Source organism: Botrytis fragariae (assembly GCF_013461495.1).
Source record: "Botrytis fragariae strain BVB16 chromosome Unknown tig00000045, whole genome shotgun sequence".
In the NCBI taxonomy this organism is placed as follows: domain Eukaryota; kingdom Fungi; phylum Ascomycota; class Leotiomycetes; order Helotiales; family Sclerotiniaceae; genus Botrytis; species Botrytis fragariae.
The window spans coordinates 85,086-207,671 of NW_023500991.1; the positions used below are offsets into that span (position 1 = coordinate 85,086).

General features: G+C 42.3%; 29 protein-coding genes across 29 annotated transcripts; 15 read left to right on the forward strand and 14 right to left on the reverse strand.

The window, feature by feature from the left end:
* Window positions 1–671: 671 nt before the first annotated feature.
* Bfra_003253 (putative cation diffusion facilitator 1 protein) lies at window positions 672–2,230 on the reverse strand (the record flags this gene model as incomplete). Its single annotated transcript, XM_037333663.1, has 5 exons — window positions 672–859; window positions 910–1,027; window positions 1,081–1,566; window positions 1,617–1,694; window positions 1,748–2,230. The coding sequence occupies 5 exons, from the start codon at window positions 2,228–2,230 to the stop codon at window positions 672–674; spliced, it is 1,353 nt and encodes a 450-aa protein (XP_037193750.1).
* A 2,396-nt stretch (window positions 2,231–4,626) lies between these two features.
* On the reverse strand, window positions 4,627–6,541 carry Bfra_003254 (putative major facilitator superfamily transporter protein; the record flags this gene model as incomplete). Its single annotated transcript, XM_037333664.1, has 7 exons — window positions 4,627–4,988; window positions 5,039–5,441; window positions 5,487–5,582; window positions 5,635–5,927; window positions 5,994–6,111; window positions 6,172–6,267; window positions 6,320–6,541. The coding sequence occupies 7 exons, from the start codon at window positions 6,539–6,541 to the stop codon at window positions 4,627–4,629; spliced, it is 1,590 nt and encodes a 529-aa protein (XP_037193751.1).
* Window positions 6,542–7,115: 574 nt separating this feature from the next.
* Window positions 7,116–8,541, forward strand: Bfra_003255 (putative family taurine protein; the record flags this gene model as incomplete). The annotated part of the gene is made up of 5 exons (XM_037333665.1): window positions 7,116–7,347; window positions 7,405–7,499; window positions 7,597–8,038; window positions 8,134–8,341; window positions 8,484–8,541. The coding sequence occupies 5 exons, from the start codon at window positions 7,116–7,118 to the stop codon at window positions 8,539–8,541; spliced, it is 1,035 nt and encodes a 344-aa protein (XP_037193752.1).
* A 2,565-nt stretch (window positions 8,542–11,106) lies between these two features.
* Window positions 11,107–13,376, reverse strand: Bfra_003256 (putative ank-repeat protein mbp1 protein; the record flags this gene model as incomplete). Its single annotated transcript, XM_037333666.1, has 5 exons — window positions 11,107–12,734; window positions 12,781–12,954; window positions 13,005–13,154; window positions 13,210–13,255; window positions 13,320–13,376. 5 exons carry the CDS (start codon window positions 13,374–13,376, stop codon window positions 11,107–11,109), a joined length of 2,055 nt encoding a protein of 684 aa, XP_037193753.1.
* A 663-nt stretch (window positions 13,377–14,039) lies between these two features.
* On the reverse strand, window positions 14,040–15,134 carry Bfra_003257 (putative aflatoxin b1 aldehyde reductase member 2 protein; the record flags this gene model as incomplete). The annotated part of the gene is made up of 2 exons (XM_037333667.1): window positions 14,040–14,704; window positions 14,738–15,134. 2 exons carry the CDS (start codon window positions 15,132–15,134, stop codon window positions 14,040–14,042), a joined length of 1,062 nt encoding a protein of 353 aa, XP_037193754.1.
* Window positions 15,135–16,832: 1,698 nt separating this feature from the next.
* Bfra_003258 (putative duf6 domain protein) lies at window positions 16,833–18,484 on the forward strand (the record flags this gene model as incomplete). Its single annotated transcript, XM_037333668.1, has 2 exons — window positions 16,833–17,389; window positions 17,446–18,484. The coding sequence occupies 2 exons, from the start codon at window positions 16,833–16,835 to the stop codon at window positions 18,482–18,484; spliced, it is 1,596 nt and encodes a 531-aa protein (XP_037193755.1).
* A 743-nt stretch (window positions 18,485–19,227) lies between these two features.
* On the reverse strand, window positions 19,228–20,546 carry Bfra_003259 (putative methionine vitamin-b12 protein; the record flags this gene model as incomplete). Its single annotated transcript, XM_037333669.1, has 2 exons — window positions 19,228–20,200; window positions 20,311–20,546. 2 exons carry the CDS (start codon window positions 20,544–20,546, stop codon window positions 19,228–19,230), a joined length of 1,209 nt encoding a protein of 402 aa, XP_037193756.1.
* A 918-nt stretch (window positions 20,547–21,464) lies between these two features.
* On the forward strand, window positions 21,465–24,133 carry Bfra_003260 (putative f-box domain-containing protein; the record flags this gene model as incomplete). The annotated part of the gene is made up of 5 exons (XM_037333670.1): window positions 21,465–22,442; window positions 22,493–22,956; window positions 23,003–23,060; window positions 23,549–23,724; window positions 23,866–24,133. 5 exons carry the CDS (start codon window positions 21,465–21,467, stop codon window positions 24,131–24,133), a joined length of 1,944 nt encoding a protein of 647 aa, XP_037193757.1.
* Window positions 24,134–27,609: 3,476 nt separating this feature from the next.
* On the reverse strand, window positions 27,610–30,225 carry Bfra_003261 (putative duf1212 domain membrane protein; the record flags this gene model as incomplete). The annotated part of the gene is made up of 1 exon (XM_037333671.1): window positions 27,610–30,225. One exon carries the CDS (start codon window positions 30,223–30,225, stop codon window positions 27,610–27,612), a length of 2,616 nt encoding a protein of 871 aa, XP_037193758.1.
* An 8,750-nt stretch (window positions 30,226–38,975) lies between these two features.
* Bfra_003262 (putative nb-arc and ankyrin domain protein) lies at window positions 38,976–43,270 on the reverse strand (the record flags this gene model as incomplete). The annotated part of the gene is made up of 2 exons (XM_037333672.1): window positions 38,976–39,443; window positions 39,536–43,270. The coding sequence occupies 2 exons, from the start codon at window positions 43,268–43,270 to the stop codon at window positions 38,976–38,978; spliced, it is 4,203 nt and encodes a 1,400-aa protein (XP_037193759.1).
* Window positions 43,271–44,882: 1,612 nt separating this feature from the next.
* Bfra_003263 (uncharacterized protein) lies at window positions 44,883–47,190 on the reverse strand (the record flags this gene model as incomplete). Its single annotated transcript, XM_037333673.1, has 3 exons — window positions 44,883–45,132; window positions 45,199–46,869; window positions 46,934–47,190. 3 exons carry the CDS (start codon window positions 47,188–47,190, stop codon window positions 44,883–44,885), a joined length of 2,178 nt encoding a protein of 725 aa, XP_037193760.1.
* A 3,565-nt stretch (window positions 47,191–50,755) lies between these two features.
* Bfra_003264 (putative atp dependent rna protein) lies at window positions 50,756–52,894 on the forward strand (the record flags this gene model as incomplete). Its single annotated transcript, XM_037333674.1, has 2 exons — window positions 50,756–50,977; window positions 51,029–52,894. The coding sequence occupies 2 exons, from the start codon at window positions 50,756–50,758 to the stop codon at window positions 52,892–52,894; spliced, it is 2,088 nt and encodes a 695-aa protein (XP_037193761.1).
* A 5,297-nt stretch (window positions 52,895–58,191) lies between these two features.
* On the forward strand, window positions 58,192–60,825 carry Bfra_003265 (uncharacterized protein; the record flags this gene model as incomplete). Its single annotated transcript, XM_037333675.1, has 5 exons — window positions 58,192–58,713; window positions 58,797–59,228; window positions 59,312–59,455; window positions 59,519–60,503; window positions 60,539–60,825. The coding sequence occupies 5 exons, from the start codon at window positions 58,192–58,194 to the stop codon at window positions 60,823–60,825; spliced, it is 2,370 nt and encodes a 789-aa protein (XP_037193762.1).
* Window positions 60,826–62,113: 1,288 nt separating this feature from the next.
* Window positions 62,114–63,295, forward strand: Bfra_003266 (uncharacterized protein; the record flags this gene model as incomplete). Its single annotated transcript, XM_037333676.1, has 2 exons — window positions 62,114–62,189; window positions 62,238–63,295. The coding sequence occupies 2 exons, from the start codon at window positions 62,114–62,116 to the stop codon at window positions 63,293–63,295; spliced, it is 1,134 nt and encodes a 377-aa protein (XP_037193763.1).
* Window positions 63,296–65,723: 2,428 nt separating this feature from the next.
* On the reverse strand, window positions 65,724–68,296 carry Bfra_003267 (putative fungal specific transcription protein; the record flags this gene model as incomplete). Its single annotated transcript, XM_037333677.1, has 3 exons — window positions 65,724–65,941; window positions 66,138–66,623; window positions 66,952–68,296. The coding sequence occupies 3 exons, from the start codon at window positions 68,294–68,296 to the stop codon at window positions 65,724–65,726; spliced, it is 2,049 nt and encodes a 682-aa protein (XP_037193764.1).
* A 2,927-nt stretch (window positions 68,297–71,223) lies between these two features.
* Window positions 71,224–72,873, forward strand: Bfra_003268 (putative duf1479 domain protein; the record flags this gene model as incomplete). Its single annotated transcript, XM_037333678.1, has 3 exons — window positions 71,224–71,617; window positions 71,741–72,478; window positions 72,551–72,873. The coding sequence occupies 3 exons, from the start codon at window positions 71,224–71,226 to the stop codon at window positions 72,871–72,873; spliced, it is 1,455 nt and encodes a 484-aa protein (XP_037193765.1).
* A 1,066-nt stretch (window positions 72,874–73,939) lies between these two features.
* Window positions 73,940–75,324, reverse strand: Bfra_003269 (putative extracellular scp domain-containing protein pry1 protein; the record flags this gene model as incomplete). Its single annotated transcript, XM_037333679.1, has 3 exons — window positions 73,940–74,430; window positions 74,560–74,749; window positions 74,836–75,324. The coding sequence occupies 3 exons, from the start codon at window positions 75,322–75,324 to the stop codon at window positions 73,940–73,942; spliced, it is 1,170 nt and encodes a 389-aa protein (XP_037193766.1).
* Window positions 75,325–75,885: 561 nt separating this feature from the next.
* Window positions 75,886–78,518, reverse strand: Bfra_003270 (putative homoaconitase protein; the record flags this gene model as incomplete). Its single annotated transcript, XM_037333680.1, has 4 exons — window positions 75,886–77,998; window positions 78,050–78,089; window positions 78,198–78,456; window positions 78,510–78,518. 4 exons carry the CDS (start codon window positions 78,516–78,518, stop codon window positions 75,886–75,888), a joined length of 2,421 nt encoding a protein of 806 aa, XP_037193767.1.
* A 763-nt stretch (window positions 78,519–79,281) lies between these two features.
* Window positions 79,282–80,906, forward strand: Bfra_003271 (uncharacterized protein; the record flags this gene model as incomplete). Its single annotated transcript, XM_037333681.1, has 3 exons — window positions 79,282–79,371; window positions 79,435–80,470; window positions 80,521–80,906. The coding sequence occupies 3 exons, from the start codon at window positions 79,282–79,284 to the stop codon at window positions 80,904–80,906; spliced, it is 1,512 nt and encodes a 503-aa protein (XP_037193768.1).
* Window positions 80,907–81,108: 202 nt separating this feature from the next.
* Bfra_003272 (uncharacterized protein) lies at window positions 81,109–82,368 on the reverse strand (the record flags this gene model as incomplete). The annotated part of the gene is made up of 1 exon (XM_037333682.1): window positions 81,109–82,368. The coding sequence occupies one exon, from the start codon at window positions 82,366–82,368 to the stop codon at window positions 81,109–81,111; it is 1,260 nt and encodes a 419-aa protein (XP_037193769.1).
* A 224-nt stretch (window positions 82,369–82,592) lies between these two features.
* Window positions 82,593–84,332, reverse strand: Bfra_003273 (putative metaphase-anaphase transition protein; the record flags this gene model as incomplete). Its single annotated transcript, XM_037333683.1, has 3 exons — window positions 82,593–84,044; window positions 84,101–84,155; window positions 84,217–84,332. The coding sequence occupies 3 exons, from the start codon at window positions 84,330–84,332 to the stop codon at window positions 82,593–82,595; spliced, it is 1,623 nt and encodes a 540-aa protein (XP_037193770.1).
* Window positions 84,333–84,761: 429 nt separating this feature from the next.
* On the forward strand, window positions 84,762–87,429 carry Bfra_003274 (putative dna replication licensing factor mcm2 protein; the record flags this gene model as incomplete). The annotated part of the gene is made up of 2 exons (XM_037333684.1): window positions 84,762–87,122; window positions 87,175–87,429. The coding sequence occupies 2 exons, from the start codon at window positions 84,762–84,764 to the stop codon at window positions 87,427–87,429; spliced, it is 2,616 nt and encodes an 871-aa protein (XP_037193771.1).
* Window positions 87,430–88,450: 1,021 nt separating this feature from the next.
* Bfra_003275 (putative glycoside hydrolase family 3 protein) lies at window positions 88,451–91,112 on the forward strand (the record flags this gene model as incomplete). The annotated part of the gene is made up of 4 exons (XM_037333685.1): window positions 88,451–88,523; window positions 88,581–89,503; window positions 89,559–90,278; window positions 90,327–91,112. 4 exons carry the CDS (start codon window positions 88,451–88,453, stop codon window positions 91,110–91,112), a joined length of 2,502 nt encoding a protein of 833 aa, XP_037193772.1.
* Window positions 91,113–93,441: 2,329 nt separating this feature from the next.
* Window positions 93,442–94,722, forward strand: Bfra_003276 (putative hexose carrier protein; the record flags this gene model as incomplete). The annotated part of the gene is made up of 4 exons (XM_037333686.1): window positions 93,442–93,572; window positions 93,690–93,995; window positions 94,048–94,518; window positions 94,575–94,722. 4 exons carry the CDS (start codon window positions 93,442–93,444, stop codon window positions 94,720–94,722), a joined length of 1,056 nt encoding a protein of 351 aa, XP_037193773.1.
* A 671-nt stretch (window positions 94,723–95,393) lies between these two features.
* Window positions 95,394–97,184, forward strand: Bfra_003277 (putative alpha-l-rhamnosidase protein; the record flags this gene model as incomplete). The annotated part of the gene is made up of 3 exons (XM_037333687.1): window positions 95,394–95,616; window positions 95,938–96,253; window positions 96,371–97,184. The coding sequence occupies 3 exons, from the start codon at window positions 95,394–95,396 to the stop codon at window positions 97,182–97,184; spliced, it is 1,353 nt and encodes a 450-aa protein (XP_037193774.1).
* A 2,233-nt stretch (window positions 97,185–99,417) lies between these two features.
* Window positions 99,418–101,104, forward strand: Bfra_003278 (uncharacterized protein; the record flags this gene model as incomplete). The annotated part of the gene is made up of 3 exons (XM_037333688.1): window positions 99,418–99,787; window positions 99,843–100,511; window positions 100,563–101,104. 3 exons carry the CDS (start codon window positions 99,418–99,420, stop codon window positions 101,102–101,104), a joined length of 1,581 nt encoding a protein of 526 aa, XP_037193775.1.
* A 1,637-nt stretch (window positions 101,105–102,741) lies between these two features.
* On the reverse strand, window positions 102,742–104,971 carry Bfra_003279 (putative lim domain-containing protein; the record flags this gene model as incomplete). Its single annotated transcript, XM_037333689.1, has 3 exons — window positions 102,742–104,606; window positions 104,665–104,793; window positions 104,848–104,971. The coding sequence occupies 3 exons, from the start codon at window positions 104,969–104,971 to the stop codon at window positions 102,742–102,744; spliced, it is 2,118 nt and encodes a 705-aa protein (XP_037193776.1).
* Window positions 104,972–110,756: 5,785 nt separating this feature from the next.
* On the forward strand, window positions 110,757–112,492 carry Bfra_003280 (putative myo-inositol-1-phosphate synthase protein; the record flags this gene model as incomplete). Its single annotated transcript, XM_037333690.1, is given in 4 exon segments — window positions 110,757–110,979; window positions 110,997–111,462; window positions 111,524–112,126; window positions 112,183–112,492. 4 exon segments carry the CDS (start codon window positions 110,757–110,759, stop codon window positions 112,490–112,492), a joined length of 1,602 nt encoding a protein of 533 aa, XP_037193777.1.
* A 1,720-nt stretch (window positions 112,493–114,212) lies between these two features.
* Window positions 114,213–116,578, forward strand: Bfra_003281 (putative myo-inositol-1-phosphate synthase protein; the record flags this gene model as incomplete). Its single annotated transcript, XM_037333691.1, has 5 exons — window positions 114,213–114,454; window positions 114,741–114,834; window positions 115,050–115,177; window positions 115,307–116,121; window positions 116,233–116,578. The coding sequence occupies exons 1-5, from the start codon at window positions 114,245–114,247 to the stop codon at window positions 116,576–116,578; spliced, it is 1,593 nt and encodes a 530-aa protein (XP_037193778.1). The 5' UTR covers window positions 114,213–114,244.
* Between the last annotated feature and the right edge of the window lie 6,008 nt (window positions 116,579–122,586).

Genomic DNA, 122,586 nt, shown 5'->3' on the forward strand with positions numbered 1-122,586 from the left:
CATTTCCTCCCTTTGCCCGCCAATTTTCACAACTCGACAAGAAAAACGAGATCATGCTCTATCTAAACCACCAACTTTCGACTTGATATCGTGACAATCTTCATACGCTCGTTTCTCTCACTCAGCCCCCAGGTTTCCATCCGCTTCATACATCCCGCTAGTCAACCCACTCAATTTGGGATGGCCATACGTGTACGCCAACGAGAGGTTGTATAAGCGAACCTATTGCACTTGACATCGTCTGATCTCCATAGATACATCTTGTCGAATAGTTTCCTACCCGCCCTGTAGCCAAGAATAAACGCCTCAGACCCACAGCACAATATTTTTTCGTGTCGATCTCGTTGATATTTTCCGGCAGAGGTTCGGTATATCAATCGATCGAGAATATCCTGAATCAAAATCTGGCACTTGGACTCGTTGTCAATGTTATGCGTCAGAGGCTCGCTGTAATTCATTTTTGGAATTAGAGGCTTGTTGGGCAATAGGTGACGGGCACGATTATCAGCACCTTTCTCGAACGTGATGCGAATTACTAGAGCGGGGAAGGTTCTGCTTTCAAGTCGTTGCAATTCCAAGTCAAATCCCAAACCCAAGCTCCATATTGTAATTGCGTTTCAGTTTTAAGTCCATAATTATTCATGCTTCGATGATGTTTCATAAATGAATACTCAAGACGTCGGGCCCATTACATCACCTGTTTCTCTTCCAGGCGCCTGTCTCTTGAATCTTTCTCTAACTCTCTCGTATATGGGAACTTTTGGTTCTTGAATCTCGTAAAGTGGTTTATGTTCCTCGAAGATATCATGTAGATCATCGTAATCAACATGGACGAAAGCTCTTTCGACATCCGCCAAACCTGTTTTGTTAGCATTTCCCAAAAATGTTACGACATTACATTTAACATACCCTCAAGCTTCCTTTGCAAAGTTTGGGAAACATCATGTGTGACTTTCAGTGTTTCTTCCTGTCTCATAATAATGTCGACTTCGACATAGTATTTTTCGCCGGCAGAATACGCTCTCGCCTATATCAGGGGTTAGCCATAGCCAAATACCGATAGAAAAGTTGGGTCCTTACAGTATCGATCTTCAAAATTCTGGGGTCATGAGTGACTGCAACGTATACGAGCTTGTTCAAAAACTCTTGTGGAGCACTCTTTCCAACCAGAAGCCACATATGTTCGAAAGCAGTTGATGCCCATGAAAATAGGATCAAGCATGCAATAGCAATAGCACCGGCGGGATCCAAGAACCAAACTTTTGCATACTTAGTACCCACGATGGACATAACCAATCCAAAACTGTTAACCACAATGTCGTTTCGATGATCTAACATGAAGATTGCACAAGTTGGATATCGCCGTAAGGTAAAACAGTACACGAATAGGACGGCTTTGGAGAAGATAGCGACACCGACGCACACTAGAGGAACCGTTTTGAGCGTTTCATTTTCCCTTGGACCATCTGCCAAACTTCGAGCTGATTCGATAATCAATTCCACGGAAACGGTAGTCATAAGTGCACAAAAGAGAATAATCCCAACAGTTTCAACTCGTTTGCGACCCTAAGAGAATCGTAAGATGAGAATACTTCATAAAAGATTGAATTACGCACGACTGGAAATTTTGTGATGTTAGGTTTGGCGGCTATTCGTGAAGTAATCAACATCACGATAGAACTAACCAAGTCCATCTGTATATGACATTAGTCTTCATCCGTAGTACGCAACCAATCTGGAAACTTACGAAAGCATCTGCAGCGGTGGCGAAAAGCGCCAGACTTCCAGTTGAGACAGCGGCGAAGACTTGTATGATGAACAGACAAAAGTTGACCGTAGAACTAGCATAGATAGCGAATTTAATCTTTCCACCATTTTGAATTCCATCTTCAACCTCCGCGGCTTCCTCATCATTGCTTGCTAGGTATGCATCAATCAAAGCATTTTGCCTATGGTAGAAATGCTTGATCTTTCTAACCTTCCGTGTTCGTTTTTGATCAGGATGTTGTGTGCGAAGTGCAGCAATGCTTATGTCTTCTTTCTTAGAATTGAGGAGGGAATATGGATCGGCGTTGTATGCAGTGTCGACGCTATCGTAAGACATGATAGGTGTAATGTTTGGCAGAGGAGTTGTAGGAATTGTCGGAATAGGAGAGAGCCCCGTAGAAGGGGAAGTCATTGCATCGAGATTGTTGCCGTTGACAATGTTGGTATCAGTAGGAGATGCCATCTGCGAGTGAGTGTAAGCCAGCTATCTTTCTCATGTCTCCATCTTCAATTACCTTTACGGAAGATTTCTGCCCACGAGACTTGATAACTTCTCGTGATAGACGACAAAGATTCCTGTAATAGGTTTTTTTGTTCCCCACGACGTGTAGCTAGGTAAGGGAAAGAATATTCTTGTCCTAGCTGTTGACAACGACCCAGGATCCTCTGTGTATAAGACGAGGTGAGACGTTGGTGATTGGGATAATACCGCGAAACGAAGGCGAATTTTCGAGGGTGAATGGGCAGTGGTTTATTGAATCTTCATTTTAGCCGCTCAAATAGACTCGGGATATACATCATGGTTATCATGGTCATGGATTCTTATGTAGCGTTGAAGCACAACATGGGACAGGGCCGAGACAATTGATTCTATGGTTCTTAATGGTTGCCGCCAAAATAATTGTGTAAGGGGATCTAATCGCCAAGCTATGTCTACTAAGGGACCGTGATAAGGTCGTGCCTAATTGTACATCGTTTATTGGCTGATAGGCTAATGGAGAGTTACCTAATCTGGATTAAATCAGATGAAGATTTTACACCGCTTTTCAAGGAAATCAGATAAGATTGGGACTTCGAGCTGATACTATCTTTTGATTCGTGCGATAAGAATCAAAGTGTATAGATCAACACTTTATGAAAAACTTATGAAATATTATCACGTGATCATTTCATTCCAAGGTTTGGTCCTAGTCTCGGCAGAACACTTCCTACCATGCATGGATCCTCCGTAAAATAAACTGCCGTAATTAACCTTATAATGAGTTCGCATATAAACTTTTCACTAAGAGTTTTGATGAGGATATGGGCTTTTGAAATACACATGGCTACTTGAACATTACATCTAGAGTACCTACCTAGGTTCCTACTTGGTAGAGTTACAGTTCGTTTGTCCTTTTGCTCAAAACTCGTTGGAAAAGTTTACTTTGAATTTACATGTGTGGGCATGTGCATCGCGTAAAGTTACGGATGGAACTACAAAGACGACGACAACAACAACAACAACGACGACGACGACGAAGTAGAGGGTCAATTGTTTCTCTTTTCTGTATCAATTCTAGAATTGCAGAAGAAGCGCATTTGTATCCGGTCGAAGAATCAGTTTGAAGTCTCGTCCTCTGGAACAAATGGCCTCAATTTGATTTGATACTCCGGGTCGAACTACCTTCACATCTTATCAAGAGAAGCAACAGAAGCATCATTTTTTTCGACGACAATTGCCCAACTTTACCCACTTACCTAGGCAGTCTTCTCACTGGCTATGTATTCAGGTTGGTAGCTAGATCGGACCGTCATGTCATTTGAATGAGTGGTCATAGCTTGGTGCTATCTTTATCATCTCGCATGCTTCAAATTTATCTTTGAAGAACATGACATTGTAGACAGATATCCACAGCGGTACCCCCAGGTATTGTTTCAAGGTCAGAAACTCGGCTGGACTCATATTCTAGAAGCTTACGCGCGCTCTTCATACCGAGTGCGTCTCAAAAATTCCGGGTTGATCGTTACGCCTTTCCTTATTTTGTTTGACGCGGACGCTCTCAACCCTAATTGCGCATTCGCGGCTAGACTGCGATCAAATTATCAGAACTTCCCATCTTGTTAACAAGACGCTTTCCTGGATAGTTCCAAACCAGATAGGAGCACTCCAACTTCTATTCGGTGCGCTAGTAACGCACGAAAGTACGAGCTAGGAAATGTGGCTGGTTTAGGGCTTTTGGTACGAGCATATATCGTAGGCTGCTTCGCGGCAACATGATCTAATTCCCCATGTGCGATTTTAGTTTCACCATTTTATAGGTGCTGCATTGATCGATGTATCAGCCTTGTTGTAGGAATTTAACCAACCTATATTTATCTCTATCCTACTGCGCTACCAACCATCTCAATCTTTCTGAGCATGGCCCTGGTTTCTTAATCTTCTGCGGGTCACATCTTGCCTTCAATTAAAGATGGGAGAAGGATACTTTTTATTCTGTCAGTACAAAGTTGAACAAACCAGTCTGGGAAACCTTGCTAATGGAAGCAAGGTCCATAACCGTACATTCCTGGTCAACTGAAACGCCTTGGCCCAACCTCTGTGATTTCCAAGAAAGTTCATCAATTCTCATAAGATCATTTCCTGCTCTTTGTACACATATGCATACATTTGCATGTACACTCACCATCTCCAGAATCTCCTCTGCCAACTATATCTTTATCTTTCAGCCATTCGCATATTTATTTTAGACTTTCGTATACCCCAATTTTTGTTCACACTATTCGTGGTGCGTGGAGACCGAATTTATTACACTACTACTTCATCATACCACTTTCAATTCTTCTCCCTTAATCCGACCGTTCTCTTTACCGATCCCGACATCAATACTTAAATCTAAAGTCAAGTCTCTTGTTACCATCCTTCTCTCTCGCTGCACTATCATTTTGATATTCTGCCTTCTCTTCAAGGGTCATCTGATCCCAAACCCTTTCCTTTCTTTTGTTCAACACAATCAAGTATTGTCTTTGCGCCACAAATGTTACAAGTGACAATGCACAAATGGAAATAAGAACCTTATTTCCTTGCTTGTAATATGGTGCATCATATTTGCGATAGATTTGAGAGCCGATCAAGGATCCAATTTGAACAATAACGTTGTAAGTCGCTGCTGTAATAGCGCGCTTCTTGACGTCGAATGTATTTTCTGAAATCCAAGCGGAGACAATTGGATGGAAATAGGGGTCTGGTTAAAGTTAGTTGGTGAAGACATAGAAACCGTATTCAAGCACTTACATCCAGAAATCAACGTTACCAAAGACCATCTACCCCACTCCCTCCCGCCATCAGGGATTGTCAAGAGCGCCGTAAGCAATGGCAATATCCAAAATTCTCCGAAAACACAGTGAAATGTACGTTCGTCAAAAAAATCACTACTGTATGCAAGTGAAAGCATAGTGACGATTTGTATGGCAGCGGATGGAATAGTCAGCATGTTCGAATTGAAGGTAGTATATCCCAAGCGCTTCAATGTGAGTGTGATATACGATTGAACAGGTGTCGCAGGAATGTATGCTACCAAGCCGATGAAGTAAAGACCCCACATGGAAGAGTCACTCCATGCCTCACGAATATCTTTAAAAGTGGCTGGTTCTCTCAATGCTGTGAGTCCCTTTGCTGGATCATCCCGAAGAATTCGCTATCTGGTCAGCATCGAAGCAATTTGTCGGAATTCAAAACTTACATTCACCATAATTACTTCCTCTCGCTCTGTATACCACGACTTGCGGTATAAAACACTGGAAGTCTGCGTTGGTGATTGGGGTAGGTAAAAGAAGCTCTGTTTTTTTTAGCCTGGTACAAGAGACTAATGAGAGCAGGGCATGACTTACGATAAACCCGATCAAAAAAGTAAAGAGTCCTTCGATCAAGAACAAATAGAACCATCCTGGTCTACCACCCACTCCTCTCATTGTGAGGATACCAGCAGCAAGTAGAGCCGAGATTACTCTCGCGATGTTTAGTGTGGACCAAAAACAAGCGAGACGAACGGATAGTTCCTTTGACGTGTAGAAATATGTTGCAAAGAGAATAGTACCAGGAATGAAACCACCTTCACAAAGTCCAATTAGGGCACGAGTGATGTAGAAAGATGTACGATCGTGCATCCAAGACTGAGTCCAGGCTAATGTGGTAGTGTCAGTTATGTTATTTTTTCGATTCATGGGGCTTTTAGGTTTATTTAACTTACAGACGGTGCCCCAAAGCATCATCATTATGGGGAGAATATGTTTGAATCCATAACGCTTTGTCAAGAACTGGACCGGGAATTCTGCTGTCATAAAACACATCAATTGAATCGTATTTCCCTACCAAGTTGTAAGTACCTATACCAATACATTGAAACTAGGGGAGCGAAAGAAACTTACATTGTTGTAGTCATCGGTAGTAAGCTTCAAATCGCTCAGAATACCGTCCGCTGTAGCATTGGATAAATTTCCTCTATCAAGTTGCAATCCGAAGAACTGAATACAAGGTCAACAATCGGGGTAACAATCAAGAAAGGAGAATTCTTACCATGACGCAAATCCACACCAAAAGATAAAGATCAGTCTTTCGGACCACTTTTCTTTCCTCTGCTTCCGTCCATGTAGCAGCTGGATCATATCGATGAGCTCCTTCATATAATTCATGAGGTGGAAGTGCATCAGCCAATGCCTCACGGCCGACATTGGTCACAGATATTTGTGATCCAGTGTCTGAAACCACCTTCCTTGATATGTCTTTACTCTCCGCCATATTTTCAATTGAAATCAAATCAAGCAGAGCAAGTGCTACAACTGTCGATTCTGACTTGGAGAAATAATTCAATTGAGCCGAAAATAATCCAATAGGTACAAGTCTCTGGTACCTGACTTAAGTATTTAAACAAGTCCATCCCCATGGCACTTGATGGACCATACCCCATTCTTATCCTTGGGACGTTATCACCGCGGTGACTTTCAGTCAGCAAATTTCATTTCATAACGGAAGGAATTTCCAGATACAAATGATAGATCCGCGATTTCTTCGCATTTTTGGTTAAATTCGAATGGTGACATATCACGCAATTGGATTGTGACCAGGGTGTGTACACATTGCGGGGTTCTGACCAACAAGATGCTATGATGTGATGGCATTCGAATTATTCCGTACCTCGGGAACTTTAATGATACTAAGATAATAAATATGATAATTATATTAGGAGCTTTGGGTTTCGTTTTCTTCTCTCTCTTTTTTTCATTCTGCTTCATATAAACTCAGTGTATATACTTTTGTTTTCATTATTAGATCTTCGAAACGTTCACACAGAGTGAACAAAATAGTAGCTATCATGCCTTCCGCCGACTTCATCAATGTTACCGCGAAACCAGTTCTGGAGAATGAAGATGAAATGGCTCGTACAAGATGTACCAAACCGTTAGTGAACAATGGTGTATTGGATCAATTTGAGCACTCGGACTTGACACCGGTTATTGGAAGAGTCTTTGACGAAAAGGTTCAATTGAAAGAATTCCTTTCGCCGAGTACTTCCGAGGATTTGTTCAAGGATTTGGCGTTGACAAGTAGGTTTCATATGCTTTCGTGATGTAGGGATACTGGTATTGATGACAATGTGATAGTCTCCGATCGTGGTGTAGTTTTCTTCAGAAATCAAGACATTAATCCCGAGCAAATGAAAGCTGTTATAGAACGTATCTCTAAAGCAGCTGGATCTGTACGTTGTTCTTCCCTTCCTAAAGTATTAGAAAACAGACATCTTCTTCCTCATCCTCATCGCATGCGTTTTCCAATCATCTAACATTTTGCCTCAGCCTGAATCCTCTACGCTTCACATCCACCCCCTCACCGAACAATCCTCCGAATTGGGCGATCAAGTCTCCGTAATCTCTTCCACAAAGCAAGCAAAAGGCGGTGGATTAACTCACCAACTGTCGGACGTATCTCGATTTGCTAGTACTGGCTGGCATGCCGATATCACATTTGAACGAGTTCCTTCCGATTATGCCATGTTGAAAATCCATACCTTGCCTGAAACAGGAGGCGATACTTTATGGGCATCTGGAAACGAGATTTATGAAAGACTGAGTCCAAAGATGAAGGAAATGCTGGAAGGATTAACGGCGACTCACGATGCCAGCTTTTTCCATGATGAAGCAAGGAGACTCGGACAAGATATTAGAGAAGATATGAGAGGGAGCCCATTGAATATTGGAAAAGAATTGAGTGCTGTTCATCCGGTGGTTAGGACAAATCGTAAGCTACCCCTATCCTTACTTATTGTTCTCTCATTCTCTCTTTCCACATACGCTGGATGCGTCATGCATAGTTCAACAACTAACAGATAACAGCTGTAACTGGGAAGAAATCCCTTTTCATAAACCAAGGCTTCACACGACGTCTCCACCCCCTCACAAAAGATGAATCTGATCTTTTACTTCCGTGGTTGAAGAATTTGGTGCCCCTGAATCACGATGCGCAAGTCAGATGGAAGTGGAGTAAGAATGACGTAGCGATTTGGGATAATAGGAGTAATTGGCATTGTGCTACTTATGATTAGTAAGTTCCTGTTTTCTTTGGTTCGGTGGCATGATGTATTTGGCATGGTGGGTTGGGAAATGGGAGAGATTGAGTTAATTGGGAATTATGGCTTTGATGGAGATCAGTATAAGTAAATGAAGACTAACGTTTGATAATTCAGTGCGGAGGCGAGAGCAGGCGATAGAGTTTGTAGTTTGGGGGAGAAGCCTTATCTATAAAAGGTTTGGCATATACGAGAACGCTGGGAATGGAATTGAATAATTGAAGTCGAAAGATATAAATGGGCACATGAGTCTAGGACTCAAAGTGTCCAGGTGTTGGCCGTTATTGGCTCTTCACAATCGTGGGTCAAGAGTTCGAGTCGCCTAACTAGTATTCTATCAGTTACCTGCGAGTAAAATATACTTCTATATAAACTACATTCAGCTCCCGATTTTTTTCTCTTCAAACCACAACTACAGGTGTTGACTCCATAAATGAGGACTCTCGCCTTTCATAATCTGCTGTAATTTTCATTCTCTTAAATCATGCAGATGGATGGACTTTTCCTTCGGCGAAGAACATACATCCATTCTTTCATTGTTAGTGGTCTCTTGGTACTTGGTATTGCCACTTTCGATAAACTATGCACGCTGCTATTTTGACTCTTGCCTGTGTATCTTTCTGCACTTCCCTTCCTTGATCCCACAAAACTATCACACAAGTGGGGACTTCATACATTCTTCGGATACATAGTGCGTATCCAAATTCTAAAACAGTTCTCGGTCTTTCCATGTATGATGGTGAAGGAGATATCAGCCATTTCTACGGAATTTAAAGTCGTACCAACCTGAATCTTTTATACAAGATACTAACTACCACAGTGAGATATTCACTTTAGGATCCATCGAAACAGAAGATTCAGTACACAATCCCCTGCCTTTATAAATATCGCATCCATCCCCTCATATTTTTCTCTACAATTGTATACCCTTCGAGAGCAGTGGGCCCTAAGGACTGGATTGTGGAGGGAGTGATGTAGAGTAGAATTCCAAAGAGGTTTGCTTCCTATTGATAATATATTCATACCCACTGTCAGTTTCAAGACGTGAAAGTAGAAGCGCTCAATTCATTTTTAAAGATGTTACAGTCATCAGAATATTATACGGTGGTTTCCAGTCACCACTCGCTGTCTTGGAGGGTCACTGTCATAACTCGTACAGATTGATGTACCAATATCTCATGTGTACTTTTGAGCGATTTCGAGATCGCGGTCGATTCACATCCATGTGATCCCGATCTCAAGCAATATCTGTACAGGTCTATCCTCTTCAAGAGCACACCCATGTTTAATGTCTGCAACTATAGTGAATACATAACATCATTTATAATCTACCTGTTATAATATCAATCTCATCTCATCACTCCTCACAAACTCCAACATGCCATTCTATCCGCGATACAGTTTCTATCTGCAAAGTGAGCTGTATACAGTTGATTGGATACCGAATAAGCATCGCGTGAAATCTTCACCTGACGCGGATTTATCATATAGTACATACAATTTGCTCAATCCAAAGTCACTTTAAAACTTAGACTTTAGCTCATCTATTCCGTTCCAGCTCTCCTCGTTCCCAGGCCCATCACACCGCTACAAAAGCATATGTAACACACATTAATCACCACTGCTCTAAACAACAAACAAGAAGCAAGAGAGATAGATCCGTCAAGCATGCGCTCAGAAATAACACCTTCCTCTCCACTTCTTCAAATGTCCCCATGTGTCGGGGAAATCGCCATACTCCCTTGTTCCCAACTTCTCAAATCCAACATGATCAATCCCCATCCTCACATACCATTCCCGCACCGTTATTACTTCACTTCACTCGTATCACTGCCAACGACCTGTCAGGCTAGTGAGTCCTCAATTAACTCAAAATCCTGTCGCTGTCTGTTCAAGCATTAGGTCAACGCCCGCTACCTATCTACGCACTGATATCAGTAAAATATTTGATACTTGATACTTTGAATACTGCCGCCATGTGCCATACATATATCACAGCATGACCAAGAAAAAGAAAAACAGATGATCTCTTACAGTACCGACTAAACACTGTTCCGCCGACTACTTTGTAATCCTATCCCTCATCTAAGCTCATGGGACTACATCCAAAGAGTTCGCTTATTCAACAGCCCTGGCCCCATTTTCTTTCCTTCAAGATTGCATGCTCTTTGTTGCGAAATATTTACCACTTCTCACTCTGTCCTTCTCGTTTAAAAAAAAATCTTGCTGCATTTCGCAAAACCTTCCAGCAGCTGAAAAATACCCATTTTCTTGAGGTCTAGCCTAATTTCCCCTTATTTCAGTCCCCATGTGGAACCAGAACTTATTCTTTCGGCTACAGTTCCGTCTATTTCGCAATTTCTTAAACCCGATAATCCCTCCATTTCATATTCCCTCTTCTAGCTTTATGAACAGGTATCACATCACGGCGTTTGTCATCTCAATCCTTTGATCTTAAACAAAAGCCTCATAATAGTATTGTCTTATCTCATGTATACACGCTCCTGTGTAGCTATGACGCCAAACATTTACCCCAAGAAGCGGGCAGTAGATAATCGCCATGTAGCACCTTCAACCAGCTAGCCATTCATTCAACCATCGCAATGTTGGAAATATCAACAGAATTGATTCCTAAGCACTCCATTCGATTTACCCTTTTCCCACCCAGCCCAAGCGCCTATGATTAACCAAAAAACAGTCCCCGAAGAAAGGATAGAAGATCGATCTCCAGACTCAAACCCTACAATTCATCCCCCATCTCCCTCTCCAACCCCACTCCGCCCCTTTCTTCCTCTAGATTGGCGATCAAAGCATCCAAACCCTCATCACTAAGTCCGCCTTCTCCCTCATCAACCCCTAAATCCCTAACAATAACCCTCTTATAAAGTTCTCCCTCATCTCCGCCACCCGCAACTCCAAGTGCTCCAATATATTCTCCTACCAACGCCCTTCTCCTCTCAATTTCCTCTTGAAGCTGTTCAGCTACCATGATCCTCTCGTTTTCACCTTCCTCCAAATCTGCATTTCCATTGACTTGGCCTCCTCCATGACCATTGATTTTGGAGCCTTCATGTTGCGTGCGGGAAAGAAGGAGAAGTTGTTGTTGTCGCTCCACTAGACTCTGAACTCTTTCCTGTAAACCGACTAGATGCGCTTTTGCGGCAATGGAATTTTCTTCGCCCTCCTCTTCTTCCGCCAATTGCCTAGCTTGTTCTCTAACTCCCGCTAATTCCATCTTCACCCCTTCTAAAATCCTCTTACTATCTGCCTCCGCATTTTCTTTTTCTGCCAATTCCTCATCAAAGCTACAAGCTAATGCATGTAACCTCTCCAGTAAAATCGGTTCCGCATTATTCTTAAGCGTCATTGCTGCTTCGGAAATGTGAGCAACCCCTCGAGCATTTTCCTGTTCAAGATCATCATAGTGAGAAATGTGACGTGCCGAGTCTGGTGCAAAAGGCGAAGAAGAAGCGGCTTGCTGGTGTCTTTCAGATCTACGAGAGGCATTCAGGTCTTGAATAATTTCTTCGGCCGTTTCGCCCATATCATTCAAAATATCTGTTGAAGCACCACGACCCATCAAAGCTCGTACACATTTGCGGGCTTTATTTTTGGCAGCAATGTGAATAGCTGTATTTCCATTAATATCTCGAGCATCTAGTAATCTCTGAACCTCATCTGGATGATAGATTTCGATAAATTTTTCTAAAAGAACATCCAGATAATATTGAGCGCATCTGAACTTTTGCTTCATGTTAGTAGTCGCCGCAGCATGATGAAGAACTGTAGCTCCACATGAGTCTACTTCATTGGCAGTACCAATCAATTCTTTGACAATCAGAGGAAAATTCTGCTTGTCATAAGAATTTGTGAAAAGGACTGATCTAATGAGTGGAGTTTCTTGACGACTATTCCGACAAGTTGTATTCGCACCGAATCTCTTCAGTTGTTTTAATATATCCACGTCACCTATTGATGCAGCCCAATGTAAACCTGTATGACCATCTGTGTCGATAATGAAGTTGGGTTCGAAATTTATTGGTGGTTCAGGTCTTCTGTCCATCGAGTTCGCATCGGTAGGAGGTGCCATGAAATAATCCAAGAGTTCATCAGCCCACATAAGATGAGCTTGTGCGCGAACATCCACTGGATCATCTTCATGAAAATCATCTCTTTCACCTCTTTTGCGCTTTCGATGTCCCGTAGGTGGTTGAGACATATCGAATCGATCATCTTCTGCCATATATGAAGCGGAAGCGACTGTAACATCATCTGGCACACTTTCATCGTCATTTAGTTGAGTGCTAATGTTATCGTAATTCTCTTCGACTTGACGGGCGACCGCTGCTTGTTGAATAGGTACCGGTTCTGTGCTGTTAGTACAATCTACCAAAATTTAAACCGGGAAACTCACTCGCTCCCCATTTCGGTACTGCTGGTTTCTTGACCTTTGGCTTATTCGTGGCATGTTTTGGTGCTGGAGGTGGACTAAATTCACCAGGTGTGTATTCGAAGATCTCCCGAAGTTTTTCGTATATATTGTTTCTTTGTGCCAAAGATTGACCTTTCTCGAGAGGGACCCAAGTACCTGTATGATTTTAGTCTTGCTAAAATCTTACGTTTCTGGTGCATGCTAACCTTGATATTTTCCATATCCACCTTGAATCTTTTCATGTTCTTCCTTTTGAACCTCTCTTTCAAGAATTCTTGTTCTGGCAGGTTTATCGAATCCAGCAGCTTTCAATATATGTGTCGCATTGATCCAATCATCTTGCCGTCTTCGCATTACTGTGCAAGAGTTAGTGCCGTGATGTGTAGAGGCTGGGAGTAGTGTTTCAATTACCATGTTCCTTGAGAGCCTCTCCGAACAAGTACTCGTACACCGGAACCTAATCAGGTCAGCGACAAGAAACAAGCAGACAAAGTCGAGCGCATCCGAATAGGTATACATACATTGCTGTAAGTAGCAGAGTAAATCCCTGGTCCAGATTTGGCACCAGTGTTGACCATATTGTCACCTTAAATGGGTCCCTGTCAAATGGAGGGGTTTGCGAATGTGCGAATAGCAAGTGGATGTTGAGATTGTTCAATACCCGCCCGCACTAAGCAAATGTGTAAATATGGAGAGCGATCACAATTATGTTGCAAGTATCTGCGCTAGATGAATTCAGGGCAATTGATCCCGATTCTTGATATAAATGCACAGGACGAGGTTGAGAAATTGTAGTAATCTGAGAAATTGATTGTGGGAAGACGCGACGATGTTCAGGATGACGCGAAGCGCGTTGATTCTGGACCGATATCTAACCGAATGTAGGAACAGCCGACGCTGTTTTAACGAGTCCTCAATATCATAAAGTAAATCTGATACAAGCTATGTGTGGGATGAGACAAGATCAATCAATGTAGAGTAGCGTAGTGTCTGGATTTTCAATAGGGCTTGATTTGTGTCTTTTGAAAGGTTTAATGTTGTAGAAGGACATTATTTTTTACAGTCCAAACTACAATACCGCTCAGTTGGAGATGAATCACAAGACTGCAATCTCTAATGGCTTCTCAGTACTGAATAGCATTATGGGCATGAACTTTGAGTGGTTCTTTGCTTCTTGTCTTGTCATCTACGAAAGCAACCGTATATCTCGGCGCTAGTCTAAAAGTAAATCTACTCTATGCCTATACGCCAAACAGTGCCTTCCTAGTATCATAATCATACTTCAAATCCAAATGCCAATAATTTGGTGTATCTGCTTTACAAACCTCCCAAGCCTCATCCAAAGCTTTCACTACTTCTTCGGGCAATGGTCCCTTCTCACAATCCTTGAGATTTGAATCTAATTGTTCAATACTGCTCGCTCCCATGATAATTCCATCATCCCCATCCAAAACATTCAGTGCGCTATGATGTATACACCATCGGAATGCAGTCTCCACCATTGTCAGATTGTGTTTTTGAACGACTGGTTCGATCATTTTCAATGCGGCGAAGTTCGATTCCTTCCAATAGCGTTTTCTGTACATTTCGCCTAACTTTCCCACGGCATCGCTATAACGTCCACTGGTTGGAATCTCTGATGACTTGTAGGCTCCTGAAAAGAGACCGCCTGCGATGGGGTTGTAAATGACGACAGAAATACCGTAGCGTTTACAGCATGGAATGAGTTCGGAGGCCAGGGAACGGGTAATGGCATTGTACATTCCCTGGTATACTGTTGGCCGCACCCAATTGTTATATTTGCAATGCATAACTATCTCTGAAACTTCAAAGGCCGTAAAGTTTGAGAGTCCTAGGTTGACGAATTTGCCTTGCTTATGGAGTTTGTCGAGAGCAGCTAGTGTCTCTGTAAAAGGAGTTGCGCGATCCTATAACTCACTATCAGTACTCGTTGATATTTCGAATGATTGAGATGAACCAACAGCAGCATGCAAATAGAATATATCCACACAGTCGGCCCCCAACTCTTTCAAACTCGTCTCGAATCTGTTTGTTATTTCTGCTTCTGTATGCAATCCCGCTTCTGTTGGATAGACTTTCGTGGCCAGGGTTAAGCCTCTTTCTTGCCATTTTGCTTCGCGTGTGAAAGCTTCTTGTTTCCCTCCAACATATGTACGTGCGGTATCGACTTCATTGTACCCGGCGCCTTGAAAATGATCGAGGAAGGTATTGTATTCATCTAATGAGGTTATACGTGCGCCAGTGGATGGGTCTGGACCAAAGTTCATGAGACCAAGAATTATTCGAGGTTTGGGGTTAGTGGCTATGAGAGGCATCTTGAGGATGTGGATTGAAAAGGGATAATGTTTCTTGGGTGACGAGTGTAATAGTATTTTTGGTCTTCAAAAGTCAAACTGAACTTGCGCACATAAGATTAGATATTGCGTATGAATATTGTATGAACATGAACACTCACATTCCTGTACAAAGTAGATAACAGTAGTAAAGAAGATTGGATGTTGTGACGCCATCTTGTTCAACCCCGCATCACTCACCCCACCTTCATCATCACCATCACCACAAATACCGACGTGCCAAGTAATACAGTGGTGATACATTTGATACACATCTGGAGAGGATTCAGATTCATTGAAGCCGGGGGTGAGAAATGCCGGTAGAATCTCAGGTTTGGATGAGACGAGTTGTGTTGTATGCATGCAATATCATCTACACGATATTGGATGAACTCGGAAGGTTTCTTTGATGATAAGGTCGCTGGTTATGCTTTCTCCTTTCTCCTCGAGTGCCATGCCATGATTAGAGGCCGGCGGGTTAGATGATCTTTCCCGTGCAAGCTTGTTATTCTCGAACAAGAGTCAATGAAAGTGTGATAGAAGCAGTTGTTAGGTAGGGGCGGTAGTATCAGTGTCAGTATCAGTATCAGTATCAGTATCAGTGTCAGTATCAGTGTCAGTATCTCGGTAGTAGTAGTAGTAGTCTCTTCTGAGCGTAACAATGAAAATAGTCCAAAATCCTAAAACACCCAACCAACAATCAATCACCTATGAATACCTACCTGCCTTTCCTAGGAATTATCTATCCATCTCTTCACAAGCCCACATTGAATTCGAGTAACCACACTTCTTCTTCTGGTCATACTCTGTATGCCATCATCCCCTCTACCTACCTCAACCTGCCTTTCAACCCACAGCCTCCCATTTGACCATCCTACCCACCCACCACACCACTACCTATTTATACATCCAAGATTTGAGATCTCTTTGGTAACTTGCACCACATCATTAGCCAGCAGATTAGATCAAATTAATGAAATCGAGGTCTTTTGATTCGTTCCCGTGGGGTCAACATCTATCTGATATCTGATAATTCTTGATTCAGCCAACCACCAACCACCAACCTTCAGGGTCTTCTCCAGGGTCTTCTCCAGGGTCTCCCTCACTCTCTGCTTCATATTCCCTATCCACTTCTATACTCGATTCTTACGCTTTACGCTTTACGCTTTACGCTTTGCCTTTCCCTTTCCCTTTACCTTTACCTTTACTCACGACACCAATTACAAGGGGCTCTCACTACTTTTATGACTGGACGCTGCAACTACATCCTACACGCTACACTACTTGCTACCTAGGTGGACACTCTATCCAGAATCCAGAATCCATATCCATATCCACATCCATATCCATATCCAACCCCATATCCAGATCCATTTGCTTAAAGAATGACGACAACAACTTCGCATTGATTGGTCTTCAAAATTCTCCTTTTACAGTTACAGCCAACTTTATGCAATCAATCCCAATTTATTATCTACTTCACCTGCGATATAGGTGTGATCGTTAAAATCGCCAATAAAAATTTATTCCACGCCAAAATTCCGAAGCCAACCCACTCACGAAATCCACCCTGTCAGTCCTGATTCGAGATTGACCATTTCATATCTTATTTGATTATTCCGATATCAACCACCCTCCTCCATACTTAAACATATCACTTCACCCACCTGAATCGCATGTATGTCTTATAGGAATCACCAGACATCCTCCAGTACACATGAATTAAATTCAGTAACCGAATTACAAAACAACTCGTGGAAGACCTCCAATCCCATATCTGGAAATTCTTCTAGGGTATCCTCTCGCAGTCCTACCGTTCGGACTCACGACTTCGCACATAAGACACAAGAAGGGGAAGTGTCACCAGTTAGTCCATTGATCGACGAACAAGAAAATTCCGATTTGGAATCCGACGACGATATGGAAGGACGAAGACCAACATTACATCGTCCTACAGATGGCCGTTCACATCAACCTTTATTACACAAAAACGATGATCCCGAGAGGGGGAGGTTAGGATACAATGCTTCTCAAGATCCACCCGAACGTCCTACATTTTCAAGACGATCTACTATGCGAAGTCGTAGTCCGGATACTCAAGCAAAATTAGATACGAGAAAGAAATATACATATGCAGCCTTCTTTTTGGGGTTGAGTCTGATTAGTTTCGTTATACAAACCGAAACGGCTGTGTATATACAACATCAATTAGGGTGGAATAAAGCATATTGCATGTTGTAAGTAGTGGCGCCTAATCCACAAAATTTCAAACAAAACTAAATGGATGCTCTAGATACTTTACTCACGGATCATGGTCGTTACTATGGCCTACTCAACTTTTAATATTGCGATTACAAAAATGGAAAATGCCATGGAAGACATTCTGGAGAAGACACGTATATCTCATTCGAACAACCGCACAAATGGTAGAGTCCGGACAACTAGACGTACCGCGAGGCCAACGATCCCCAATTCCATATATGCTCAGAATGACCGCATTCGTTACATGCGCTCTCACAGTTGCTGGTGGATCATGGTACGTGGCAGTGAATTTAACATCGCCATCTGATCTCACGGCTATATACAATTGTTCGGCTTTCTTCGCATATGCATTCAGCGTTCCCTTATTGAAAGAACCTCTCAGATGGGATAAATCTTTTGCGGTTATGGTTGCGATTGTTGGAGTTTTGATCGTGGCATATGGAGATTCTACGCCCACGAAACATGGAGGAAAGTCTGGAGGTTCAGTGGGTGGAAAGCCTGGGGATGAAGATGACGAAGCATCAAATAGAGTTTTGGGAAACCTTGTTATTGGTGTTGGCAGTGTTTTGTATGGTTTCTACGAAGTTTTATACAAGAAATTGGCTTGCCCCCCAGAAGGAACAAGTCCAGGTCGCGGAATGATATTCGCAAATACATTCGGCTCATTAATCGGCTCATTTACTCTTCTCGTTCTCTGGATTCCCCTCCCAATTCTTCATCTCACTGGACTCGAAACTTTCGAACTTCCCCACGGCGAAGCAGCTTGGATGCTTGCCATTTCTGTCCTCGCAAATGCGACTTTCTCTGGAAGCTTCCTGGTTTTGATTAGTCTTACAAGTCCCGTTCTAAGTAGTGTCGCTGCACTATTAACAATATTCCTTGTCGCGATTGTGGATTGGGCTTTCACGGGGGTACCATTGAGTCCGGCAGCTATTTTGGGAGGATTGTTGATTATTGTGGCATTTTTGTTACTAAGTTATAGTACATTTAGAGAAATGCAGGAGGAGAGAAGAAAGAGAGAAGTGGATCTGAGTGACAATGATTCGGATAGTGATAAATTCGATGATTAGACAGAGTCCTTTAGGCGGACGTGGTTTATAAGACGGGTAGCTTCTTTATATAGGATAGGATTGCATTACATTTGGATTGGATGGATCCATTTGGGTTATAGGATTGCTTTTGGGTGCGTAACCCAGGTATTGGGAACAGCGTACAGGTATAGGCCAATCGTATGGTAACTTAGAGTTTGCATCTAGATGGCGCAGGCGTTTCTGGACTTCATATCGTACCTTCCAATGGATAATTGATGGGTTTTTGTTTCTGGTCAAATTACTCTCCGGGGCTTGCATGTGAGATTTCTATTGTGTTGTGTATGTGTATCTTTCCAAAATTTAAAAATGTCCCGCTCTCTAAATATTCTGAAGCGACTTGTTGGGGGAAGGAGCGGGGGGAAGGAGCGGAGGGAATGAGAAAGGGGAAGTGAATTTTTTTCGACTCTTCCTTACCGACGCTGAAGAAAAGAAGAAAAGGTAAAGAGAGAGAGAAGAGAATATAGCACAAATACCGCATTAGCCAGCCTGATTGCTTCACCGCTGGATAGTGTGTGATGGATGGAGTATTAGCTTATATAGTCAGTCGTTCAGTCTTAACGAAGAGTTCTATATACAACAATGAAGTAGAAATTTATACCGGTACTTGGAGACATATATTTCCGCCCCAAGAGCCATAACTGAATATCATATATACATCCAATCCAATCCAATCATCCCACCCAACCCCCCTCTTCATACTTCTCCGTGGCATTCAACCCTGCTCATGGCTCCCCCGGCCAAATCTCCTCGGCCAATCTCCTCACCAACTTCAATTTCTCCACCATATCGTCCCTCTCCATATTATTCCCATCCGAATGACTCGCAAATCCACACTGGGGACTCACACCTATCCTCTTCAACGCATCTTCCCTCGTCTCTGCATTCCCTTCCGCGATCTTATCAGCCGCTTTGAAAACCCGCTCTTTCAATTCCGCTAGAGATTCCATCTTGGGGAATTTACTCGTGACCAATCCGAGTATCACATTTTTATTCTTGGGGAGGTGGGCAAGAGGTTCGAAGCCTCCTGCGCGCGCGGTGTCGTATTCCAGATAATAGGTGTTGACATTTAGATCTTGGAATAGTTTGGTCGCGATCACATCGTACCCTCCTTCGGAGAAATGTCTCCCGTTTACGAAATTGCCTCGACAGAGATGGATGCCCACGTGCATATCTTCAGGGCGATCACGCAAACACTCGTTGTAGAGTCGGATGTAGGAATCGAAGAGGGCGGTTGAATCTTCGCCGTCTTGTTTGAAACCCGCGAGCATTTTCTCGGAGCAGAAGTAGGCGAGATTGGGGTCGTCGATTTGGATATTGCGCAGGCCGGCGGAGTAGAGGATGCGCAGTTCTTCGCGGTAGGCGGTGGCGATGTCGGTGAAGTATTCGGTGTCGGAGGGGTAGATCTCTGGGGGGTATGCGTGTCCGGTTTTGTAGCGGAGATGATACCAGTTTGGAGCTGCGAGGGTGATTTTTGCTTGGCCGATTTTGTCGGCGGGAAGGAGCTCCTTGAGGTAGGTCCATTGGGAGAGGTAGGTGCTTCCGATGTGTTTTATTTTGCCGGTGCAGTAGACGGATTCACCGGGTTTGTGACCTTCTTCGAGGAAGGCGTCGATGTCGGGGACGTAGCGGCGGAAGGATTCGAGAGGGGGGTTTTGGATTTCTTCGAATCCTTGGAGGCCGGGGAAAAAGGTGCCCCTAGTGTTGAAGATTAATGTGGATTTTGGTTGTATTATGTTGCATTGAAGGGTGAGGAGAAAAGAAGGGGGAGAAAGAAAGGGGGAATGGAATGATATGTAGCAACATACCAGAACATATGACGACGATATTCTCCATCTGTTACAGCGTGAAAACCCAAGTCTAACTGTGCTTGGACGATTTCATTGATAGACACATCTTCTACTTTTGTCAAATCTTCTTTTGTGACATTACTCTTTCCATTGTCGAGAGCATGTTTGATGGATAAGAGTTGCTCTGGACGAAGCAGAGATCCAAGATGTTCTGCTCGGAAAGGAGGGCTGCGATGAAGCTTCTCGGAAGACATGATTGAGGTAAGTAAATGTTTTAGCTTGAAATATAAGTGAGGATAGTAATTGTATTTGTGTAGTAATGAGTACGAGGTATGAGCTGTATTTATGTACTCATACCAGGCCAGCTGTTGGACCCTCACTCAAGCAACTTCCATAGAATGCCGCGACGACTTGTTCAACTGCCCCTCCCCAACTTTTCATCATCCCCGCAACAATTGGAGATCTAATTGTTGATCTCGATATAAAGTAGTTTAGTTCCCCGCTTGGTGATACCTTAGTAAGGGCTAGCCATGCAGGTCTGGATCGGATGGACTTGCAGTCAACTTCTTTCCATGACATATAAACAAGCCGTCTTGCAGAAATTGCAATTGTAACTCAGAGATGGGTTAGCAATGGTTGTTGTAGACATGAGATGATTCAAATAAGTCATTAAGATAGACTTCTTCTAATTGTTCTTATTGGAATGTGAATTGGATTCCAGAAATCATCAATACGTGTAAGTCTCTCCCCTCTTAGTAGCTGGCCCACACGGGAACGAACTTCCCCCCTCATTAGTGGCGAACGATATATGTCATATATCTGTAAGCAATCCCCCCTGTTCTTTGAAAGTGCCGGTTAAGTGAATCTACCTACCTGGTATCATCAATTACTTGCATATTCGATCACACGCTTACGATATATTTAGATAATACCTTGGAGAGATTTGAGAGGCTGTATTCCGTGAATGGCACCCGTTTCCTTATCAGAGGTCCAGGAGAAATCCGAAAGCCGTTGCTGACATACATTTCCTTTTTTGGGTATGTACCTAGGTAGGTAGCGATTTGCTCCATTATTCAAATCCACAATTCAATTGACCGAACTATTGGAAACAGCCTGTTCAATTCAATAACCATCTCAAGTCTTCATCCTTTCAACCTCTCACATCCACGAAAATGGCTTCTGACCTTCCTCCTTCAAATTCAAATGGTCTTGAGGATCTTACCATTGGCAACAAATCAACAGAAGTACCGTCAATTCAGCCTCAGACGAATCAATCAGGAGATACCCTGATATCCCACGTTACTCCACATACAATTCCTGGAGCCGTTACGAAGCCAGGTCCCACCATTGAAGATCTTCCCAATGAACTTCTAGTCAATATTTTCAGTCATTTGGATATAGAACCTCCATCATATTCCCATACAACACTTCATGATGAGCCAACTTTGGAAGTTACAAGCTCCGAGGTCCAAGACCTCAAGAATTGCTCTCTAATTTCGAAACGATGGAGACAAGCTACCTTACGTTTACTATTCAAACACACACGATATATCTTGAGATATTCAGAAGATGATTATAGACCCATTCTCAATGATTTAACAGGACCTTTTCGTCAATTTATCCGCAGAGAATCTTTTGCGGATATCGTGTCAAGCTTTACCTTGGTAGTTCGGGAGAAAACCATATCAAATCGTCATGATGGCCGACCTCGATTATGTGAATTCGATGGTTTTTGGAAACGACTCTTTAACACGATTGATCCGTCAACGGTGTTGATAGCTGCGCCCGTTGAGGCGCTTGCTTCTTTGACTTCATCTACCATTAATGACGTGGATTCATGGGTTTTTGACATTGAATGTCACTATTTGCGATTGCAAAGACCCGAATCCAAAGAATTAGTCCTTACGGAGATTGAGGTTTTGCCTGAAGAAAGTGGTCCCACCAGATTTGACCCTTCAGTTCCTGGAACACCACAAAACCCAGACCATACTTTTGACGATCGCTTGCACTATGCTGGTCCTTTGGGTAGTTTTTGCGCCAAGTCCTCCGAATTCTTTCAAATTAGATCTTGGACATCCTTACTCCTAAATGAAGGATCAAATTTAAACGCTTTCAAGACAGATAGGTGGTGGGAATTGGAGACTCCATCGGTAAGTAGATCACCAATATAAAGTGGAGGTGTTCATCTAACTTTCAATAGATACTACGAAATCTTGTCGGAACTCAATCAGGTACTTTACCTTTGATCAATCCTGGCATTCGTTCCATGAGATATATTGCTATATTTCCAATAACAGCTCAATTCGAATGTCTCGCTCAAGGATTGCCAAGACTGGATCATTTATATTGTCAACTGGTACCACGAAATGATGCTTTGGAAGACGAAGAACTAATGAAGAAAATTGATGTGGATGATCTTTGGATGGAGAGGAATAATTGTTATGCTCAATTGATGCGAGAGATGTTCAACAATCCACCCGAAGGGAATTACAGATATCTGAAGACTTTCGAGTCAGGAGATGCTGCAGATACAGATGCTTGGCATATGGCAGTAGAGTTCGTGAAGCGGGCTGGAGGAGGATGGAAGATAACAGGTGATGGAGTATTTGAAAGAGATACGGGGATTGAAGAGAGTTCGTCTGATGCACCGAACGCTTCTCCATTGTTAGTTACTTGAGGGAGTTTGTGAAGAAAAGCTGATCAGTATTAGTCCAGACGAATTGTATAGATGGGCATGGAATGGGTTGACCAATGTACCCGTTTCACCGGTACCGTGGTATCGATGATTGGTGTTGAAGACGTGAGGTATATTGGGTACATGAAAAACAGAGAAAGATTCAAGGAAAGGGATATTTAATACTATGGCCCATGGAAGCATAAGAACAATCATCCGTAACAAAGGCCAGGAAATGAATACGGTTTATAGAAATTTATAACAATATCAAGCGGCACAAATTACAAATTCTACCATAGTGAACCAAAAGTATAAAAATCGGCAAACGTCAATGGTCCTCATGCCCATGGTATAATTTGTCTCACCGCCTTAATGATTCTGCCACATCGACTCAATATCAAGCTCCAAACGCGATAACCTCAACCTCATCTACTTCACTACCATGTAACAATCATGTCCCGCAAAGCGCCCAAAGGCGAATATATTGAAACCGTAAGCTATCCTCACCTTGCTATCATGTTCTCTCCCCGCTTCAACCTTGACTTCCTATCTCATCTTCAATCCAAGTACTAACCCCTCCAGGACACCGGCAACAAAGTCTCCCGTCGTTCCCAAATCATCGGCACAACAAACATTATCCTCGGTGGTAAAACCGTAATCCAAGCAGAAGTCATCATCCGCGGCGATTTATTACGCACACTACCTCCCAGTACCCAGGGCGAGAAAGCGGGAAATGCAGTTGCGGTTGCGATTGGGAGGTATTGTTTTTTCAGTCGCGGGTGTGAGTTGAGACCGCCGGGGAAGATTTATAGAGGGTTTGTTATGGTTTTCTCATTGTTCTTCGTTTTTCTGGTGTTCTGTGTATCTTGGGAATTCTACTAACGAGATTTGGATAATAGAACATTCTCGTACTTTCCCCTCAAAATCGGCGACCATGTTTTCGTAGGACCCGGCTCGATAATCGAAGCTGCGATGTTGGGGAATCATGTTAATATTGGTGCGAATGTTGTGGTGGGGAAGTTTGTAATAGTGAAGGATTTTGTGAAGATTCTGGAGGGGACGGTTGTTCCGCCGAATATGGTGATACCTAGTTTTAGTGTGGTGGGAGGGTGTCCGGGGAGGGTTGTGGGGAGGTGGCGGAGGGGGAGATTGAGGGGATGGATTTGAGGGAGATTTATAGGGCGGTGAGGAATTAGAGGATTGGGTGGAGTTGGATGGGGAGGCTGAGAGATGAGATGAGGAGTGATGGCATGAATGATTACACGATTGTAGAATTGCAACAGAGATGAATAAGGGATAACGGCCTCGAGAGCCGGATCAAACCGGCAAAATTCGACATAGATGAGAGAACAATGATACCCAAGTACTTGCGCACATTCATAGAAATGGCCAGTGATTTTACGTGCGAAGGTCTTCTCATTCTTGATCTCCAGTCTTCTATTGTATACCGTCCGTCATGATAACATCTTGTTATTTCCTCACACTGATCTACATCTTGGATGTTGTTTGTCAAGAGCGCTCTGTTCTTCGGGGTGACTAGTTCTCGAACTGAACATTTACAGTGGCATGTGCCATAACTCTTTGGCAAGCTCTACTTTATTGAGTTTGACTGTACTATTTTCAGTTGGGATTTTGTGATGGGATGATAATGCTCCATAATGGTCAAAGTAGCTGGACAGATTTGGTAGTGCATTCAGTCATCATACAACTACTTGAGAGTTGAAGTTTTGAATGCAAGTTCTAACTTGTTTCAAAATGCTCAATGTATATGAAAAGGTTGACAGGGTCCATGCTCTCGATCAGCATTAGTTGAGTTGAGCTAGAGTATTAGGATGATGTAAGGCTTCAGGCTGGTGATGGCGACGATTTATTCATCGTCATCGATCCTGCCTCCCTGCAGAGATTGAATATATCCCTCTGAATGAGAGCTAGACGAGACTGTTATGTTTCACACACCCCGTAATTCCTTCGAGCACAATCAGCGTCGGCAGATCAATTGTGATATCTCAATTTTCGACGTGCAAGCGGAAAGACGATACGTTTGAGGCTGGGAATTTCAGCTAACTCGAGTCTGATAACAAGATAAAAATCCATGGGTTTGTGTGCGTGGTATGAAAGCAAAGACGGCATAATATGGCTGGATCCGGCCAAATGGTTAGACGGCGTATGTTTTGGTCTTTCGAGCTCTTATAATGAATCTTTTTGGTTGTGAGTCTAGGTTGCCTCGATGGTTCTTGGTTTCTGGGGTCTTTGTTTTTCCAATGACTTCTTGCCTTCTGACACAATACTGGCCACAGATCTGTCTTTGTTTGATCAATATTAAGTCGAAAAGTACTTATCTTTTTAGAGGCTGAAAATCTTCCCGGTAAAGAAGAAGTCAAGCATGCGGCTTAAAGACGCTACCGGAGACAGGTGGTCGCGCTGGCCTAAGCTGTAGCATTCATGGAATCGAAGGTTCTAAGTTGGTCCGGCTACCTCACCATGATACGTCTTGAAAGTGATAGGACGCTCTACATAAGCAAATTTGTCACCCATGTACAGCTGGAATTTTCTCACGATGGGGAATCTCCGTTCAAGTCCGGATGGAATTAAACCCTACGGTGATAGTTTGCTCGAGATTTGTTCTTGCCCCAATCCAGATGGAATCTAAAAGGAGGTATTGTGCAGAGGTATAACGGTGAAGGACTGGTTTCAGCACAAGAAGCTCAGTATGGGTGTGATACCATCATTCATCTTTAGATCATACCAAGTGCCACACTTTGCGGAAGTGAATAAATATATCTGTGTTTGGTTTCGCTCTTTCCGTCTAGCTCTCAGATACTTCGAGCTTCGAGGCATTGTGTGTAGTCAAATCGAACTGAATAAAGAAGTCGAGGGTATAGATAGGAACAATTAGGTGAGGTATTAGACAATCTAGTCCAATACAAACGCGCAAGTCCGCACTTCTCCACCATGATACTGCGTGAAAAATAGTTGCCATATTATCCCCACAACCGTTCAAGACATGACTTTCACCTCGACTCTTATTTCCTAGATCTCAAACATGATGTTCAGGGTCAAAACCTAAATCCCCTCCAATTCTCTTTCGCGCCAATATTGACTCCATTATTGGGATTGACCACGATATCATCTCAATATCCAAATAAATGCCTTTCTTCAAATGCGATATTGTCTCTGAACAAATTCCGGGTGCAGATTCCGTACTACTACCAGTACCACCATGCCACTCGCTTACGCCCCTTCATCAATGGACCTAGGTACAAAATGATTGATTGATATTGCAAACTTTGCATCTCTGTTCAGACCCATCTAAAGTTCATCAAAAGAATTATCCCCGCATTTTCCAGTAAGAAAAGACATGTCTTCCTCTCTCGATTTCATCCACAATCCACAATTCAAACCTTAAATTCACAAACCTCTTCTTTCTTACGAGTCCTTCCTAGGCACAATCTTCTCTTCAAATAAGCACCTCCATCTTTCTATCCTTTCTAAGCACATCCAATCACATCCACAATAAATCAGCTACCAAATCCCCTCATTTATCCCGCAAATCAACAATAAAGATCTATCACCACCCACCCACCCACCCACCAACTCAATCTCATCCCCGCCTCCATCACAAACTCAAATAATCCCTTCATCCCATCCCTCCCCTAGCCCTCCACACCAAATAAAATAAATCCATGATCCATCCCTCGTCCACCCCACTTCATCACACCCTTTGAACCCTGAAAATAGACACCAACTCCCATGATTTTTATCACGTCATGCCCCCACTCCCATTCTCCACTATCATACTCCACCCCACTCCACTCCTCCATGATTACGAATCTCTCAGTACAACAGACAACTTGATGGCCCTCAGCACGTCATTACTCCAGTCTCTAATCTGGACCCTTTGATGCGTTGGTGTTAAACGGAAATGGTTGCAGGTAGAGGGTCTCAGGATTGACATCATCATAAGAAACTAATTTTCACACAAACAACCGGCAATGCAGATTTCACATGACAACAAATAGTCAACACAGAGTTTCTGAGTCCAAGATTTTGCCCGATTCAATTGATCCCATCTCCCTATCACTACAACGAATTTTCCTTCCCCTTCCTTTTCTCATGCCGTGGTATCATCCATCCCCCATTACAATCCTTTGTCCCCCACCTATTTTCCCTTGAAACAAAAAAGCAAGTCTAAGTAGAGCCGATCTAAATCTCATCTTTTTCTCATCTATTGCATTCCATCCCAAAATGAATGAGTGAAGTATACGTATAAACTCCAGTCGTGAAAAAAGAAGAAAAAGAAAATAATGACAACTCCCATCTAATCCCTTCGCTTGCCCGTTAAAAGAATGTAATGATTGCGCCTTCCCTTCATTTACCGCATATAGGCCTGGCAACCAGCGACCCCCAAACACCGACGCTTGCTACCTAGCTCCTAGCTTCCTTCAAGTACTAACACGATGTTCTGTCCACCCATCGCATTTACAAAACCAAACGAATGAACTTTTGCATGTACATATATATGAGTGTGGCGTATCCCTCTCTTCCCTCTAAACTCCATCTATAAAACCCTGTACACAATAAACCCATCTAAAAACTAAACAATCCACTTCTCCTCTTTCCGAACGGATAAACAATTAACGCACTCAGAAAAGACCAACAGTGATCCCAATAGCCACTTGAATCATGCTGTAACCAACATTAAACACAATAGTATTTAAATCTTCAGTACTCCCAACACTAACGGAACTTGTTCCATTGACCTTAGTCGTTCCATTGGAATACGACGTACTATTTGTAATAGAATCTGCTGTACTCAAACCTGCAAGTAAAGAACCACTAGCAGCGAGACCAGAAGGAACTTGTACGAAGATAGCAGGTAATAATGCAGCAGCTGCTACACCATGTCTGACTCTCGAGTATAAGTTACCGAGCACACCTACTGCGAGAGCGCCGAGAGTATTGGAAATTTGTGCACTCGAAGGGAATTTCTTTGCGGAGAAAAAATTGACAACATAGCCTGAGAATGAGATGCCTAGCATGACGGGCATTTGTTTGAATTTTGCTTGATTGATGACTGCGAGGCATAGAGTGAAGACTGGAACGAAACACCAGCGAACATATTGGTTCATTGGAGCGTCGCATGTAGTCTTACTGGTAGCGTTGGCATCCATAAGACCATAGACAGCGGTGCCGATAGTGATACCATATCCAAGGAAAAGAGAATAAATAATTGCGTAAACCATACGAACGGAACCGGCAACCATGGAACGTGATTGAAGTTCAAGGGAACCACAGAGAACCATATAACCGGGGAGAATTAGAGCGATGGACGACTGAGCGAGGGCAGAGAAACAAAAAAGATCACCTCCTCGAATCGAACCAAAAGCTCGGGCCAAGAAAGAAGTCAAGACGGCGGCTGATATTTCGAAGACATTGGCGTAGAGATCGGACTTGGGAGCAACGATGAGTTGTAAGAAACCAAGAAGAGACCCCAATAGAAATGCAATGGGTAAATCGATGAGACGTCCTTCGAAAGCAAATGGGGCTACACTGGCACTTGCAAAACCATATACCATAACCAAGAACCAAGGATGATACTTTGGCTTCGCATGAATGATCGCATCCAATCGTTGTGTGGCTTCCTCAACACCGATAACATCATGAACTACCTCCTTGTATATCTCATGAACATCTTTTAACTTGCCAAGATCGACTCCTTGTATAGATCTAACGAGCTTTACTTCGGTAGTGTGAGTCGATGCATCATCGAAAGAAATAATCATACAGCCAGGTATATAAAGGACTTGAGCATCAATCTCAAGAACCCTAGCTGTCATCTTCATATATTCTTCCAGGCGATGTGTTGGGGCTCCGTATGTCATTAATGCTCGACAAAGTTTCAATAGATACTTCTGTCTGCTTAAAGTTTCCGCGATATGGATAGTAATTCGAATTTCGTCCTCCAATCTTGGCTTTCCAGCCAATTGTCTAGCGGCTGTCTCAATAAGTCTGCCACTGTTTGTACGTTTTCCCATTCCAGGTCTTGGAACCTTCTTCTTGGGCGTATAGGTTCCTCCAACAGGCGCAGCTAACATAGCAGATGCTTCCATAAGACCAGCGAGAGTATCTTGAGATTGACTCTTTTGATGGTACCATTTTGCATTCTTCTTTGGAGTTGTAACTCCTGAAGATCCGAGGGAAACTGGAAGAGTCCCTTCGGAGCCATCACTGTTTCTTCTTGAAGCTGGAACACTCATGGTTCCATTGGTGGGTGCATTGTAGAGCTTTAGGAGTGATGAAAGAACACCACCTCTAAATTGTTGAGGACGTGGAACATACTCTTCCATAATACCGTGTTCGTCTTCGGGTGTGACTTGACCAGAAACCAATCCTGGACGTGGTACAGGCATTTTGAATGCATCTTTTCGACCTTTGCTTGTATGAGATCTTACGAGTTTATGTGCTTCGGTCGAACTCGATTCTTTCGTCTTTTCATTCTGAATGTCATCATCGCTATCTGCTCCATCATATGGTCTACTCTCCATTGGAACGAGTGGAATATCATCGATTCGAACTGGAAGACCGCCGGGGTTCCTTGGTCGTGGAGATGGATAATCGTCCGCGTCGTCGTCTATACTATTTCTCCTCGAGTTCGGTGTCGAGTGACTTCCAACAAGCGAAGCAATTCTCTGAGCTCTGCTCTGAGCAGCCAAAGCAGAGAATGTCTTCTCATTACTTTCTTCCACATCCGATAGATCTGCCTTGTATCCTCCACCCGGGTTGTTTCTCAGTACACTCGGTCTCGGTTTGCTGACAGGTGTTGGTGGAACTGGACTATTATTGATAACTGCTAAATCTGAGAATGGATTATCCTTTTCCTTGTCAGGTGTGAATCTCATCAACGAATTGGAACTACTGTTTCTTGAATGAGTTGGTGTGTATTTGGCGGATTTTGGCATTGATAACTGATGTAGCTTTCTCTGAGGTGAAACAGACTTATCCCTCAATGGGTGAAGGGATTTCTTGTTTTCCGAATCATTTGCTTCGTTGGTGGCATTGAATCTAACTCTTCCTCGATTTTTTGGTGGATTTCCTCCTGCACTATTCGGTCTGCTTGGGGAGGCACTGTTGACTCCACTGTTGATTGCACTTCCATTTACACTATCAGATGGACTGACATCCCCAGATACTAGTTCCGTATAGGTGGTGGGAATATTTTCGTTATTGCTTCCGCTCGACGAGACATTTTCGCTGGACATTGTATATACTGTTGATTTTCGATGTTTCCAGGCCAATTGATCTTTGAAATGATCACCTCCAACAGGCCTGTAGGATAAAAGACGATATATAAAGAATGATTTTTTCTCGAAAAGCGTCGAAGATATCGATTGGTTGGTGGGGGTATTTAATAAAGCTCGGCGATCGGTAGGGACCGATTCTTTCAGGGTATGATGCAAGCTAACTAAGAGTTGGCGTATACCCTTTTCCGCACCAAAATCTTGGTTGACACGCCACAAGATATAAAAAGGTCCGAAGAAGAGAAACCTGGCGAGCCGGGTAAGAAGTTTTTACAAAGATTAAAGAATTGCCTTCCTTTGTAATGAAAATTGATTGATGAGTCAACGATAAAGAATGATATGGAAAAGATATAATAGACGAGGAAGATGAAGGGGTTGGATGAATGGTGGTGAATGAATGAAGAAGACAAAGGATTCTGGTGTCTAAAGATAAGAAGAAAAGTCGAATAAGAAGGGGCAGAGAGGAGAGAGATAAATGAATAAATGGAGAAAATCAACGGTTTGTACTCCGTACTTCGTAAAAGACGCAAAGCACTAGTGGACACTGGATTGACTATAACAAGTACTGGTACGGATTAGTCTCTTGAACTCTTGAAAGGGTAGGAACAATGGGACGTGAAGTGGAGTGGAGTGAACCAAGGAAAAATAATTACACTACTTACTACTTAGAGTACGAGAATCCAGAATTCTTTGGCCTGTTGCCTCTTTCAAGAATGGACGAAGAAATCTATGGTACAGAACAGAGCAAGCTTTTGGCCCAAAGCTTTATCCTTACCTCCAAAAAGCTCAAATGGCCCTTGATATGATAAGATAATCCTTAAACTTACCTATCCTATCCATCCTATCCTATCTAATCCATAATAGATGCTTAGAGTCCAGAGGTTAGAAACACTATGGAAACAGGTTTCTCACTGCCGAAGTGACAATTGCAATGTTATCATGCATGGGAATCGTCCCAAAGTTTCTAGCTCTGCCCATGAACATTTTTCACGATGCCCTCAAAATATCAGCAACAGGTATTAAGGTTTGGTGACTTTCAATTGGCACGGATCACACTTGGCATGCGAGGGTAGCATCCGAGTGGGTTCAAATGGCCTGTAACCATTGATGAGTCCCGTAGCTGTTTTGAGACAAATGGGTTGATATTCGTGATGTGTTTTGGCGAACTGCATTTATGGACTGAATCTGAATCAAGGAACACTGTCATGGGTGGAAGGGACCAACTACATTCAAGGATTTCATGCAATCCCTCCAATGACCGGTAAAGCGTCTTTACAACGCCGTTCTCAAGCAAGGCTACCAAGTCCTGATGATCAGGTGCGAGGTTGATGATTGCATTGGTTCCAAAAGATAAAGAGAACATTCTCCACTTTCGTACAGATTGCCTCGAATCTCGAAACCGAAATGTGGTAGTGAGGGACAGGCTACCCACAAAAATATAGGGGGGCTTCAAGGTTCGAAATGAATGAGACCCACCGTCATAGAAGCAGTGATATTTGGGCAGCGAGCCATTCAGCTGGGAGATGAAGTCTTCCCTCGCATATTTTTGGTCTCTTGATATGGAGATCTATCCTTCGGGGGTCGGGACTCATGCCGGATTTGAATTGGAGTACAGAGTAAGTGGGTGGATTGCGACGACTACACTGTGAGGTGACGGCTGTAGGGAAGATATCTGCGAGCTTGTGACTGTGTTCTCTCTTTGAGTTGCATCTACTAGTGACAAGAGTTGTTTGATGGACCATTTTTTTCTTCAATAGAATATACAAATGGCTTCATCGTATCTCTCGCTTTACCATCGAATAATGGGTAGCTGTTGGTTTGCAGTAGTGTGTATATGAGCGGGTCATAGGTATCCTTTCGTGCATGAACATGCAAACGCTCTTTCGCATCTCCGGAAAACACAGAGCGATTCACGAATATTCGGGTAATGCTTTGGCCACCGATGACTGATTCGCGTTCGTTCAGCTACTGGAGTTCGCTCATTTTCAAATGCCGGTATCACTGATATGAGAAGATTTCACATGCAAATAAAAGCTTAAATGACACTTTTAAGCGTGTCGTCTATGGTGAATCGTAAATCATGAATCGTGAATCATGACAGAGATAGAGATGGTGATAGTTGAAACAATTACTGTATGTAAGCAAATAGTCTTGACGTCTGAAACGAAAATGAGAAGAATATCCAAAATTCAACCTTCAACCAGCAGTTGAAACCTATTTCCGAATCCTATGTGATGTGCACTGCAAATTGCAATTCACCATTTTACAAATCCGAAGATGGTGAATCTCAGTTCTCAACAATTCACAATCTTTCTAGAAGGCCTAATATCACACAGAAGTCCCCCGTTCCGCTTTGCCCTATCAATCATGCAGCCGCAGCGGGAGCGAAAAACTTACTACGATCAGGGCAGGCGTGGCGTAGAACAAGAGCAAGGGGTAACCAAATACAGATATTACCTATCTAGGTAATACAAGGATTGCACGACCGGAAGAACGAATTTGGTAAATCCGAGCCTTTTGAACTTTTGACATTGGCACATATTGCACAAGAAAGAGGTAAGAGGAGAAAGAGGAAAGGTAGAGAGAAAAAAAGCTCGGAACCGTTTCCATCACTCTTTTCCCTCCCTCCCTTCATTGATAGATGTTAAAAATTCTCCTAAATGTCCACTTTCAAAGTCTAATCGCCTCTGGAACTTTTTATGTGTGTTCCCTTACTCCTCTTCACGGCGCTTCGATAATCTGGACCCTTTTCGAACATCTTCAATGCCCCATTAATCGGTCAAAAATTCGGTGGTTCTCTCTGAACAAGCTTCAAGCTCCAAGCTGACACGCAGGACACATCACACTACAAGCTATAACATGAATACTAGAATAGACGAGACGAAACGAGACGGACGAGACGGACGAGACGATAGACCCAAGAGACCCAGGAGACCCAGAAGACCCAAAGAGACTATCTAGTATCGATGGACCCATCTTCGTGCCCGCTGCCAGATGACAGATGTGGCGTACATTTCACACGCGATATGAAGTGTACCTACCTATGTATCATCAATTGATCATATCGTTATCGCTCTATACAGAATCAGAATTAGCTTTCAACAAAATTTAAGGATTTCAGCGCTTCGAGACATCACCACTCACCATTCATCACTCATGCATACCGGCCATTTCTGGAACAACGTTACGTATTGTGCTCGTCATTCACTCCCATACCTCATTTTCCACAAGCCATCTTTCTCTCTTTCTCTCTTTCTTTCCTTTTCCCTACTTCGTACTTTCTCGTTCAACTCTTAGGTATCATACGGGCCCTTGCGTTGATTTTCCCGTTTGTATTCTTAGCAACCATTACAAATACCCGCACATCCAGCGATTTGTTCGTCAGCTCATCTCAATCTACTCACAGACCATACGACCATGCCTTGCATGCATATACTTCGTACTACACAGCCATAATAATTGCCATATATAACTACGTTGCTAATTACTCCTGATAATCATAATCATGGGACAGGTCAATCAAGACGATCAAGGCGATCATTTTTGTCACTCAAAGACAAACTGACGAATGCTTGATTGATAACTTAAAGTTGCCAAAAGTAGAATATATCTTGAGCACGTTTGGAACCTGCATGTTGTTGTTATAACGGCAGTTTCAGTTCCTCCTCTGATTACCGTGAAAAATGTCTACTCTGGAATGAGCATCGACCACCATTGATTCCGGAGACGGACTGTCCAACATGGGTATAGGGGTATCCGAAATAAAACTCATCTCGCCAGTTTCAAAATAGACTTTTCATTCTATTGACATAGTTCGATGCACGCAAAGATATCAATTCTGAAGAGGAAAAGTTCATTGCCCTGCTGGATTCTATTCATCGACTTTCGATGACACCATGAGTACCGATCATTATCTGTCCACTCAACGTTTGGGCGATCCATTTCTGAGAAAATTCCCACACAAATTAAACACGTCAACACCTGAATACATGGAAACATCGTCAATTCAGATGTGATGGCATGCAAAGAGCTGTACTTCACCATCATCGCATTCAAAATACCAAAACAAATTCACCGCTTGAACCCCCCACGCTTTTGGCCGTGCGACTTTCTCATCCACAATGCCACTATTGCTGGCACTCCACTATCAGACTTCATTTCCGTAGCATGTGTGATCCACCATTGCCCAATCACACTACATGGCTGACAATAAACTCGGGATTTCCGACGAGAGAAGTGAAGGCCGAAGCAAGCCACTCTCCACTATGAGAACGTGCTTCTGAAAGAAACATTTATGTGGTGAGATTGCATATTCTAGAACATTGGTCACTACCGGGTCCTTTTTATTCTCCGATAATAAAATTCCTACAATGCAAATTTTCGCTACCCCTTCACAACCGACCACACTCACACCGCTAGCTTAGGTGTGCAAGAATCCACCTAATTTTCTCTGGCATGGCCACATGGCAGCAACGCTGCCATGTCCATTCGGCAGGGGCCGAGATTGATACCGTACTGCTCTTTCGCTTCCAGGGGTAAATCGTATATCTAAGAAAGTTGCTGGGTCATCGACGATAAGAAAAAAAGTATTTCATTATCAATGAGCAGGCCCTCACAGGCCTTTACAGGCCCCCATCACATATTCTTTTTACGATGATTGCAATGCGGTCAAATTTGACTCACCGTTGCGAGCCCAAGCAATTAGTTTTGCTTAAAGTTTTGTCAAGGACCAAGATAAGGAGCAGAGGTTAGACTTTTGGCCATAATTCGGGCATTCATTTCGAAGGAGCTTTTTTTTGTGGTATGTATGTCAATTTTTCCTTCGAGAAGTTGTATCCAGGAGGATTAGACCTCAAGGTTTACTTCCACCTTAGTACTTCTCCCGAATTAGAATCACAGCAAGTTACGTTTGTGAGACTCCTGGGAAGGGAAGAGCGGGATAACAGGCATTTTCGACTTGTCCATTTTCTCACTTGCAATGCTTGCATATGCTGGTATTATTCTGGTTCTCAACAATTCCATAAAAGCATTCTTCGTGGTTGATGATCAATGCTATTATTATTAGTCATAAAATATACAAGATTATATCACACGATCAATTGTTTGATCATTTGAAAGACAGATTCGAAACCTTTGAGCGGAGAGACCAGATCGCAAACAGTCAATTTACAAGATGTAAGTACCACAAGGCGTTCTAGCTTACTACCGAAAGGACAAAGCTTAAGCCGAGTAGTTTCTTTTGCTCAGCAATGTGAAGTCCTCATAGCAACGGCTAAACAAGCCAGGCTTGTCGGCGTCCTGTCTTTTTAATTTTATTTAAGTTTACACAGTGGAGGTCAGAGTGTTAGTCACTTGGTGTCATCATGCAACGTATGGAAAAAGCAACAGTCCACACATGCTACATCTGCCAAATACCTCAAGCTTCTAAGTCATCGGTCCCCAGTCCTCTATGATACAAATACACCAACCGCAAAGAGGTCTGATCATACGCGTCATCTATATTTCTGGGGAGAATCAGTGAGACTGCCATCATTGCCTTGACAGTGTGGTGATCGCATCGGATTTACTCTATCCTACTACCTATATTTTTCGAAATCAGGTCATTACGCAATGCACACTCAAGCCTCACGTATCAAGCACTTTAATCAGGAATATGCAGCAATGACTACTGAATCATATCTAACTTCTCTAAACATCTGAGTTTGTTCGGAGAAAATCTTTTTCCCAATCCTCATCCAACTCTTTCCCACTTGTCGCTGAAACCCGAACCATCTATTGCTGTCAGCTGAATTTTCTGAATGCTACATCCTCTTTACAGATATTATGACAGTAATGATCAGCCCTACCTCCTAGTAACAACAATAAAGTCATGCTCTAAATCTGGAATTCGCTCCGATTTGATAAGTTCTACATCGGAACGGATAATTGGTGATCGGGATTATCTTTGTCGATCCCCCATGAACCGGCAAGCTCTTTACAACAATTAAGGTAGATATTCTTGACTTACAAGATGGGGGAGGTGCTTATATAGTCGTAGTTTTGGAGTTTCATAGTTTAAAATATCAAGCCTTGAGAGTGTTGACGGTTTGTATCTCCACCTAATAAGTGTATACTTCCTATCACAGCGCATTGCCATGCCATATATTTGTCTCTATAATGCTACTAAATATTTCTCTTCTGTTCCTATTCCAAACCCATTTGTCTCATCAATAAGAACAATACTCAAGCTTGTGTCTATGAATTATTTCCTACGCATGATGTAGATATAAAAACAGAATCTATTAATAGAACAACATGATAATCCAGAGACTCCAGCAATATCAATACCCCTCACTCCCTTGTTGAGCACGAATATTTTCGGCAACGATCTTTCCTACAATGATGCGGATTAGTAACACGATCGACAACAACCCAGTTCTTGTGGTTCTGGTGACGAATCCTGGATGATTGCTTGTTTTATAATAGCAGTTAGTGATTTGCGCGTGAAGATCGATATTAGGGGGAGGGGAGGGGGTACTGATTCTAGGCTTGGAGTATTTACCGTTATTGGCGGCGAAGGGCCTGGTTGTTCGTCACAGCCTCCTTCATGCAGCAATTGTGTCTCTGTTGAAATTGCGCAGTGAATATAGAAAAAGTAATATATATTACTATTCATTCACTTCAGCTTGGGAGTACAGAGTCTGCTCTCCGCACAATGACCCCCAAAACGATCAACTCTCAAGCATCAAGTTTGAAAGGTTTTGACGGTAAATTATGTCAGAGCTTTTAGAGGAAGTTTTGAGCGCGTGTAATCTTACAGTGTGCAAGTGCTGGATACAGGTCTCTAAATCATTGATTTTCATTTTCGATAGTGTGCGGAATGTCCTTTACTGCGTTGAATCTTCGTTGGGTGGGAATTGATGACAATGAGAGCTTTTAGTGGTAGCGGAATTGGATGCCTCGCTGGGTAGAGGTACTCATGGACATAACCATGAAGCATATAGAAAGTATCTGCGTGTTTGACGTCTGCTACACGGATGATGAAGTCTTGCTCTATTCTATCTTCAACTCTGATTGTTTAAGCACGGAGAAAGTTCTCTTGAGAATTGACAAAAATCAGGGACAACCAAGAATCCAACTACTTCTAGTGAATTGTTTCCAATTGAAATGCTATCAGAGAACTGATCACTACCTAAATCCTCTTCATCCCGAAAGGTTGGAGTGTAATTTCCTATTATCTCTCCAATTTCCAACACATGGGCATTACATGTCCGCACGAGTTAAAGCAGTCCATTTGAAGCACTATTGGTACGTTTTGCCATACAGTCTATTGACTTTTCTGTGATAGACTCTCCGTTTCATTTGAGCTATGAGCGTACCACATCAAGTATTCACAACAACAAGTGTGCAAAACGACAACAAAATCACATACATTGATTCTCGAATGCGACAACAGCAACGCCAAAATCGACTATTCTAACTTCTATACTCCCTTATAATCAATTTCCCATACCCCCAGAAAATCCTGAACAACAGCCAATAAGTATTATCTTCTCTAGTATTCCGCTCTCAAAGCCAAGGCAAGGCCCTATCCCATCTATATCCACTATCGTCTCGCTTCGTCCACGCCAGGGGTCCAAGGGCATTCACACAGAGATTATCTCCACTCCACCCCACCCCACCGAACTCCACAAATGGAAAATTTTCTTTCTGCGTAGTTATATATTCAAAATTGCTAAAGATTTGCATCAAAAATGGAAGCAGTTTATCAGCTCAGCAAGCTTCTGTGGTCCAATGGTTAGGATTCCACCCTTCCAAGGTGGAGGTTCGTGTTCGATTCACGGCAGTTGCATTTCTTTTTGCTTTTTGTGTTGGTTATGTTTGTTTTAGTTGGTGGATAGATGTGCTCGAGATGGTTTTTTGCTGATTGTTTTGCTGGTCGTTGATGTCGGTTAAGTGACCGCATAGAGAAAGGGTTTTCTGGTTTGAATGAGTGCCTGCGAGCTCAATAGGAGATCGCAAACTGAGTATACACACGGTGCGTATTCGTTAACGAGAGGTGGTAGCACCAACCTTTTGCCCCCAGAACAAAATTAGGGAGAACATTCTTACTCATCTGTATCACAGCGGTAAAGAGCGAAGGATGTATGTAAATCACAAGCATTCGTATTCAACCGAGTGAAGTCTTGAACGTTTGGTTCATTCTGATATGCTCCCGTGCAAATCATTGATATTGAGCTTCATATATTCATATTGATGATTTGCAGCTGCTAAGGAAGTACTCTTTCTGCCAATGTAGCATTTGCGAATAAGAGGATATATCTACCCATTCGAAAGTATCGTTCAGCCAGTCGTCAAACTCCGCATAGAGACTCTTATCCCGTACCCAGTATCGACTTAAAACTTTATCTTAAGATGTACAAAGTTTCAAATCATTTAGACTACACACAAAAACTCCACACTCTACGCTCCGGCCATACCCTCTCAAAATCCTGATTTCCATATATCCAAGGTTCTCCGTGTCATGATAACATGATTTATGGATACCCTCGCTTGAATCTTTAGATTTGTATTTACAGTATGCATGGTATTATATCTGCCATGCTAGACTAAACAGAAAGGAGAAATACCGCAGTTGTGTTTCCTGACGTTTTGCTCTTCACAGCCCTTCATTAGCCCCGTAGCGCTCTTTAACTGTTTGGAAAGAAGCCCTGCACCTTTGCAGGAAGCGCTCAGTAGCCAATTTTTAATTCAGGAACATATGCTTCCAACGGATAAGTTAAAGTAGAATTCTTCTTTATCATGGATGGTGGTGTTGAACCTTCGTAATCCTCGGCATTGATGTCAGCACCGCGGTCTAGCAATGTCTTGACAATTCGCAGGTGACCTCCGATAAGGATGGCATGCATCAATGGTGAGAGACCACCATCGCTTCTAGATTCAATACTAGCACCCTTATCTAACAATAACTTGACCATATCTTCATTTAGAGAAGAAATAGCCCAGAACAACGGCGTCTGGCCCATCGCACCCTTCTGATTAATGTTTGGAGTCTTTTCTAGCAATAGTTTCAGTATAGATAGCTTTCCTTCCGAAATAGCTATTTTAACAGCCTTTAACAACAACCCGTTGTTGTCTTTGTTCTCCACCTCAGTAGAGGCGCTTTGCTTTAAAAGAATTGCAACTACAGCTTCGTGCCCCTAAAAATAGCTTCTGAAAGTAGGCCACAGCCAAATTCTGTCAGTAAATCGAATTTGCCACCTTTCTTTAACAATAACTCCACAATAGTCACGTGTCCCCAAGAAGCAGCTTCATACAATGGTGTACAACCGCTTTCGCTTTTCGCGTTGATCTCAGCGCCATTTTCCAACAATAATTTAACTATGTTTTCGTTGCCATTACTAGCAGCGTGAATCAGCGGCGTCCAGCCTTGATACCCTGGCATCATATCTCTTGGACTCGCATCCACGCCACTTTGTAAGAGAAACTCAACCATTTCTTTGCGTCCGTATCGCGAATTTGAGAGCAATGCCAACGCAAACCCCTCTTCTTTACAATCAAATTTGGCACCTTTTTCTAATAACAGACTCATTATATTTACATGTCCAGTAGCAGCAGCTTTCATCAGGGGCGATTCGTTACCAAAATCAACACAATTGACTTCGGCGTCATTCTCCAGTAACAAATCAACTACATTCTTGCGTCCATAAAAAGCAGCATTCATTAGAGGCGTTCGATTATTATAGCCTCGATAATCAGTCTTAGCGCCTTTCTTCAATAACAACTTGACTATGTCCAGGCTTCCCGCCAGACTAGCTTCCATCAAGGGTGTGTTGTCAGACCCTGTTTTAATATTAACCTCAGCGCCTTCCTCCAATAATAACTTGGCAATTTCGCCATGTTTACGATGAACAGCGAACGTCAGAGGCGTGTTATTATCGAACCCTCTGTAATTAACCTCAGCGCCTTTCTCCAATAGCACTTTTACCATGTTCGCATGTCCAGATATCACAGCTTTCCCCAGAAGTGATACCTCACCAACTTCTTTTATACAGTTAGCATCGATACCCTTCTCCAACAAATATGTGGCGACAATACATTGATCTCTTTCAACGGCCTCTATCAACAAGGTCTTGCCACGATCGTTCAGATTCGGACCAAACCAACTCTCGTCCGAACTGAGTTTAAAGACGAGTGGTATCTCCTGATTGCATCGTGAAAGCTGAAAAATAAGATCGCTTTTTTGTGTGTAGGTGAAGCTGCGTCCAAGCTTGAAATTTTTTAAATTTTTTGGGTGGTATGTTTTGCACAAGTCATGCTGTAGAGAGTTTGAGGGAAATGTTTCAGCTTCAATCTTAAGGAGCGTCTGAGCAGCTTCATCGCTCCCAGTAGCCAGAGCAGCAAGGATTGATGGCCCATATCGCTGCTCTGTTACATCAAAGCAAGACTCCTTTCTGGGACGTTTTCGAATGAGGTTGGCTAAATTTCTTTCTGCTAAGAGATAGAGAATAGTTACCGAGTCCGTATATCGTCGAATCTCGTGATTCTCAAGATAGTTGTTCACGAATACCCATAGATGGGTGGGAAATTTTGCTAGAAAGTCTACCTGCTCTATGTAATTCTGTTGAGCAAGATTGGCGTGATACAGGATGTTGGACACTGAATAATCGAGAAATGGGAACTTCAGTCTAATTTCCTCTTGCAATTTTGACTGTGTTTCCTTGGAACGTTGATCATGTGGTACTGGCTCATCGGGCTTTAGTGTATTCGAAAATGGATATTTCATGTTACGACATTCCCAGAAGTTTGACCTGCTAAAGTTGAAATGTATCATAATCTTTTGGTTGATGACAGCGTTTAGTTGAGCTAAGCAACAATTCTTCAACGTGTCATGCCCATGGCCGACAAAATTTCCGGAAACTCCAGACAATTGAGTCTCGTATCTACCCAACAAAAAGTCCCGAACAGACTCGTGGATAAACTGTACGTCCGAAGCTTTATTTTTCGTCACCTCAGCCAAGCCCTTAGAGGAGCTCCTCACAAATAATCTCATTTGGTCAACGTTGACATCTTCCTGGTCCCAAGAACCCATGCAATCTTCATCAAGGCCGATTTGAGTTGCAAAATAGAGTTCTTGTGGTTTCAAGGGACGCGTTGCAAATAAAATCAATTTCAGACAAAGTTGTAGCTCTTCGAGGTTCTCCCCATCCCGCTTGAGGATCATTTCAAACAAATCGTTTAATCCTGGTGGGATTTCGTTGAGGCGCTTACTGATTTTCTTAATAGAAATGGAGCCAGCTGTATACTCGGAATTGAGGATATCAAGAACTAAGACGACCCAGAGAAAAATGCTAGAAGACTTTTGGAGGATTTCTGACCGAAGTGCCTTGGCTTGTTTGGATTTGCCTAGCCTTAATTTTGACTTGATATAGTGCTGAATATCTTCCATATGTCCAAGTTCATCTTCTAGAGTCAGCTCCATACCCTTCTGGATGACTATAGTGGGATAGTGTCGACTAGAAAAGCATATTTGCAGGCTCACTTGCGAAACTTCTGCAAGCTCACATAATTCCTCAAAAAATGAAACCATTCCACTTGCTTGCTTCTGGTCGCATTCATCCAGCGCATCGACAAATATCATCAGTGGCCTGCTTCCAAGCTTTGCTACAGCATGCTTCAACGTCTGCTTTAAAGCTGCTTCACTCCAACCATTTCTTTCAATGCCTCTCGCGCCATCGGCTGTCATCCACTCCAAGCTATCTCTAAGCTCTATCATCTTTTCGAAAAGCTGGTGCAAAAGAGAGCGATATAGACCAGTAGTTGTTCTTTCTTCAATCGTACCTCGTGCTAGAAAAAAGAACGATAAGGTGATCTTCGAGGAATCGCCTTTTGTCTTAAGCTTAGCCTCCTCAAAGAGTAGTTTCATCAAAGTTGACTTCCCGGTACCGGGGTTGCCTTTGATCCAAAGAAATCCTTCATGATCTTGCCGTTTTGAAACATCATTCCATGATAAGTATTCCGATTTGGTAAGAAACCAACGACATGTTTTCCCTTGGGCAGCAGTCAAACTTGTTAGACGCTCATCAATTTTGGGGAAGTAGAGTTGCTCTACAATAGATTGCCTCGTGGTAGCATCAATATCATGCGTAGGATACTGGCAAAGGGTTTCGGAGCCTCCTACAGTCTGGAGGCGGGAGAGGTGATTGGAAGATTCATATTGTGAGGTTTTTGATCGTTTTCCGGATCTGGAATCAGCAGCAGAAAAAACCGGCGAATCATCAAGAGTGTGTTTCTTTGGGCGTTTTCCAATCTCCTCTGTGAGCCTCCTAAACGCGCTTTCTGATCGTTCGCCGTAGATTAGTGGCATATGAACATCAAAAATGCCCAATAAGCAATAGGCCATGTCTTCTTCACGCTTTGTTTGGCGATTTTTTGCCCATGACATTCGCTCATCAATGGTGAAATCAGACAGATTCTGTCCATGAAGAGCTGATATCTCAATCCCAGTAATTTCGTGAATTAAATGCTGTAGAGATCTCTTATCGCCAAGTAGCATACGACTCGAGCAGAAGAACTCGACCGACCTCGGCGCAATAAGCTCTTGAAGTGTCCAGCCACGAGTGAACCATCGACTTGCTTTGAAGATTGATTGCCAAGAGGAACTGGCTTGATTGTGTCCGTTTGTTGAAACATCTGAAAGGTACACATAGCATTTAGTGGCATTTTGATACCAGCGAAACATAGAATTGATAGCCTCTTGGAGTTCAGCACTACTCGATTTATCGATACAACAAGTATCTACCCAAAAGTATTGTAAGCCATCGCGTTTAGCTTGTTCGCCACAAAATTGAAGCTTCTGATAACCGGATTTGTCCTGTCCAGTATCATTCAAAAGGTCTTGGAAGGTTAGCTCGTCTGTATCTGCCCCCCATGTGTGCGATAGGATGGCGTATTTTGGAATGTCGCTGCCAGCAAAAATCTGGGCCAGACCAAACTGACCCTCGCTATTGTATTCCAAAAGATGCATTATGGGTGATCATACCAGAATCTCAAAGAAATAAAACAAAGCCGTGTTCTCGAATACAGTTGGGGATAATCGGCTGTGATGGTTGTGAAGTGTTGAGGTTTTGGTCAGCTGAGTGCTTATCTTGAGGTTGCATTGAGGCGAAGTTGCAGGTAGCCAATTGCACACTTGGAACTGCGGTCACATCTGCACACTAAGTTGAAGTTTATGGCTGAGTGTAGGAAAGCCAATTATAACCCTTTGTAGGTATGTGGCTTACTAAATTGGGATTTGGCTTCACGACGAGTAAAATGAGGCTGCGCGAGGTTTGAATTTGTACCAACTCATCAACACGAACTTAAAAGTATCCATTCTTACTTCGTGACTTAACTTGATGATTTAGTTTCCCAAACTCCAGTCATGAACTTCATGCTCTATGGCTTTCATCTTTGTCAGTCTATGGTCCCTTGAAATCGTCGTTGATTCCTCATATATCACAGTCCTTTCTATGGTTCTCATACCGAGTCCACTGTTTGATGACGCGAGGAAAGTTGCCTTATGAGAAAATGTGATATATACTAGGTATGTACGTCTTTTTCGGCGCTTCATTACGATATTTTCAGCGATTGCCTTGAAAGTCCACCCTATTGAACCTATTCTATGTTAGTCTTTAACAACATCACATTACCAGAAGCCACCAGTCAACGCACTACCAGCAATCAAAAGGTAAACTGGGATACTCTCCATATGCTACCCCTCTATCCATTGCCTCTCCATCCCCCACCCCCTCTTCAACCACTTTCTTTACACCTGTCTCTATCCCTCAATCCATACCCACCCACCCCCATATCAATCTATGGGCCCATCATCTCATGCTTCACATCAGACACAAACCTCACTCTACCCCTTAAAAGATGATTGCACGTGAAACTAATACGAGTAAAACACAAATTGATTGTAAATGTAAATGTAAAACGTGTCTGATTTGAATTTTCAATTTTATGAATTTATTTTTTTGAGTTTATACAAGAAAGACTGATTGACGACCATGATCCCCATTCCTTTCACATCCATATCCTATTTCTCTCAAATTCCACCATCTTCCTCTGAGCCTCTCTCGACAACCAGATACCACCTCATCTCACTTTTTCCAAGTCAATCAATCTCCCCTCACTCCCGTACCTCTCATCACATATCTTCACACCCTCATCCGAATTTCTCAATGTGGTGTAATATCTATATGCAAATCGCGAAACCTTGAAATCGCCACAAAAAAAATCCCTAAGATGTGTTTCTCGAATGATAAAAACACAAAACAGAACTCCTTCGGCTCCAATCCCAATTTCCCCATCTAATTACAATAAAAGACATTATTCTCCAGCTGTCAACAATCCACATTCGAAAAGACCAATTCAAGATCAATTCAGCACTTCTTTCGACAAAACAAATAACCATGTCCATCGTTTGACAATCACGTATGGTAAATCATCGTCATGTTAATAAAGTATGAAATCGACACCCAATATTGACAATTGATAGGGTTTAACAGGTGTGTAAACCTCAAAAATGCGCGCTCAAATGCATCAATCCAGAAAGAACAAAGTAAACATCCCTAAAATTTTGCATCTCTTACACCTCACATACCTTGACGCATACCCCATTCTGGTTTCAGAGTCATAGCCATATCATCCTTGGTAAAGACGATATCTTGAGGAATTTTACTGACACGATAAGCGCCATTTTTGATCGCATTTGCTTGAACCGATGAGATTCCACTCTTGTTACTTCGGATACTACCAGCATCACTCATAGTATCTGGATCCTTGAATCTTCTTGGAGGAGCAAAATCAAGGGATGTGAAGGTACCAGATTTTCTCAGCATGTGGCTGTATAATATGTTAGTTTAATGACTCTATTCTTAAATGAGATAATTAACCAAGGGAAAAACTTACGGGCTTGGCATTGCAGCAAGTTCATCATATGCTCCAACGATTGGTGCAAATGCTGGAAGTGCAGGTGAATATGGGCGCCTTTCACCAAAGGGACTTTCAGATCGACCGGCAACACGATCACGGACATTCAATTCTGGTGCAAAGTCGAGTGTGTTGAGTAAAGCAAATGAATCGTCCCTGAGCTTGGATGGGGTAGGTAACGAAGTAAGGGGTTCAGGGGGTGGCAAATTCTTTCTTGGAGATGGCATAGGACCACGTTGAGAAGCAGATGAAGATGCTCTTGGTCCTTCGTTGAATGGCATTCTAGGAGGTCCACGCATTGAAGAACCACCCATTGAACCATGCATAGAACGTGGTGGCGCGCCTTGGAATCTTGGTGCACGTGGAGGTGGTGTCATAGCACGACGCGTGATAGGTTCAGCATATGGCAAAACGAAGCTGTTGGTAGCTGGGTCGAAATAAGTAGAATCTCCTGGACCAGGGTAGTTCGCATCATAATCCTCAATGTATTGACCTTGTGGTGCTGGCTTTGAGTCATCAAAATATTCCTTATAGAAAGATCTAATTCTGTTGGCACGGGTTTCAGGATCTTCTGAAGCATCAGCTGGAGCATCGGGAGGCAATGGTCGGAAACCCATGGAAAGTCTTTTAGGATCAAATCCGGGAGCACCCAAACCAGCTTGAGCAAATTCTTCAGGTGGGACATCCATAGAGTAACGATTTGCCTTGTTATTTGCGATTTCGCGAGCAGGGGATGGTGGTGTAACCTCGATTCCATCACCGTAATCACTAATCTCAGAGTTTCGGGGCTTTTGTTGCTGTTGTGGAGTAGGTTTTGGATTCATTGGTAACGTGTTGATTGCTGGAGGGGGTGCTTTACGAGTTGTATTTGGCTTTGGTTCAGCGGGACCAGTTGGAGCAGTAGCGGAAGGATCAGAAATGATTAAGGAGCCTAGGTAATTGTTACTATCTCTGATCGCATTATATTGGTTTCCAGCATAAGATTCCCGGTCCGGATAGGGCATTGGAACGGGCATAGTAGTAGAGAAACCATTTTGGGGGCGTGGATTACCTGGTAGACCTTTTCTGGCAACATCTTGTGGTGGAGAAGCAACTCGCTTTGGTTCCGCTGGCATGTTAGCAGGTGGGATTGAGTTTGATCTTGGTGGTGGAGTAAAGCCGGTTGAAGGTGGAGTTGTTCTTGACATTGCAGCAGCGTTTGATAGGAGACCTTGTCCATCCGGCGAGCCAACATCGTACGCTTTTGAAGGAGCACCGCTTGATTCAGTCATAATTGAAGATCCATTGCGGCCCTGTTTGGAACGTATAGAGCCACCCCCAACAGCTTCATGTACTGGACGATAAGGATCCTCATTTGAATGGATTGTTCTTGAGAGCGAATGAAGGCTTTCCCTAGAATTTTGTAGTTCCGGTGGTAGTAAGTATGGACTTTTACCTCCCAGATCCAAGGACATTTGTCGTGTTCTTACAGCACCTCCTTTCTCGTCATCGAAGTTTGAGATTCCTGATTCTCCACCAGCGGTTCTTGAGATTCTACCCATACCAAAGTCCATATTCTTGGTTGGATCATTTATATCCTCTTCCCTAGCCTTCTTCATATATCTTCGTTGTAGAATTGTGAATAAGATGATGGCGCCGCCGACAGGAATACTATCACGACCAATGATTAGAGCTCAGAACAAACCCACCAAAATGTTGGATAAATTAAACTTACACGATACCTAGAATAACGGGCAAAGTGTAGGCAGAAGGGCCGACTGGCTTTTCACAAGCAGCAGAAGTATCATCTGCAGCACATGTGCTTGACGATACGGCAGCAGAAGTTGTAGCACTTCTCACCATAAGAACTGGATCTGGTAATGACATTTTCAATATCGATGCAATATTACCAATATCTTCTGCAGCCGCCTCTGCTAATGGTACTCGACGTGCCAACCTAACGATATTTGCTAATCTTTGATGGTCCGCCATATTGGCATAGGTAATCGTGCTACCGAATTTGACTGATCTCGTAGGAAATATTTAAAGCGTGCAATCAATTAAGAAATTATAAAACGAGTTTGCTATTATCGTAGTCGTCTTGGGTATCTTTTTCGCTCAAAGGCAGGTGCGATTCGAATATGGTACTTTGTAAATAGCAGGCTGTGCGAGTGAAATGGGAAATTAATGCGAATATCAGACGGGGAAGATCGATTGGTGAATTATCTTTAATTCTTTTTTCGGTATAGGACGGTCAATATGAAACAGTCGAAACGGTTGACGTAAAGTCAAAAAGTAAATAATGAAGAACTATTGAGGTTGAGAAGATAAATTTGGATTGATTGATGTTTTTACTTTTCCTCGAGAGAGTGACTGTGGTCGGAATGATTGGGGTGGTGTAAACAACGAATGAATGTGTTCTTGGAGGCAGTTATAATAAAAGGAATGTGACGCTTGCAAGCAAGCAGGAGAATTAACCTCCAAGAAGATGGTGATGTCTGAGAAGGATGAGGAAAAGGTCAAAGGGTTTCGAGGTGAAGAGGAGAGAAAGGTAAAGGAACGAAGGTGGTTGAGAGATGGAGGAGGAGGAGGAGGAGGAGAATGACAAGAGAGCGAAAGCGAGAACAGAGATAGAAGATTGGATGGATTTTAGAAGATGGGCCAGAATTAAAGAGATGAGCCAGGGGGTCATGATTGACTAATCCCAAAGTAGCTTAATCAGGGGTACGAAACCACTAAAACATGGACAAACATGAATAAATATGGATTTTATATATTAATTTAACATGGATCTAACCCAGGACGGACTAGCATAATTCTGAGCATGATCAGATGAAGATTGGACGAACTTGATAGATAATTGGTTGTGGAGGATTCACAATTTCAATTATGGGGATAAATCCTAGATTTGTGGAGGGATAAAGAAGATATGGGCGATATGAGAGAAGTACAAGAATTAATACAGATCGCAGACGGTATTGAGATGTTGAGATGTTGAGATATTGGGATATTGAGATATGTATCAGAGTATAAAGAAGGCAATACACAATACCAAGTATATCATCAAAACTTCGAGCGCAGCGAGCTATGGGGGTCTGGGGGCTTGCCCCCATGAATAAACGAGTATTGTACCGGTGAGTAGGTATCTAGATTTAATCCCTCATTATTCCATCTCACATCTCTGAACACTCCGTATACCAGTACGTGTATTGATATCTTCACCATCACGACACAACAATACACCGAAGATACACTACTTGCACTCCTATTCTCTCTTAACCCCGTAGACTATCTAGACCATCGTTACCCGAACAAAAATCACAATTATTTCTATCAATAGAATTGTGAAATATTCCCGATTTCGATCAGATGTCTTAACTCTCTTGAAACCCTTTTAGAAAGTCCACGTTGAGTCTAAAAAAGTTAAACATTTAGATGTGGACAGGGTACGCAATCACTAATTTCAATGAATGAGTGGAGGAGTGAGTGAAAGTACTATTTGATGGAGTTGGGGACGTTAGAGGTAAGAGGTACGAGGTAAGAGAGAAAAGAGAGGTTAAGAGATGGTGGCAGTGAAAGATGGATTTATTAGAGTGTCACTGTCGCTTCTCTTTCTCCCCGTTCCTCTCCGCCTCTACTCTGTATCGAAAATATTGATGTTGACCTCCTTGCTAGGTGTGCTACGATTGACTGTACATACCTACATTACCTACATCCTGTACAATCTATACCTGAGACGATACTGTAGGTAGGTAGGTATGATACGAATACAACATCAGTCATACATGCCTACTTGTAACATATCCTCAATAGTTGTCAAATGTTTGATACAATCATTATACTTTTCGTACGTATATTCAGCTATACAAAACAACATCTTCTGACACGCCTCCTTCTCCTCGGAGTATTTCCAGTTTGAAACCCTAAATCCAGATGATTGAATTGTAATCGAAAACGAGAAAGATCAAGTACCCCGTCAAGAAAGAGGCGCAATCATCTGTCATTGTTGTCAATGGAAACCATTCTCGTAATATATAGATCCTAAGGATTCTCAAAATGTTACTGAAGACTCCTATCAGTTCTGAATGGGTTTGAAATCTGCACCCTGAAAACAAGAATAGTTCTCCTTTGAATGTTGAGGAAGCTTACATTGCATGATTTCTTACTCAATTGATCCTTCAACCGCATCTTCATGGATCTTCAAGGGATGTATAAATGCAGTGCCCCAAAAGTTGTGGTAAATGAACCTCGTGCTGTATTCGTGGTACTTTACCGTTATGTATCGTATCTTCGGATATTGACAAATTCCCCTCCTTCGTATCTCGTACTTTGATACCAATAATTGATTGATGCTGGCATCCACCACATTCACATCCACATCCACATCCAGTCCACCACCAAAAAGGTTCGCGAATGGCGAATCTCACAAGACTGCACAGTATCTGGCCATGATAGAATTGCGATATCCTTGATAATGGCCACCTCCTATCATGATTCGCAGATCCAATAGATTCTTCCACTCTTTCTCTCCCTCTCTCTCTTAAAATTAAGATTTACAAACTCCAGACACTTTTCCAACTTTTCTCCATCAGCTAACATCGATACCGATGCACAAAGCACAAGCACGAGCCAGACCGATTCAAAGACCGCACCCACACATACTGTACATGAGATCCACAACGGTACAGAAGACCAATAGTGGACCAGAAATATAAATGATAGGCATGGGCTTATGGAACATGGGTTTAATCGATGCCGCGGTGGCAGAAGTGGCTTCCAAGTCCCAAGTTCCGTTCCATGGTTTGGTTTGATAATAAAGATAGCGAGATTAAATGATCCTCACATTTCAACCGATTAATTTATAGAGAATGATGAGATTTGATCCTGAAATATATTGATCGAATTAAACATGTTGGTGTGCGTATTTAATCAACTCAATCGAATGCGCAGCAGATGTAAATGATCTGATGATGCTTGAGGTATTTGAAAGTATTCAAACTGAGACTCGGCTGGAGAGGAAAGATTGAAATATAGGATATGCCTAGGTAGGTGTGCAGTGCAAGCTGAGAGAATCCTTCAATAGGGGCTCGAGATGCCAATCATTGCCGGCGCGATCAATAGCATCCATGGATAGCATAATATAACCTCAGGAATCGACGGATTCGATAGAAATATTGCAAGTCGTCAGTAAAATTGAGTAGAATTGGGAATGGAATGGAATTGGAATGTTCCACAGCGTCCTGGTATCGTATCATGCCGAGCCCGTTTCTTAGCTGTGTTTGATGGCCGGACTGGGGGGAGAAGGGGGTCAATTCCATTCTCCATGATTCATGCCTTAATTTTGCACGAGATAGATAAGGCATGAACAGATATCTCACCGCCTTGGCTTTCAAAAAAATAGAAACTCGTGACTGCAAAATTATACGCGTATTGTCCCATCTATCCAGCCATTTCCCCCCCTCAGATCCTCCTCACCCTTGTATCACTTCTCTCGGACATGAAATTGTTCATCTAGATATGATGTTAACAAAAAACAGTATAGGCATATGAAACAAATATGGCCGACTTCGATTTATCTTCTACATTCATTCCCGCTCTTCATAAACCTTCCTCTTTACTACCAATAGCTCAACATCGCGAAAGTCTCTTGTATCTTATCGAGACTTATCCTGTTACTATTGTAGTTGGACATACTGGTTCAGGAAAAACTACTCAGATCCCTCAGTTTCTTGAACAGGCAGGATGGTGTGAAGATGGAAAACAAATTGCTGTTACTCAAGTAAGACATTCTTCAGCCCTTTGATAATCGCAAGCTAATCCACATTTACAGCCTCGTCGAGTAGCAGCAACAACAGTAGCGATCCGAGTGGCGGAAGAAGTAGGATGTGAAGTAGGTAAAGAAGTTGGTTATTCAATTCGATTTGAAGATGTTACATCAGCAGCTACCAAGATCAAATTTTTGACCGACGGACTTCTTTTAAGAGAAGCCTTGGTAGATCCTTTATTATCACGTTATTCAGTCATTATGGTTGATGAAGCTCATGAGAGATCTTTGAGTACTGATATCCTCTTGGGCGTTCTCAAAAAGATTTTGAAGAAACGCTCGAATGATTTGAGAGTCATTATTAGTAGTGCTACTCTTCAAGCTGAAGAGTTTTTAAATTTCTTCTCGGATGATGATGCGGAAACGAAACCTAAGGTTGACGATGCCATTACTCTTGATGATTTGATAGCTCAAGGTAGCGCTTCAGCAAGTGACCCAAAAAATGACGGGAAAATTGGACAAATCATTAGTTTGGAAGGTAGAATGTTTCCTGTTGATATTCTTTACCTAGAAAATCCAGCTGAAGATTATTTGGTAAAAGCTATTGATACGGTATTTGATATACACACCAAGGAACCAGATGGAGATATCTTGGTTTTCTTGACAGGAAGAGAAGAGATAGATAAAGCGATACAAGCAATATCGGAACGTGCATTAAGTTTACATCCAAGATCACAAGCTATTATGGCACTTCCTCTTTATGCAGGACTTTCTACCGAACAACAAATGTTTGTTTTTGAACCAGCCCAAGAAAATACTAGAAAGGTTATATTTTCCACCAATATTGCAGAAGCGTCCGTTACAATTGATGGTATCATCTACGTCGTAGATTGTGGTTTTGTAAAACTTCGAGCTTATAATCCAATAACCGGCATCGAAACTTTAACAGCAACTCCAATATCCAAAGCATCCGCAACCCAAAGGTCAGGTCGAGCAGGTCGTACTAAACCCGGAAAATGCTTCCGTCTCTACACAGAACCAAACTTCCAGGCCCTTGAAGAAGCAACCGTTCCCGAAATCCAACGGTCAAATCTTGCGCCCATAATACTCCAGCTTAAAGCTCTTGGCATCGACAATATAGTCCGATTCCCATTCCTCACTTCCCCTCCAGCCGAACTTATTATTCGTGCCCTCGAACTTCTTTATTCCCTTGGGGCACTAGATACCTACGCCAAACTTACCAAACCCCTCGGCACACGTATGGCCGAATTAGCAGTTGAACCCATGATGGCAAAAACTCTTCTATCAGCAAGTTCTTTCAACTGTCTTTCCGAAATCCTCACAATAGCTGCTATGACATCCGTAGGAGGTAATATCTTCTACAATGACTACGATGAGAAGAAAGCCATGGAAACTGCTAAACGGAAATTCGCCGTCGAAGAAGGTGATCACATTACGCTCCTCAATATCTACCAATCATTCATCACCAAAGGCAAAAAACAACCTAGATTCGCCCACGACAATTATCTCAATTTCAAAGCCCTCTCAAAAGCAATCAGTATTCGCGCTCAATTGAAACGCTACCTCGAACGTTTCGGTATCTCGGTAGATGAAACTCTCTCATCATCATCAAACCCAAACATGCTCTCAGTAGGAGGTCCAGATAAAAGCGAACAGATACGTAGATGTCTCACGACGGGATATTTCGCTCATGCCGCAAAAATGCAACCAGATGGAACATTTAGAAATGTGGGAGGTGGAACGATACTTCATGCTCATCCAAGTAGTTTGATGTTTAATCGGAAGTCTGAATGGGTTGTTTTCAGTGAGGTGGTGGAGGTGGGTGGGAAGGTTTATATTAGGGATTTGAGTAAGATTGAGAGGGGGTGGTTGGTGGAGTATGCGCCGGAGTTTTATAAGATGAAGTCATGATGTGGGATTGAAATATTCGATAACATTAAATTGAAAATAGTATTGAGAGAGTATTACTGCTACTTTCTTCTATCATCGTTGTCATATTGTATTTCTTATTTCTCAAGTTTTCGTTACTTAATCCCTATCACTTCGTTTTCCTAAGTCGATCAGTTTCATCCCCTTCTCCACCCCTTCTTCCATTCGCTTCCCGCAATTCTGCATGTCAGAACTTCCAAGGAATTTGGAGGGTGGAGTAAGCTCTCCTGAGATTCCATGTGGAACATTCTGGTAATGTGTATAATAGGCGTTTTGACAAGTTCTCCTGGGACTTTATATAGAAAGGAGACTGGAAAAATAAGGATTAGAAACGAGAAATGAGAATTTTAATGAGGTGTAGTCGAGTCGAGTAGACGAGATGCGATGTAATGGAGAGAAAGAGGTGGATCAAAGAATCAAGGGATTTTATTGATTCACTGCTCATCTTTCCCTCTTACCAGTTTTTTTTCTGGTTTGTGTATTAAAAGCCAATTTACTCTGTTGTCGCTTTCGTGAACTTTACTTTTCAAGCATCGCTATCATGCAACAATCGTCATCATGACCTTTCCTTTGCTACCATCTCATCTATATATCATTGTACTACAGAAGTGTCATTTTCTCACCATCGTCGTTTATTCATTAGGTCTTATCTCGGTCCAGATATACGCAAGTTTGTCAACACTCAACGGAATTCATCTTCTAGATTCAACCGAAAGCCTCACGACGAGGTTGACAATTGGAATTCCCTCATAGCTCGTCTGCTATTCTTCCCATCCTCACCATTATAGAAAAAATTTCGTGGACGCGTAACAGATTGTGATTTTATAGATGATCAATACAACATATTGCTATCGCAACTCCCAAGAGATTCTAAGCGAATAAAAAAGTAGAAGGAAAGAGACGGGTGAACAATATCCCACTCCGCATACATCTCTGCACCTTGGACTTCTCTCCAATAGAGTCTTTATATAAAGTCTTCGACGCTTGACATTGAACTTAGTATACAATCTCTGAAAGCAACCATAGAACTAGCTCAGGAGTAAAAGTTCTATCTCCCTCAAAGAGAACCTCAAATCTATCGCATTTCAAGCTATTTCAGTCCTTTACTCTGTGTTTAGTGATTTTACATCTATATCTTTTCTCGAGAATCTTAGTGTCGTATGAGGTATACACTTCTCTCACTATCACCATCCATACATGCCGTCATTCCCTCTACAAATTTCATCCATTCTTTCATTATCATTTCTACATATCCATACCATCCAATATCATTCTTCGCCCCAATTTTCCACCGCAATAAATACCTACGTACATTCATCCGCAGTATTCGAAACCAAGGATAAAGAGAGATTCAACGTGGAAGTTTTCTCATCGCACATATGCCGGTTTTTATTTCGTGGGCGCTTATGGTTTGATTTGTGGGTTAGTCGGAGTTGGGGAGGTTTATATGGTATTGTGAAGAGCGAAGAGAAGGAGAAGTCGGGAAAGGGGGAGAGAAGAAGGCGGTATCTGAGAATAGGATAGGGGGATATCGTACGAATTAAGTATATATCCGGCTTTTCCGCCAGATATTCTTCGCTCTAGTCTATATATATCTCCTATGGTTTAGATTTTGATGTGGTGTCAAAGTTTGATCGCTGAAAAGAGAAGCCTTGAGTAAGAGTGTATCTGAATCGAGAGTCTTAGTCAGGTCTGCTGAAATAGTCTGCCAAGATATTCACCGAGATAGAGAGGTTTTATTTTCTTGAATGGTGAATACTACAAGTTTGAGCTTGATGGCAAATCTGGATTTTCATTGTCAAAGTGTTTTTGATTGTCTTGACTATTACTCGCAAAAATTTAATCTTGTCGATATCAGACCCCATTCCACAAGTACTATTCCGGAAAAAGCGAATAATGATTAATACTACCCAGCCTTTATTTACCTCACTCTGCCATAGTCTGCCTACCCAAAAACCCATTCTCAATGGTACAACTTACTCCCAGTCGAATTCTCGATGTCTACCCATGTTCTCGGTCTGTATCAACGCTTTCTCGTGTGTCTGTGTTTCCTCCCCGAAGATCTTCGGGACTTTTATATTCCGAGAAAGAAATTGTGAGAGTGAGAGTGAATCATAATATTTTTGAATCATAATATTCGAATTCTTGAACAATCTCCATCTACTCACTCCACGCATACCACCAATAAATACCAGACACACCTCTACACCACTATTCTTTCCATAGCCCCACCATTTCCAAGCGTGAACAAGGACTCTTACTTCCTTCTTTTCCTGTTGAAATCCCATTTTTATAAAAATATCAAGATGCTGTCTTAAATTTTCTTTTTCAGTCCCAGAAACAGTTTATTAGATCAACTTTTGAGGGTTGAGATACCATAGTTCTTGGAAGATAACTCTTTCTCGAATCTATACTGATGCTTCTTGATTCAATGCAGAGAGATTCAGAAGGCGGAGAATGGTTGATAGAATTTTGAGTTGTCATTTTATTGTATCATTTTCGTATTCCCTTTACTTCGTTATCATTCTGTACTTCCACTTTCAATTTTCTTCGCCAGAACTCACTCTTAACACTTCTTTCTACTTTACATTTCATAAGTAGTTTATTGATCTATCTATACCTCAAAGTTCCGCCTTGCCTCTCAAATCCGACCAATGCCCGCCCCTACACGTTCGTACATTCTGATATCAGTTATGTTATGTGATACACTCCTCAATCATTCCTCACTCCGTACACCCCACTATGATCCTGCGGTTCGATAAAATCCACTTCCATTGAAATAAAATTCACAAATATGAAAATAATTTCGTGCTTCGAATATATAGCAAGTCAATCAATTATTGATAAGCCTTCACCTCGCATCGTCTCGGCTGGCTATCTTAATTTGGGTTTCGATTCGATCTCTATATGAATCATAGACTTCTACGCACTTTCTTCTTTCGTACCGGCATAATGGAGAAAAGCTCACAGAGCTAATAAGCAGTGGAAAAAAGAAAAGCAAAGGAAAATTCCGTGGAGGTTATTCTACGTCGGGATGGAGTCGTCTTCAACAGAGTAGATATGGGTAAAGGCTAATCAGTTGTGACTTGTATGTATTTTGTTGTTAATTCTCGTAATTTCTTGTGGCTGTCATTTCAGTTGGGCGTTAAAGGAATAAACTTCGTGGTAGCAGGCAATGATATCGGGTATAGAATGCTCTGTACGCGAGCATGAGTCTAGAGAACTATTCTTATTCTACCTTGACTGGAGGAGGTCAATGAATCGAGAACTTATATAGTTTCGGCGTACACAGGAACTCCCGGGACTTCAATGCTTTCCTTCTGCCCTTTATCTTTCATACATTTTGTAGTAGCATAGCTATTTTTCGTGATCTTTACACAGAATCAAAAAGACGTGGAACTCGGTACCCCAGAAGATTGCTCGTATCAGATCACACTCGATGGAAATATTGATCATATTCATTGAGATATTTTCCCTCATCATTAGGTAAGCCTCTTCATTCCAGAGACAACCTGTTAAACGCTTCTGGTTTTATCCGCGGAGATGAATTCAGGGTGGATATTTTCTGTCTTGTAAGGTAAAGACAATCAGGAACTTGGTTTACGAGGCTTTGAGTCGAGATGAGTGGGACTAGAGTTGTGACTATTGTCAATTTCCTCAATTTATTGTCGCTCTGCTTCAATAAGGAGATAGTTGTCTTTCTTCTCTGACAGCGAAAGAGGTGGTGTTAATTACATTAAAGCCGACCACAAAATTGTGATAGGTTTATATATTAAAGAACTTTGGCTTCTCATCGACGAGAGATCGTCATATAGATACAAGATTGTACTGCAATCTTGTCATGCCTAGGATCGCAGTTTAGTGCGATTGGTTGACTGTTGAAAACACAGAGGATAGGAGGCATAGGTCGATAGTATTAAGCATCTTACTGTTGACTTTGCTCTTTGTTGTCGAATGACATAGTGGCATATAACATTGTAGATGATACAGACTGGTACATTCGAAGTAAGATCATAATCGAGAGACACCGTCTGGCTATGAATGCTCTTCCATGTGAACACATGATTTGGGTAGGTCCAAATTACCCTAAACCTGAGGGTTTTGATCCGATAGTCAGATCATGAGCTAAGTCTAGCGTCTTTAAAGAGTCTTATATAGCCCTCCGGTGACCCCTATTTTCTTCAATGAAATATATTACATCGTTCACTTTTTTTTTAGTCACAAATGAAATCGGGCCCACTAGGTATGCTAAATGATTGAGGCATATTTAAACAATCAGTGTTGCATTAATCAATTCTTCAAAGATAATATTTGCTATGGTACCACGTTTCCAGGTGCGAGAGACTTTGAGTTCGATGTCAAAAAAGACGATAAGGGTTTGACATTTGGCTTCTTTCAGATAACAGAGGAAGCCCATGGAGTGTGTTCGAGTCTGTTATTCAGGAAGCTTGTGCTATCGATAATTCGAATGACTATCGTGGTGTTGTAATCACACTTTCGCTGTCTCTTGATGATAAATATCCGATTGTTGTCGTCATTATCCTGAAATATCAATCACCGTTTGCTGTAACAATAAGTTTTGATATTCGAAATCAATCACCGCAGCTTACAAGTCATCAGACCAACCATGGTTCTGACCCATGCGTTTTAAGTTTTATAACTTGAGATGAACATTTCTGATACCCTGAAAGATATCGGAAAAGCTTGTGAAATCTGATCTTAAACCGATTCTTACTTTCCGCGCATTCTCATCGTTTCTTCGAAAGGCTCCTATCGAAGGTTGACAGCGTCGACACAAGATGCTTTATTTGTTCTTGACTAACGAGTCATACTAAATACCATGAACCACATAGATGCCTTCCAGATGTTTTGTACAATTCATCCCGGTATGTTCCTTCATGTAAGTTGTCCATGAAGAGAGTTCTTGTGTCTCGCAATTCAAAATGGAGATTTTCAAACTTTGTGGACATTCTACTCACCACGAACGTAGCCATGCATCTATCCAGAGCGCCTCAATATGTTACCATACGGTGCTATGATGACAAACTGAAAGAAAGAAAGAAAGAACAAAGAAAGGAAAGCATCACACCATCAGTAGAGCATGTGTTCAAAGCATCTAACAAGAAACAGCAACCAAATCACAGGGGCCAAACAAAGGCAACAAAGAAGATTTGATCACAAAAATCATATGCAGTAAAAGATTTCATCTCAACTAATATACCTGCGGCCAGACCAACTCACCACTGCCGAAATTCTACAATTTCCAGTCTCAGTACAAAATGTCCTCCACCACAGGCCCCAAAATGCACTCAGATCCTCCGCCAAAACCATCCTCCTTCGCCCTCCGCTATTACGATTTCGCAGACGGACACAGCGATCTGACTCCACGCCCGACTCTAATCCCCCCCTTCCCCTCTTTTTCCACTACCCCAACATCCAGAGCTCCATCCAAACAAACACGCGACTGGGATACGATTGAGACACATCAAAGAAACCGTCTTCACTCTTTCACCACTCGTGAGCTTCTCAATCTCGATGCAATAACTGAACGTCCAATGGCTGCATCTACATTGTCCGATGTACCTATTCTCGCTCTACTGCGAAAGACGCAATGGGACAGTACAGGTAGAATGTTTGGAAGAAAAGACGCGATTATTATTGATGACTGGGGACAGAGTGGAGAAGAAGAAAGCGGGATGTATGGAAGTTGGAATTCGGAGAATGAACATGTATGGAAGGCCTTGCGGCCGAGTCTAACGATTGCAAATCAGTATTTGTTATCGAGTCATATGCTACCTTGGGTGAGTTACTCATGATCCTTGATATGTGATGGATATTTTCATATACTTTATTGGACTAGAGTTAGTATTGACTTTAATGACAGTTTGACGCTTTACTTCTTGCCCCTCGGAAACCCATACCACCCGAAAGAAATCTTCTCGATGTGCCTGATCTCCAATATTTTTCTCCTCGACATCCAGCTTATAAGATTGAAGATACTAGGAAAGCCCGTGATAAAATATTAAGTGATGTCCTCTTGGATAAACATGACATTTTGTTTTCGTTTTTTGAGCCGGGCAAAAATCCATACACAGGGGAAGTTGACGTAGACGGCGATGAGAACATGTATCCTGATCAGAACACGCTAGCTTTTGCAGATATTCGCTGGAATAAGCGGAATATAGGAGACGATAAAGAAAGTTCATGCTATAATATCGTGCTCATGCTGAACGTTGATTTCATCACTCCATTGATTGTAGATAAATTTTTGAACCATGCCGAACAATACGCAATATCGTGGCGAATAGCCGTTGTAGTAAGTACATTTTCCAAATCTCTAGTGCATACTGATGTCATAACGAGTTTGTAATACTTTATACTAAGCGCTAAGAATCATAGATAGTACATGAGTTAGTTCATGCTATAGAATTGGTTAGAAATTATCCCAGTCGAGAGGTTGAAATGATGACCCCACCTGCCTCAATCGAACCATATTTCGAAGAAGAAGCTTTGGCTGAGCTAGGATACTCGTACGAGAATGCCGTGGGTTGGATTACCCCATAATCAAGCTGAAAAACTATGGAGTAAATTCTGACCTATAATCAGGTTAACGGGGGATACATAGAAACAATGCTCAATGGTACGATATGGAAAAATCGCCCTTTAGGCTATTGGCTAGTCACACCTTGGCCAACTATGGAGATGATTCTGACCTATACATCATCTATCGAAAACCCCCAACTCGATGGGGATCCACAACCCCCAAATCATAAATACTTACACCCCATCCCAGTGACTGTTTACGAAGATGTGCAGTCCATGTCATTTTGGGAGCATGCAGTCCGGCCATATGGTCATAAGATATTGTACTATCGAACTATGAGATCTAGTGTCGGGATCAAAGTCGAAGATGAATATGTGTGGGGTAGAAATGATATCACAGGGCGAGTGAATGTCTCACCATTGGGAAACGAATCCAAATCATTCGTAGATGAAATAGAACAGCTCAAAAAATCAGTCAATTGTACACCAGAAGAAAAGAAAATCTTACGAATTGGGAGCAAACTAATAAAGACTGCAGAGTATGGAGCAACTTTCTGGTCAGATTCGATTGAACAACGACAGAGTATCAACGAATATGTTATGATGATCGAAGAAACCGAAATGAACACCCTAAAGGACAAAAATAATAGAGTACAAGTATTTAATATTTTATTGAAGGCAACAGAGAAGCATATTAGCCTGATGCAAAACCAGTTACGCATCGACGAGTTAAATCGTACAATTTCAGCAGACAGACGAATTGATCTTTTGAAGTTCAATCGGGGAATGCGAGCACTCATACATAGAGTTAAATTGGAATGGCAGATAGAACTTTCCCATCCGGTCATTCGCCTCAGTGCTGTATTGAATCATTTGGAAATGGCCTTGATGTATATCTTGGTCCCCGATCAACTCACCCAACTGACTGATACTGAGGACCAAAAAGAAATCAATATAATATCGCAAGCTGGTATCGAATTCATCTCAGGAGATGTTGGAAGTTGCCAAGAAACCATTTCTGAAATCCATAAGAATCCAGGACATCCTCGTATGCGATAACTTGCGCGGGACTACTAGATCTAGCTTGTGATTTTGCAAGTGGTCGCCGGGCGTGGGATGATACACAACAAAAATTGACACAACGATACTTTGCGAGAATCAGATATTTGACCAGGCTCTACGATGGAGGGAAAAGAGAATGGATTGAGTTGTTGGGACACTGGATGAAATTCGCTAAAGATTTAGTGAACGATTTAGATTATGGAGGAATGCATGGAATTGGGATGATCACAATGAGTACGAGAAAGAAAAGAAAGATCGCGAGAGATATGGGTGAAGACGCACCACCGTACACGCAGGAAGAGATTTAGACAAAAAGAATGCTAATTCCAAGCCTGGAATGGAGAGAAACCCGTTGCTCGGTAGGCTTCATTTCCGGAACGCTCCGCTCCTTGTCTGGAGTTGAAACTTGACGTTCCAATTGTGATGAGAGGTGAAAATCTGGACGGAATTCCTGTCCGATTCATGAAGAAGGGAACGAGGGTGAAGGCTAGACACGGATACCACCACCCCAGTAAGAACTGCTTCGATTTATGCTAGAAAACTTTTCCTTTTGCTGCTTGGCAGGCTCATTCGAATTCCCATCTAATTTTCAATCGATTTGTGTACATAGATTTGTGATTTAGAGAAATTACGATAACCATTCGATCCATGTAAAAGAGCTTTGAAATCCTAGTCCGATGGCTACTTAGGCCGAGGAACCATAGCGAAACGTTATGAGATGCCATTGAGCTTGAAAAATTCTCACGGCTGCATATCCGAGCTCATTTTGCCTAATTTTAAAACGTGCTTCGTTAACCGAATATGCAAGATTGACGCAAGCCGGATGACTTACCGATAAGACGACAACGGCTTTATCGAATGGATGCTGAAAAGACCAAAGATTGGAACATCATGATATCATGTCATTGAAGATACACGTGCGACGTAAAAATTATACAACAGAAGAGATGAGTGGTCAGAAAACGAGCAGCAGCCACAGTGTGGACGAAACTAAAGTCTATTCTCATCAGGTCGAGGATTTGGCTAGAAACTGAACTCTACCTATCGTAAGATGGAGGTAAGGGGTGAGACATCTCAAGCATTCTTTACGCTGACGATCCATATCAGAATCTAGCCTCATCGCGGAGCACAAGTTTTGCTGGGAACTGACGCACAGCGATGTAAAGAACCTCTTCAAGCTGTAGATTTCAAATCCTCGTATCATCCTGGGTTCCAAATTACATTTTGTATCACCCGTTTCTCGATTTGTGACATAATGGAATGTACTTCTCTCCTGACAGGAATTATATCCTGGCCCCTTACATCTTGGCGGATGCGGGGTAATTGAATGGACACTATTTCGCACAGCTCGGGCTTGGCGTCTTAGCATTCTTGAGCTGCCAAGAGGGACGTATTTGTATGTCGGTTGCTGAGATCAGCTACCTCAAAGTTAATGTGGTGAGTTTTGTGGTACGGTCAAAATATTATATAAGGAGGCAATGCAGTCGAAAGATCCAATATTTCAGAGTTCAAACTCATAGTTTTGTACCCATCTATTCAAGATCTGAAAACTTTCCAGTCTGATTCCAAATCTTGGCTCTCTTAACTATTGAGAAGATGCGCTCAGCATCTCTTCTGTATTTTCTCGCCGTAGGGTTGAGTGGTGTACTAGCAGCTCCGGGATCCGCAGTCGGTAAGTACTCTCAAAGAGTCTCCATAATAATCATCTAATCTTTCGTAGAGGCAAGAGCGGATAGTCCTGCAAGATGCCCCAAGATATTTTGTGTCCCTGGTACTCACTTATCTTGGAATCCCGAAACAAAGGTTTGCTCGTGCAAACTAGATGATGGGGAGAAAATTTGTTACACAACAACAAATTGCATAACCGCACATCATCCATTATGGAACTCTACGACCGAGACGTGTTCTTGCGTACCTGACCAGACCAAGACTACTTGCCTTACTGCGACAACTTGTTTGGTTGGATCCCACCCTGTTTGGCATCCTGAAAGTTCAACCTGTAAATGCGAGCGCAATGAAGTTAGAGACGTCGATCCCGCCACATGCCCAACGATTCGGTGTGCATCCACCACTCACCCTGTATACCATCCTGAGACCAAGCGATGTACTTGTGAGCCAAATGCTCCTGTATGTCCAAACATAATATTCTGCGCCGGCGGTGCCCACAAAGTTCTTAAGCCCTACGCAAAGAAATGCACTTGCGAACTTGATGATCCTGTTCCTCCAACTTGTCCACTCCTCAAGTGTGTTGAAGGAAATCATCGTGTGTATCACCCCGAAACCAAGAAGTGCCAATGTGATCCTGACTGTCCTGACCTTTTCTGCATTGCGGAGCAAAGGCCTACATACAATTCAGCAAGCAACTCATGCTCCTGTCAATGGATCCCAGGGTTGGAACCAAACAATCCGACAACACCTATCAGGGATGAGACCTGCTCTGGTACAGTCTGCATTTCTGAGAAACATCCCGTATATGATGCAAAGACAGGTAAATGCACCTGTCGATGGATCGATGGACTTGAGCCCCCCGTTGAGCCAATAGATCCGTGCGTCGGTATCTTCTGCATTTCGGAGATGCAGCCCGCTATCAACGTAACGACTGGTCTATGCGAATGCGAGTGGATTCCAGGTCTCGAACCAAAGAACACCGTGAAGCCTATCAAGACGTGCGTCGATATCGTTTGCATCGCCGAGAAACATCCTGTGTACAATGCGACCAGTGGACAGTGCGATTGTGAATGGATCGACGGATTTGGACCCTCTGCAAGCAAACTCTAGGTGTCAAATTTCAGGAATGGTGGATTTGGAGGATAAGAGGCAAAAATTGAAAGTATCTCTTCGTCAGCTAGACCAATTAAAGTATCGCATTTTTCAATCTCTAGAGCTTATTCCCCTCAATTTGTTTGTCTCTTCGTGCAACAGATCGTAATGCATGCATAATTAATTTATGCAGCTAACTTAGTGGTGTGGTTGATGTGCAGAGCTCAGCCACCGCCAACGCCTGATATGTCATGATAACTGGTGATTGTTAGAGCTCGTAAAAACGAAGGTCAGATCATGACATCGATTTCGGGCTTTTCTCATTCAAATTGTAAGCTTCGAAGAAAATCCGTTGACATGCGGCCATTCATGATACCAACGAAGAGCTGAAATCCGTGTCAATGGTATTTGTGCATTCGAACCTGCCAGGAAAGCCATCGCTTACTAGAAAATAACGCCAGCTACGAGTGTTTGAATTCCGCGAAGGCGTCGACCTTAGTGCCAAGTCGACCAAAAACCCAAATCTAGTCCCAACTTCTCACAAGCCCCGCTGACGCCGAACACTGATATTTTAGTACCCACACGTATGTAATCTTAGATAATTCGTATCCCTTACATCGTTTTGTGAAACTCCAAGTCAGGCTTCTGACTCCTTAAGATGCGCATCGATAAGACGTAGAACGAAAAAAGAATCTAGAAATCTCACGAGGAGCTTCGACAAGCTCATGCACCGTATTCATCCAAATTTGGCACGCGACCGCTTTGGATTTGCCCCTCTCATATTGTAATTGAATGAAGCTTTGGCATAGCATGGCTTTATGGTTTGTAACCAATGATGGCGCAGGATTACATTTGAATAGCTTTATTGGCTTCCACTAAAGAATAAGCCAAACTTCCTTTCATCCAGGTGTGAAATGTGTGTTAAAATATCCAATCAAAAATCCAATGAAACTTCAGCTATTTTGATATGGAACCTTTGAGCTCTTTGTTTTGTGACGCCGGTAGGAATAAAAGCGAATAGCTATTGTCGCTTCAATAACCATGTATGGCGAATCATCCAATTGAGCTTTTTGATAAAAGTGCAGCGAGACTCCATTCACGGGGCTGAATCGAATCGCATTGATAGAGTGTTATTTCGCATCCACAATCGAACGGCCTGTTGCATATACGATATCGCGTCGCTTTGAACAATTTTCCGTGGCATGTCTGTTGGATAAAAGCTTCGGTTGATAATCGAAGGGGTGTCTCGGCGTCTTGTAGCCTTGCCCATGGAGAGTGGCAAAGATCGAAAGACTTGAACGATATGTCTTCTTCTCAAAAGTCTTGAATCAAGTAGACAGATATGAGAAGAAGATTTACGAGCCAGATTTCAAGTTTTCTGCAACTACCATCAGATTGACCATGGGAAGCAGCTTGGATGCACGACATAATGTATACCATATCCTGCAACCATGTTTAGGGGAATTGAGTAATTTGAGGTCAGAAATCTACAAATATATGCGAGGAAGACATTCAATGAAGATGCTATTCATCGACTGTCGTTCCCTTATTTCAATGCAACGATGATCAAGGTAGGAAGGTGATGAAAAAGACGTGCTCGATTACATAAGCCAACGTGATTTCACATGATGAGCGGATCAGCAGCACGTAATTTGTCCTTCACTCCATCCCAAATTGTTATCATCTTACTTTGGCTATATGGGTTCTCTGAAGTCTCAATTTCTGATCTAAAAAGCAGCATAAGCCAACGGCATGATTTGAAGGAAGATATTGAGCAGTAGGGTATCTAGGCTTGAATAGGTGAGTAGAGCTTGACGAAACATTCGACAGGGCGGATATTGCTGCGCTGATATAGACTACAAATACATCAAAAGGATTGTCAATGCACAGACGTGTCAAGAACACAAGAAAGTTTGGATCCTGCAGAATAGTGTATTGCAACCGTTGCCAGACTCAGTAAGGGAGCGTATGCAAAGCGACCCTTTAAGAGGAACGATGACTTTCTCATGTTCTTTGGATACATCAAATTAAAAACATTGGTGTCTCAATATATACATAACCGCTCCCTCGTATTTGATACCATTTAGGAGTTGTCTTGGAAACGCCACGTTACAACCGTCTTCAATTATGTACAGACAAGATAGTATAGGTCCTACACTGTCACTTTGCTCAGCGAGCAACTTCGCTGCCCATCAATGTGATCCATAATCCGCACTGACAAGTAGCATAATATTGTATACAGAATTTTCAGCTTTGTCAAGAATTTAAGGCTGCAATAAACTGATTGTCCAAAACTAAGGGACCATCTTGAACAATCAGGAGGCCGTATCTAGATCCAGAAATGCGAGATTTTATCGTTAGATTATAGTTTGACCTGCCCGATCTCGCTTCGGCAGATGCGAGCCTTCAGATGTTCATCAGCCATCAAATTAGAGGTTAAGTTTTGTTAGGGATGAGGTGCTGGGGTGGGAAATCCCAGGTTCAGGTTGCCTTCCAGGCAAGCGTCGAAGCCGACAAGATCAAAGGAAGGGTCGAACATAGAGAAGAGATCGATATCACCCGTAGCATTAAGGTCGAAGAGTGATGGATCGAAGTCTTGCATCCCAGTATATATTGGAGCGATCGACGGAGGGATTTGAGCGTTGGAGGTGGGCGCAACAGATTCTGTTTCGAAGGTCAGATTTGAGGATTGCAATGAATCAAGACATTGAAGTCTTTTGAAAGATGATGACATTATATTAAAATAATTCCGGAAAGTGAATTTGGGCGAAACAATAAATCGGCTGAACTGCCTAATATGTTGGGGAGGGAAGGTTATATCAGAAATAAATTATACAGAAATGAAAAGTGTAGGACTCACGATTCTCAGTATCAGTCATTGATGTACTGTGATCATTGAAGATTGAAATGTTCTCGGTAGTGTTGCTGACATCTTGCTGTGGCGCCGTAGTTTTATACTCCGAAGAGACGGTAGAAAATACTCGATCGATTTCCCTGAGCATTTTCTTTCCCATATTTGCAGCATTAGCAGCAGTACAGTATTGACTTTCAAGGCCTTCCAAGAGCCTACAGCTAGCTTGGAATTGACCTCGAGCGCGCATCCGATGGACAGGTAGTTTGTTGTGGCGCATTTCTCGATAAGCAATGCTCAGAGAAAGCGATATAGCGTATGGCACGAAAGGAAATAGAACAAGTTGGTCTCGTAGCTCGTGAGAAGTGGTCGATGAGAGAATACTGGTTGAGAGAGTTTGTCGAAGGTAAGAGGATGTGGAACGCTTGGGTTCGGCCCAAATATGGGATCGATGAGAAATAATAGAGATGCTGTGGTAGAAAATTTCAATTGTTGCTAGACACTGTATGAGTAAAATATCAATCAAAGCAAGCACGTATCATAAACGAAAATTAGATAGAGCAATTCAATATTCCCGATTGGTAGACTTGGTGTGAAGGTTGGGTATTATTCAATGATCAGCATCGATTTGAAAACGAATACTTCAAGCATTCATGTGATATGCAAAATTCAACGATTTCAGAACATTCAAGATAATTTTAAAATTCCACAAGAACTCAATAATTCGAGAAAAAATAAACTTAAAGAGCTCAGGTTATCGGACTGCAGTCCAGGATATTGGATACCCCAAGAGGAGAAGTAAGGTGATTAGAGGATAACATACCAAGAGAGGAAGTACCAATATGCGCAGCCGCGCAATTCAACACCAACTCTTCAAAAGCAGGGAATTGAACGTCCATACCGCCTTGTTCTGACTGGTTCAGGGGTCGATATATCTCGATGACATTGTCAAGTAATGATATTACCTGTAAAAATAGACGGAAGGAAGGTTGTTGCTGATTAAAGCATTGGTGGAGATCTTTCCTCATGTCTCGTTCATGCATCAAGACAGGACGGCCATGGAATGCAGCATTCATGCGATCTAACGCATATACGCAACATAGAAGCTTTGCACTTGCATCCTCCACCTGACCTTCGAGATGTAATCCCATGCCTTCAAGGTAATGAGTAGCTTTTCCAGAGAATTGAGATGCAAGATCCTCACTGCTAGAATTGTCGATGAATAGGGAGAGGAGACAGAGGGCTTCAATCAGGACAATCTTGTCGGTCACAATGCCTAGTTCAATGGTCAACCTCATTGCACCGGACACCTTTTCGCCGAACGCTTTGCAGGTCATCGGGGGGCCTGCTTCATCCAGTATGAGATGATCCGCAGCAGCGAAACTCTTGGATGCTGCCAAGCAAATGGCTTGTTCCAATAAAGCCCGACAAGGGACTGAAGGGGCTAGATTGCGGAACACGGTCTCATTGATGATGGGAAAGATGGTGTTAATCTTCTCAAAGTATATCCGAGATAACGCTTTAAGATGGGGCATAGGTGGTATCGTAGATAGACACTCCTGTTCTATGAGAGGCACCAGAACATTACGGACCAAAGGCGGACATCCATAGAATAAGTTGGAGCTTGTCTGTTGTAAATTCGAGAAATGATGAGGCTTTTTCCCGAGTGTTGAAGAGAGGTATACTCCAACGCTGTCCGGTAATACGCCACGAATGGCATCTGGACTGGTAGCAGCCAGAAAAATTGATTCTGGGTTCAAATCTCCAATGAATCGAGACTGAATACCAGTAGGTTCTTGGGAGTGAGACGTATTTGCTTGAGTACGAGTACCACCGCTCAATATCCTAGCAGCTTCAAGGTCTTGATCACTGCTTGTTAAAGTTGACGCAACAGGAGAGATATGGCCAGGCTCCTCATGAGGCGTTGTGCTTTGATACCCGGCATCCGTGGTACAAGAGAGGATACTTGCAGTGTATGGCTTGGCTGCTTGAGAAACCCGTTCATCGGAGTTGACTTGGCTAGATGCTCTTACAGGCGAAGAATTCGTTGAAATTGCATTACTACCATGGTTACATCGCTTCTTCCGCTTTCTGCAGGAGTCACATGCCTTTTGCGCCTGTTGTCTCTTGATGGATCCAGTCCCATCGGAAGCTACAAATTTAAACATTGTGTCGGAGTGTGGTGTGGCGAGTGCAATTTCTGTCGGAGATGATTCATGTGGCGGATTTAACTTCTTCCGGAATCATTAAACCAAGCAGTTGCAGACAGGAGCGCCTATGGTGATCTCATCCTATTGTTTCTTATAGATGAGAAAGTCCAACAGCCAAGGTCAAATGCAAAATAAAGTGGACCAAGCTCTTCCAGCAGCCTTGAAATAAAGGTTCTTGAAGTCTTTCAGATGGCCGTGTGATCTTACACAACAAGAGGATGTAGCAAACTTTCCACCATGCACGACTATCAGCGCCTCTGATGAAGACGCAGGGGAAATCTTCCGAGACAGGCGATAGAGACGTGGAAAGGTTGAAGATCCACCTTAGTTGTGAGCGGAGTTTCCAAATACGTTTAGCTCTTGGTACAACATCTATCTTTCTATCATGACACAAGAAAGGCCCATAGGACTCTTAATTCTCAGCTTCAAAGCTGACGAGGTAATAGTACCTTGAGGTTAGATATCCATTGAGGGGGAAATCCAATTTCAAAGCCACATAATCTTACGCCGGGCTTAATAGCATCCTTCAATATTTTTGAGTAGATAATCAAATCGTCCCTAAGGCTCAATTGTCCAGCCGGAAGGGTTTTGAAGAAAGTTTTTGTACGACTGATGACTGCTGCAAAAGTTGCTGAGGTGAGCATACCAAGGTAGGTAGTTAGTGCAATCATGCAATGCAAAAAAAAAAACCTTAGCCTTACATAATCAGGCTCGGACCAAAGGTCCTGGACGAAACGAACCTCACTCCAAACAAAATATTGGGTTCCGAACGAACTTTTGATTGTGAAATCTGATCCCGTCCATTGATGGGATACCAACATCTAAGTGTTCGACTACAATATCAAATGTGTTCCAGCCATGGCGTGCCGCTTCAATCATTTCTATCTCACCATGGCGATAATCGAGAACCACCAAGACGACATTTGTGAGCAACATCAACAACCGCATGTCGCACATTGACGCCATTTGTTCTGCGAATAGACCTCGGATATCTAACTGAGGTTATATAAGGCCCTTCTCGTTCGATATAAAAATATACAATGGAGCAGTTTAATTCCCCACTCGAAACAAGCAGTCCAATACCATCTCTCAATCTTTCGCATTCGTTAAAACATCTGCACGAGGTGCATGAAATATTTTAAAAGAGTGACAGCAACTTACCACAATATTCAATCGAGAACGGGACTTGATATGATATCTTGGTGTATTGGGGGGCAAATGGATCATATCTTCAACAGAACTTTGTGGCAGGAATCTGAATAGAAACTCTGGGAGAACGCAGCTGCACGGTTAGCCGGGTCCATGAGCCATGCACGCTGTGATCACTGTCAACTAAGTACGTGGAAGTGTTCATAAGGTGTCGAATAACTACCTCCTAAGCCTGGCTTTCTTCTATGGTTTGTATCGCAATCTACCCACCTTTGTTGCTTTCGACACTTGAGTAGAGCCGCATTGGTGATTTGAAGTTCAGGAAAAGCTCAGACGCTTGCCATTGATTCTTCACCCTCAACATACCTCCGTAGTGCATTATAATGGAAGCCGAATCTTTCAGAATCGGTACTTGAAGGGGCATGGCAAACTTGGGTTGCTTGTCACAAACTCCATCACTTGGAAACCTTGAGCTCAAGTTACGTTTGATCAAAAGCCAAATGCACACATCATTGACCTTGTCTCACCCGTATCAGCCGTTGCTTATCTTCCGATCTTTCTGACTAAGTAATCAAAAGCACTTTGTCCCCTATTGTCCCAGTCCAAACATGTCTATCGACAGCTCAATTGACTTTTCCCCCTCTGCTAATCAAGTAGTCTCCCGTTCTACTCCAGTTCGGTCGTCCCATAAAGTTCGAAACTAATAACTGCCTAGAGCAACACAACATGATCAAAATTTCGTGGCACAAGTGAATGCGAAGTTACTTCGCACACAACTGATTTCTTGCACTACCTCGGATTCGGGTAGCTACGGCTCTTGTTGTCCCATTATTGGCTGTTTGCATTCAGATGTTTTGATAGGAATATCAAATACACCATCGTAGGCAACTATATCAATGCTCCAGCCCTGAGAGTAGCGGATGAATAGAGCGAGAGACATATTATACTAACAATTGACCGTGGCCCATTTTCGCTTGGTAGATAAGCAGGGTGATATTTGAGAAGGCGGGATGCAGCTCAAGCCTCAGTGAATTCACATCTGTAACGTCACATTTTGGAAGCGAAGCGAATTCTCAAGAGGCTGTTGTCATCATCGTCACCATTATCAAATCATGTGCCAAAGCTGCATTTTGGAAATTGTCCGGCAAACCTCCCAAATTCGATTCCATGCTACCCCGCCATTCAATTTTGTTGTCTGTGCACAGGTTCCTGAATATTACACGCACTCACTATCACAGCCACACCACGGTCATCGGACTTCTCGAATTGGTCATGCCGCCAAAACAACTAGTGCCGTATGAGATTCACCAATATGCATGAAATGTAATGACGGTCTGAATACATTTTTTATATTGAAGACGTTCGGATTTCACTCCATAGACCAAATGATCTTTACATAAACTCTCATTTACGAGCAATTGCAAACACCCATCCAAATCTCTGTTGTTTTCGAAGTATTCGAGACATTCACTTAAGAATTTCTTTGTACCTAGTTTTCAGTCCAAGTTCTCGGCATAAAGAGCATTCACCACTCATCCAAGTCTCAGAGTATAGAGAGTAGTCACAAGCTCGCATTCGTCTCCATGTTGTCTCACACGCGCCTCGTCTCCGCAGGCCGCCAAGCATCTTCTCTTCTTAATCACAAACCCAACTTTACCATCCATAAATCCTCTCTTGTCAACCACAAACCCAAGTTCACAATTCGCACCCTCGCAACACAAGCTAAATCAATCAGTATGTCTTCCATGAATGTCATAAACCCAAAGGAAGAAGGCGATATCTCTTCGGTCTTCGTCTCACTCTCTGGCGCCAAGCCCACACCACTTCCCGAACGTTTTGCTGATATCAAGCGCAACCTTATCCGCGGCCATGAGGAGGCTGTTCAAGCATCTTTCACTCGCCTTGTTGAGCAACTTGCAGTCGAGAATCGAAAAGTTGCGGAGTTGGGCCCGAAAATTATCCCAAGTGTGACTTTCAAGGATGTTCTTGAGAAGAACGTAAGTGAGGAGCAGTTGAAAGATATGAGAGATAAGGGTGCACTTGTTATTAGGGGTGTCGTGGATGAGACAACTGCGAGAGGTTATAAGCAGGAGGTCGAAGATTACGTTAAGTTGAACCCTAGTACTAAGGGTAAGTTATCTTTATGGTTTTATTTTACATTCTCATCCATCCATGTTACCCCAAATTTCATTGACAGTCTTCCTCTTGGGTATCAAGCAAACAATCATGACTAAACAAAGCTGACAAAAACAGGCTTCCCAGCTAATGATCCACAAGTCTACGAACTCTACTGGTCACCACCACAAGTTAAAGCTCGTGGTCATCCAAACATGATCATTGCTCAAAAGTTCCTCCTCAGCCTCTGGCACTCCGTCGATCCTAACTCACCCATTTCAATTTCTCAACCTGTCACTTACGCTGATCGTGTTCGCATTCGTCAGCCTGGTGATGCCATCTTTGCTCTCGGTCCTCACGCCGATGGCGGATCTGTTGAACGCTGGGAACCCAATGGCTACGGTATCAACGGAGTATATGACGCCATCTTCCAAGGAAAGTGGGAAGAATTTGATCCTTTCGAGTCTTCATCCCGTGTACCTGCTGTTAGCGATCTCTATCATGGTGGAGGAAGCTGCTCCATGCTTCGCATGTTCCAGGCCTGGCTCAGCATGTCCCACACTGCGCCTGGAGAAGGCACATTGAAGGTCAATCCACTTATCAAGCTTGCTACCGCTTACTTCTTGCTCCGACCTTTCTTTGAGCCCATCAAAGAATTGCCGGAGGGAAAGGAGGATGAATATACTGCAGAATACCTTAGTCCCGATAATTGGAAATTGATTCCATCTGATCAGATGACCACTGCCCTTCATGGTGCTACCCCAAGTCATGGACAGGAGATGACCGAAAAGCTTCACCCACATTTAGATTTGAAGAATACTATGGTTCATATTCCAAAGATTAATCCAGGTGACTACGTTGCTTGGCACTGTGATAGTAAGTTTTTTATCTCCCGAATCTTGTTACCATATTTGCACAGTTGCATTGACTAACTTTGTTACCTTATAGTGATCCATGCCGTGGACAAAACTCATGCGGGCAAATCCGACAGTTCCGTCCTCTATATTCCCGCCTGTCCTCTCACTCCTATCAATGCCGAAGCACTTGCCCGTCAACGTGATACCTTTCTCTCCGGCGTTCCAGGTCCGGATTTCCCAGGTGGAAAGGGCGAGAGTGAGCATATTGGTCGACCAGGTCTCGAAGAAGTTGAGTCCTGGACTGGTGAAGAGGGATTGCGGGCTATGGGTTTGAGCAAATTTGTTGTTGAAAGCGAAAAGGGAGCTGGTGTTGAAAAGGCTGTTGAGATCGGAAATAATTATATGGGCTTTTAGAGGAATGTAGATGGTTTTCTGATCGTTTGACGGAAGACAGGATGGGAAGGGAAAAGATAATGATTTCATGACAGTGGTCTCAAATCGCAGTGGGGAGTTAATCATGATGGACGGAGACAGGATGGAACGGCGTCGGATCTCCTTGTGCACATCCAATTCTGATATTTCTTTGCCTACGTTGAGGGAGAGAAGTGTCAGATTAGGAATTTACTCATCTTAGGTACTATCGGGAAGGGAAAATTGACATTGTAGCATAGCTCAATGATAGGATACATCAAGTAGTGGCGAGCAAGAGTCAATAGCAATGAGTCATACCAAAAATCTCGACATTGATCTGCATATATTCAGGACCAAATTTTTTAATATCATCCGCCCATTTTGAATACTGGTGAAAAATAGCCACCGAGTTTCCTGACGGAAGATACTCACATATCATATATGCCAAGCTGACTTGTTGGTACCTGTCGGTGAAGTTCCGATGGCTAAAATCGACTTCGTGTCAGAATACTCACTTAAACTTGGAGGGTTCAAGGTTCTTAATTCTCAATCATGAACACGCATCAAGATAACAGTTATGAATTAGAGGCTTGGATCTAGCATATAGATAACGGAGAGGAATTTGCGAATAGTGTTCTAGGCATATCAAAATTGTGTTGTGTCTTTCTACGATGTACCAGAGTAATCTGTTGTAACATTTGTGATACCATCACCAGCAGAGGAAAAATTGGCTTGCTCCGCCTAAGTATCAATAATATCAAAGATTTCAATCCCCTTCACGCTCTTGCGTATCGTATTTTTGTTAGCTGGGGCAGACTTTCATCATGCACAATCCAGCTTCTGTATTAAAAATTTGAAAGGTACTGCATGAGTGTTACGTTACATATGAGAGAGTGAAACTTAAAGACGCCATTTGACCCAAGCTTCACTATCAGCAAGCAGCAAGACTTTCATTCCATACAAGTGGCTTAGCATTGTATTTACTTCTATACTAATTTACGCCTCTGGCATCGAGGTTTGAAATTGTGCAGGTGGATTAAACCCAGGCTCTACTAGCGGGGGATAATTATTAAGCGGTTTGCGTATTGGTCACCCTGGATACCGATTCCATGTCAACGGTTTTTTTAAGAAGAGCAGAAACGTCCAATCCGGGCTTTGCATCTGCGAACCCAACAGCCAAAAACAGAGGTACCAAAGCTAAAGGATGCCAGGCAAGTGAACCAATGACAATAGCCGAGCTGATAACCATCGCAAACCGACTGGTACCCAGCTTATTAGCCAGACTTTCAACATCTTTTCCAGTGGCAGCTGTGGAAAGACTACTTATTGTACTTGCTGCACTATTTCCACTTGTTCCGCCGCTTGCAGTAATCGCAGTAGTCAGACTACTCAGTCCAAAACCATCAGCAGCAACAACGCCTTCCCCCAGACTTCCAGACTCTAGCTCTCCCACATTGTCCTTCCAGTCTGTGATAGTTCCCTGATTGCCTTTGGGATAGTATTGACACAGGAGAAACAGGGAAACTCCAGGCGTAGCGGGGTCTGGTGATGAGCCGGGTGCTAGGACGCAAGTTTATGTTAGTCTATCATTCTTGCTCTTGACTACCGGGATCGTAGATTTCTAGATTCCAAGCATGAGAGATGTGCATAATTATTCCAACATGATCTAAACTGAGCGGAAGGACTTACGGCAATTATTCCAAGCACACCCAACGGACGTCGTGCTTTTCCATACCATCTGCGTAAATTGTTTGGTAGAATTCGTCGGTCCTGGCTCTGACCAATTATAGAACTGGCGTTCAAGTCCCAAGTAGTTGACGATTCCGAAGACGCTGGTGGGTATAGCAGATACAAAGGATTTTCCTATTCCAGGAGTTGACTGTAAATCCAAGTGTAAGTAAGTATAACAGCCGACGTATGAATACACCTTAAGATATGGATGCGCCGCGTCGAAGGAAGACATACCTCAAGATCCCATACACATCCCGCGACCCAACCCGAACTGGAATTAGCCAAAGTATCATTCCAAACAAGAGGAAGTGCTCCATGCGCAGCTCGATACCAATTCTGGGCGTTAAGGATCTGAATCTTGAACTGCCCTGGTGTATTGAATCCTGTTTCCTTTGGAGAGGCTTGAGTGCTCAAGGGCGGGACTGAAGTCTGAATCTTGTTTGGGCTAGAAGCAGCTGAAGTAGCTTGAGAATCATTTTGACTAAGACTGCGAGATGTTTGTGTCAGAGAAGACGGAAATGGGAGCTCTGTTTTCGAGGGAGAACTGGGCGCTGTGAAAGTATCGACCAGTAGGGAAACCAGAGTCTGGATCGCGGTTGGGGTTGGAGTATCATCTGATGATGATAAGGTTACCAAGGTTTCTGGAACCAGGGTTTCAATATTAATTTGGCCAATTGCACATCCAAGGAGCAAAAGGAAAGGGGCCCAGCACGAAAGAAACATGATGACTGCGGGTTCTGTTTTTTTGACTGCTGTTTGAAACTTCTTGAAGAGACGTTTCCTAAGCCTGAACCTCAAGAGAATATGGAAAGGTAGAATCAAGAACGAAAGGTAATTGGTTGAAGTATTTTGGGCCTTAAGCAGAAGAATCGAAGGACTCTGAAGATTCAATTTCACAGTAATAATAATAAGTTGCTTGAGCTCAACAAGAGGGAATATCGCTTTAAGTATCACCGCATTGTTTTGAACTCCCCATTCACTCTTTCTCAGCGCCAAACACGTGGAGTGTGAATATACCTAGGTACCTAAGCACTTTTCCTGAAAATCAATTCGGAATCCTCACTAAGTCTGAGTCTTTGGATTTTAATACCGACTAAAACCTGAGCCTTGTTCTATTCACTATCATATCCCTTGTGGGGTGATTTCCTTCTGGCAATTCAATCCTAAATTATCCATTTTACGAGCGATCAAACAGTTCTTGGTGAGATTTTGGGTTTATTTGATTCATGAGTTAACAAGTGTACATGGAATTTACAGGTTTACTTCCCAATTCAAAAACCTTTCTCAGTTTTTCGCAAGCTCTCCCTTGACCCATTTCTCCAAACCTCCTCTGGCAATGATTTCTTGCACATTGGGTGGTAGCTCTCCAACCTTCTGACTCCACTTCTCACCACCCTCACCTTCCTGCACCTCTACCTTGCTTCGTCTAACGTCCCATACAAACTTCCATCCGGTTCTTCTAGTTAAAATCTTCTCTCCTTGTGGTACGGCTTGTTCAGCTGGCTTTGGCGAGTCAAGACTTTCGTTATTCTCACTTGGCTCTGTGACTTCCTTCTTTGGCACTGGTGCAGAAGCGGCAAAGTGTTCCCTGAGTCTTTGTACTAATCTTGGAACCTCAACTCCCATCAAAGCATTGTTAATGCTATTCCTGGAGAAAATGTTTCCGAAGCTTCCAGCAACCACCATGGGAATCTTCTTGGCGAGGATGGCAGTAGCAGCCTGTTCTCTAGAACTGCCACACCCAAAGTTAAAGCCGGAGACTAGGATATCACCTTCACGAGCGATCGTGCGGAATTCTTTATCGTAGTTCTCCATGCATACTTCAGCCATCTTCTCAACCGAGACACCATCTTGGTAGGTGTATTTGCCTGGATAGATAGCATCTGTGTTGACGTTATCAGCGTCACAGAAAACAATCTCACCCTCAACCTTTTCAGGGAAACCAGGAAGAATCTCTGTTAATGATTCGGAATCCGTTTCCTCGGGCTTTGAAGAGGTACCAAAAAGACTAGACTCAGCTCCATCGACGATCGACTCTGCTTGTGAGATGAGTTTCTCGAGTGCTTCCTCAATGCTGATAGCCTTATCTTCTTCGACATTTCCATTACCTTCCCCAAGAACAACCTTATTCACACCAATAGGTGGTTGGTACCATCCGGGACCTGAAATATAGCCACTAAGAGCGCTGGCAGCGACAACCTCAGGACTCGCCAGATATGCCTTTGCATCGGTAGATCCCATACGTCCCTTGAAGTTTCGGTTACTTGCACTGATACCAACCTCACCTGGTTCTAACAAGCCAGTACCAAGTCCGATACATGGGCCGCATCCTGATGGCAAGGGTTGTGCACCAGCTGCGAGAAGTGCTTGCCAATCACCTGCTTCTTCGGCGGCTTCTTGCTCGGGAATGGAAGCAGCAGCGATATAGAAATTGACACCTTCGGGGATTTTGGGAATAGTCTTATCGGGAGAAGACTCAGCAGCGTCCTTGAAAACCTTGGCAGCAGCAGCAAGATCGGAAGCACGAGAGTTGGTACATGATACGAGGTATGCCTTGTTGAGTTTGATCTTTTGCGCTTCCAAATCGCGGATTGGTGTGGCGATTTTGACACTGTTGGGACCAGCAACGTAAGGAGAGAGAGTCGAAAGGTTGAGGTACAAAGATTTGGCGTAGGTAGCTCCCTTATCTGCTACAAGTTGATTTTGAACCAAGTCATCGATGCGAGCATGGGTGAATCGGGGTTCTTTGCCGTTATTCGGGGCAAACATTGCACTTGTTGTAGCCTTATATCTCAACCATTTCTCGAGGACCGAATCAATTGGGAACAAACCTGATAGAGCACCCCATTCGGTTGTCATGTTTGCAATGGTAAGTCTATCATCGATGGGTAAACTGCGCATTGTTTGTTCCGATCCTGTGAATTCGATGGCGTGGTTGAGAACGTCGTCACTGTTGAATAGACCGCAAAGTGCAACGATGACATCTTTCCCTGTAACTCCGATTGGTAAAACTCCAGTGAGGGTGACTTTAGCGATTGGTGGAATCTGCCACCAGGTTCGACCTGTTGCCCAAATACTTGCGGCATCTGTTCGCACCATAGGTGTGCCCAAGCATCCGATACCACCATACATGTTACTGTGACTGTCTGAAGCGACAGTGACAGTTCCGGGCCAAGCATATCCTTCCTCTACCATAATCTGATGTCCAATTCCTCGTCCTGCGGGGTAAAAGTCCACACCTTGCTGGCGTGCAAATTCCTCAATTTGTTTGTACTTCTTAAGGTTCGTTTCGCTTTTGTTCTGTACATCGTGATCGAGAGTGCAAACAATTTGATTAGTATTGTGAATTTTGGTTGCACCAATGGACATGAATTTAGTTGCGACGGGCCAGGAATTGCTAGATATCATTAGAATTGATGAGTAGCGGCTTTGGATAATGTTGACTCACTCATGGGTCATGCAGTAATGGGGTGAGAGGGTAACATAATCTGTAAAAATATCAGCACATATACATGCTTAAAGTTGATTCGATAGAAAATGAAAGCCGGCAGAGATAGGTCTTCCGGATCTCGTAGTGTAAAATGTTAATTCCATACCTCCAGACTTCACAACCTTATCCTTCGCAAGTCCGAGGGAATATCGTTGAACAATTTTCTCCGTGAGTGTCTGCGCAACACGAGGCGTAGTTTTTAGGGAAGATAGAATGGCCGAAGAGTTTGGATCTTCGGTCTGCGAGTGAAATACATCTTGCCAACGTCTCGCCGTCGCCGTATATGCACGATAGCCCCCGCGGAGAGCTCCCAATTCGTGTAAAGGACGGGAAGCCCTGACTCGCAGGCCCTTTGGACCAATTCTCTAGCAAAGTAATAATCAGCGAAAGAAATAATTTCAAATCAAGCTATACATACCAACAACATGGCTCAAGAATTCATTGATTTCTTTTTGAATATCGAGAAATTCAAACAATTCTCCAGATTTTATCGCACAATCGTCAGAATTCCCGATAACCTATCATCGTCAAGGATTCAAAGCGGTCACTGTCATTCTGCCATACTAGTCCCATATTCGACTAGTGTGCGTGTCCTGAATCGGCGTTGTTGTGATTGGTGGAAGCTCCGACCTCTGAGCTCCCCTGTCACCAAGCGACGTATGGAGAATATAAAACACTGACTGAAGAGCGTGGCTTCAAAATATTGAAGATATACACACAATTGTCGCAGATGTAGTTGCAATTTTATATGTATCTCTTTACTCAAATCTGCTTGTCCTCTTTCTAATCAACTGGAAAAACTGGTTGAAGACTTCGATTTGCCTCGGTTCTTGTGATTTGGTCGATTACCTTCGTTCGCAATATACCGCACTCCCGATATCTCAATTCTCGCTCCTGTCGAACAATGTAAATTATTTGTAGCTCCCTTAGTCCTTCTGCAGCGAGGTCCTATTTCAAAGCAAGTGCGATGAATAAAGATGCAACTCTCTTCGCAGTTGCTCTACCTTTACAAGTACAATCACTATCATTGTTGCTAATATAGCCCATAATTATGATCATGCTTGCTCCTTCTTCTCTTGATGATGTCGGCACATGAATATGCCCCGCTACGTATATCAAATCGATTTCTGCTCAGTCTTTGGCTGTCTGAAGTCAGAAACTAATTCCAAACCCACACCGAATCCAGAACCATGAGCATTTCTCTTGATAATAACGAATGCTCCAATTTCCCAGATAACTGCGGTCCACTTTCAGCTGACATCGAGATTGAAGGAGTCGGCGTATGTTCCACTCGAGATATCAGTACTTGAATAAACCGAACGATGTTTCTAATCTACAACCAGATCTATATCTCCTTCCTTGCAACGGCGCTTTTAACACTCTCGGCCGCAGTCATACGTCTTCCATGCCAACTTGCACTTCATTCCTGCGAATATGCCGAACATACAGAGCCAGAATATCACGATTTTGATCACCAATCCACTAAAGGTACAGCAGCGAATTTGTATCACGCGGCCAAGGAGAAAGTACGAATTTGCAGACGATGGATCCTTCTCCGATATTCCAACAAACCAAATCTACCTAGATACAGGCTCATAAACGCCGCTGTGACTCCCCTTATCCTTTCACTTGCGGATCAACAACTAGTGACAAGTTCCGCTGTTATGATTGCCGGACTTTACAATTTCCACACTATTAGCGCCTACCATTACAACATTATCGTGTACCTAGCTTGGTTCTCTAGCTTTACACATACAGTAGCTTTCGTTTCCATGGGCGATCATTTTTTACAAAACCATGTATTGGCAGGAATTAGATTCTGTGGATACATCGGCAACTTCATACTTTTCATCTTCGCACAATCTCGAGCAAGAAGCTTCGGGAACACAGCTGGCATGTATAGATCCTACAACAGCGAGCATGTATCTGGCGAAGCAGCAGCTTGTTTGGCAAGATGTACAGCTCAATTTCCATATCACGGCTATGATCATCAACTACGTATTGCTACCTTATCCTTCCTTTTCTTTCAAGCATTTCTCCAATGCATTCCGCAATGTATTCGGAACGGCTTCAGTCTTTCTATTTACAGCCGGTGTTTGAAAATTCTCTGCATCACTGGTCGCGAGAGATTGTGCCTGTGGCTAGCCTACGCTTTTCAGACGGTAATTGTATCGTTTTGGGTGATACCTATTCCTCCAATTTTACTCGGACTGGGTTTCGGCGTTAGACGTGCCCTTGTATTCAGGGACATATCCCGATATCCAGGTTTAGAAACCACCGAAGACTTCATCGAACAACAAAATGCATGGACATTTGGTCAATTTGTTGCCTGTATTCTCCTAATTCTTCCCATAATTGCTGCACTTGAGGGTTATTTGGGTGAGTATCTAAACACATACATTGTAAAGTTCCTCTAACGTCCAAAATAGACGAGCGAGAAAAAATCTCCGACGAGAACCGAGAAGCTGGTCTTCCAAGCCATAATTCTCAATGGAAGCATCGTTTCAGCGTACTCTTAAAAGTCACACATCTTGGAAAACCTCCCACAGCAAAAGATCCAGGACTTCGAAATCGTGTATCTGCCTGGGCCGACAGCAATAGTGTTGACCACCCCGTAAGTAGAGATACAGAAAGACTCAGTAGCATCGAAATGTCTTTGCGACAAAATGCTAGATTATCCCAACCTCGTGAACGTCAGCTTACATCGCCAAATTCTCCAAGACTATTCACCCATGAGTCTGGTGACCTAGTTCTACTTCCTCACATTAAAGAAATTTCTCTGGGGCTAGATTGTGTTTTGGATTCGTCAAGATAATGTATATATAAAGTTGCCTCTGTTATTAACATGAAATGTTTTGTTAATGGGATTACTGCCAGTCGTTTGTTTCTAGGATTGTGGCACGCTAGTTTTAGATTATCTTCATTTAATATCATTCTCATTAGAAATTTATGTATTCATTACGGATTAATAGCTATTGGAACTCGATTATCTTATGTTTTTAATACGCAATTAAAACTCAGTCATACCTCACTTCCTGCAATCTGAAATAGGCTTCCCTATCCTCTGGCCCCACCCCATCCAGATTCCTTCTACTTTGAATCATTTCCTCCTCAGACCTCCACGCCTCAATAGCCATTATCCGCCTGCGAGCAAGCACCGACTGAGAATCCCCTCTAGCCACATCTTTCTTCTCTGCATTGAAAGCTTTCCACGCAGCTACCTGCATACTCTTTTCCATTTCTAGGGCGATCAGAACGGCTTGGTCTTTCGAATATTCTTGGGCATTTCTCAGTATTGCCCATGCTTCCCTGAATGTCTCATACGATGTCGCTGGAGAAAGGCAGAGAAGCTCGGACATGTGGAATTCTAGATATTTTCCATCATTATATTCCATATTCGAGCCTGTTCGACCGAAATGTGCGAACAGAGTAATGCGAGATTCACTCATTATGAAAGTGATGACGCTGGCATAATCTTTCTTGTCACACCGGTAGTATTCTCCACTGGAGGAGAATTTCTTCAGATAGTGAAAAGCTAGTCGTCGTTCTGCAACCAAGAAAGCGCCTATGTATCTCAGACGAACGGCTTCGCAGCCAAATGAAGTACCACTAGGTGCGTACTCCCCTGCAAAATGGCAAAATGCTGATGACCGTGTCCGCTCGTCCCTGATCATATCGGCCGCTCCGTCGAAACTTTCATACAATTGTTCTAGATATACTCTGCCATCTCGAAATCCTTCGACTAAGTGCGGCATGGGTGACTTTAGATCCACTTCTGTAGCACGTTTCCCGAATATCGTAAACTCCTCCTGGACAATCTGACCATAGTTTCCATTTTCATTTCCGTTATCATTGTCCCAATCTTTGAAGAAGACCTTCGCTGCATTGAATAATGAAGATTCGTTACCATTCGTTGTGGCAGCAGCAAACTTATATGATTCATATAGCTCTTCGCTAGGAGGAGGACTTCCTCGTTCTTTCTGAAGTTCGTATATCAAATAATTGTAGTTCTTTGGTCTTTCTGACCCCCAATGATACCCATAATACCGCACGCCACTATCGAGAACTGGTGTCTTGCTCCCTGTTTGAAGTCTTTCGGGATCATATAAATCGGTTTCGTCTGCAGCCACCAATGCTTCTTGTGACCTATGTAAAGTATTGCGTAATATAATGTTTGCCGAGTCATCTCCAGACGAATTTACCGCCTCCTTTAACTCGTCTTGCATTTCCGTAGCTTCTGTACTCTCCACATGTTCTTCGGATCGTGAAGTCGACATAATCTTGCACATGCAATGATTGAATGATGGCAGATTGATCAAGAATTGCTGGAGAAAATATTGTGACGCAACTTGATGTAACGTTGTTGAAAGGTAGTATCGATGGATATACCAAGAAAGAAAATTCAAGTCGATAGAGGCTTTGTATTTGTAAGTCATAACAGTTCATTAAAGATTATTCTCCCTATCGTACATTATTTAAAACAGATATCACGGCCCGTCAATCAACAGCCACCTTGCTCCTTCCTATTGTCATCCGCCTTGGCTCCTTCGCCAGCATCTTTGATAGCCTGCTCATCACCTCTTATCTTCGCAAAATGTTCTTTGATATCATCTGCGCTTATAGCTTGACCGCTTTCTGCGAATTTTTGGAAAAACGGTTTGAGTTTATCCTTCAAATGATTGTATGCCATTACACCCTCAATAGCTCTAACACGATCAACATTTTTGAGAGCACTTTCGCCACGATCATATATGCTCCCGCTACCGACTGTGCTTCCTCCTTCATCTCCGTCTTCTGATACTGGGGGCTCATAAGTTTCTTCCTCTTCCAGAAGCTGTGGATGTTTGGCTAGTTCTGGGAAGCAGTCTGAACAATGACAGAGGTGGTCACGAAAGTCGGATGTAAAAAATAATGAGACTTGACCATCGGGTGCTTTTGGCAATGCCTTCAATTTGCATGCTGCAGATTTGCTATCATCGGTGCTATTAGAACCCTTGTCCGTTGACCTCTCTCCTTCCTCACCCTTGATTCGCTTCGAAGCTGAAGAACAGGTCGATATATCGTCATCTTCTTGTTTGCGCTTCCTAGATTCCGAGAATGATGGCGCGAGGGAATTCGTAGAGGTGGGAGGAATCTCACGTTCAGGAGAAGGAGCTGCACTTCTTTTGAAAACAGGAGAGAGGAAACCCGGTGCACCAGCATATCTTTTGATCCATGGATTTGCATCAACACATTTGTAGCAGATAAATCCTTCAAATTCGTCTTCGTTGGGGAATCCTGGAGGTAGAGGCGGATCTTCTTCTTCTTCCTCCTCTTTGTCTTCTTGTTGGTCGACCGGTGCCTCGACTTCAATTGACTTCTCATTCGTTCCATCTTTGGTTAGTTCAACTGCAGATGATTCTACAACTTCTGTAATAGATTCCAGCGTGCCTTCTTTGTTTTGCTTGGACTTCTCTGGTGAGTCTTCATTACTCATACTCTCGTACCAATTTGGTCCTAAACCTGTAATGCATCCAGGATGCCACCAATCCTCCCCACAGCCACCTTCACCAGTACCACCTAGACCCAAGCATTGAAACATCGTGCCCTTCTCTTTATAAGCATCATAGTCGCATCCGCAACCACAAAATCGATTTCTGAAATTGTGATTGTATTTATTTTTCAGTTCTGGAGCTTCCGAGTGTACATTGCCCTTTGTATTTGTCTCTGAATTGATGCGCAAGCTACAAGGCGAAGTTGCTAGAAAACGTGTCGTGCCGCAATCGCAAGTGAAGTTTCGTTTGTTAAATAGTTCCACGAGATTGTGCTCGCCATGGCATTGTATGGAGCAGGAATAACAGACGCCAGCAGGATTATACGGATCAGATACGTTAGATGGAGCAGGATTGCATGTCAAACAAGCAAACAGAATTTGTCGAAGAGATCCAAGAGGCTTTGTGCATGTATCGATGCTCTAGTCAAGCCAATCAGTAAAAGTTTCAAGCATTTAAAAAGTAGCTTTGTAATTACATATGGCAATACTTCGCGAGCTTCTGCTTCGAGCTTCAGTTGCGTGCTGATGAATCTGGTATACATGTGAGCATGTAATTCCGTCGCGAATACCACAGGAATGGAAAATCGCATACTCAGCTGCTGTATGTGAATCGTTCGACTTCTGAGAGGAGAAACTATGACTTCTTGAGGCGCCGCCGGTTTGATTCACAGAGGCCTCATTTGACTGAATATCTAGTGGAGGTTCCATTGTTAACTTGAGACGTCAAATCCTCCAAAAAGTTGTGAAAGGTAAATTAATTGAGTTATCAAGTAGAGATGGTTTGTCGCAATGATGCGGCCGCCAAAACGCCAAAAACCACTTTACGCGCTCGGCTTTGTAATGGGTTTAGCTTGCCGCGTCGCGTCCGGACGGCAGATTTTACGTGTTTTCCCCTACCATTAATTTATGCAAGCACTTCAACTTTGCTCAAAGTGAACTTCAGCACAATTAACAACTCGCACTCATTTAACTTTACTTGTAACATTTTCTAATACTTCACGATACTTTAGTCTTCTAATCTACTATGAGGTGAGAATTGTTTACTACCTCAAGCACAACACCCACAGCTCTGAATCATTGTTTACCCCTGAACTCTATTGACCTTTTGCACCCAATAGTTCCCCTCTGCGAAATAACATGTCATCAGCCAACCGCGGTGTCGATGGGGGTCGAAATCGTCGCAAGCGCTCCAGAGAGCCAGAAGATGATGATTTGCCAGGTGGTGCCGCACCTTCTAGTCCACCTGGAGATTTCAGATCCTCCCCACCAGCACCAATCCGGCACGGTGTCGAAGACGAGGATGATGACGAGATAGAGGATGATGTTGAGATCGCTGTCGATATCGATGATGTAGATGAGATGGCAGAAGATGAGGATGGAATTGACCTCTTCGCTGGCAATTATGAACGAGATTACAATGCCCAAGACAATACAAATTACGAGGGTGCGGATATTGACGACGAAGGGGACTACGATGAACTCGACGCTGCTGCCAGAAGACAGCTCGAAGCCCGATTGAATCGTCGTGATAGAGAGCTTGCTAGACAGCGCCGTATGCCAGCTGCTTTCTTGCAAGATGAAGATGAGGACGGAGACTTGGATTTAATGAACCAACCAAGACGTAGACGCCATCACTATGATGAAGACGAAGATGAAGACATGCAAGAGGATATTATGGAAGAAGAATTGTCTCTCGAGACTTTACAGGACGTCAAGTCGTCCAGTCTGGTCGAGTGGATTGCTACACCATCCGTTCAAAGAACTATTCGGAGAGAATTCAAAGCTTTTCTCACCGAATACACCGACGACCATGGAGTTTCTGTTTATGGTAGCCGCATCAAGACACTAGGAGAGATCAACGCAGAATCATTAGAGGTTTCATATGACCATTTATCCGCCTCGAAAGCCATCCTTGCATATTTCTTGGCGAATGCTCCAGGCGAGATGCTTCAATTATTCGATGAAGTTGCTATGGAGGTTACCCTTTTGCATTATAATGATTACCAACAAATTCATTCCGAGATTCACGTTCGAATTACCGATTTACCCGTTCATTATACTTTACGACAACTTCGCCAAACACATTTAAATTGTCTTGTTAGAGTCAGCGGTGTGGTTACTCGCCGAAGTGGTGTATTTCCCCAATTGAAATATGTCATGTTCGATTGTTCCAAATGTCATACAAGACTTGGCCCTTTCCAACAAGAGTCCAATGTGGAAGTTAAGATTTCTTTCTGTGCAAATTGTCAATCTCGTGGTCCTTTCAACCTGAACTCGGAGAAAACTGTCTATCGCAACTATCAAAAATTGACCCTTCAAGAATCTCCAGGCACTGTTCCTGCTGGTCGTCTGCCCCGTCATCGTGAAGTTATTCTTCTCTGGGATCTTATCGACAAAGCCAAGCCCGGCGAGGAGATTGAAGTCACGGGTGTTTACCGCAATAACTACGATGCTCAATTGAACAATCGAAACGGTTTCCCTGTATTTGCAACAATATTAGAGGCCAACAATGTTGTCAAATCTCATGACCAACTTGCTGGATTCAGACTCACAGAAGAAGATGAGCATGAGATTCGCGCACTTTCTCGGGATCCTCAAATTGTGGATAAAATTATCAATTCGATTGCTCCAAGTATTTATGGCCATACTGATATCAAAACAGCCGTGGCCTTGTCACTCATGGGTGGAGTTGCCAAAGTTGCTCAAGGAAAGCATCATATCCGTGGTGATATAAATGTACTACTTCTTGGAGATCCTGGAACAGCAAAATCTCAAGTTTTAAAGTATGTAGAAAAGACCGCCCACAGAGCAGTCTTTGCCACTGGTCAAGGAGCTAGTGCTGTTGGTCTCACAGCAAGTGTACGCAAAGATCCTCTTACTAGTGAGTGGACTTTGGAAGGTGGTGCTTTGGTGCTTGCAGATAGAGGAACATGTCTCATCGATGAGTTTGATAAGATGAACGATCAAGATCGAACATCAATTCACGAAGCTATGGAACAACAAACTATTTCGATCTCCAAAGCTGGTATCGTCACAACACTCCAGGCTCGATGTGGTATTATTGCGGCAGCCAATCCAATTGGTGGACGTTACAATTCAACCATCCCCTTCTCACAGAATGTTGAGCTCACTGAGCCAATTTTGTCTCGTTTCGACATTCTTTGCGTTGTTCGTGATACTGTCGATCCGGCGGAAGATGAAAGACTCGCTAGATTCGTCGTGGGTTCTCACTGTCGTTCCCATCCAGGAAGCCAACCTACGGATGAAAATCAAGCCTCTATGGAAACAGAGCATGACGCTGAAATGCGCGACAGTGCTATCAATGGTGGCGAGCCAAAACAAGAAGGCGAGATCAAACAAGAGTTGCTTCGAAAATACATTCTTTATGCTAGAGAAAGATGCAGCCCAAAGCTATACAACATCGATGAAGAGAAAGTTTCCAAGCTCTTTGCAGATATGAGAAGAGAATCATTAGCGACCGGAGCTTATCCTATCACTGTAAGTAAATGCAAACTCCCATCCCACTCTATATTGCTAATATAACCTTTAGGTTCGCCATCTTGAAGCCATCATGCGTATCAGTGAAGCGTTTTGTCGAATGCGCCTCTCTGAATATGTCTCTGCGCAGGATATTGATCGAGCGATTGCTGTCACCATTGATTCTTTCGTTGGGAGTCAAAAGATTAGTTGCAAGAAAGCACTCGCCCGTGCTTTTGCGAAGTATACACTTGCAAGACCTGGTGGCGGAAGGAGGAACAGAAATTCTGAGAGAGGACAGAGAGCGGCTACTGCGACAATGGCTTAAATGCGGATATGAAGACACGAGTGTATCCAGGGGAACGAGCGCTATGGTTTCTTGTCGTTGATTTTTTGGTCAAGAACATACAGGTTATTGAATGGTCAGATATTAAGATTTGACAGTCTATTCTTGTTGCATGAATAAGGTCAGTATGGAGTTTTGGTAGCGGGTTAGTTCACGATTGTACAGCCTGATTATGATATAATGAATGAATATACCATGTTTGCCGCGTCCCCTTTATGGACAAACGATATCCCTGGTCGAATGGATGTGATGGATGTGATTCATATTACCGAGTCCAATTTGCGTGTCCAGTCACATTTTGAATACGATGAGCATTACATTACATCCCATCATGGCTCGGAATGTTTAATAGAGTTAATTTTGAAGGCACACGCCGACTGAAGAACCATGCCAAGGACCAACGCGTGGCTCGGCCTATCGATTGCCGATAAGGAGCGGAACATCCTACCCGCACCTGCCGCATAACTTTGACCCCCCGAATTCAACTAAATTTTTGACCGACTGACATCTTCCATTGGGCCCACATATTAGACTTGTATGTTGATCATTCACCCCAAACATGACTTCCCGGCTCTGATTTCCCAACGGAACCTACTCTTCCGCATTTATACTTAAATACTTGCTCCGAAGAAACTCCGTGACCGAATATTACCCGTTACTTTAACTACCTAGGTATCTAACAAGTTAGAACTAGGAAGGAAGCATCTCGATACGCCAATAGTAACAGGAATATCTGTCGTGAAAGATTGGCAAGATCGGATGAATCGATGATGTGACGAACGAGGGTAGACAAGCGTAAACAAGCGTGATGCATGGCCGACATTCCATAAGCATCTGGGATGCTTCTTTCCAAATTTGAGTGCGGACACATGTACTCTTGTACTCTTTCCATCGAGCATTATATATCCAGTCTCTTCGGTCTTTCCAATCTCACCAGTCTCTCAACTTACTCATTTTACTCCAGTGACTTCCAATGCTGAATATCACATCTTAAAATCTCATAATGACAAACAAATTCGATGTGGAGGATGTGCTTTCAAAGCTTAACAATGTGGAAAAGGTTTCCTTGTTAGCGGGTGCATACATCCAGCATCCCTACATTTCTCAAAGTCACGATATCTAACAATACCTAGGTACTGATTGGTGGCATACCGCTGCCATCCCCAAGTACAATGTGCCTTCGATTCGAGTGTCAGACGGTCCTAATGGTGTACGTGGTACTCGTTTCTTCAACGGTATCACAGCAGCTTGTTTTCCTTGCGGCACTGCTCTTGCTGCAACATGGGACACTAAACTCCTTCATCGCGCAGGTGTTTTGATGGGGGAAGAAGCGAAAGCAAAAGGTGTCCATGTGATTCTTGGGCCCACCATCAATATGCAAAGATCACCTTTAGGGGGCCGTGGTTTCGAATCTTTCAGTGAAGATCCTGTGTTATCAGGAATAGGCGCTGCTGCACTTGTTAATGGTATTCAAGAGACCGGTGTTCAAGCTACAATCAAACATTTTGTTTGTAACGATCAAGAACATAACAGAAATGGTGTAAATGTTATAATTACCGAGAGAGCCTTGAGGGAGATATACTTACTACCATTCCAACTGGTTGTCAGAGATTCGAAGCCGGCATTATTTATGAGTGCTTATAACAAAATTAACGGGACTCACGTTAGTGAAAATCCAAGGATCCTTAAGGATATTTTGCGTGGAGAATGGGGCTGGAGTGGATGTATTATGAGTGACTGGTGGGGCACATACTCCACCACGGGTGCTATTAATGCTGGGCTGGATTTGGAAATGCCAGGTTCAACCAAATGGAGGGGTCCAATGTTGATACAAGCTGTTAGCACTGGAAAGGTACCTCAGCATGTTCTTGACGAGCGAGCCAGGAGCGTGCTCAATACTGTCAACCGTGCTGCGGATGCGAATGTTCCCGAAAATGCGGAGGAAAAGACTGCCGATACTCCAGAGACAGCTGCTCTCCTCAGAGAGATAGCAGGTGACTCGATTGTGTTGATGAAAAATGAGGGTAGCGTATTACCATTCCGAAAAGATAAAAAGGTAAAATATTATATCCTGTTATAACTATACGCCAATTTTAAGCTAATCTCTACAGACTTTCATTGTCGGTCCCAATGCCAAAGTTGCTACATTTCATGGAGGCGGATCAGCATCTTTGGCAGCATACTACGCTGTCACACCGTTTGACGGTATTAGTGCACAGCTGGAATCAACTCCATCTTACACCGTAGGAGCTTACGCACACAAGGACCTCCCATTGCTGGATCTAGTTCTCAAGACAGACAAGGGAGAAAGAGGTTTCTCTTTTCGAGCATATAACGAGCCACCAACAGCTAAAAATAGAGAACTAGCGGATGAGATAATACTCACCAAGACAGAACTCTTAATGATGGATTATAAATGTCCCAAGCTGAAGAACGAATTGTGGTGGGCTGATGTTGAAGGATATATGACTGCCGAAGAGGACTGTGAATTTGAATTCGGCTTAGGAGTATATGGAACTGCCAACCTGTATGTGGATGACAAGCTAGTCATTGACAACACAACAAAACAGACCAGGGGAACCATGTTTTTCTCGTGTGGTACAGTTGAAGAGCGAGGTGTTGTATCACTAAATAAAGGACAAACCTACCATCTCAAAGTTGAGTTTGCCAGTTCACCCACTTGCAAGCTGGATAAAGGAAATAATGTCCTATTTGGTCCTGGTGCCATACGACTTGGTGGCGCGAAAATCATTGATGCGGATGAGGAAATTGCGCGTGCAGCAGAACTGGCCAAAGAAGCCGATCAAGTAATCATCTGCGCCGGTCTAAACGTGAGTTGTCTCCTTTTAATACAGGGAATATTTCTAACAGTTTTTTAGTCCGACTGGGAAGGCGAAGGAGCCGATCGAGAAATTTTCGGTCTCCCATTGCACATGAACAAATTGATCTCGACCCTCACCCCCCTCAATCCCAATACAGTTGTTGTCATTCAATCCGGCACTCCCGTCGCCCTCCCTTTTCTATCTACAACTCCCGCCCTTCTTCAAGCCTGGTATGGGGGCAACGAGACTGGCAATGCTATCGCCGATGTCATTTTCGGTAAAACTAATCCCTCGGCAAAATTACCTTTATCATTTCCAAAAAGAATCGAAGATAACCCGGCCTTTTTGAGTTTTAGATCTGAGAGGGGTAGGGTCATCTATGGTGAAGACATTTATATGGGTTATAGATGGTACGAGGCACTAAATTTACCTGTGCTGTTCCCCTTCGGCCACGGACTTAGCTATACCACATTCGCAATATCTGATTTGAATGTCGAGAAAATCGATAAGAAGATTAAGATTTCGGTGAAGGTCAAGAATACAGGAGAAGTCTCAGGAGCAGAGGTCGTTCAAGTTTATATCCAGCAACAGAACCCATCTATCCGCAGACCAAATAAAGAACTGAAGGGATTCGAGAAAGTATTTCTAGAGGCTGGAGAGGAGAAGAGGGTGGAGGTTGAGATTGAAGTCAAATATGCGGCGGCATTTTGGGATGAAGTTAGAGAGGCTTGGATTGTGGAGAAGGATGTATATGATGTTCTTGTGGGTAATACCAGCGAGTTGACTGGAGAATTGAAGGCAACATTTGAGGTGGAGAGGACAGAATGGTGGAATGGTTTGTAGATTGGAGTTCGGAAGAGCGAAGATTGGAGTGTTTAGCTTCGTTGCTAGGTGCATATTCTATTAATTGGCGATGATTCCCGATATCCATATCTTTGAGGCAAGTGATAGTACCCTTAGAGTAGTCACTCGATATTTGTTATCTACATGTTCCTGCTCGCATATCGAGATAAACTATAGGTCAAGGCTGTCCCTCTCGTATCCCGCCTGTGTATTACTCAATCTCCAAACTCACGATTGTCACATGTTTCTAGTTATTTAGGTGCTTTCTCATACCGTCTGATATATTTTTGAACGCTTTTACGAGTTCTTATCTATGACTAACTTCTTCAAAATGGGCAAGTGGAGATATTTGCTTCAAAAAGATTGTGTATAAAGATGGAGCACTCCGACTCAGCGATTCCAAAAAAATTGTGCTGGGACTTGAGACGAGATTATCCGACAATCCTGCCCAAAGCTCTGTATATGCTCCCATCTCGCCTTATACAAAAGCGACCAAGCAGCATAATACATCGATTTCGCATTCCTCAACAAATTCGTCTTCAAATTACCCGGATTCTGCGACACACTCAAAATCCCGAATTCTCCAACCTCCTTCGCCAATTCACTAGCCAAGAACCAATTGCCAATTTTAGAATTATTTTAATTCTTGACTTGATCGTTGGGAGGAGTATCAAGTTCAGACATGATAATTCCATCTTTGGGAGCCGTAAGCTCTGAGAACTGAGAATTTGTTCAGACCATACAGGCAGCGCCAGGGTTGGCTTCTTTTGCCGCAGCTTTCAGGCACGGGAGAAGATACTGGGTGAAGAGAAACGGATCTAAACAATTCGTGGCCATTTGGAGCCCAAAGCCTTGTTTAGATACGCTACCTAACGCTGGTTGCGAAACGCCTGCATTATTCCAGAGGACATTGAGCTTTGTTTCTTTCTTCATGAAGGACTCCGCTGGTCATTTGATCGTACTCAGAACATCTAATTCTGTAGGGAGGAATTCAAGCTGGCCAGGTAATTTTGATGTTGATGATGATTTGATATGCTCAATACATTTTTGAGCGCTGTTTTCTGAGCGTCCATCTTTGTAGACTTGCCGCCAGCCCTGTAGAGTATAGTAGCCAGTTCGAGACCGACGCCTGATGTTCCGCCTGTGATGATGAAGATCTTGCCCGTTTGACTGGGCAAATTTAAGACGTCAGATTCATAGTATAGATATACCATTGACAGATAGCAGGAGTATAGGGCAACATATGTATCTTCGTCGAGGCCCAGTTGAACCGACGATGAAGATATGGGCATATGGCGAATGTACATTACCTTTAGCATGCTGACTTGCATTACATTCAATGCCCATATCAATTGAGCAGACAAGTTGTCGACATCTATGATGGCAAGTTTGCAATAGTGTAGTACGACAAACAAATATGAGATGATTGTTCTAGCCACCACACACTCGCCTCGCCACGACCCTACTTCCGTGCGTACTCGTGACACAAAAGGGACGTTTGGTTTCCATCTCGTCCACCATCTCGGTTTTAAATGCTGGAATTGCGAAATTACCAAACTATGGGTCCTAGACCATCGTTGGAACATCGCAGCATAGCAACCCCATACAAGCCCCATTCTCCATACTCCAGAGCCTGAATTCGCGTATCAAGTGGTGAGGACATGCACCCCGCCAAGTCCAGCTCCCAGGTATTGGGGACTGTGATACCGTGGTATTCCTGGCATAAGGTGCTATCTTTCGGCTCCTATTTGTACGAAATGTGTCGGTTGTGTCCCGTAAATTGAGGCGGGTTGATAGAGAGTTGTGTTGGTTATATTCGAGACTGTAGCACAAGCAGAGGTGAGAGAATCTAACCATAATTGATGCTCTTAAAATGAGAAGTTTTGGTTACTTGATGTAATGTAGATCCTCTATGGCTCTGGTAGTAATTCTTGCAGACTTATCTCAAGGTAACTGGGAAGCTCTCTGATAACATTTTCCGAGACAACACCAAGAAGTATTAGCTTTACAAGGAGTTCTTTTGATAGCCGACGATAGTTAAGGTGGTGACTATCGGTACGGGTCTTTTCCTGTCAATTGGAGGTAAATTAAACAATATTCTGAATCTCTACGAGAATAGACATTTTCTGACATATCTCTTTTGGGTTTCCTCTTTGGTTACGATAGTGGTATTGTTACCTCCACAATTGGGCAGCCAGAATTCATTTCATACTTTGGAGAACTAGATGCATCGACCGAGGGCGGAGTGGTTTCTTCCTTCACTGATGGTGCAATTTTAGGAGCACTCACGATCTCATGGCTGGCAGATGGTTTAGGAAGGAAGGAGACCATGGCGCTCGGAGGTGCCATATTTGCTTTTGGATGTGCACTTCAAGCGGGTGCTGCTAATGTTGGCATACTTATCGCAGGTCGTGCGATTGCCGGTATAGCTGTTGGTATTCTCTCAGCTCTAGTTCCAATGTATTGCTCGAAAATTGCTGAAGCTTCATATCGTGGCGCTTTGAGTGGATTTTTACTTTCATGGGGATCTTTCGCCGCTCAATAGATCGGATACGGATGCAACTATACCACTTCTAGTTTTCAATGGCGCTTCCCTCTAGCATTCCGGGTTGTCCCTGGTCTATTCCTAGCCATTGGAACTTGGTTCTTGCAAGAATCTCCTCGATGGTTAATGGAGAAGGATCGACAAGATGAGGCGAGAGAGGCTCTTTACAAATTGCACAGCGATGGCTCGAACGACGAATACTTAGAATTGGAGTTTTCTGAAATTCGAGACACGATTATTGCGGAAAAGACAGTAGCAGTCAAATCATGGTCCGAACTCATTGCGAAAAAAATCATGGAGACATCGACTAATCTTGGGATGCGGAATCCAAGCATGGGGTCAACTATCAGGTATCAATGTTATCAACTACTATGTAGTGATTATCTATAGTCTTTTGGGTATTGACACACGTACTTCCCTCATGATCATCGGTATTTCTGGCTCTTTTTCCATTGTCTACTGTGCACTCGATTTATACTTTTTGGAAAGACTTGCAAGAGTCAAGCCAATGGTTTTTCTCAGCCACTGGCTTTGCATTGGCTCTGTTGGCCAACACAGTTCTCAGTCAGTATTACGTTGTCGACGGACAACAATCAACAAATGCAAATGCATTAAGGGCAATGGTGGCCATGAATCTTGTCTTCTCATTTTTCTATACATTTACTGGAATTATCAGTTGGGTCCACCCCGCCGAAATTTTTCCCGTGGAAATTCTATCTCAACCCTGACAAATTGGTGTCTTGATCTTCTTCTGGGCCAAACTGGACCTTTAGCACTCACCAATATCGGATTCAAATTTTTCTATGTCTTTTTCGTGTTTAATATTCTTGCAACAGCATGCTATTGGATATTCTACCCAGAGTACGTATTCCTGCTTCTGTAATCTAAATTACGGTAAAAACTGACTTGTTGTATAGAACCAAGGGCAAAACACTTGAGCAGATGGACGAACTATTTGGTGATCAACTGGTTCCTCATGCATTGGAGGATCCTACTGGTGCGGAAGCTGCGAGAGCTGCAATGAACGAGAAGGGTGTTTTCACACATGATGAAGATATTTCGTGATTATTCCAGCGTTCAACAAGTCGAAAAGTATTAGAGAGAAAATTATATAGTCATTATACGTTCCCACGTAATATAATCAGAGAAATACTTTACATTTACACAATCTCCTATTTACTATACTTGTAGACCAGATCAATTTTGAAATTCTAAAATGTTCTTTCTCGTTCATCTCGTTCTACTACTAGACATTCCATTGTCAACTTGCCTGTAAATTGGTCAGTGAATAGTAGTAGATTAAATCCAGAACAATTCCTCCAACTCAAGTTCGATTAATATTTCACGAGTTGCAACTCCGAGAGAAATCCAGCACCTCATCTCATTTAAAAATTTCCACTTTCCTCCATTCCTACTCAGTAGTCACTATTGTCATCAGCCCCAGCCCCAGCCCGAACTTGTCCCGTCCCCGCAAAATGTAGAGTGGAAGCGAGGGGTGGGGCTCGCCGTTCATTGACCCGACATCTCGCGTCCGCTATCAACCAACAATGAACGACGGCTTCAGCTTTCGGCAAGGCGAGATATGTTATAAGGGTTCTTTTTGAAAGCGTGAAAGCATAATTTGCTGGAGAGCTGACAATTAAGCTTTTTTGAGTTGTTGGTCTTGAGATTCCGCGGTGTGGAAGAGATTCAAACTTATACCTATACGACAATACCTGACCTGGTTTTCGGCCAAAATGAAGATTTCATCTTGTGGTATCCATGGATTTCATGAGACAGTAGGCATTGATAGCGATGTCTTACTTTTTCATTGGAAACTCGAAAGCGATCTTGACGGCGAGAAGCAAGGTGCCTATCAAGTTATTGTACGCAAGGGATCTAGTTCTGGAGAAGTCCTCTGGGATTCAGGGCGTTGTGATGGGCCACAACAGAGAAATATTCGATGCGAACCTGAAGGTGGTTTTGAAAGCTGCATCTACTACGTCTGAGGGGTGACATCATGGAATCAGCATGGGAAACCCTGCGAAAAGAGTAGCGACTTCTTTACTGCCTATCCACGATCTGATCATCTTAACCCTCTTAGTATGAATCAAACTTATATGCCTCACACGGCATTAATCTTCTGTACCTGGTTCGAAGATGTGGAAAATAAATGGAAAGCATGGTAGATTGGCGATGGGGGAGAAAGGCCCCTTTATATCCGCAAAATAATCACGTTCGAACGGAAACTGGTGAGAGCTGTTGCATTTGCCTGTGGACTCGGACATCATCAATTCAAAGTGAATGGACAGGTGGTTTCAAAGCATGTTCTTGATCCAGGTTGGACGGATTATCATACCACCGTTCAATACGTAGCTCATGATGTTACGGAGCGACTTTCGGTTGGAGAGAATGTGCTTGGGGCACATATTGGAAATGGTTTCTATGCTGGTAATCAAGGGGATCGGTTCTTTTGGCCGAAGTATGAAGATAATACCTATGTTCGTTATGGAAATGCGCTTTGCTTTTTTGCAGAGTTGCATCTTTTTTACGAAGACGGATGTCATGTTGTTGAGATCTCGGACGACAAATGGAGGGTCGCTCCAAGTGCAACTCTGTTAGCAAATATTTATGCGTCCGAAACTCATGATCGACTTTTATACCCGATAGGTTGGGAAGCACCAGGCTTTGATGATAGTTCATGAAAACCGGCAAAAGGACTGACAGGCCCAAGAGGTGCTCTGAAATATCAAAGTCAACCACCAGTTATCCTTCATGAAACTTTCACGCCAATCAAGGAAACCTCTCCACGGCCCGGCACTATCTGTATTGATTTGGGTCAAAACTCATCTATCAAGAATGAGATCGAGGTTGAAGGGGAAGCTGGAAGCGAAATCATAATCAGATATGGAGAAACGACATATGAAGATGGCAAAATATGTATGCCCGATCCATTATTCAAGGAGTTCGAGACGAAAGTGTACTCGAAATTCATCTTGGCTGGAACGGGTGGTAAGAAACGTTGGACGCCTGATTTTTGTTTCACAAGTGCGAGATATATACAAATTGAAGGTGTATGCAATGCGGAAGATACGGAATCAAAATTACCGATACTGCATTCTGTCTGTGGTAGACACGTATCGTCCGCTTCTTCGAGATTGGGAACCATGAAAACCGACAAAGAAGACGTCAATGCGCTTCTTTTGGCATTGAAGTGGACTTTCTCGAGTAACCTCTTCAGTTACCACACCGATTGCCCTCAAATTGAAAAGTTCGCATGGCTTGAAGTCACTCATCTCTTAGCACCAGCTACAAAATATGTGTGGAACATGGAATCTCTCTATATAAAGATACTAGAAGATATTCTGGATGCCCAAGAGCGACCAGGTCTCATCCCCACCATGGCCCCCGAAATGAGATATATGTGTGGTCCCTTATACGATACAATCACATGGGGCTGCGTACTAATCCTCATCCCCGTCATTTTCCAACGCTATTATGGGACCACAAAATCCATTGCCAAGATGTACCGAGCAGGCGAACGATAAATGGCCTATATAAAAGGCAAGGTGCGTTTTGGTGGACTAATCCAACACGGTCTTGGAGATTGGGGCCGAGGAATCGCGCATGGAAATGCACAAGCAAACATTGAAACAGCTATTTACCACAAATGTCTACTTTGCATTTCGCGATTTGCTTCCCACTTGAACTTAGACGACGAGAAAAAGAGTTGGGAGAAAGAAGCAAAGAGAATTTATGATGTGTATAACAACCACTTGTTAGTGACAGACGATCCATCTCGTCCTCACGCTTACTATACGTCCCGGGACGACTAACCTAACCGCGATTACGACGCCGTATGTCAAGCCCTCGCTCTCCAACTCAACATGATTCCCGAACCGCACATCCCTGCCGTTCAGGCATCCTTTCTCTCTGACGTTTCGAATGGTAAATTGCGCTCTGGAGAAATCGGTCTGAGGTATCTTTTTAACACGCTTGGAGATCTGGGACGATCTGACCTAGTTTTGCAAATGGCGAGACAGGAGGAACATCCTAGTTATATGCGCTTCTTGCGTAGAGGAGAAACTACTCTACTTGAGTTTTGGCAGGATGAATGTAGGAGCAAATGTCATGACATGTTGAGGAGTATTTTGGAGTGATTTTATGTCTATGTCTTGGGCTTGAAGGTTGGGGAGAAGGGATGGAGAACTTTCACTGTGGCTCCTGATTATCATAGCGAGTTTGGTACTGTGGAAGGATAGTTTGAGAGCCCCTTTGGGATGATTGGATTGAGTTGGAGTAAGATAGGTAATGGGATTGAGATGAACTTAAGTGTGCCCGTTGGATCAACTGCTGCGGTCATTTTGCCCAAGGATAATTGTCATGTTTTGATTCGCAGACAGCGTTCAGATGATAGGGAATGGGCCGAGCAGGGCAACAGGGTTGAGCTTGAACATGGAGCTTATACCCTGCATTTCTCGATATGAACCCACGTATGAACCCATGTATTTGGGCAAGTTATGATAGTTTAAAACGCCTTAATATGTTAGAAATCAATTTCCATGATTTATGGTTTCTCTGTTACTCGTTCAAGCCCCCATTCCAATCTTCGGCCCACATTTAGAACTAATTATGAGGATCCTATATGTACTGCATAGTCTTGAACTCTCTGCATCCATGATCGATTCGAAGCAGATGAGAGTCTCATGTCCCCTGTTTTCATCTTTGAATACAAAGACAGTCGTTTTGATAAGCTATCAGAGAATGTAATGTATTTTCAGCAATGTATGAATTTATATTCAGGTATTTGGCCTCAATACGACTACATGATACAAATTAGAAATGATAGAAAGACAAGATAAGCACTAATACTTGGTGTATTGATGAAGTGGTTATGCCACATGTTGACTATCTGATGCATCATCACTTGGTAAAGTTAACTGAATCACTACTCTGATAACACAAGAATTGCTTCAACAACATATGACAATCGACTGCATTTCTGATGCAACAAAAACGTTACAACAAAGTCCAAGCTACAATAGAAGGAACAAAGCTATTTACATTGAGACATATGAATATATAAGACTAGGTGAGAACTATGAAGCCTTTGGCTCTTTCCTGAAAAATCACACACTACTGTGGAAGCTGGAAAGATCTTTGAAATACTATAAAGTTGACCTAGATATGTATCATCAAAACTTCTCAACCCAGTATCTGTAATACATTTACAAAGTATTATATAGTACACTTGCCACTATCAAGTGATGGAAACAAGACTGAAGCCTTACTATCCTTCATTCATATTCATATAACAAATCTAGGATTTCAAACCCTTATCAGAAGGTAGAGAGAACTATCTCCAACTCTCATAACATCAAATCAGATACTAACAGGACCATAGAAGAACACAAGCCAGACGATAACTCTCCAATGTGTGATTCATACTTGAACCTTCACATAACCCAGACCTCACTCATTGTCCGTATGAAATAGTCAACCCTAAGATCCAGGCTTTGATGGCCTCAGGACAACTTCAATCCATTTGGCCAAAGTGGCTAGCTTAGTTCAGTTTCTCCCACAACAATTCTGAACTTGTTTTTACCCTCAAAAACAATCAGCAACAATAATATCAACAACATTGGCTTTTCTTCAACTGATTTTGGTGGTTGTTCCTTATTCGAATGGTGTTCGCCTCAGGCTACAGTTTTTTTCAACTCTTCTTAATTAAAATTCTGCCACTGTCGGTTGGGTCACCGCTCGGGCCCTCTGATTTCCATCATGGATAGCTCTATTAACAGAAGCTCATCCCCTCCAACCCCATTTCCTACTTTCGAAACAACCACTACTCTTCTTCTTACAGCCAATCTACCAAGTAGAACAAGATCGAGATCAGATACACTTCCTTCATCAACTGAGCGTCCTCAATTAGAGGATTTAATCCCAGCATCGCGCCGCGATTCAATTAATTCAAATACATCTGATTCAAGCCTTTTGAACGCAGAGCTCGAACGCCTTCGCGCAGAGGTCATTCGGCACGATCGAGAGCTTCAAGAATCTGGCATCGGTCTTGGAATCTACGGAGAAGGAATCGCTGCACAAATTGAAAGTGAGGAATTCAGCTATCGTGGTGTTCAGAGCGTCCGACCATGTAAGTTCAGATCGCAACGATTGCGCCTCGATTGTTTGCTAATGACCTCTCAAAGCTCCTCGTCCGCCATCAGCTCGCCAGCCACTTCCAGTTGTTGAACACCCCCTTACTACTGATCTGAGAGCCCGTCGTCGTGGATCGGTTATTCAGCATTCTCGATCATCTTCTGTCTCTTCACTCCCTTCTACTGAAGACCTTCGAGCCTTTCCAGAGCTCGACTACAGACCCATTGTACAAGAGCCTTTCCACAATCAAATCCCACTCACTTCTTCTACCTACAATCTTCCTCAACTCGCCTCAGCGGCATACGTTCCACCTCAACTTACAGCCGCTACATACGTTCCCCCACCTCAAGCACCCAAGACACGCAAGGAACGTAAGATGAATTATCAGGGATTCGGTGATCCAAATCAATCCGGCCAACCATCCAACTCTAGACAAGCACCACCATCGCCAGGTCAAGGTATGGCTCATACAAACGGAATGAACGGTCAGATGAACATGGCCGGAATGGCTAACATGATTGGCTTTCCAACTCCTGCTGGTCATCAATCTGACCTTAATTACATTATGGTTATGGTTGAAGAATTGAGTCGTCTCTTGGCTGCTAATCAAAAGATTACCGATAGCATCCTTGAGAAGATCGGAAATGTTCGTCAACGAGCCAAAGATAAGAATTTGAGCAACGATGAGCTCCTTGATATCGTTACCGAGGAATTGAATGGTAAGTTACTGCCCCTGCTATAAAGAAGAAGCACAGCTAACAATTCATTAGCTGGTTCAGAGAATCTCGAAATTGAGAACGCTCAATTGCGTAGAGAAGTCGAATCATCCAAGGCTGATGCTGACGAAAATTGGAAGTTGGTTCTTCATGCTGCTGGTATCCTTGAAGATATCAAGGAGAAGGCTCACAATTACAAGTTTCAACATGAGAAGGACACTCTTGCTTGGCATAAGAGTTACCGTGATCAACTTGCTCAAGAACGCAAAGAGAATCTTGAACTCCGATGCCATATTGCGGATATGCAAGCTCATGCTGCAAAAGCCAATGACTACATTAATCAGCTTCGTCGTTATGCTTCCGAGCACAAGATCATTACTGAGCTCACAACCCAAGTTCATCAATATAAGGGTGAACGTCGTTACTGGAAGCGTATGGCTTGTCCCGGTCTCATTGAAGATCCTAGCGAGTGGTCTGATGGTGAAGGTGGTGCCACTGGCGATATCCCTGAGGCCGAAAAAATCGCATGTGCCCCGTGGATTGCTGAACGTGAAGAGATGGCACGCATCCTTAACGGCGATGGTGGATCATCTTAAATCTCTTCCTTTTACATACACAATTACGATGAAATGGCGTTAGGAAGAGGGATTTTTTTACGGTGCAAAACCTTTCTTGTGGAAATTGGCGTAATGGAATGGGTATACCCGATTTCTTTTACTCGATAGCATCTACATTTGCATGGATAGGTGGATGGCTGGGTGGTCATGGATAAGGGAAACTTGTTTGATGAAATTCTTGTATTAATGTATTCTGGTTGCACGTTGGGAATGGGAATGGAGCCAGCGGTTTCAAGCTGTGCATCAAATGTGGCGAATCTGGTTTTTCTTCTACTTGACGGCAAACACTCACGATATCACAACTCGCTCTCTTTTCTGAGATCATCTTTCTTTCCTTTGCTTCTCCTTCTTTGTTGAAGCGAAGTAAAGGAAATGTAAAAGGTGCAGAGATGCCGATGGGTTGACCAAGGACTTTCCCAAGATTTTATGAAAATGAAACGCTTGAATGGGATTGTGATGCGGTCTTTGAGTTGTTTTGTTTGTTGGTAGGTACGTAGTTCGTTTTATATGGTAGCTAATTCAGAATGAATGGATATGCCTCTGCGCATAATTCACATACTTCACTATACTATAACGTTGGTGTGCTCTATGAATGAATGATGAAGTCGGGTGGAATGCGATACGGCTTTCTATGCTTTCTATGCTATGATATCCATGCTATACGTACCGTCGTATAATAAATAGTTACCTACCTAAACATTAATACATACACATCTTCAATCTATAGATTTTCTCGTTTCATGCATCATATATTTTCCATTCTCCATCTTCCATCTTCCATCTTCAAACATTACTTTACTGCGAATACAATATGTCTCTTCATAAATCTTGATTCTTTCGTATCACTAAACGTCCTTTCGAGGCTCCTCCTTAGGATTAAGAATCAAACGAGCGTTTCAGAGAGATCCTCTTCAGAATTCGTAGGACAAATGATCAATATACGAGACTGAAACTCTTACAAGAGAAACCTTGTGACAAAATTATATCTTGATTTGAGGCGACTGACTATGCATACATCCATACATCCATACACCCCATAAAATCATTTCATACCTACAATACAGCATTCTACCTCTCCTCGCAGCATCCCACCATCATATTCCATCCTCTCTGACTCCATCCACCCATCCACAATCCACAATCCACCTATACAAGCCCAACTCCAACCCGAGTCACATATAAACATTATTTTACCTCCTTTTTACCATCTCCATCTTTCCCCATATATACTACGAATCCCACTCCACCCAGCTTTAAACCCCAGAATCCTCTTTTGAAAAAACATATACAAAAAGCCAACGTACAAACAAAAATCCCCAGCGAGGTAGGTATAAAAATTAACGCATTATTTGCTTGCGCTGAAAATAAAAATAAGTAAGGGTATATAGATAAACGAAAGTCGAAATCGAAGCCGAAGCTGAAATCGAAATCAAAGGTCTTCAGACCAATCGAAAATGAAAATCGAAGAGAAAAAAGAAGGTATAATGCAACGCTTCGCTATGCCTTGAAAGAACAAAAAAAGCAACGCAAGTCTATTCAAGACTATATGGTATAAAACAGCACAATCCTCAAAGTATTAAGCGCCTCAAATCCAATCTCTGTATATCCCAGAGCCACTACATCATCATTAATCTCGTAGTTCTCCTTTCCATCCTCGTCGTTTCCGCACCCAGTCCAGCACCCAAGCCTCCTTTGCGTGATTCCTGTGCTCTCCTGAAAGCATCCCGCTCACAATAAATCTTTCCACCCATCTCAAAATAATCGTGTCTCAAATTTCTCTTACAATCCGCACAATTCAAACAGCTTGGATGAAACTTCTCCTTCTTCTCGCTTTCCAAATATTGTCCCTCGATACCCCTATCACAACCAGAGCACATTGAATTATTCAATTGATGATAATGATGTTCACAATATGGCGCATCATTATGAACGTAGAATTCCGAGGTGAGGAACGGAGCTCGACAAGTTGTGCATACGAAACATGGTTTATGATAGCGACCAGTTAGACGTCCATCTGCTGAAGATACGGATTTGCCTTTTATGGGAAGCGTGCAAGATTTGCAATTACCTTTTGAAGTGGCGGGGCGGCGAGGAGCGGGTAGAGGTTTGTTCTGATCGAGGAGTGGAGCTGTGTGAGATCTTTGGAAACCGTTCATAGGGGCTGGTGAAAGATTTCGTAATCGAGGATTCAGTGGCGCAGGTGAGGGGTCACGATTGCGGGGTTTGAGAGGCGCGGGTGGGGGAACACGAGGTGTAGGCGATAGGCGATTGACAGGATTGGGGGCGTAATCTGGAGATTGAAAGGCGGGACTCAGAGGCGAGTATGGTTCTTGTTCTTTGACTGGTTCTAAATCGCTTGGTCTGGGGTACATTTCATGTGGTGAAATATGTGCCATTGATGAAGTAATTTCAGACATGAGATCAGACATTCTGGGATTTGATTGCTGTCTCCTGTGGTAATCGCTTTCCACTGTGGATGGCGGGCTTGACCGTGAGCTACTCTTACTCCCTGCAGAAGTGGAAGAAGTATATGAATGAGTGGATGATTGAGAATTAGATGCCGAATGGTATGGATTATTAGCACCAAATTCTGCTTCCAAGTTGATATTGGGTAATGGTGGAAGATCTCCAGCTTGATGTCCTGATCTTCCTCTGATGAGACTTGCGCCTCGCGGTGGTAATGCTCTTGATGTATCAGGACCAGAGATTGATGTTTTCCGTCCTCTGTCATTCGATTCTCGTGACCTATGACTTGATATCGATTGATTTCTACGTGACGCATGAAAATCTAAACTTTCCTTTCGTCGAGGAAATGTTTGTGATCTTATAGCTTCTTGACGCCAGGATTCCTGAGTATCTTCTCGCACTTCAGGTGATAGAATACCATATCCTTTGTTGCGTGGTGGCATTGGGAAATTATGATTCGAGCTATTTGTTGAAGTTCTAGAATGACCCGAGCTTGTCGAGAGTGTTCGATCGATATGTTCAGGCTCCGCAGTCAAAGGTGGTGAAATTATGTCACCGGGACGTCCCATACTAGGTTTTCTATTGTACATTGGCAGTTCTTCATGACTAGGAACCTTTCTTGAGTCAATCGCAAACGGTCCTGGGGTATTTGTAACGACTTTTTGTAAAGACGCAACACTTCCAACAACGTTTGGATTCATGTAGGCTTTTGAATTGGGGGATGCGAACATCATTGGATCCGTCTGTTCAATTCTCGGCGAGTGGGCGCCATATGCACTCTTAAGTCTAGGTGATCCCGTTACTTTTGGTGTAGGAAAACGGGGGAAAGCAGAGTCAAGATTCGATGATAATAGAGCTGGGGAAATAGGTCTTTGTACAGGTGAAGAATCGTTAGCGCGCGAAGATTTTCCGAATGGTAATCGAAGGCGATCGTGTGGAGTTAATGGTGAAGCACTTCGAGAGGGAGATGCGCTACTCGCTGGTGTCAATTGATCTTGTTGGAAGAATGGACGATCTATTGATGTTTTAATTAGTATAAATTCCAATGGTTCAATAGCTCTTCTTCAACATACTCGCAGCAGATGTATCAACCCTCGGAGGCATTGTCCTTCCTGGTTTCAAAAGATTCGATCCATTGGAATATGATTGCTGATTATATGGCATCCTGTCGAAAGTATTATTTAAATCAAGTGGTGGTGTCGCTACATGAATCATTAGTCTTGATACCCCATTTATACACAAATCTCAGAACTTACGTTCTCCAGCAGAAGGAGGGCCTGAGCAAATATGCTCCCCCATCATTGCAATTTGAATATCCCTCGCGCAACTCGAACATTTTATCGTTGGTAGAAAACTCGACGATCTCATAAAGTCTGCCATGGCGAGCAAGATAATTTCTTGATTATGCCAACCTCTCAATTCCCTCGATTGATTCTTAAATATTGATCATGCAGCGGTTGTGTGATTTTATGTTGGTCTCTTATTCCTTCGTCGATCAATTAAGTGGAGGCGGTAAAAAGCTCGGTATAGATAGAGAGAGAGAGAGAGGACTAAAGACCTGGTGATTTCTGAAGTGAAGGAAGGAAGTTTATGGAGAATGGCGATGGTATGAATATTCAATTGTTTCGTGTCTGATCCCAATATATTATATTAAATCCTCTAGAAATGATCTTCCAGCTCAATTGGATCTGATCGCAGTAATGTAAAGAGTCTTGATTAGAAAGGCAATTCTTGTCAGAGATATTGAAGAATGAATTTCGTAAAGTGTCAATGCGATTGAAGAACGAAGACGAAGATATGGTATATTGGAATGTAAGTATGTATTGATAGAATTCCTACTTGAAAGATTGGATGGGCATGAACGACACGATGTAAAGATTGATGAACATGAATGAATGTGATGCTTGCCACTCGAGGATTGCTGTAAGGACTGACTGTGAGTGTGTGTATGTGTGTGTATGTGTGTATAGGTAGGTAGTGAAGATAAAAACAAAAAAAACACAACGTGGAAAAGATCCGGATGAACGAATGTTTGATAGTTGGATGAAACTCCCACGCCCTAGTATAGTGCAGTGTGGAGAAGAGAAGAAGAGAGAAGATCTTCTTGCGTACCTAGGTAGTAAGCAGGTATCTCTCTCATGGATGGACGATGGACTATCATATCATGGACCTGCGCAAGCTTTCACACTTCGCACATCTTTCCGTCCTCCCTCCCCTCCCCCCTGCTCCAAGTCACATCCAGAATCCAAACGGGATGAAAATGGATTCAGGTACCAGAAACACGATGACAAGTCCTCGATGGTGAACCGTGCTGGCTTCAAGATGGAGGTTATTGTAACATACAAGTCCCAGAGCATAAACCTTCTCGGGCCATGATTGGTTCATGTTTAATTATCTATTGTTGCGGATAAATATTATTTGATTTAATTCTTGCCCAATCGATGGATGGAATGGTGATGGAATGATGGTGTGAGAAGAGTTATTTGATGATATCGATGAGATGTTTGGTTTCATTGGTAAGGTTTGTTGGATCATGAATTGAATGCTTATTGTGAGTAGATGTCTCGAGTAATGAATTGATGGATGATTGGATGTGGAGGAGAAGAGATTTACATCGGCACGTAGGATCAGGATGAGTATATGGAAGGATTGGCAGCAATGGAAGATGCCATGGAAGGAAATGACTCGAGAGGTCAAAGCTACGTGTGGTTATGGTCGTAGATGAACGGCGTAGTGCCGGTATGTGTTGGTCGAGGTATGTGTACTGTGCGATGGGATGGATGGATGGTTGAGTGGTGCAAGATGAGATTGTATCTGATATCTATCTGAGATCTCTCGAGTCTCGACCAGTGTATGTATTGCATGAGCTCCAACTTCAAAGAGACCCTTCGTGAATGCCTACCTACGACTAGATAATGGACAATCAGACACTCCAAGAAGACATCCTCATATCACATCACATCTCACCACCACCAAATATACGACATACAACATCATTCCAGACCACCTCCGACTATCCAACACACAACATCATTCCCGACCACCTCCGACTATCCAACACACAACATCATCCCATGCCCCTCTCTCAATCATTTAACTCTAACATTTACCTTTCCACCATTTCTCCATCCCAGATTCACGAAGCTTCATCTCTCTCCCAATTTGGCCCGTCCGTACATGCTCCACCGCCTCCACTCGATACATTCATCTCGTTCATCTCACTCATCGCAATATCCAGAACCACTTTTGGCACTTCAACCCTCATTGGGCCTTATCACCGTCCCTCTAAATATCAGGGGCCGTGGAAAGGTCCTAGTGCAATCTATTCCGTCCGTCCAGTCCATCCAATCCAGGGATGCAAATCAAGGTTCATCGGACGACGCGATATGTCAGGTACACGCAAAGATCCTAGACAACGAGGGAAAACCTTTATCTGAGAGTAACCCAAAGGATCCACACCATCACCGTTGAGACGAAACAAATTGATGGCCTTCTTCCAGTCCGAAGTTTATCGTGCGATTTCCCGTTGCACATTTTACCTTTTTTTCTTCTTCTTCCTTTTGTTTGACTCCATGCCTGCGTGCATGATAGAAACCTACGTAGGTACGCAATTGAAGAACCAAAATTAAGCAAACGTGGTTTCAGATGTCGCGCGCTTTTAATGCGAATCCATAATGATGTCAAGACATTGAATGTTAGTATATATCCAAAACATTCTATTCCTTCCATTCGACTTTCTATGCCCAATTGATTTTCTGGGAAATCTCTGGTACTTTGTCCGCGACACACTAACGCTTTCGATGGTGGGAAGAGATGGCTTACCTGGGATATAGTATCTAGTATCTAGTATCTAATATCTAGTATTTAATGTCTAATATCTAGTATAAGTTATAGTATCTAGTATTTAATATCTAATATCTAATGTTTAGTATCTAATATTTAATATTCGATATCTAGTATTTGATATCTAATATCCAGTATCTAATATCCAGTATCTAGTAACCAGTATCTAGTATCTAATATCTAGTATCCAGTATCTAGTATCTAATATCCAATATCCAATATCCAATATCCAATACCCATTATCTAATATCCAGTATCTAGTACCTAGTGATGAAGGAGTATCAAAGTATCTAATAAATCAAATCATCCGAATTGAACGCTCCATAAATTTCCCAATGGAGAAGATCGATTATCAAACTTGACCACTTTGAACCCTTGCCGCCGTGAACCTAAGATTGGACCGCCAGACCCTGACGGTGTGATAGGGTGTCGTTAGAGATAGGTGTGATCTGTAATGTGTAGAGTACAGAGTTGAATGTCGTATTGACGGGTAGAGGTAGTATAAATAGAGATGCTCGACGAGGTAATCGAGATGTGATTGTAGTTGTATGGGGATCGTTTTTCTTTGTACTACTCATGCGGTGCATTGCTGTTATGTGTTATCGAGAGAAAATGCACTGCAAGGAAATTAAAGATTCGACCCGTAACAATTCTGGCCGCTTCTTCAGAAATTGGTAATGAATCCAACACAGACATTTAGAATTTTTTCCCTTTCGATAGCTTCGATATTCTCAGTCAAACAACGGCCACTCTTTACAGTTCGTCACTGATTCTTGCCGTTAATCTGTCGGCGGCTTACTAGCCCCTGATCTCCACCTTACACTTCCTGAAATAGCGCTACTCAATTTATATGAAGTTGATCCCCTTCCATTTAGGAAAATTTTCAACAGGAATTTTTGGTCTTTTGCCCGCAAAGATGGGGGGGATGAAGTTTTATCGTGCTGTCTTTTCTCTTCAATTCAGCTTGTTGATGATAGGAATCATAGGACGGGCCTCTTTGCGTCTCTGCCCGTCAAGAGGTAGTATCGCAAGCATGTGTATCGTGTGTAGTATGGAAGGAGATTACAACGGGATCATTTTCGACCTAGATGTATCTGGACTTGGTCTCTTCGTGAGTTGAAATTTCGGTTGATCAGGGTCCTTCCTTCTTTCCCTCTTGTTCAATTAGTCAACACAAGAATTCACCGTGTAGAGCAAGATTTCCCATATACTCTTCCACCCATATCTTTTACCTACCTACCGACAAATATTGGTTTCCACGCCGTGAATGTCGGTACAGTGTCCAACAGTCTCTCTCCGAACTTCCTGAAACATACAACACATTGGTTGGAAGACACAACAGTTGTAAATGAATGAATGCTCACTCCCTTATCTCGAACACCAAGATCAATTTCCACATTGGATACTCAAATTCAGGCTCTTAGACACACAAGGCCAACCAAATGTTCTCACAATGCCGCTTGTGCATCTCATCACACCCCCTTTCCTTGTCGACAATTCCAAAAAACACGTGTTGTGATTGCCTCCACGCAATGAGTAATGAAAACTGTTGAAATGCCATTGATGGAAATATATCTGCATGGAGCATTCTGACCGCTACTTTGCTTCATTTCAATAGTGCTATTCTACTGATTATATACGTGAATTCTGTACTAACGGGCGCAACCGCGATGCGAGATTCCGTAGTCTTTGGGAACTAAATGTTAGGAAGGGAAGGGAAGGAAGGGACCGAGGGAGTATTATTCCGTGATCGCATCTTTGATATTGACTGATCGGATACTGTAATGGTAAGATATCGAATCAATGAGATGAGAAGAGTGAGGAACCATCACGTACGGATAGAGATATCTACGAAGTAAATATTCAAAGTTGACGAATAGGATAAATATCATGGGTGGTGGGGATTGAATGGTGTCATATGGAAGAACAATATATCCTACAGGCGAATTCGCAAGCCAAGTTGATAGCCACCTCGCGGTCTTGGAGATACTCTCTTGTCCAAGTAAGCTTGTGAAGCATGCCGTCTCTCCTGTTGTGATCATGACTAACTGTGCACTTCTCTTCACGATTCCATGCCATACTCAGTACGATACATAAAATTCAACAACATCCTGCCTCTTTCTCCACAACTACCTAGGTACTCCAGACTCTCCGCAAGACATCACAGCCAAATCATGGAGAAATTGATATTTTCTTTTGTTGATCGTTATCGATACACATGCTACTGGGCACATCCACACTATCTCATCCAATCAACGACGCATATTCTAGCCAGCAAAGCTAGCCCACTATTTTCAGACGGTACCTTAGATTATAGTGGGGGGAGATACGGAATTCGGACAACGGATGTTACCACGACGAATTTAAAATGATGAGACTCCCCACGCATTTCAGTCTTCCGTTCAATAACCATATACTTCAAATCAGACTCGACCGCCGATTAAGATCAACTGCCAAAGCACAACCCTTCCAACACTCAACTCCAGTCAACTAAACAGATCGCACTTACGAGTGTGATCACCCCGTCGTCAAGACGTTTTCTAATCTTCTTAACTCGTACGTATTGAATTTCATTTTGATAATGGTTTGAGAGGGATGAGCCCTTTCTACCGCGGATGAAGGGTGGGTGAGGGAGGAAGAAGGATCTTCCTGTGCATCTATCCTCTCAGTTGCACTTGATGGATTGGAGCTTATTTGGTTGTCAATATCTGCCGCGTGCTACCTTCCATGGTTGGCAATGTGTTTACATGCGATCGCGGGTGTATCTTACCTTCTCTTGTCAATGACTTCACATTTGCTTGGATCATGAAGGGAGGAACATCCTATGCATTCATGTTGTATTGATTTTGCGGTTGCTGCCTTCCATAAGTTTCATTGTTTACGTTGTGGTCTTCAATCATCTTATCTTACGATCTCCTCGTCATTCATTTCATGCTTCCTTCCCAATATGCATCTCAACCTCTCACAACCTCCCATCGAGGGAGGAACCTCTTTACAATATGGCATACTAACAAGTCGTTCACAGATCGCACCATCCTTTTGCTGGTGCCCGTTGCTCTTCTCCAGCAGGAGCATCGGACTCGCCGTTTGTTAGATAAATAGTCTTGCAATCAACAGAACTCTTCTTCTCCAATACACAACATTTGCATCACTTTTTGTCTATACATCTGTACCCATCAAAACTCGAAAATATTCATACAATTGCAATTCTTGCTTTACCTACACATCTACATCAATTCTAAGATACTCTCAAACATCTTTACGTTAAATCAAGAACTGTCAAGCACTTTCAAGAACTTTTCGAGTTTTCAAATCAATCAAGATGGCTCCCCACGCAAACGGCTCCAGCAACACCAGCACTATGGATGGTGCACCCTCCCAATCCTCTAACCAAGACTTATTCACCGTCAGCTCTCCAAACGTTATCTACACTGATGACGAGATCCGCTCAAAGTACAACTATCGTACTACAGCTGTCACTCAGTCTGCCAGTGGTAACTTTGTTGCTACTCCCAAAGAAACTGTCTATGACTTCAAGGTTGAACGTAAAATCCCAAGACAGGTATGATGCTTGTCGGTTGGGGCGGAAACAATGGTACAACTGTCACTGCCGGTATCATTGCTAATCGTCGTGGTCTTTCATGGGCAACTCGTGAGGGTACCCGTGAGCACAACTACTATGGCTCCGTTGTCATGGGTTCAACCATGAAACTTGGTACTAACGCAAAGACTGGTGGTGATGTCAACATTCCTTTCCACAAAGCTTTGCCAATGGTTCACCCCAACGATTTGGTCATTGGTGGTTGGGATATCAGCGGCTTCAACTTGTCTGATGCCATGGATCGTGCTGGTGTCCTTGAACCTACCTTGAAGCAACAAATCAAGAAGGAAATGACTGACTTGGTTCCACTTCCTGGTCTTTACTACCCAGATTTCATTGCTGCCAATCAAGAAGATCGTGCCGACAACCTTGTCCCAGGTAGCAAGGCTTGCAATGAGCATGTTGAAAAGATTCGTCAGGATATCCGGTAAGCATTCGCTATGTTTTATCCTTCATTTCATTATCATCTCCTAACGTTCTTTTCACAGTGACTTCAAGGCCAAGAACGAACTCGATAAGGTCATTGTTCTCTGGACTGCCAACACTGAACGTTTTGCTGAGCTCATTGATGGTGTTAACGACACGGCCGATAATCTCTTGAAAGCTATCGAGAACGGACACGAAGAAGTTGCTCCTTCCACTATCTTCGCTGTTGCTTGCATTCTCGAAAACGCACCTTTCATCAACGGCTCTCCACAAAATACATTTGTTCCTGGCTGCATTGAGCTTGCAGAGAAGCATAACTCCTTCATTGGTGGTGATGACTTCAAATCTGGTCAAACCAAGATGAAGTCTGCTCTTGTCGACTTCTTGATCAGTGCTGGTATCAAGCTCACTGCTATCTCCAGTTACAATCATCTTGGTAACAATGATGGAAAGAATCTCAGCTCTCAAAAGCAATTCCGTTCCAAGGAGATTTCGAAATCCAATGTTGTCGATGATATGGTGGCTGCCAACAATGTTCTCTACAAGGAAGGTGAACATCCTGATCATTGTGTTGTCATCAAGTACATGCCAGCTGTTGGTGATAACAAGCGTGCTCTTGATGAGTACTATGCTGAGATTTTCATGGGAGGTCATCAAACCATTTCGTAAGTTATATTGTTCAATCAATGCTCATTCTCTACACTTGGCTAATCACAAATAGTCTCTTCAACGTTTGCGAGGATTCTCTTCTTGCTTCACCATTGATCATTGATCTTGTTGTCCTTGCAGAGATGATGACTCGTATTCAATGGAAGGCTCATTCTACTGATGGTGCTACTACCAAGGACTACAAGAACTTCCACAGTGTTCTTAGCATTCTCAGCTATATGCTCAAGGCACCCTTGACTCCGCCTGGAGCTCCAGTTGTTAATGCACTTGCCAAGCAACGTGGTGCTTTGATTAACATTTTCCGTGCTTGTGTTGGTCTTGAACCAGAGAATGATATGACTTTGGAACACAAGCTTTATTAGGTTGTGTCTCTGGTTGGAAGTTGTGGATTGTTCGCATTTCATGGTGGTGGGATTTGATGGATTCTTGAGTTGCTTACTATTCTTGTTTACCTCATGGTGATACCTAAGTACCATGCATTCATTCATTACCTAGAATAGTTTTATCGAAAATTGAAGTACATTTAAACCTTCAAACCTTGCCTCTTTTTCTTGATTGTAAAATTCTCCGATGTTTTCTAGTGATCCCAACTGATACATTTTTGGTGTTCGTGCCGGGAAGTTATTAGTTGGGGAAGGAGTGAGGAAAACGGTGATTAGCGCGAATTGCCTGAACACTTGTTTCACCTCCCAATGAATATCTTCTTCACCTTTGACCATGAAATTTTCCGAAATCTCCGAATCATCATCTCATTTGTCTTTGAAAGGAACATTTACTGCATCTGATTGATTTTGCACTGATCAATCTCCCCCGATCAAATTGTGATCCAAGCAGATTCCCATTAGTGTACAAGGGGACGGAAGGTGTCTGTCTCGAGGGTGCTGAGGTGTATCGAAACGGTCGAGCGGATGATTTGAAATCTTCCTTCTGGAATTTTGAGATGGTGATGAAATTGGAGTCTGGCGTTGCTAATGATTTCATCGAGAGGACACTTTTCTTGAGAGTTGAGATCTGGATCTTTTATAGGGATGTTTTTTTCTTCTTCTTCTGATTTGATTTGATTTTGATTTGATTTTGATTTGATTTTGATTTGATTGTTGGTTTGTTTTGTTGGGGGAAGGGGGAAGTGGGAATCTGAGAGAGGGGGAAGAGGGGGAAGAGAGAAAGTTGGCTGGATTTTGGATTTTGGATTTTGGATGGTTTGTAGTATGCTTGCGTAATGCATCATGTGTAATGTATAATGCATACTTTGGTCTTTTGGTTTGGAATCAATAGTGTTGGTTTTTGGAATTGATTGTTTGTGGAGGTTGGAGATGGGAGGTTGGAGATGGGAGTTTGGAGATGGGAGGTTGGAGATGGGAGTTTGGAGATGATATCGATATTGAGATACAGCTAGCTCTTGATTATGTTTATGATTGTGTTTGTGTTTGTAGAGAGAGGGGCGGGGGGGAGGTATGTGGAGGGGTCTTGATTCTTGAGTGTAGCCTGTAGGTAGTATCTAGGTAGGAGAGGAGAGAGAAGAGAGGAGAGGAGAGGAGAGGAATTCTTCATTTTTGGGGGGATTCTTTGGTGTAGAGGGAAGGGTTTGATCGAAGTTTTTAGATATGAATTTAGATTTCGATTTCGATTTCGATTTAGATCGAGAGGGAGGGAGGGAAGGGTTCTGGGAAGTTGAATGTCCTTTTTCTTCACATTCGATTTTTCTCGATATTCTTCTAATTGTTTTTTTATACCGATTCCATCCTTCTATAGACTATCTAATTCTAGATTCTCTTTTTCTTCTTCATTACGATTTGAAATTTGAAATTTATATATTTCCTGCTCTATATGTATGTGTATTTGTTTGTTTGTTATTTTCTCGGGATCGGATCCTCTGTGACTTTGTCGCGGTGGGGGGAGTTCAATTTTTTGGATCTTCTCTTTTATTCTTTGTGTACTCCGAGTTTATCACATCTCTCTCTTTTGATTATCTTCTAATTGTTAGTTTTGTAGGGGAGGCATGCTTCTGGAACCTCTTCCTCTCTAGAGTTGGAGGATTAATTATTTTCTTCTTAACACATTCTTCGTCAGTCATCTTTTCAGGATCAGATTTTGTGCGATCTCGTTGGGGCGAGATGCCGTCGCAATATCCTTCGATTCAGAGTTTCTTTCGGAAAGAGGTTAAGGGGGATGAAGGAATGTCTGCTTTGCATGTGGTGAGAGAGCAGAGGGGAGGGGAGGAGAATGAAACGGGTGATGGATTTGCTAGGGATGGTGGTGGAGAGAATTATGGGGTGGAGAGGGATGGGACAGATGAGAAAGATGAATTGGGTGATGGCTTTACGGTGAGTTCATACAAGAACTTGAGTGCTTTGGTTGTTTTTGGTGCTGTTTGTGCCAATGTGAAAGTCCCTTTCGCATTTGCAAAATTTGTCTTCTCAATTTTGGGGGGTTGCATTCTATACGATTTCTCGAGGTTTGTGCAGTTGGGTTGCACTTGGAGTTTGCAACTGGAGAGGATGATGAGGATGGAAGTTCGAGAGAAGATGAAGAAGGCGGAAGTGGGAGGGAGGATATGGAGAAATATTCTTGATGAGAATTTGATGACTGACATGCTTGGTGCGATAACAGGAAGAAGAATTACACGAGGCGATGGATCCTTTGGCTCAAAAGTGGAATCCGAGTAGAGAGTATGAGAGTATGACGGTGGGAGAGTTGATTCCTGGTATGTACTTATTGGATGTTCTCCTGTGTTCTTGGGAACTTTCGGTACACGGATCATATATTGGGGATTTTTCCGTTTGAGAGATTTATAGAATGTTGTTTTTCTTGCATATAGAGTGTCAAAGTACTGTGCAGCATCCAATGACGAGCGGAGAGGGAACTTATGGAAACTAGTGAGTACATCTCTGTAAAGGATTTGCTAACATGAATTTCTAGGACCAAAAGCAGTTACCTTCATAGGTAGAGTGGTCAGTTTCGCGACAATCATTGGGAAAAGTGCCAAACAGCCAAGAGCTCGGGGATGGCATTATGTTGGTGTTAGGGGAGAGGGTGGTGTTGTTTCGGTGAGTAGCTTTTAATTTGCTTTTCATGTCTTGCCTGCCACTCAACCCAAGGGCCACTGCAATGCATATTGTTTCAACCACAGATTGTCAAAGAGATTGCTTCCAACTGACACTTAACCCCCAATACAGATCAAACTATACTTCGCAAACCAATCTTACCCCCTCAAATTGGGTCAACTTCTCTCAATCTGGACGGCCTTCATATCCGATACTTCGAAAGCCGACGGTGCATCCACAGCTGGTATTCTCGTTTGCGCAAACTTATTTCCTGGCCGCAATACGAGTGATCACTTGATGATTCATACTCATTCCGGTGCTGCAGATGTCTGTCGTATTCCTCTTGGTTACGTCAAGGGCGAACCATTGCCTGGGCTCATGACATTGGAAGCTTATCTAAATGGAGGGTATGATGGAGTTCTAGATGTGAAATTACTCGTTTGTGTAAAGAGTATCGGTGCCAAGAAGAAGATTGTCAAGAAAGATGGAGGAGAGTCAGATCTTATCGAAGTGGTTCTCTTTGATCATACCGGCGAAACGAAAATGAAATGTTGGTCGGATTTGATCGAGAGTGTGAAGGAATGGATACCAGGAAAAAAGACCCTGCTAGTTTCAAATCCATTGCATAAGCTTGATTATGGAGGTAAAGGAACAATAGCTTGGGGAAGAAACACAATGGTAGATGTGGAACCGGAATTTGCAGATGCGAATTGGTTGAGAAAGTGGGCAGATGGATTGTTGAGGAAAGAGAGTATAGGAGTAGAGTTTCCAAGTGAGGTTTGGGGAGAGGAAGATATCGAGGAAGCGATTTATGGTCCTAGGACGGCATTATTTGGGTTGAGGGATGTAGAAGAGTGGGTTAGAGGAGGTGAGGGAGAGGTGTTTACAGGGTGGATTAGTGTTGTGTTTGTGGAATTGAGCTTGGTGAAGATGTGGAGGAGAAATATGTTGTTTTGTGGGGAATGGTTCGTTTCATTTTCTTTCTTTTCTGCTTTCGTCTTCACATGTCCTCAGGGCTTGGATAGAGATTCTCACTAATCACCATCCATCACACACAGCTGCGGTATACAGCTCTACTCTTCCACCCCCAGTCTCGGATGCCCGCACTGCTCGAAGCCTCTACAACTCCTCGTGAATCCGAAAATTATTACGACATTAATCGATGAAACGGGAATGATACATGGAGGGAAATTAGTCTGGAGCGAGAAGGCGTGGAAGGAGTTATTGGGGAGAGGAACAGAGGAGTTGTGCGAGATGGGGATTGAAGAGGTGAAGATGTTGGAGTGTAGGATGGTGGGGATGAGGGTTAGTTTGTGTTTTGGGTGGGAGGGAGATGGTGGTGATGGTAATGAAGGGGGAGGAGGAGTTGGGGGGAGGTTGTGTGTTTTGGGGGTGAGGAGTTGAGTGGAGAGTTTTGTCGATGAGGATAGAGTGGCATGAGGATAGGGATCACGATAATGATAATGATAATGATATGATGGCTAGGCGGAGGTCATTCGCCAAAGGCAGCATTAGTGCTAGTGCTCTTGCTATCTGCTCACACGTATGTATATGCGTGGATCCTCAAACCCTGTGTCAAGCACACACACCTCAAACTGAAAAGGAAAGGAAGTAACACATTCGCTGGCTACATTTCGGTCTTCGCTATATATGTCAAGAATTCTATCGTCACACTTTCACATTTGCATAGATATATCGCTAGATAGCGACTATGTGGCTATTCATTCAATCGTATTCAATCTCAATGTCGAAAACAACGAACCTTGAGTGTGGAGGTGAAGATGGAGATGGAGATGAATTTGAATGCCTCGTGTTTATATGGAGATAGAGATGTAAAGGTGTGTGATGATGATGTAGAGATGTCAGGTTTGGGGGTTGGAATTATGTTGTGATTACTTTCGTGGTGTTTGTGTACTTGAGTGTTTGGGTGTTGAATGGTTATGTATTTCATCTGATATCGTGATTGAGTTTTCTATTCCTGTGCTGTGGAAAGAAATGATGATGATGAAGGAGGATGGGATGGTAGATATTAGATGATATTGAGATATTGTAGGTGGATGGGTAGGTAGATTGGATGGGTAGACAGATCAGATGGCTAGAAACGGAAATGGAAATCATAATGGAATTTTAGGTATTTATGGATAGCGATTAGAAGGGGAATATGAATGAGAGCACTGGGAGGTGGAATTGACTCTAAATTGGTTGGAGTCACTGCTGGATTGTTTGTCTGGAGATTGGGGAGAGGTGAGAGTGTTATAAGGTGAGAGTGTTATAAGGTGGGAGAGAGAGGGGGAGAGGAGGATATGTGAGGGAAAATTTGGAGAGGGAAGGGTAAAGAGGGGGAAAAGAGGAAGGAGGAGAGAGTGGAGGAGGGAATAGAGAGAGAATAGGTGCGACGGTGAATCAGAGACTTAAGAAAGTGTTTCGGGTAAATTGGAAAGAAGGTAATTGAATTAATCAGATTGCAATTTTAAGGTTTGTAGATTTTAACCCCAAGTTTCATAAAGAATAAAACAAGAATTGAATTTCAGTATATCGAGATACAACTTACACGGAACTTGGAATGAAGAAAGTGATTGGGGACGGAATTCTTTTATGGCTGATCGGTTTCAATTTTTCTTACTGGAGGGAGTGGATAGAGGGAAAGGGAGTAAATGATGAACGAGTAATCATTCTCCAAGTTCGGAGGCTTGGTGGAAAGCTGAGCAGGATGGGGGGAATGGGGGAGGGTGTATATAAACTTCCAGATCTCTTGGGAATATTTCCTGGTTGGTTAGAACTCAGACACTGACTGAGAATGTCTACATTGGGGCACTGGTGCGGAGAAATGATATGAGGGTGTTTTCCTGGGTGCAAGGGGGGAAGATTATCTATTGAGGGAGGGATAGGTTACGATCATTTTTGAGGGGGTGGAGATTTTGGGGTGGAGAATTGATGATAAGTGTTCTCTATTGCTATAATGTGAGTTTTTTAACATGAGATTTGGGTTATCGTCGGAGGTTTCTTTGTTGTCGTTTCTTGCACTTCTGGTAATGCATAATCATGCGAGTGTAGGAAAGTTGATGATGTGATGATGTGATGCATGGATTTGTACTTATCAGCTTGTGGATTTGTGAATCAATGAAGCGGAGGGCAGAGAGTAGTCTTAAATCACTCATCTCTGTGTTCACAGGAGTGAGTTGGAAAAGTGATGGGTGGAAGAGGGAGAGATATATATAGCAAGGGAGGAGATGGAATGGTGAGGAAGGAGATGGAATTCACAAGGGTTAACAACACTGGAAGGTAAAGGAAAAGTTAAGGAGGTGGATATCGAAGATTGAGAGGGTATGTGGATGGTTTTAGACAATAGAATGGTGAATCTTTACGACCCTATCTTTTGCTACGAAATCATGAATCTTCCTCCCATGAAATATTTCTAGAGTAGCGGGGTTGTAAAAGCCCATGCATTGCTTTGTCTTCCTCTTTTTTCCAAGAAAGATTTGAAGCGAGAGGAATAACTTTCCTAAGAAAATCGCTTGAGTGCTCGTGAAAATTTTGAGAGTGTAGGAAAGAGTGTTTTGATCTAAATTAGGCTATGAATTGTGTGGGGAGATGAAGGGTTAAGATATCATGGCAAGAAGGTATTGGTATCAGCGCTAGGAATTTCTGATGAAGATGGGTTGACGATGACAATAATTGTTCATTTTATGGTCGTTGCCATTATTTTCTTGCTATATCTGCTAGCAGTCTATCTCCAGAACTTGACGATCGGACATCGTTAGCTTTAGAAAACGCTTTTCGTTTACCTTCATACTTCTGTCGTTCGAGGAGTGACTCCTTATGCGGGAATCTTGTTGATATTATTGTTTATGATTTGAATACTCAGGGGCTAGAGGGAATTTATGTAGGGTTCAGTGGGTTGCTTATATCGCTTAAGATTTAATATTGGTGAGCCTTAACGAGGAGTGGATGAGGGGAGTGAATTAAGCGAGGAGAATGGACGATATACCCGGTATCGGAACAATGAACGTGAGATTGTGCATATAGAGGGGGTTGAAATTAATTGAATTGAAGATCATAAAGCTGTGAGAAAGAAATGTAAGGATGTATATAAATCTTATCTCTATTTGTGTTTGAATTTGATCGTTATGACCGGCGGGCGCACAAAGTTCAAGATTGTACAGGATATCAAGAGTGTACTCAGTTATTTCATTTGGTTCGTTTTCTTCTACTATAGACGTAGAGATGTGGTAGTGACGATTCGAGTATAGAGTGTTGATGAGGAACTGGATTTTTATCAGAATAGTGAGTGTATGAGGATATCATTGTACTTCATGTACTGATATTTTACTATCGAAGAACCCTCCTTTGATATATTGTGCTCTGCGAAAGCAAATTTAAGAACTCAGGTCACTGTCACTACCAATTCTTATTGTCACTCTTCACTACAAACGCGACGATTAAATTAACTAAATACTAATCAATTATATCGGTTTCTGAACTTTATCCGTCTCGTCAACCCACGGATATAATGTTAGTATCTCGAAAGACACTGCTTGATTATTTGGCCTGCCTACCTCATACCATCGTGGTTTCCCATAGATCGACTGTTGTAAATTTGATTTTCTCTGATATGGAATTGTAATCGTGGAAGTGGACTTATATATACGCGAAAGGGTGTGAATAACGGTACTATCCACATTCAGGAAGTGGAGGGCGGAAGGGAGATGAGAAGATGTGGGAGAGGGATGTGAATCATCAAAGTGGTAGGGTTAAAAGAGGTAGATGAGTGAATAAGTGGGGGTGTGATACGAATTAGAATAGACTAAGGCTTGCAGAGCAGGCATATGTATAGGTATTGAAGATTCAAATCCAATATCCTAGTGAATAAGTTCAGTACCCTACTTTTCGGCCACCCCTCTTTTCGGCTACTTCATAAATCTTATTATTCTAATTAATCATTTTTCTTTAATCTTTAATAATTCAATAATCATTAAATCAATTGATTCAAAAATTTGATATGTTATTAATTATATTATGGGTAGTGGTTATATCAAAAATAATATTGTTATAATATTCAATGTTATAGTAGGAGATATAATTATTAGAAAAGCTAATTTGAATTATGGGATATTTTGTATTATTTTTTAATATTATATAAAAAATTATTTTTTCTATCAAAAAGGTGCTCAAAATCTACAAAAGATAGTTCTGATATAAGAGAAAATATTAGTTAAATAAATATTAGTTTAAAAGGCTTTGAGTATTAGTTCTATATATCAATAGATACAAAAAATTAGCAAAACTCTTTTCAAAATAAAAAGGAATAAGTTTATACTTAAAAAACAATGGATATATAACTTTTTGCTTAAAAATTCTGAAATTCGAATCAAAAAATAAATCAGAATCGATAATTAATATATTTCAGGTGCTATTATCAAAATTATTAGTAAATTCTTTAAAAAGTTGAATTTACTAGCTATTATTTATATTAAGCCAAAAAAACAAATAAAATATAAATAAAGCTGGTATTATAAAAGGCTAGGGCTTGAATAATATAATATTTGGAAATACTAAAAAATACTTTATTTAAAAGAAGTAATTTGGTATAAAAAGTTGGATTTCTTTTATTGAGTATATTTTTGCTATAAGAAAAGTATTATTATTTCTTATTATATATAAGGGTAAAAGTATTCAATAATAATAGTTTTCTATTAAGTTTCATATATATAAGAATTGGAAGTTCTATACTATAGAAAATGAGTGGATTATTAATAAAATTGTCAGAAATAGACAGTAAGTTATGTATAGAGAGTGATATATTGAATATATATGTATGGTCTATATATCCAAGAAATCCAAAAAAGGAGTTTTATAGTAGTATACATATATCACATATATACTATATATATAATTTCCAATATTCCTCCTATAATAGGAATCTACTATCTAAATTATATAAACTCTATATATATATATATTTATAAAAATCTTATTAATTTCTATAATAATACTAATACTTTAGTATTACTTATAATATCTATATCTCTAATAGAATTCAATAACCCTATAATCTAATATCATATCACAATATAAGAATATTCTTTTATCTGAATTCTATTCTTTCTATTTATATTAAATGAAATCTAATTTACTAAGAAATATAGTAATATAAATTCGATTTACTTTTGTAAAATCCTTTTTATATATATATTAATGAATTACTTCAGATTCGTTATTTTCGAATTGTAGAGTTACCTTTTTAGTATAATAAATAACCCAAATCCAATTTTATATAAACAGACTTCCAGTTTATCTGTTATTCTATATAATTTATTCAAAATAATCAATTTAGTTAATTTAATCAATTTGATCAATTTATAATAAATTAACCAATTCAATCAATTCAAATAGTTTTTGATAAATTCAATAAATCTAATAAATAAAGTGAATCTAATGAATCTAATGAAATTATTGAAATAAATGAAATTTATCGATTTAATCAATTTGGTTAATTTGGTCAATTTAAATCAACCAAATTAACCAAATCAATTAAAATAATTGATTTAATTAAATATAATATTAATATCTATTAACTCTTTTTGATATATATATATTCAGTATTTCAAATTCAATTTTAATCCTTTTCTATAAGTTATAAAGTCAAGATATATAAATTATTTTATAAGAATATTAATAGTTTATTTAATTTCTGAAATCTATATAATATATAGCTTTTTGATATTAACTATATCTTTTCGAATATAATATTATTAAATATCAATATACTTTGTTTTACTATAAAACTTATTCTTTTATATTCAATCAACTCTATTAGTATTATTGCAATATAAAGTTAGAATAAAGAACTTTTCCTTAGAATATTCTTTTAAGTCTTTTATTAACTTTTTTATTTAAACTAATTCTTTTATATCTTTATTTGCTATTATAATCTTAGCTTCTATTGTACAAAGAGATATCGATTTTTGTTTTATTAAAGATTATATTATAGTATTATTATATCTAATAAGAACTATTCCTTAAATAGATTTCCTATTAACTATAGATCCTTATATTGAGTTTATATAAACTTAATATTTATATAAAAGTATATTAAATCGATTTGAATAAATTATACTAATTGAATATATACTAACAAAATATTGAAATAAATGTTTTGTAAATACTAAATAACTTTTCTTTGGTATATATATAATATAAGCGAATTAGTTTATAATATATATTATATCAAATTGAATATAATTGAAGAAATAGATAGTACTATTAATAATTTGTAAATAAAGAGTTTTATTATCTTTATATAATAGATCATCTATTTCTGTATTTCGAATAACTATATCTAAAAATAAAGATAAATTCTTAGTATTTGAAAAATCAATTCTAAATCTATATAGGATTTTCTTTATATAATT